Raw genomic sequence first — 143,857 nt, 5'->3', positions numbered from 1 at the left:
AATATGGTGGGACATCCAGGAGGAGAAATAATTCTCTGGGAGAGGAGAGGGTTTTCAGCCAGGAGGAGAGAGGAAGATCAGGAGAGTATGGAAGGAGTATGGAAGGCTCTAAAGGTAAGTATATGTAAGGGGATTTTGGCTGGGAGGTACCAAGATTTTAGGGGATTAGAATAGAATTGTAATGACTGTTGTTTTGCTTTTAAGTTGCAAATAAATCTTAGTCTCTCTGTGTCATTATTGGGGAACAAGCTAAGATAAAGAAATACAGCCACTGTATTAATTCACTGTGTATATTTATAATATTAATTTTTACAGAGAAATCTGTCTCAACCCCCCCGCACCCCCCCCAAAACAACAAACAACAAAAAAACCTTGTTCATGTTTCAGCCAGCCAGGGGTGGTGCACACCTTTAATCCTAGTGCTTGGGAGGCAGAGGCAAGAAGATATCTGAGTTCAAGGCCAGCTTGGTCTACATAATGAGTTTCAGGACATCCTGGGCTATACAAAGAAACCAACCAACTAACCAACCAACCAACCAAACAAACAAACAAACAACCAACCCCTCTCCCCAGAAAAAAAACAACTTGTTCATGTTTTTTTTTTCTTCCTTCATCTGTCTCCTCTTTTGGAGCTGATTTAATTTTATATAAGACTCCAATGTAAAGTTCTGACTCACTGGGGCCTGGTGTCCAAGGTCTTCTTTTATTGTATGATATGCTAGCCCAGAGGTTAGAACCATTGGTAGTTTTATGGCTTAAATGTGTGCAGTGGCAATTTGTATTCAAGATACAGGGACCAAAGAACAGACACAGGACAAACAGGAGGAGTGGTCCTGCTATTGAATAGCTATGGCCCCTGTAGACTCCTGTGTTTGAATGCTTGTCCATAGTGCTTGTCCACACTATTAGGAGGTGTGGCTTTTTGGAGTAGGTGGAGGAAATACGTCACTGTGGGGGTGGGCTTTGAGTCAGTCACAGTTCTATTGATGTGAAGAAATGCCATGACCAAAGCAACTCTTATAAAAGAAAGCATTTAACTGGGGATTTGCTTACAATTTCAGAGGTTTAGTCCATTATCATCATGTCAGGGAACATGGTGGCTGTCTTAGTTAGGGTTTTACTGCTGTGAGCAGACACCATGACCAAGGAAAGCCTTATAAGGATAACATTTAATTGAGGCTGGCTTACAGGTTCAGAGGTACAGTCTATTATCCTTGAATGCCATGTTTCAAGGTGGGAGCATGGCAACATCTAGGCAGGAATGGTGCTGGAGGAGCTGAGAGTTCTACATCTTCATCTGAAAGCTGCTAGTGAAAGACTCACTTCCAGGCAGCTAGGATGAGGGTCTTATAGCCCACACCCACCAGTGACACACCTACTCCAACAGGGCCATACCTTCTAATCGTGCCACTCTTTGGGCTGAGCGTATACAAACCACCACAGAGGCACCCAGTCAAATATGGTGCTGAAGAAGTAGCTGAAAATTCTGCATCCTAATCCATAAGCAGAGAGGGAGAGTGTTTGTAACACTGGACTTGGGTTGGGCTTTGGATCTTCAAAGCCCACCACCCAGTGACACACTTCCTCCACACTTCCTCCAACAAGGCCATACCTCCTGATCCTTCTAATCCTTTCAAATTGCAGTGAGTAAGCCTTCAAATATATGAGCCTATGGGAGCCATTCTTATTCAAACCACTGCTGCCAGGCTCTTCAGTACTGATACCAGCTGTTTTCCATATGGACCAAGACATTTCTAAGCCTCTCTTCTTCTGGCTATGTTCCCTTTTAATGACTTGACCATATCTGTAACTATCCCTGATTTATAACCATTGTATCAGCATTCTTCATTTAGAAAGACATGTAGTCCCTTGTTTTAAGAGACTAATTTTGAGGGGATCTAGTTCATCTTGGGACTTCCCTATTGCTCAGATGTTTTTCCCATATTATATAGAATATAACCTATATGGATAATTCTTTAAGATGAACTTCAGAGGTTGTTACTCCAGCTAGTCCCAGTCATGCCCACTGCCTCCATGATTCCCAATACTATTAATAGAGGGATGAGAACTGGGACTTTCCACATTCTTTTGTGCATCACCACTGACAATTGTAAATGATTCATTTTCTCCATGCTCTGTCAATCTAAGGAGTTAGATGGACTAGAGATCAAAGTCCTCTCCAGTTGGGGAAGAGACAAGGATATGTCCAGTCCTACACAGGATAAGAAGCCCTGTTTGTGGTCTGTACTATGGCTCGTTTCCCATTTGTTTGAATTTTAAATCAATGGTTCAGTTATATACACTCTGTTTTAAATTTCTCTTTCCAGTGTATGTTAGTCAGGGTTCTCATTGCAATGAAGGAACACCATGACCAAAAAAGCATGTTGGGGAGGGAAGGGTTTATTCAGCTTACACCTTCAAATCATAGTCCATCATTGGGGGAAGTCAGGACACCAAGTCAAGCAGGACTGGAACCTGGAAGCAGGAACTGATGCAGAGGCTGTGGGGCAGGCTGCTGTTTACTGACTTGCTTCAGATCAAGATATACAACTCTCAGCCCCTGTTCCCAGCCATGATGATAATGGACTAAATCTCTGAAACTGTAAGCCAGCTCCAATGAAATGTTTTCCTTTATAAGAGTTGCTATGGTCATGTGTCTCTTCATACAATGAATACCCTAACTAAGACACAATTGTCCATTTTGTAGTTTTAAAATATTCAAACATTCATGATAACTCCCTTTAATTTTTGTTCTAGCTTTGGGTTCTATTGACTTATATCTCCTCTGGAGGGAATCAGTAAAATTCCACTCAGGGATGGTTATTCTTGATTGTCAACTTGACTACATCTGGAATTAACTGAAACCCAAAAGGCGGTGTAAACCTCTTTAAAAGAGGGTTTTTTAAAAAAAGATTCCCCTTCCCTTCCCCCTCTTGCTCCATCCCCCCAACCTCACTCGCTCTGGGCCCTGCTTGCTGCAGCCCAAAGTATACTGTATCTGTCTTCACTCATATAAGGGCATCAGATCTCATTACAGATGGTTGTGAGCTACCACGTGGTTGCTGGAATTTGAACTCATGACCTCCAGAAGAGCAGTCGGTGCTTTTGATTGCTGAGCTATCTCACCAGCCCAGGATTTTTTTTTTCTTAATTAAATCATTTGAAGCACTTTTAATCTGGATCTTTTGAGGTGGGAAGATCCGCCTTTAATCTGGACTACATCTTTTGGTTTCAGCCTAAATAAAGGACAGAGAAGCTTTGGCTCTTTGTCTGCTTGTCCTTGATCTCATAGCTATGCCCATTCCTTCTCCAGAATTAGAGCCTACTTCTTCAGGATTCTGGAGTATATTGAAGACCAGCTCAGACATCCAGCCTCATAGACTGAGCAATTACTGGATCCCTGGACTTTCTCTTGGTAGATATGCATTGTTGGACTAAGCTGGACCACAGGCTGTAAGTCACTCTAGCAAATTCCCTTTCTATATCTATATATAGATTTTTTTCTATCAGTTCTGTCCTAGAGAACCCTGACTAATATGCTATCCCTGTGTGCCTATGTCCCCTTCTACCCATCCCTCCTTCTCCCTGTCCTTTTCCTAGGTACCATGCTCTTTCTTAATGCTCACAGTTAACCTGAATAAACGAACCTTGCTTCCTTCTGACTCATCCTGAAGTTCTGTCCTGTGATATCGCCAGGGAACTGTCTTCACCAGTTGGAAATATCTACAAGGGTAGAGTCTTCAGGACACTGGCAGCAGTGCTGGGCTGTATCTCTCCATTGCTCCTGACAGTAAGATATTAATAATTACAAATAATAAAGTGAAACAACGAAAACATTATATCATAATAGAAGTTACATGAAACAGGAAGGATGCCCAGGGGGAAAGTTCTAGGTTCAGTGAGAGACCACATCTCAAAAGAACATGGAGGGCCAACTGGCACTTGCCTTTAATCTCAACACTTGAGAAGCAAGGCAGATGATTCTCTGTGAATTCCAAGCCAGCCTGGTCTACATGTTGAATTTAGGCTAGCCAGGGATACATATCAAGTCCCTATCTCAAAAACAACAAAAGCAGCCGGGCGGTGGTGGCGAACGCCTTTAATCCCAGCACTTGGGAGGCTGAGGCAGGTGGATTTCTGAATTCAAGGCCAGCCTGGGCTACAGAGTGAGTTCCAGGACAGCCAAGGCTATACAGAGAAACCCTGTCTTGAAAAACAAAACAAAACAAAACAAACAAACAAAAAAACCAAAAGCAAAGAAAACCATGATTGTGGAAGACATTCCAACGTCAACCTCTGATTTCCAGGAGTGCTTGAATGAGTGAATACTTCTGAACACATGTCTCAGTGTTCCAGTGGTTCTCAGCCTGTGTGTGGGTCCTTTTGCAAAGGTCACCTAAGATCATTGGAAAACACAGATGTTTATGTTATGATTCATAACAGTAGCAAAATTACAGCTATGAAGTAGTAATGAAAATATTTCATGGCTGTGGGTCAGCACTACCTGAGGAGCTGTATTAAAGGGTCACAGCATCAGGACGGTTGAGAACCACTGCTGTAGAGATCACACACGCACACACACACACACACACACACACACACACACACACACACACACACAGAGTTATGTGAGTGTGACCTTTCCTTTTGCCTCACAACACTGTACTTCTTCTTTTTCTTGTGATCTGGGGCAATGAGTTCATTCCTACAATGACGAGAGGAAGTGACCCGAGTGACAGACCCCAGGGTTGTTGCCTTAGGTTTGAGCCCTGGGATCCTTGGACATAAGTGCTGCCATGACAGTAGTATGGAGTTGGCATGCTGTGGACACAGGGATGGCTCATGTTCAGAATGGATGGCAAGGAGGGGAGAGATCCATCATGCTGCTCAAAACGGTGCCTTATGTAAAATAAGAATTCTTCACTCTTGGAATTTCCCACTTAGTACTTTTGGGCCAAGGCCACTGCAGGCAGGAGGAGCTGCAGGAAGTAAAGCTGTGGCTAAGGGCAGGACGTCCCCTCAGCTTGAAATCCCACAGTTGTTTGCTTTGTTTTATTACACTGCTGGGGATTGAGTCCAGGCCTTGCGCTCACTAGCCAGGTGAGTTACCACTGACCAGCCTCCTCCTGCACTGAGCCGGTCCGGGTTCCATTGCTTCCTGTGTGATGACTCAGACGGTGTGTGCAGACAGAATGCCGCACTGAATATGATGTAATGTTTTTCAGCTCTTTCAGAATTTTTTTTGTTCATGCTGCTGCTTCTCCTGGGAATCTTTCTGCTTTCTCTACCTACCCCTGCCTATGGAAACGGTACCTTTAAAGCCCGTTGCTATGTGAGCTTCACCCAGAACCTGCCATCTCAAGCTGAACAAGAATCCCCAAATCTGAAAGTTTTTCAATGGCCTTTTTGTCCCTACCTCCATTCCTGCCTGCCTGTCTACCTTGTTCAAGGTTCTGCAGATCTCTCTCTCTCTCTCTCTCTCTCTCTCTCTCTCTCTCTCTCTCACACACACACACACACTTACTAAAGTGCACAAATAAATTGGCTTATCTGATTTTAGAGGCTAAGCCAGATATCTTAAGGGTAAGTTAGTATGCACAACGCATGACACAGGAGATGTCATTCCAGGCAGATCCAGAGACCTGAGCCATGAGAACAGACAGTCCCAGTCTGAGAACCAGCAGGCTTGATACCCAGTGCTCACGGGTCATTTCAAGGCTCCATGGTGGAAGAAGTCTTTGTCCCAGCTCGAAGGTCATAGGCAGAAGCAATTCCTTCTTCCTTGGTAGGAACTCAGCTTCCTGTCTTGCTGAGGCCTTCCATGGGTCGGATGAGATACTTCCACTGCAAGGACTCCTGCCCCACTCGGTCTACTGACCCACACAGGCATCCCAAACACCTCTCAGAAGCACTCAGAATCATGCTGAACCTACAATCTGGGCACCTCAGGGCCTGCTCAGGTACACAGGAGGATCAGAGCAGCAAAGCCCTTTCTTGCTGTGGTGCACAGCAAGAATTATTCAGTGTGCAACTTTCCCTTCATTCTTTCGATTGAGTTCTGGTTACGTGCCTTTGGTGGCAGTCATGATGGAAGACTAGATGAACAGTCAGAGGAGAGGACATGCTTTGCTCTTCCCTTGGCTGGAAGGGGCATCAGTGGGGGTGATGGTGCCAGTCAAGTGTGTCCTCAGCACAGGTGCGGCAGTGGCAGTTAGTGTCCAGTGTCACAGTGACTGTGTGGGGGCCAGGCCAGAAGGAGTCAGCACAATAACAGGAGTCTTGGTTCTGTGTTTCTGCAACAAGAGCAGGAATTCAGACTGATATCCTGCAAGGTGACAGCCCACAACTTCAGCGGAACAGTGGAGGACCTAGTGGCTTTGATGGGACAAGCATCATTGGCATTGTACAGTCTTTGTGGTAACACTGGAACTTCTTTATAGCTGACTCTCTTAAGATGGACCTTGAAGATGTCCAAAAGTCAATTCCGTATGAGTTTTTCTCTACATAGGTATGTATAATATAGTTTAACATATAAATTAGGAACAATTGCTGCCACAAGTAGCACAACCAAGTAACCTGGTGAAGAAAGTCTTATAGGTTACCAATCATCTAGGGAAACCAAGGTAGGAACTCAAGGCAGGAACCTGGAGGCAGGAACTGAAGTGGAGAGTGCTGCTTGCTGGCTTGTTTCCCATGTGTCTTAGCTTGGCTTTTAGTGCTGTGAAGACACACCATGACCAAGGCAACTCTAATAAATGACAAGATTTAATTGGAGCTGGCTTACAGTTTCAGTGGTTTAGTTCATGATCATCAAGGCAAGAAGCATGGCAGCATCCAGGCAGACATGGTGCTGGAGAAGGAGCTGAGAGTTCTACATCTTGATCTGAAGGCAGCCAGGAGACTCTTTTGCAGGCAGTTAGTGGGAGGCACTCTTCTGCACTGGGCAGAGCTTGATCATAGGACCTCAAATCCTATCTTCACAGTGACACTTCCTCCAACAAAGTTACACCTCCTAGTAGTGCCACTTCCCATGGGCCAAGCATATTCAAACCACCACAACATGGCTATCTTTTGCCTAGGGAGTGTACTGCCCATAGTGGGCAAGGTCCTTCCACATCAATAATAAATTAAGAAAGCTCCCTACAGTTATGCCCATTGGCCAATTTAATAGAGGCATTTCCTCAATTAAGGGTCACTCTGTCTGAGATTGGATTCCTTTGTGTAACCTGGCTGTTCTAGAACTCACTCTGTAGACCTCACAGAGGAACTCACAGAGATCTTCCTGCTTTTGTCTCCTGACTGCTGGGATTAAAGGGATGTGCTGCCACCACCTCCTGGTCGGGGTCACTTTTCTTATTTTTTATTTTTTTATTATTTATTTATTTATTTATTTATTTATTTATTTTGGTTTTTCGAGACAGGGTTTCTCTGTGCAGCTCTGGCTGTCCTGGAACTCACTCTGTAGACCAGGCTGGCCTTGAACTCAGAAATCCACCTGCCTCTGCCCACCAAGTGCTGGGATTAAAGGCATGAGCCACCATTGCCCCGCGGGATCACTTTTCTTAAGTGACTCTATTTTGTGTCAAGTTGGCAAAAACAAGCAAGCAAGCAAGCAAGCAAACAAACAAACAAAAAATATCCATAAATAAACAAACATAGATGGTTGTAGGTCAACACTGATGAACACTGAGGTAAAGCTGTTGTAACTGAAGAGTGTAATACAAGGAATGAATTACATTCAAGGAATTATACAAGGAATTGTAATACGAGGAATGAGTGGCTTCTCATTTTTAACTTACTTAATTTATGCATGTGTACCTCCACAGAGTCAGCTCTCTCCTTGTTTGTACCTTGTGGGATCCAGGGATAGAACTCAGATCAGCAGGGTTAGCTGAGCCATTTAGTGAGTCCCAGTGTGGCTTTTCCTGTTAAACTGTTGCGAGCCACTGTACTTACACATCCTCTTGTGAGTCCATCCCTACTTGAGGAGATGAAGTGACCGGATGAGCCCCGAGGGTGTTGCCTAAGGTTTGAGCTCTGGCCTCTTTGAAAGTTACAGATTGCTTCAGGGTGGGTAGCACACAGCTGGGATGCTCTGTACACCAGGAGGATTTTTGTCAGGATGGATGACAAGGGCTGGAGAGATTCAGCTTGTTTAAAACTTAAGAATTATTTATTTGCCCGACAGTGGTGGTGCACATGTTTAGTCTCTGCACTCAGGAGGCAGAGGCAGACAGATCGCTGAGTTCCAGGAAAGCCAGCCCTTTGCAGAAAAACCCTGTCTCAAAAAACAAAGAATTATTTATTCTTGGAATTTCCCATTTAGTATTTTTGAGCCAAGGCCGACTTCAAGTCACAGAAACTCTGAGAAGTGAAGCTGTAAATAAGGGTAGAACTTTTTTTTCTTTTCTCTTTCTTTCTTTCTTTCTTTTTTTTTTTTTTTTTTTTTTTTTTTTTAGACAGGGTGTCTCTGTGTAGCCCTGGCTGTCCCGGAACTTTGTAGACCAGGCTGGCCTTGAATTCAGAGATCTGTCTACTTCTTCCTCCATAATTCTGGGATTAAAGGAATGTACCACCACTGCCTAGAGATTATTATTTTCTTGATAATACTTCTTGACTTAAGAAAATTAGGTTTATTGGGCTGGAGGGATAGCATAGATAGTAAAAATGTTTGCTGCCAAGCTAAACGAGTTAACTTTGATCCCAGAATCAATGTGATAGCAGGAGGGAGAGGTCAACTTTCACAAGTTTTTCTCTTACTTCCATACATAAGTCATGTCATGTACACACACACACACACACACACACACAGACATATGCACATACACATATACACAGACACACACACAGACACACACATACAGAGAGAGAGAGAGAGAGAGAGAGAGAGAGAGAGAGAGAGAGAGAGAGAGAGGTACATGAAGGGAGGAGAAGAGGGAAAAATCTGAAAAGAAAATTAGATGTATTGAGGGTGTTGGTATAGTTCTGGGATACAACACTTGCCTAGCATGTGTCAAGCCCTGGGTGCAATTCCCTGAAATACACATGCACACACACATGCATGCACGTGGAGAAAGGGAGGAGAGAGATTTATACATAGCTTATATACAAACACTGCATCACTTTGCTATTACTGGGAATGGAACCTAGGGCCTCACACAGGTGGGACAGATGCTTTACCACAGAGCAGAGCCCCTGGCCAGGACCCAGCATGCATGTGCTGGGGAAATGAGTGCACCAAATATTGCATACAAAAGAAGAAACCAGCAGAGGTCTAGGAACACGAAAAGGGATTGAAAAAAATGTACATTTATGTGTGTGTGTATGCATGTATGTATGTATGTATGTATTGGGTGAGGGTTTGGGGGAATGTGCACTGCAGTATGTATGTGGAGATCAGAGGACAACCTGTGGGAGTCAGTTCTTTTCTTCCACTACTTGGATCAGCCTCACTCAGGTCCTTGGGTTTGAAGGCAGGCACTTTACCCACTGAATAACCTCCCTGCCCCCCAAATAAGTATTTTAATCTAGGAGTGGTAACCCCCACTCATAATCCCAGCACGTAAGAGGTTTAAACAAGAAGATTACAGGGAGTAGGAGGCAGTCTCAACTACATAGTAAAACTGTCTTAGAAAACAAAACAAATAATACTTTAATAACCCATGAGAAAAAAAAAATGTTCAGCCAGGCAGTGTTGGCGCATGCCTTTAATCCCAGCACTTCGGAGGCAGAGGCAGGCAGATTTCTGAGTTCGAGGCCAGCCTGGTCTACAGAGTGAGTTCCAGGACAGCCAGGCTACACAGAGAAACCCTGTCTCAAAAAAACAAAACAACAAAACAAAACAAAACAATGTTCATTGAACGCAGTGGGCTGGTGATGCCTTTTTTAAAAGAGAGTATCCTTCTTTGTTTACTTCTATATCTGGTGTATAAAATTGGTTATAACTCTTGGATTGTAACTATATTTTTTAAAAAATGATTTAAAATTATGTATGTGTAAGTGGAGGTGTATGCATGTGAGTGCAGTTTCTCAAAAAAAGGCCAGCAGAGGGCGCTGTGTCCACTAGCACTGAAGTTGGCAGTGGTGTGAGCAGCACGATGTGGGTGTGTGGAATTGAACTTGGGTCTGCTGAAAGAGCAGTGCATGCTCTTCATGCTGAGCCGTCTCTTCAGCCCCCATATTCTACATTGTAAGCCCCAAGTCAAGATGCTCTGAGCACAGGATAAATTTAAGAGAATGAAAAATTGGGAAATGGCCTGGTGGTGGTGGTGCATGCCTTTAATTCCAGTACTCAGGAGGCAAAGCTAGCCTGATCTCTGTGAATTTGGGGCCGGCCTGATAAACAGAATGAGTTCCAGGTTAGCCAAGGCTGTCTGTCTGTCTGTCTGTCTGTCTATCTCTCTATCTCTGTCTGACTGTCCGTCTATATTTTTTTTTGAGACATATTCTCACTATGCAGCCCTAGATGACTATGTGGATCAGGCTAGTCTTGAACTCACAGAGATCTGCCTGCCTCTGCCACCCAAGTACTGGAGTTAAAGTCGTGTGTTATCACCCCCAAATTTCAAGCTACTTTAAGGTCAAGAGTTAGAGCTGTAAGTCAGCACATGGATTTAATTCCAGGACTGGGGAGCCAGAGGCAGGAAGGTCTCTCAATTTGAGGTCAGCTAGGCCTACATAGTGAGCTTCAGGACAGCCAGGGCTACATAGAGAAAACATGCCTCAAAATGGAAAACAACACCACCACCACCAACAACAGAGTTAGATCTGAGCATGGTGACATATATCTATAACCCCAGCACTTGGAGGTAGAAGCAGGGTGATCAGGAGTTCAAAACCAGGGCTGGTGAGATGGCTCAGTGGTTAAGAGCACTGACTGCTCTTCCAGAGGTCCTGAGTTCAATTCCCAGCAACCACATGGTGGCTCACAACCATCTGTAATGAGATCTGATGCCCTCTTCTGGTGTGTCTGAAGACAGCTACAGTGTACTCACATACATAAAATAAATAAATAATTCCTTTAAAAAAAAAAAAAAAAAAAAAAAAAGGAGTTCAAAACCAGCTTCAGGTACATAGGTGTTCAAGATGCCAATAAAATAAAACAAAATAAAATTAGTTAAGCAGTTAAGTTTAATTTTATTACTGAACAAAGAAATTGCTTATTTCAAATACATCATTTGGGCAAACGACACACTACCACTTTAAAAATAGTAGCAGATCAGCATGTACTGAATCTGGATTATTGAACATTTATCCAATGATTATGGCCTATTTTCTCAAGAATAATTATATGTAAAAGATTAACCCTTCCTGTTGGTCTACTTAGAGATACAGATGATCTTAGGCCATGAGAGTAAATCCATTTACTAATACCTTATACCTGAACAGAGACAATTCATGATGGTCAGCAGTAGCTGGCTGCAGGTAGCAAATTGAGATACATGCACACTCCTGCCCAGAGGAAGCCCCCAAACCACAACCCAGTGAAAAATCTGAGGATTACGGCACATTAGTTAACTTTGTCATTGCTATATCGGTGTCAGCAAGACCTGACAAACACCATTCAGAGGAAAGAAAGATATACCTTTAATCCCAGGAGACAGAGGCAAAAAGATCTCTGAGTTTAAGGCTAGCCTGGTATAAAGCAAGTTTCAGATAAAGAAAAGCTCAGGTCCTGTCATGATGGTACACGTCTTTAATCCCAGCTCTCAGGAGACTGAGGCATGCAGATCTCTGAGTTCAGTCAGTCAGTTGAGTTTAGGACAGTTTAGAGTTAAGGAGTTGAGAGGCAGTGAACAGAGTGGAGTTCATGGCAGTTCAGTTTGTCGAGTTCAGAGAGAGTTTTCATGGGGACAGTTTCACAAAGAAGGTTGCAGAGAGAACAAGCTAGACAGACACAGATGAAGACAGATAGAGACAGAGAATGAGAACGAGCCAAAAGATTAGAACAGATTGCCAGAGTTAGTTTGAGGCCAAGTAGAACAATTCAGTGAGAAGCTGACAGAAGTCAGATTGAATCAGTCAGCCTGGAGTGGAGTTTGGGGTCAGAACAGCTGAGTTGAACCAGTCAGCTAGAGCTTAGAAATAGCTAGAAAGGATGAGCTTATTTAGCAGTGAGCCTCTGAGAAGACAGTTACATGAGGTGAATAAAAGATACTTTCATGGTTTGGGGATGGCAGTACTGAGAACCAAGGTAGAAGTAGCAGGTGACTTCATCCAGTAGACAGGGTAAGTAGAGGCAATACTAATCCAGGCACAAGCCACAAGGCCTAGGCTTTGGCTGTTTGCTTTGTCCCTGTGGGGCCATCTGTGAGGACAAGGACTTTGAGAATTGCCCACTGGGACAGAAAGGTCAGTGATGTGAGGAAATCCACCTTTTTTTTTTTTTTTTTTTTTTTCGAGACAGGGTTTCTCTGTGTGGCCCCGGCTGTCCTGGAACTCATTCTGTAGACCAGGCTGACCTCGAACTCAGAAATCTGCCTGCCTCTGCCTCCCAAGTGCTGGGATTAACGGCGTGCGCCACCACCGCCAGGCTCCACTTTCTAACTAGAATAGGGGCTCCAAGTATTGACAGTTAACTCTTTCCTAGACTCTGGAGAGTCCTTACCTGGCCCTAGCCAGAGAGGGTAGGGTTGACTAGGCTGCAGGGAGTACCAGCAGCACATCCTGGTTCCTGTGATCAAGAGTGTACACAGGGCAAGGGAAGGGAGAGTACAGGCTCATGTGGGTGGGGAAGTGAGGCATGGGAATGGCCCCTAGTGCATGCTACCCCCATCTCCAGTACATGTTTTATGGTTAAAGCCTCATAGGTGACAGATGACAGTTATTGATGAACTCCTGATCTTCATGTCTCTGCCCCCTGAATGCTGGGGATCACAGGCAAGCACGTCTGGCTTCAGTTCTGAACTTTCATGTTAATGGAAGATATGTGGGGCACTTGTTGGTGGCCTCTTTCATTTAAGTTAAGGTTGTCACATGTGGCTGCTTACAACCATCTCCAGTTCCAGGGGACCTGATACCCTTTTCTGGTCTCTACAGGTACTAGGCACACATTTGGTTCACAGGCACACATGTACCCAGACACATAAGCTAATTAATTAACTAATTAATTAATTAAATGAAATTTAAAAATTATTCATGTTATGGCCCAGCATTATCCTGTTGTGTACATAGAGTGCTTGTCTCCATGTTGATGGACATCATGGGTTCCTGTTTTGACTGTTGTAAGCAACACTGCTTTAGGTAATCTTATGCAAGTTAGTGTGGATCTATGTTTTCTTTCCTCTTGGGCATACACCTTGAGATGGAGTTGCTTAGTCATATGGTGATTGTGATGGTTTGTATATGCTTGGCCCAGGGAGTGGCACTATTTGGAGGCATGGCCTTGTTGGAGTAGGTGTGTCACTGTGGGCGTGGGTTTAAGACCCTCATCCTAGCTGCCTGGAAGTCAGTATTCTGCTAGCAGCCTTCAGATGAAGATATAGAACTCTTAGCTCCTCCTGTACCATGCCTGCCTGGATGCTGCCATGCTCCTGCCTTGATGATAATGGACAGAACCTCTGAACCCTTAAGCCAGTCCCAATTAAATGTTGTCCTTTATAAGACACGCCTTGGTCATGGTGTCTGTTCACAGCAGTAAAATCTTAACTAAGATAGTGACTGACTCTATGTTTATTCATAAAAAGAACTTTTGTTGTTTTCCAAAGTGGCACCATTTTGTATTCCTATCAGCCATGTATAAAGACTCCAGTTTCAAACTTTTATTAGTTGATTTTCCCCCACTATGAAACCACGGTCTTGTGCCTGCTACGCACATGTCTACCACTGAGTCCTATCTCTGGTTCCTGACTGCTTGTCTTCCTATTTGACTTTTTGGTTATAGCTAGGTAAAAAGTTTTTAAATCCTACTATATGTTACTTCAAAGTTAATAAACTTATGCTCAGTGAGTCAGAAAAGTATATAGTTTATTTAAGAAAAAGTCTTCTGATAACAGTTAACTTTTAAATAATGGTTAATGTAAATAACAAACTTTTGACTATTTGATTTTGTGTTTTGGGGGTTTGATGGGTGTTTTTGTTTGTGAAGCTGTGCCTCACTGTGTAGTCCTGGGGGCCTGGGGCTGCCATTAACCTGAGTACTGCAATTAAAGGCATGTGCTGTCATATCTGGCTCCTTTGTTCCTTTTGATGTTAGAAGTGGTAATACCACTGTTTGGGAAATGGAAACTGGAGAATCAGGAGTTCAAGGTCATCCTTAACCACATAGTGAATTCAAGGTCAGCATGGGTTGCAGGCACCTCATCTCAAAAATTCATAGTCAGATATTAGAAAAAAAAAGTTTTTTCTTTTCCTAAGAGGAGAATTTCCACTGATAAGAAAAAAACTAGATAGTAAATGTCTCCCACCTTCTGCTACTTTCTGGGATGATGGTTTCATAAATGTAGACTTTTCTCATCCTCAGGCTGGCATTCGTGGAGCATTTGCTGGCTGCCAGGTCTGTGCTAATCATGCTTCAGATCAGGTAGTTATTAGTAACTCCTTACTAATAGGAAAGTGCTCTCCTAGTCCACTTTGGAGACATGAAAGTGAGGCATAGTGAGTTTATGTGGTTTATGAAGTCCCAGCAGAGCAGGGTTTGAACTGAAGCAGGGCTCAGGTGTTAGCACAGGGACGAGGGCTTACACACAAAGACTACACAGGCCTTACACACATGGACTATGCAGGCCTTACACACATGGGCTACGTGGGCCTTACACACATGGGCTACGTGGGCCTTACACACAGGGGCTACATGGGCCTTACACACAGGGACTACATGGGCCTTACACACAGGGGCTACATGGGCCTTACACACAGGGACTACATGGGCCTTACACACAGGGGCTACATGGGCCTTACACACAGGGGCTACATGGGCCTTACACACAGGGGCTACATGGGCCTTACACACAGGGGCTACATGGGCCTTACACACAGGGACTACATGGGCCTTACACACATGGGCTACATGGGCCTTACACACAGGGACTACATGGGCCTTACACACAGGGACTACATGGGCCTTACACACAGGGACTACATGGGCCTTACACACATGGGCTACATGGGCCTTACACACAGGGGCTACATGGGCCTTATACACAGGGACTACATGGGCCTTACACACAGGGGCTACATGGGCCTTACACACAGGGACTACATGGGCCTTACACACAGGGGCTACATGGGCCTTACACACAGGGACTACATGGGCCTTACACACAGGGGCTACATGGGCCTTACACACAGGGGCTACATGGGCCTTACACACAGGGACTACATGGGCCTTACACACATGGGCTACATGGGCCTTACACACAGGGACTACATGGGCCTTACACACAGGGACTACATGGGCCTTACACACAGGGACTACATGGGCCTTACACACATGGGCTACATGGGCCTTACACACAGGGGCTACATGGGCCTTATACACAGGGACTACATGGGCCTTACACACAGGGGCTACATGGGCCTTACACACAGGGACTACATGGGCCTTACACACAGGGGCTACATGGGCCTTACACACAGGGGCTACATGGGCCTTACACACAGGGGCTACATGGGCCTTACACACAAGGACTACATGGGCCTTACACACATGGGCTACATGGGCCTTACACACAAGGACTACATGGGCCTTACACACAGGGACTACATGGGCCTTACACACATGGGCTACATGGGCCTTACACACATGTGTTACACAGCTACAAGGAACGACTACTGAAGAACCACTGGACCAACGGGGATGTGGTGATTAGCAACACGAAAGCTGATTGTTATCAGTCCTTAATCTCACAGTCTAGACTGCAGGATAGCCTTACTGGCAGATGCAAGAACAACTCTCCAGGAAAGGCAAGATGGCAGTGAAGGAGGGAGTTGGGCACTCAACTCTGATACTGGGTACCACTATTAGCTGAGGCAAAGCATCTCATACCCCAGCTCCTTGTCAACATGTTTATTTTGATAGGTGATACAATGCACTTATAAGTTTGGACAGATTCCTCCATCTGAAAGAGTAGGTTTGGAAAAGTTTACTCATTTGCAGTTAACAAACACATGGTGATTAACAGACATGAGCATTATCAACATTTTGTATTGGGTGAGTTTGTTATTTTTATTATTTTAAACGATGTGTATGTATCTATAAGCATATGCATGTGAATGACATGCAGGCTGTTGGTGCATTAAAGATGTTTATCAAGGGCTGGAGAGATGGCTCAGTAGTTAAGAGCATTGGCTGCTCTTCTAGAGGTCCTGAGTTCAATTCCCAACACCCATATACCTACCTGTATAGTTCACACCTACCTGAAACTTCAGTTCCAGGGAATCTGACACCCTCATAGAGACATAATACAGGTAAAACACCAATGTACATTAAAAAAAATAAAGAAATCATTAAAATTGTATCAGGCAATAGCAGTGCACACTTTTAATCCCAGCACTAGAGAGGCAGGGCAGGGTTATGTGGATCTCTGTGAGTTCAAGGCCAGCCTGGTCTACAGAGTGAGTGCCAGAACAGTCAGGGCTACACAGAGAAACCCTGTCTCAAAGGCAAAACAAAAAACAAACTAACAGAACACAAGACAAAACAAGAAGATGTGCACCACCATGCCCTGCTGGATATTTCTCCTTTTTTAAAGATGAGGAACCAAGAAGTGAAGTAATTTTCTAAGACATACTAGTAAGCACAGTGGAAGTTTAAGTTCACTTAGTCTGATTCCTAGGAACTACATGCTGTATTGTTTCTTGTAATAAAGACCATTCCCTCTCCTTCTTCCCCCTTCTTCTTCCTCTTCCTCCTCCTCCTCCTATTATTATTATTATTATTATTATTATTATTATTATTATTATTATTATTATTATTTTGAAACATGGTTTCATCTTACCCTGGACTTGAAATCACTCTGTAGCTTGAACTTGTGTGTAACAGGGCCAGGGCCCCAGACCTTAGCACAACTGACTCCATGATGGAAGTCCCATTCAGGCTATAAAACTCAGCATGTAGATAGTGCCATTTGCCACAGCTAAAACAAATGCCTAATCCACAAAGTCCATAGGTATGGGAAGTCTCTAATGTACTAACCTTGCTTTTTAGCTTCTGTAGTCTTGTTTCCAGCTAACTGTTGTTAACTGAAGTGTATCAATCCAGAGCATGCTTTTTGTCTGTAAAAGCTCACCCTCAGGGTGAGAAAGGCTCAGCGCTCCACTGGGATCCAAACACCCAGTGCAGTCATTGGCTGACTAATAAAGACTTTCTATTGGCTTAAACCTGTGTCTGTTGGCTTAAACAAGTCTTTTCTGGTGAGTACCCCACAGCATTCTGATCCTTCTACCTCTCCCCATGAGTGTTGTGATTACTGACCTATGCCACTACGCTCTCTTTTCTTTTAGTGTTTATTTTTCAGACAGGGTCTCCTGATGTAGTCCTGGCTTGCCTCACATATGTTTTATTTTTATTTTATGCATGTGAGTGTTTGCCTGCACATATGTTTGTGTACCACATGCATGCCTGGTGTCCTCAGAGGCCTGGTGCCATTGGAGGTGGTTGAGTCCCCTGGTGTTGTGTTATAAGCAGTTGTGGGTAAACACCCCATGCAAATGCTAGGAAACATTCTCAGTTAACTTCTGATTTGTCTCTCTAGCCCTTCACCTTATTAATTATTATTATTTCTATTATTTATTTATTTACTTATTTATTTTTGAGATAGTGTTTCTCTGTGTAGCCTTGGCTGTCCTGAAACTCTCTCTGTAGACCAGGCTGGCTTCATATTCAGAGATCTGCCTGTGCCTGCCTCCTGATTACTGGGTGTACATCACCAAGGCCTGGCTCACCTTCTATTTTGAGACAGCATCTCTCATTGAACCTGGAGCTCATTGGCCAATGAGCTGTAGGGACCGACCCTTCTGTTTCTTTCTCTCCAGAGCTAGGGTTACAGGTGTGAGTGTGAGCAACCTTGTCTGGTTTGTGGCTGTTGTTCTTGATGTTGTTTCCTTAGGCAGGGTCTCACTGTATAGCCAGAATGTTGGCACTTTATGAGGTCAGGAGATCTAAACTCAGGTCCTTCTGCTTGAGCAGTAAGCTCTTTGCTACCTGAACCACCTCCCCTGTGTATACACATCTCATTTAATTGTGGTGCTTTTTTGCAGTTATAAAAACCTCATAGTCCAGGTCATTCAGCTACACAGTGAGACCCTGTCTCAAATAAAATAATAAAAACATAACATTCAGTATTATAGGAGGGCCTTTGTAACAACATAATGTTCTAAAGGTGTTATGGGGGGCTTTTCTCTTATTTTTGAGAATGGTTTTAGCAGCCCCATCTCTGTAGATGATGTCAGCTGATGATGGTAGAGTTGGTCACATATTGAAATTCTCCACTGAAACCCCTTTGGCCAGGTCCACACAATTCAAATGACTTTTAGTTACAGAGTCTTCCACATCCTACTAGGATAGCCAATTGAGCCCCACTGAAAGGATTCTACTCCTTTCCAAATCCAAACTCCCCAAATCCACATTCTTCCAAACAAAAGCATGGTCAGGCCTATCATAGCAATACCCTAGTCCTGGTACCAACATCTGTTTTAGAGTTTTATTGCTTTGAACAGACACCATGACCAAGGCAACTCTTATAAGGACAACATTTAATTTGGGCTGGCTAACAGGTCCACAGGTTCAGTCCAGGGTCATCAAGGCAAGAGCATGGCAGCATCCAGGCAGGCATGGTACAGGAGGAGCTGAGAGTTCTATATCTTCATCTGAAGGCTGCTAGCAGAATATTCACTTCCAGGCAGCTAGCACTAGTGTATTAAAGCCCATATTCACAGTGACACACCTACTCCAACAAGGCCACATCTCTTAATAGTGCTACTCCCTGGTCCAAGCATATGCAAACCATCACAGCTGGGATCTCACATCCCTTGTCCATCTTCATCTTTAGCAAACAGTTCACCTCTGGAGTCCTTGGTTTCCTTGTCTAATAAGCAAGAGAAGCAGAGCCCATGACTACAAAATCCCTTTTGGAGAGGACTAAAAACAATCTTATATCTTTTCTTTATTCTTTAAGGCTTCTAATAGTTAGGCCAGAGGGTGAACATCCTGAAGTCTCAGCCCTGGGGAGGGAGCAGCAGTAGGGTTGCAAGCCTGGGCCTGCCTGGGCTCCAAAATGCTGTTTAATTTTTTTTCAGGTCAAAGGTGGGATGAGGTTGCTTGCTGGTAGAGTCAGCCAAGGATTTCTTTCTCTAGGGGACATGAACGGCAACTGCAGGGACACTTAATGCAGAAGAGGGATTGAGTCTGGGGACCCGAAGAAGCAAGTGTTGTCCCTAAACCAAGTTCTACAACCCACTCTTCCCTCCTGTGCAGTTCCTCAGTGCCTGCTGTGGTGGGCTAGACAGGTGTCCCGCAGTCAGTCCTGGACCAGACCTCAGCCTAGACTGGACAGCAGCTATGAAGTCCTGACCAAATTACTTCACCTCTCTGAGCCTAGCTGGCATTCAACAATACTTCCCAGCTCTCAGGGCTGAGAGTTCCAAAACCATCTATGTCCTTGAGAAAAAAAACAGCAGCATGTCCGAGAGAGGTTCCCTGGTTTGGATGTGAAGCCCTGTGTTCCTTTGCTGCAGTCGCCGTGCAGTGGCTTGTCTGAAGTCCCTGCACAGGGTATTTTAGCCTCACCTGCCGTTCATTTATGCTTCCTGGAGGCCAGATGTCTTCATTCCCAAGTTGAGATTTATCTGATGCACCACTATACCAACAGAGGGTCTCTTCCTAGGGTTGGCAGGCACCCAGGAGGAGCTGGTAATTCCTGGGGACAGATAGCAAGAGTCTGACTTGGGTTGCAGGATTGTGGGGGTTGTCAGCAAGGTTCACACGCACAGGTGTGATTTTTTTCTCTCCTTATCAGTGTTTGTCATAACAACCTGGAATGTTGGCTCAAAAACTGAACTTCCACTAAGTGTAGAGTTCAGGCAGCTTGAAGGAGGAAAGAGACTGCTCAGAGCCCTGAGGAATCTCTTTCCTTACCTAAGATACAGATCTTCAGTATGTGTCTGCCCTGCTCGGCAGGAGGATACAGAGACGAACTCTTCAGAGTGACAGGGAAGTCAGGGTGATAAACAAGGTCACGTGGCGTTTGGGAGGAACACAGGAATCTGACACCCAGGTTAACCTGAGGATGACAGGCTACTCGGGTTTGAGGGAAGAGACCATTCAGTTTTCTAGAGAAGATAGCCAATTCTATGCTTGGTTTTTTTTTTTTTTTTTTTTTTTTTTTTTTTTTTTTTAAAACTTGCTATGAGGCAAGACTCAGACTTGGAGTAATCTTATCCCTCCTTCCTGGGTATTGGGAATACATGTGTTCACATCTATGCTTGGCTTTTTTTTTTTTTTTTTTTTTTTTTTTTTTTTTTTTTTTTAATAAGGTCTTGTCCAGCTTGGCCAGGACCTTGCCATGTTTTCCCCTTAGCTTCCTAAGTGCCAGACTTACAATCATTGACCGCCATGCCTGTCAGAGACAAGTGTGAAGGCTGAGTAGGGTGTAAGACTAAAGGAAGGGAGGGCCTGGCCAAAGGACTAGCTTGAATAAGGCATGGAGATGAGAAACCACAAAAATCATTGCAGAAACTTATCTACATGTAAGGCTTTGGTACAGGAAAGAGGGTGGAAAAGTGAAGGTGGTCTTTCTGTGTAGCTCTGGATGACCTGGAACTTACTCTATAGACCAGGCTGGCCTTGAACTCATAAAGATCTGCCTGCTTCTGCCTCTCAACTGCTGGGATTAAAGGGAGGAGCCATCATACCAGCACTTGAAGCACAACACTAAAACTTTGTATATTATAAATTCTTACTGTACAAATCAGTAAAAGCCTCAAAGATAAAGTAGAAACTTATGGGTTCTTTGAAAAGTCAGTTGTGTGGGATGGTGGTTTTTGTTTTTTAAGGATTTATTTATTTATTTTATATATGTGAGTACACTGTCACAGTCTTCAGACACACCAGAATTGGGCATCAGATCCCATTACAGATGGTTTTGAGCCACCATGTGGTTGCTGGGGATTGAACTCAGGACCTTGAATAGCAGTCAGTGCTCTTAACCACTGAGCCATATCTCCAGCCCAGGATTGTGTTTTGCTGGGGCAAACACGTGATGTGAAGGAGTGTTTTCCTTAAGCAGACACAGGTGAAAGGATGTTTTGCGAAAGCAGACACATAAAAGGACTCACCATGAAAAATTCTTCTCTAACTCCATGCATGCATTGGTTCACCTTACATTGCATTGCTGAGCTTCATTTGTTGTGACTGCATAGAGAGAAACGCACCAAAAAATCTTCTGGTGGTGCTCTGATGGCTTCTGGCAGCTTCTGTGGACTCTGCCAATTGACAGAGTGATGACAGACTCACATGGAGTTTTGCTGAGACAGACTCATGTGCTGAGGCAAGACACATGATGAGGCAAGACATAGTTGAGAACACATGATGTTTGGAGGGAGTATAACCAGGACTCAATGGACAGTAAAAAAGGCTTGCTTGCATAGCTAGCTTTGCAATGCTTCTTGGTCTTCTTCGATGATCTTCACTTTGTTGAGAGAGGCAAGGCAAAGAACTTCTCCTGGTCTAATCATTCCTGCTCATCGTGATTCCGATGAGGCCTGGTTGTTTCTGCTAGGTTGTACCACTGCTGATTCGTGTTTGTTATTCCGGCACCACTGAATTGGACTGCTAGTATATTCATGAAGTATTTGCCGGTGGATCGAGCTGCTACTGCTGAATCCTGTGAACTGAGCTGCTAATATCCTGACAATACAGATGAGACTTGCTCCAAAGAACAATTTCTAAAGCAGGTCCACTTCCCCCGTATCCTAATAACCTTTCTTTCTCACTACCTCTGGTGGGTGGTAGGTTAGAAGGGAGGTTGAAGTGTTTGACCAGGCCAGCTCAGTCAGTTAACAAGTTCTCCAGCACAGGAGTGAGGATTAAAAAGAAAAAAGACAATTAGACAATATTGCAGCTTGACCCCAGCCAATTCTGGGACTGAAGGCAGGTTTATTTTTTCCCCAATCTGCTTTTATATCATTTTAATTACATGCAAGTATTAAGGTTAGTTCTAGGTTGAGGAACTAGCAATACAATAAATGCAAATAGTCAAGAAACAAGCAAGGCAATAAGCAAAGTCCTGTAATCACTCCTGTGATTACTGTTTCTAAGGGGTTGTCAGGATAATCAAAATATCCGAGCCTATACTTCCCTGTCCTAGCCACAGTCATAGTCAATGCCTGAGGCTTCCTTCTTTGTTCTAGCCTAAGATTTAGATAACTGACTGAAATTACTTCCATGTTTTAGCCTAAAATTAGATTCCTGCCTGAACTTACTTCCTTGTCATTGGCCAATGTCAGATTCCTGCTAAACGGCCCCCAAAACTCTCCACAAGTGCTTAAGAACCATTATTAAAATCAGGATTGGGCTGGAGAGATGGCTCAGTGCTTAAGAGCACTGATAGCTCTTCTAAAGGTCCTGAGTTCAATTCCCAGCAACCACATGGTGGCTCACAACCATCTGTAATGGGACCACACCAATGCCCTCTTCTGGTGTGTCTGAAAGCTACAGTGTATACATCATATACATAGAATAAGTAAAAGCTTTAAAAAAAAAAATAGGGTTGAGAAAAATCTAAACAACACAGAGAAATTAACTATAACTTGCCCAAATCCTACAGCTAGCAAGCAATAGACCTGGGATGGGAGCTAGACCCATCTGACTACAGAACATCCTCATCCCCACCCCCAGGATCAAAACAGGGGGAAGCCACTTGAGCACAGTTGCCAGGTCATGTCTGAGATGCCTGCTCTTGCATGCAGCATTCCTTTATTGAACTCTATCTGAGCTGGCAGCCTTCTGTAGCCTTCCTGTCTTAGGCCAGCAATTTGTCTCTCCACAATTATTTTCAGGTCTCCATTTACCACAGAAAGGAAGGAGGCACCACAATGGGAGTCTGTTGGAAATTAATTTTATTTCTGAAACAGGGCAAGTTCCACTGTGTCTGCCTCGAATTCTGGATCTTCCTGCCCCCACATCCAGAGCTGTGGGATTACAGCTGTGTATACCACATTCAACCGCAATCCCATTTCAAATAGCAGGAGAAAAAATATCTCTTTTAGACAGGGCCTTAGACTCACTTGCTTCTTCTTCCCAAGTGCCTGCACCACTACAGGGAGAGGGGGACAACCGTGCCTTTCTTTCCTACTGTAGATATGGCTGAGCAAGTGCCAGCAAACCCAGTCCCATTGTCCTGGGTACAAGTTTGGTTCTGCCATTGCTTATGGGTGGTTCGCACAGAGGGCGGTGGATGCATATAGGTCTGAGGCCTGCATGTTGAATGTTGTTGCTTAAACGAGGTCGTGTCTTATTTAGGGGTTCAGCCACAACACACCCATTCCTGTTGCCCCATGGACTCTAATCAGTCTGAAGCCCAAAATGGAAGAGTACATGAAAACATACTGATGTAGGCCCAGGGTCCGTCGTCTAAATTTTGTTTTCAGTGTCTTTCTTTCCCTCTGCATTTGCACGGGAAGCTGCCCTGTACCTTCAAGCTCTGTAGCTTGGAAGGGAACCTTGGTGGGTTCTGGTAAATAGTAAGCACCAGTTTCTTTTTGTCTAGTCAAGTCATGATGGGTAGGTAATCAAGGCCCGACTCCTCGTTGAGTACTTAGGGTCCAGGTATATAGAGAGTGTTTCCAGGAATCTTCATCATGGGCTTAAAAATGAATCTCTAATAGGTGAGAAAACTGAGACTTCCGGATTGGGGATAGCAGTCTTGAGAAGGGTAACTCATGTGTCTCTGTGCCAGACTCAAAAGCGCACACTGGTTTCATTGCCTCTGCAGCAGCTTTCAAAGAGCTGCTCCTCCGCTGGAAGGTGAGAGGAAATCTTTTTCTCAGGTTTTGGATGCCTAAGTTTTCCCTAAGACCAATTAAATCACAATCTCTGGGGTCGAAGCTGACATCAGTGTCTTTTTGGTCTCCCTGTTTGTTTCCTGTAAGCACCCGGGACACTGCCCTGCCCTCTAACAGCCAGAGCCACTGGCTGGTGCCCATGAAAGCAAAATCCAAACAGAGGCGCGGAGGGAGGGGACACGGGGGCTAATTCCCCTTATCTCAGCGTCAAAACCTGGGGAGGGACCCTTGTGGGTTGTCTCTGGGAGCTCAGGTGTGGCGCGGCCGCAGGAAGCAACCCCCTCCGGTGGCCCAGAGCGCTGGGCGATTGCGCCATCCTACTCTGCTTTCGTAACCCGGAGCCGGAGCTGCCAAGAGGAGCTTCAGCACCGGTTCCTCAAATGTTTCGCTGTTGCCAGGACAGCCCGCTGCTGTGCGTCACGTGCAAGTGGGAAGTCGCGCCGCCACCGATCTGAGCCACGCTGGGGCGAGCGCTCGCAGTGCGAGCTGAGTGTGGAGCCCGAGGCGGACGCCGACTGTCCCGGCCCCGGCTGCGGAGCTGCTCCGCCGTCCGCCGCCCCGCGTAGAAGGAAGCATGCTGGCCGTCGGCTGCACGCTGCTAGTCGGCCTGCTGGCCGCGCCCGCGGTCGCGCTGGTCCTCGGGAGCTGCCGCGCGCTGGGTAAGAGGAACCCGGAGCGGGCGTGGGGAATGTGACATTGTCTGGTTCCGTCGGCCGAGTGAGCCCCGCCGGTACTGGGTGCCAGCCTGGGGCTGACCCACCTGTGCTGACGCGGTGGAGGTTCGCGCGCCCCCTGTTGCGTCTAGTGCCTTCGCTGAGTGCTCCTGTCTGTGTCTGGGCAGTTACCTAAAGTTTGAGTACCGGACAGTGTGTTTTCCTGAAACCTGACTCTGGTGTCTGGTTCCCAGTGTTCCCAGTCTTACTCAACTGCATCCCGGGTCGCTCCAAAAAGAGATACCCAGAGGGCGCGCCCTAGCGGAGTAGTTGTCCCTTCTGAAGAGTGCTTTGTGCCCCTGGCTCTCCGCTTTAGTTGTGGCACCTCGCGTGGCTCTCCTTAGTTCTACTACATCTTGTGCCGCGTGTAATGACAGTGTCCTGATGGCTAAGGGTCTGACATCACGGGCTCTGAGTCACGGGTGTTCCCGCCTCACATACTTACTCCTTTAGCCAACTAGCCCTAGCATGCAGAATGCCAACACCCACATCCACCCCGTCCTGGGAGTTTGACAGTAAAGGATGTGGGACCTCTTGGAACTGTGCCCCCCGCCTCCTGTCCCAGCCCTCCCTGATTAGCAGGTGGACCAGGCGGAGGGTAGTGGCACTGTGCTTGCCTTCGCTGCACTCTGCCTTGTGGGTTTAGGCCTCTCTGTGGGCTCTGGCTTCATGCCCAGGAGCCTGCCTGGTATCTTCTGGAGGAACTGGGAAACTGCTTCTCTACGGGTTATTTTAGGGGCTGAGGACTTATTGGACTACATAGAGAGAGCCAAAAGACACTGGGGAGCTTGATCCTGTACTGGTCATGGAGACAATGGCTTCCAGGCTTTCTTTCTGCCTGGAAGGCAGCGTTCCTCAAGTAAGCTTGGTATCCCTTGTGTATATTTTCATTATTTATTTATTTATTTATTTATTTATTTATTTATTTATTTAGACAGAGTCTCACATAACTCAGACTGGCCTCAAACTTGTGCCTTTTCTGCCTCTATCTTTTGAGCGCTGGTACTTCGGGTATTAACCACCACCCTGTATTTTACACATATTTTTAATCCTCTACTGGATTGACATAAAGCTTTGCAAGGAGCCTGAGGTTCAGAGAGGTACAGTGGGAAGCTAGCTGTCAGGCCCAGCTGCTGGCTCCCTAGCCACTCAGTGTTCCACTGTGGTAGATGCCCAGTGGGCAGAGCTGAGGGCATCTGGGGTAAGCTGAGCATCGTTCTCATCTGGTGGGATTCTGGGGCAGAAGACGCTGATGAACGAGAAGACCCCCACTTAGCTTTTTATGGTGCCAGGCAGGACTGAGGCCTTCTTGTCCATCTTGGGAGAGCAGAAGTGGGCCCCTGTGCCTGTCTCAGTCACTACTCGGTACACCGCCGAGAGCCCTACCACTGCTTCCCCTTGTTCCTAAGGAGCTGTAAGGCACTTTGGAGACAGTGAGTTCTGTTTTCCTGTGGTTCAGGAGGGACATCCAAGGGTGAGGGTGTCTTCAGGCCCGAACAGCCTTTAGAACACAGAACTGGGAGTCTGGGGAGGAAGTGAAAGCCCTCCCAGATCAGAAGGAAAAGACAGAGAAGTAGAAGTCCCCAGCCCATCTCCCACACCCACACTTGCACAGCTACAAGCTGGAGAGTGACAATCAAGAAACAAGCACCACACAGGAAGTGTGGAGCAAATGACTGAGATGTTTGGTTTTAGAGAAGTGAGGCCAGCTGGAGATGGCTCCCAGGAGACACACGGGTGGGAGATTTTATATATATATGTGAGATAGCTCAGCTCGGGTGCGCAAACACACACACACACACACACACACACACACACACACACTCACACACCTTCATCCATCATCCTTAGTGGTTTTGCCTTCATGTATTTATCATGTATTGTGTCTGTGTGAGGGTGCCAGATCCCCTGGAACTGGAGTTATAGTTGTGAGCTGCCATGTGGTCCAGGGATTGAACCTGGGTCCTCTGAAAGAACAGCCAGAACTCTTAACTGCTGAGCCATCTCTCCAGCCCCAATAGGTGGGATTTTTATACTTTGCCCCTCCAGGTCCTGCTACGACTCTTCTGTGTCTTCCACCTAGGGTCCTGGACCAGCTGGGATTGAGGCTTCTGCTAGGCCAAACTTTCTAGCCGCTGCTGACTGAGGACAGGCTGGGCATGGCCTTCAGTTCCCCTTGCCTTCTGCAAGGCAAGAGAAAACTCGCAGCAGCACAGATGCCTACGTATCTAAATCTCCTCAACTTCTGAATTCCCTTTGGGACAACCTCTTTCCGTCTACAAACCCTACCTGCTTTCCTACCTCACCCCGAATCAGTATTTTTCTACGTTTTTCTCTAGCATCAGATTTTGGAAGGATTGATCTTTGTAAAAAAAAAATCACAATTTTTAAAACAATAAGTTCTCTCTCTCTCTCTCTCTCTCTCTCTCTCTCTCTCTCTCTCTCTCTCTTGTTATAGAATAGAGTTTATTCAGGGCATAGGGAGGGGAGTTAAGAGGGCAGTATAGGCCGGGCAGTGGTGGCACATGCCTTTAATCCCAGCACTTGGGAGGCAGAGGCAGGCGGATTTCTGAGTTCGAAGCCAGCCTGGTCTACAGAGTGAGTTTCAGGACAGCCAAGGGCTACACAGAGAAACCCTGTCTCAAAAAACAAACAAATAAAACAAAACAAAACAAAAGGGCAGTATAGGCAGAAGAAGGCAGAGAGAGAGGGAAGTAGAGAAGAGTAGAGGAGTAGAGGCCAAGCACATGGGGAGGGGGGAAGGGAATGGGGAGAGAAGGGGGAAGGGGACAGAGCAGGAGCAAGAAGGGAAGAGCAAGAGAGAAACAAGAGACCAAGAGGGGTCTTTTTGTTTGTTTGTTTGTTTGTTTGTTTTTTTATTTTGAGATAGGGTTTCTCTGTGTAGCCCTGGCTGCCCTGGAACTCACTTTGTAGACCAGGTTGGCCTTGAACTCATAAGTCTGTCTGTCTTTGCTTCCCAAGTGCTGGGATCAAAGGCCATGGTGCCCAACCAAAAATGACAATTCTTGACCCCTGGCCATTCATTAAACATGTATCAGAAGAGCAAAGAGTGAGGTCTACACTTTCAAAAAACAAATTGTTCCTTTTGATCCCTGGGCACTGCCAGACTTGAGGGCATTTGCCTAAATGGTCAAAAGAAATGAGTAAAAGACCTTCCCTTGCCAGGCTCCCTGTTACCAGAAGCCTCTCCCTGCCTTGGCTCTGCCCCTTGTTTATTCGTTGCAACACATATTTATGGATTCCCTGTAAAGCCCTTGGGGACCAAGTGGGATCCGTCATGCACACTCCACCCTAAAAGGATCCTGAATGCGGCCAAAAGCAAGTCCGGAGGACAGAGACAGTTCAGTCTCTCTGACTTGACACTGGGTACCAAGTCTCCAGGGACAGATTGTCTCAGGAGGCAGCTAGACAGAGGAACCATTCTGACTGGTACCCCAAGGCAACAGGAGCCTGCCTGTTCTCTACCTCTTCTGACAAGCATGGAACTGTGTAGGAGCAAGTGTGGCCCTAGCTGGGTTATGTAAACAAAGTAACTTCAGAGCTCCTGGCTACAAACAGATGTCTCCTCCCTCAGCAAGCCTTTCATCTGTCTCTGCAGCCTGAGTGCCACAAAGCCTGTCACCAGATTGAATTCAGGGCTAAGGCTATCTCAGATGAGCCAGTGAGGGTTGGTAACTATTAAAACTTAAATTAATAGAAAAAGTAAAACGGGTGCGTGAGATGGCTCAGCAGGTAAAGAAAGGCATTTGCTGCCGCCAGGGCTGATGTTCTAGGGACCCAGATGGTGGGATTACTCCCAAGGGTTGTTGTTTCTCTGGCCTCCACATATGTACTGTGGCTAGTGCGTGCACATAAACAAACAAACAAAAATGTAATTAAAAAAAGAAAAAAAAAAGCTGTGCCGGGCGGTGGTGGCGCACGCCTTTAATCCCAGCACTTGGGAGGCAGAGGCAGGAGGATTTCTGAGTTCGAGGCCAGCCTGGTCTACAGAGTGAGTTTCAGGACAGCCAGAACTACACAGAAAAACCTTGTCTCGAAAAAAAACAAACCAAAATAATACAAAACAAAACAACAACCACAATAACAAAAAACACAAAACAAAACAACAACAAACAACAAAAAACCAAAAACAAAAATAGCTGTGTATGGTGGCATATTCCCTTAGTGCCAGGATCTCTGTGAGTTTGTGGTCAGCCTGGTCTCCACAGCAAGTTCAGGAAAGAGGAAAAAAGGGTGATTTCTAGATGTGCTTGATGGTGTAACTCCCGAATATGGGAAGTTGCTGCAGGAGATTGCAAGCTCTAGGTCAGCCTAAGCTACAGAAATGGGAGGTGGAATTGGAGGAACCCTCAAAATAAAAAGCAGAACAAACCGTGTCCATCATCACACCTGTCACTCGCAGTGGCCAGCCGTGGCTAGTGCAGCCATGCGTGCGGCTGTGCAATCCACTCACGGAGCTCTCCCATAACCAAAGGAAAGTGTGTCGGACAGCGCTGGGCTAGAGAGCCATGCGGCATCTTCCAGAGCTTTCTGCTGCTCTTATCATTTCTCCTTGACCCCTTCTCTTCTCCATCTGAGCTCATTCTGAACTCGTGATGGCTGAGGCGTTGGAGCCAGAGAGATGTCACTCCCCTATGACTATATGTGGCTTTAAGTTTTATTTACTGTTATTTTGGTTGTATGGGTGTTTTGCCTGTATGTTTGTATACACATGAGTGTCTGGTGTCCTGGGAGGCTAGAAGAGGGTGCTGGGTGCCCTAGAACTGGAGTTAGAGACAGTTATGGGTCATTGTGGAGGTGCTGGGAGTCCAAATGAGCCCTCTGGGAAGGCATCCAATCTAAGCCGCTGGGCTGTTTCTCCAGCCTGAGACTGTGTGTTTTCATCTAGGGATAAAAAGAGAGAAAGGAAGGAAAGAAGGAAGGAGGGAGGACATACACACACACACACACACACACACACACACACACACACAAATAGAGTGCGAGTGTGACTTGTTGCTTTTGCAGAGGACCAGGGCTTGGTTCCCAGCACCCACATGTTGCTTCCTGAAACCAGTGTCAGCTGTGGGGAGACTGTGCTGCCTCACAGGTGTCGATGAGGATGAAATGGGCTGAGACGCTAGACGACATTCAGGGTAGTCTCCGGTACAGAGTGCTCAAATGTGTACAGCTAAGAATCCAGTTAGTCTTAAAATGTCTTTTGAATTCCTACTGTGTTGCAGGAACTATTGTAAGAGGTAAGAGATAGCAGGGAATAAAATGGGCAGAGCCCCCTGGTTTACTGAAGCGGTCTCCTAGCAGAGAGACAGTGGGATAAAAATGTGTCGAGGACTAATGTGCTAGAAGGGCAGCAAGTGGGGCTGTGGTGCTGGGTGTGCACAGTAGTAGGCATAGGATGGGATGCAGAACTAATGCATCTGAAAGCCTGACAGAGGAAGGGAAACATTTAGAGACTATATGTCCCCCCCCCCCCCAGAAACTAAAATCCAGGGTCTTGATTGAGTTCAGCCTTGATCTTTATTTTATCATTTATGTGTTTTGCTTGCACGAATGTCTATGCTCCACTTGTAGGCGTGGTGCTCAAAGAGCGCATTGGAGCCTCTGGAACTGGAGTTACAGATGGTTGTGAGCCATCATGTGGGCCCTGGTCCTCTGAAAGAACTCCCTCTTTTTGGAGACAGTCTTGCTATGTAGCCCTGGCTAGCCTGGAACTCTGTGTAGAGTGCACAGAGATCCTCCTCTGTCTCTCAAGTGGTGGGACTAAAGGTGTGGGCTCAGGAGGAACTGTTAGCCAGTGAGCCATCATCTTTCTAGTCCAGCGCTGGTGCTTTAGCTGAACCTCAGCAGCTTTCACCACCCCATTTGTCGCTTGCCAGCTCTGCCTGGCGGTTTCTAGCGCAGGGTGCTCCTGAGGCCCGAATCCAGGGGCTTGTTCTCTGACTCACTTCTCTCCCTACCTCCTTCCAGAAAATCATTCTTTGGGCTTCCCTTTCTGTGGTGGTTACAGTAACTGTGGCTCCAAGTGTCAACTTCATTTGAGAAACTATGTCAGGCCCTTGGCACAACAGTGCAGCTTTAGGTGAGTGGAATGCCAGCCAGCTCTTGGCTAGGCAGGGTAGCTACAGGACGGACAGCAGATGTTGGATGAGTGGATCAGAGGTCATTCTGGGGCATGTGGGAACTGAGACATCTATAGGACAACCAAGAAAGGATGCTGAATCAGGCCTGGTGAATTGCAGGTTTGTAATCACAGTACTCAACAGAGAGAGGCAGAAGAAGTTTAAGGCCAACTTAGGCTACATGAGGCCCCTGGAAGTGGGGTGTGGGGAGGAAACGAGAGTGAGAAATGCCTATCGGTCCTGATGAGGAGTTGGCAGCAACTTGGGAATGAGACCTGAACTTGAGAGTCACCTACAGGCAGATCCCTCTGCACACCCCTCTGTTTTCTTCTTTAAACAGTTTCTCTGTATATCCCCTGGGACTGGCCTTAGACTCATTATGTAAACCATGCTGGCCTCTAACTCACAAAGATCTGCCTCCCTCTGCCTCCTGAGTGCTGAGATTACATCTGGCCAGATGTTACTTTAAACTTTTAGAATTTCCAAGCTCAGTCTGCATGACAATAGAAAGAATATGACTCAGGGGCTGGAGCTGAAGTGCTGAAGCCTTCTGATCAGAGGAGCCGATTAGGGAAGACTGTGACCATGACATGACAGTAATAAGGACAGTTGGTGTCCTGAGAACCCAGGACAGTGTGTCCATGAGTGGAGTGCTCTTTTTGGTTTGTTTGTTTTGGTTGTTTGTTTGTTTTGTTTTGTTTTGTTTTCAGACAGGGTTTCTCTGTGTACCCATGGCTGTCCTGGAACTTACTCTGTAGACTAGGATAGCCTTGAACTCAGAAATCTGTCTGCTTCTGCCTCCTGAGTGATGGGATTAAAGGTTTGAGCCACCAACTTCCTGGTCAGAGTACTCCTCCTCAAGTACTCCTGAAAAGTCAGGCAGTTTGACCTAGGCTAGACCAGTGGATTTAGCAATAGGCAGGCCACTGGTGACGGCTTTGATCTGTAGAGCTTTGGTGGAATGGTGGGAGCCAATGACAGGCAGAGAGACAGCAGGTCTGGTCAGCTCTTTTGGGATTTCAGAGCTTATTTTTTGGCTAAAGTACAGTTGACAAAGAGGAGTTTAAAAAAGACTATTGAAATATGTGTGCTTTTATATGTTGACAGGAAGGATACAGAGACAAAATGATTGAAAGATGTAAAAACTGGTGGGGCAAAGTCCTTAAGAAAGTGGTAAGGAGAAAGAGGTCCAGAGAGCCTAGAAACCAGTCCACGAGCATACGGCAAGGGTGTGGCAGACAAGGCCTGAGCGCTTTGTGTTTTTATTTTAGTGTGTGTGTGTGTGTGTGTGTGTGTGTGTGTGTGTACAGTCAGGTTCACGAGCACATATGTGCACATATATGTGGAGGTCATATACAAGACTCACATGAAAGCCAGACATGGTCACTAGTGTCTTCTATTGTTCTCCAGTTTATTTATTTAGACAGGGTCTCTCTGTCAGGCCAACCAGCTTGGAGAATCCACTTCCCTCTCCCCCTAGTCCTTTTACCTTCACTTGGATTTCAGACACATACCCTTGTGCTCTGTTTTTGCATGAGTGCTAGGGGCTTGTGTGACCAGCTTTACTGACTAACACTCCCCACCCCCCACCACTCCTTTATTGTATGGATATTGTCAACAACCACAACTCTGGCACAGGTACAACAAGGTCATTTCTCTTCACAGTGTCCTCATTAGGGACTTAGGGACAGTGTACTGATTAGTGTGTGACCAAGATGATCCCCTTCCTGCCCCAGGAAGTTCCCATTGCTGCTTCCTAAGAACTGAAGAAAACTAGGCTGTGATATGGGTTCAAGCCAGTGTGGTCTCCTCTCACCCCGCCCTTCAGCATCCATTCATATCACTTCTTCCATCTCTAGGAGAGGCACCTGAGTGTTAGGGCTAGGCCGCCCAGAAGCCTCTGGGGACATTACTTTAGACCTCCAAAGATTTAACAGTGGTTTCTGATACTGAAACAAACCCCAGTAGAGGCTCAGCTGCTGCTGATCCTATGAGCCTGTTTTGATAAGAGGCGAGGCTGTGGTGTGAAGGCTTTGTCACAGGAGTGGAAAGGAGGCCAAAGTTAATAACAATTACAGTTCACACAGCTCTCAGATTGGTGAGGTTAGGTGCACTCTGAAAGCAGTGTCGAGGGTTTCACCTCGGATATGACTGTAGTCTGTAATCCACACAGCAACATTTTCAGGTGAGCACAGTCATTTTCAGTGAGAAAGAACAAGGGCTGGAGAAAGTTCTAGCACTTGCTATGTAAACCAGGATGGCCTTGAACTTGCAATAATCTTCCCTTCTCTGCTTAAATTCTGGGATTACAGATGTGTGCCACCTAAACAGAGCTTATTTATTTATTCGCTTTAGATATTTCATTAAATAAATATGCCACTTTTTTTTTTTTTTTTTTTTTTTTTTTTTTTTTTTTTTTTTTTTTTTTTTTTGCCCAGCCCCTTCCTTAGGTTCTGGGCATGGAAATAAGTGCCTTGGTCATGAAGGGCAAGCATGCTGACAACTGAGCGATTTGCCCGTACCCAATCTCTTTAGATGGACATTTTAGCACATCTCACATTGCGGTTGCAGACAATGCTGTGGGGGAATGATTTCCACACTCCTCATACTTCAAAAACATCCCCACAGGATAAAGTCCTCCAGGGGACCTCGTGGGTCAAATGCCCATGAGCTTTGTAATTGGAAAAGGAGAAGTTGTGCCAATTTATGCTTCAGCAAAATACAAGCATGCCTAAGTCCACACACTCTATCAGTGGGTTATTAAAGTGGCATCTGGTCCAGCATGGTGGCCCACACCTGCACTCAGAAGGCAGACCGGGTGGATCTCTGATTTCGAGACCAGCCTGGTCTACAGAGTGAATTCCAAGCCAGCAGGGCTACATAGAGATCCTGTCTCAAAAACAACACAAACAACAATAACAATAAAACAAAACAAAACAAAAAAACCTAAAACAAAAATACAAAATCAAACAACCAAAAACTGTCCTCTGCAAAGAACAGTTTGTGTTCTTTGCACACAGCTTCTCTGGGTGAGGCTGGATGGGTGTTCCCTGTGCAGCAGGCATTTCATAACCTATTTGCATAACTGCCTGCTTACACTGTTCATTTTTCACTAAGCTGTGAACTTTTTTCATATTGTTTACGGAAGCTCTTACTATATAAAAGAACTTGGTCTTCTCTGATACAAGTTGTAAATAAAATATTTTCAAGTTTGTCTTTTATTGTTTTGACAGCAAAGGTTTTTTGTTTTCCCCCACACAGATTTGCTTTGCTTTTTTTTTTTTTTATATTCTTTTTGAAACAAGGTCTTGCTGTGTAGCACAGACTAGCTTCAAACTTCCAAGCCTCCTATCTCAGCCTCCTGAATACTGTGATTGCAGGAATGGCCCACCGTTCTTAGCAAGATTTTTCTTAAAGCTACAGTTAAATTTATATGACCTTTGAATTTGGGTCATATTTAGTGAGATCTTCTTCATGCCAATATCATTTTTAAAGTGTCTTCTTTTTCCTTTATTTTCAAGAGTTTAATTTAAAAAAAAAAAAAACCTGCATCTATACTTCTAGCAATTGAGAAACAGGATTACTTGGAGTTCAAGGTCAGTCAAGTTACAGCGTAAGCTGAACATAAATATGTATATTTTAAAGAGACTGGAGAGATGGCTCAGTGGTTAAGAGAACATACTGCTGTTGCTGAGGACCCAAGTTGCCAGCCCTTGATGAGTGGCTTACAACTGCTTATAGCTCCAACTCCAGGGCATCTGATGATGTCCTCTTTTGGGATCTGTGAGTACCTGTACTCATGGACATTAACATACCCACATACATATATATAAGCACACACACACACATACATATATACACATACACAACACACACATACAAATACACACAATGCACACACACATACACACACATGCACACACATGCACATACACAACACACATACACACATACAAATACACAGAATGCACACACACATGCACATACATGCACATATACAACACACACATACAAATACACACAATGCACACACACATGCACACACATGCACATACACATATACATGCATACACATAATCACACATGCACATATATACACACATGCACACACATGCACATATATACATACACATACATACATGCACACATATACACATATGCACATATACACTGATGCATACACATACCATTTTTAAAAAATCTAAAACAAAGAATTTAAAGCTGTTGAGATGGCTCAGTGGGTAAATGTACTAGTGACACAAGCCCTGTGACTTGAGTTCGATCCCCAGAACAGATATAAATATGGACAGAGAGAACTGACTTTACAAACTTGTCCTCTGAGCCATTCAGTCATACAGAGTAGCACCCTACCCTGGAGCTTGTATTTGAATCCAGGGATTTGAGCATTTTGAGCACACCAGGCAAGTGGTCCACCATTGAGCTCAATGTTTTAATTATTATGTCTTTATAATATGCTATAAATCGGGCAAGACTAATCTCATTTTCTCTTTTTTTTTTCTTGAATTGTTTACTTTTCCATTTGAACTTTAGAATAAACTTCCCTACTTTAGCTACCTCTTAAAAAATCCCATTGTGTCTTCTCCTCCTACCCTCACAGATCTCACTGTAGCCTGAGCTGAGAGCCGGGTGTTGGGGCACATGACTGTAATCTCAGCACTCAGGAGATGGAGGCAGAAAATCAGGACTTTAAGGTCACCTTCAGCTACATATCAAGACTGACCATGAAATCCTATCTCAGACAAACAGATATAGAAACAAACAAAAAGAACTTACTTCATAGACCAGGCTATCCTTGTACCTTTGCTGGACTTTTTGGTGTATGCACCATATTCCACCGTTTTACTAGTATAAACTTCAGAGATTAGGGAGTGTAGGTTCTCCGTAATGCAGAGTTCTTGTTCTGAGAGCCTTGCTGGGACTAACTCACAGAGGCTGAGCTGGGGCTGCAGAGATGGGACCTGAGGTGCTGTCATTACCACCATTCTGCCAGGCACCGTGCTCCAAAACACTGCTAACTCCCATGTCTGGATGCTGGTTGCCAAGGCACAGCAAGGCCTACAGAGCCTGGATAGAAGAGAGGGCCAAGGAGGGATGATGAGGGAGGTCTGTGATTTCCTGAGCAGGCTCCACCTGGCAACCTATTAGATTCTCCAGGAATCTCCTGGGACCATTCTCATCCTTGATCCTTGATGCCCCCTTCTGCCCCTAGCAGGGTAGGCAGGCAGAGCTCATACTCTCAATGGCAGGGTATGTGGCTGGCCAATGTCTATCTTAGTCATCACAACCTTTTGATGTTGCTTGGCCGCTGTCCTTCCTAACCTTGGGCTCAGGATCTTTGTTGTAAGTCCATCCTGGATGTGACAAGATCTTTCCTTTCCTTTCCTTTCCTTTCCTTTCCTTTCCTTTCCTTTCCTTTCCTTCCCTTCCCTTCCCTTCCCTTCCCTTCCCTTCCCTTCCCTTCCCTTCCCTTCCCTTTCCTTTCTTAATGGACCCTGAGCTACTGTCAGGATACCAGGATTATTCTGTGGGGTCTGAAGGTCTTTGGAGTTGAGGGGAGCCTGTTGACCCAGAAGGAGCTTCTTGATGATGAAGTCGGGAAGCTTCAGGAGAAATGCAGTGTGAGCCGAGGGAGGGATGGCGCCCCTCCAAGGGCACTCATCTCATTATGACTCAGCTCCAGAGCTTTGATTCCCCCTATCTAAGGGGTGGGCATGGGGGAGGGTGAGTTTGGTAGATTTGCCTTGAGATGGCCTAAAGTTCCTGCTTACCACTTCCTACCTATCTTCCAGTGACATGGAAACCCTGACTGTGGGCCAGGTTCTTGGTTAGATCCTAAGACAATGGGAAGAGAAGCCCTTTTATGCTGAACTGCTAGGAAGGCTGATGGCTGTCGGGTGGACACAAACTCAGAGCCCAGAGCCCAGGGCATAGTTTTGGCTACACTGGTCTGGTTCTCGATGGAGCAAGCAGTGGATCCAAACCCTTTGAGAATCCTGAGATTTTTGAGTGGCGCCTGTCTTAGCACCTGGATCCTGCTGTAGCACGTCCCCACAATGGGTTCCAGACCAAAGTCACCAGAGTCCCTGTGAGGAAATCAGGGACAGGGAGGGCCTCCTCTGGCCTCTAATTTCTTCATGCTTAATATGGGGGCAGGGCAGCAGGATTGCTCTCTTCAGATATCTCTCCTCTGACTAGTTCATACTCTTGGAAAGATAACCCACCCAGACCTTCTTGGCCTGGGGCTATATGATTTTCTCTGAAGAAGCCAGGGGACCCAGTGTTTTTCTGTTTTGGAGCTATTCACACTGTGAGTCTGGGTCAACGCCCGCAGCTACTTTTCTGTGGGGCCACACAAGCTTCTCAGGCCTTCTTCACATGGGTGTATGATCCACTGGGTAGATGGGGAGGAAGGCTGAGCCAAGGTAAATACTGACTCTGTCAAATACAAGGTAAATACAAGCAGGTACAAGGAGTACAGGCCCATTAGTGGGCTGCAGGGCTGGTGTCCTGCCAGGAGCCATTAATCTGAGAAATGTTTGGGAGCTGACTCAGAACAGGGCAAGGCCTATGACATAGCCTGAAGTGTTGTCTAGCTGGGGCCTGCAGGCTGGATCTTGGAGAAGTCATGGAGAAGAGGTTCAGGTGTGGGGCTACTAGGGAGAGCAGGAAAGGCAGAGAGGGCATCATACAGTTGCTGTTAGTAAGGGGCAATGGAAGAGGATGCTAGCCCTACCCCCAGGGTCCTCTAGGTGTGGTGGGCTCTAGGGTGGAAGAGGCTGCTCCTCCCCTCCCCTGTCTTCCTCAGAACTCAGGCATCCACAGGCTCCTTGAAGCTGGGAAGGTATGAGGACAGCTCGCAGAGGAGAGGAAATTAGGCTCTTAAACACTCTCTTCACCTCCTCTTCTGCATTGCTCCCTGAGCCCCCGAGGAAAGAGTCTGATCCTATTTAGGACTGAGTGGCCCTACAGTCTCTCTCTCTCTCTCTCTCTCTCTCTCCACGTTGACTGGTTGCACACCATCCAATTGCACAGCCACCTCCTTTTAGATGGAGGGCTTTAGTACCTTGAGAGGACTTTCAGTGGGATGCCCTGCAACCCAAGAGGCCGGATGCCATCCCTTGGGCTGCCTGAAGTGGGGCAGTGGGATGGGATTAGCAGGCACATGTTAAGCCTGTGTCCTCGGTGACAGGCCGGCAGCTGGTTCACTGCTTACATAAACAGGGCCAGGAAGCTCAACTTGTTTTTGCTGGCAAGAGCAGCAGTAGCTTCGGGAGAAGTTGAGAAACATGTCATCGTGTGCATACTTTTCTCTCTGGCTATTGACCTTTGCAAGTTTACATGAGGAGGGAGAGGAGCTGGCTCAACAGCAACAGCCGAGTAACCTAATGGAGAGAGAGCCCCACTTTCCAGAACTATGTTGCAAAGTCCTCAGTAGAGGAGTGTCTACCTTGGGGCCAGTGTCCCAGAGAGAGAATGTAGGCCACACAGGCAGGGAATCAAGGAAAGTAGGGGGAATTTCCCTCCCCTAGAGCTGTCAAAGGAGAGGAAAAGCATCAGTCAGTCGAAGGGCCCTGGAATGGCCTAGCCATCAACTATCCCCCCCCCCGACCCCCACCCAGTGATCAGCCAATAACCATCCACAGATAATGTGTATGTTTCAAGTTGGGCATTGCCTGTGGGAAACAGAGGTGCCTCTGAGAAGTAATAGCTGGGGAGTGACAGGACACTGGACAGCAGGAGCAGGATTCTCAGGGGCCCCCAGACCACCGTCTGAACTCTCATTGCTCAGAGAAGACAAATGGGCCCTGTCAGGGTTCCTACACTGGCTATACCCCATTGGTAAAGCCAGGTGCTACATGCCTTTTGAAGCCTGAGGCAGAAGGGTCACAATCACTTTGAGGCCAGTCTAGAGCCACATAGCAAGAGCCTGTCTCAAAAATGAACAAAACTCGGCAAGATACTATAAAACCCTAACCCTAACCAGCCAGCCAGCATTCTAGCTGTGGCTAGATCACATACCATGTGCCCCGAGGGGCAGGAACACACTTTGGGAGACTGGCAGGGATATTATGCATTCTTTCCTGATTTTAGTCCCACCTGAGGTACTTCTGTCCTCCCTGTAGAGTCTCATTAGGAGCGTAGGACGTAGTGACCTTTCCTTTCTGGATGTGACACGCCTTGGCAAGGACCAGGAAGACTCACAATCCTCAGATCCCCTCTTTTCTCCTGCCTGTGATGCTTTGTGATGCACCAGGAGCTGGGTGTCAGGAGCTGGTTCCTTCTCAAGGTCATTGCTGTGAGAAACAGAAGCAGGGAGAGATGTGGCCACTGTCACAGAGGCTGTCAAGGGCGGTGCCCAATCTGCACATACCTTAGCAGGGGCCTCTGTTAGCAGAGCCAGTGCTGATCCATCCTCTTGGAGGGTCTCACATAATGCTTCTCCTTCCCTGTGGGTCTCCCTTCCCTCAGGGCCCACCCAGCTGTTCCCCAGGTGGCTCCTTTCTAAATTTCTTAAATATACTGTTCCCTTTTAATGAACTGGTTCTGGGCAATCTGCTTATCAAACTCCCAGTGGTTTCTCAAGGCCTTTCTCAAGTTTCTCTTTGCTCTTTAGAACAATCTATCTCTCCTCTCTGTTCTCAGCATCAGGAACATTTTATTTCAGAGTAGCCAGGATTATGGGTAGTTTTAAGGCCCCCAGGAATCTGGAGATTGGACAAGATAGTGGTATGGAAGAGTTGGGGAGAAGACAGCGTGGAGCGGATGTGTAGTAGCTGATAGCACTCTCTCCTAGTGGAGACGTGTGGCCTCGTACGTAACACTGCACAGAAAATGCTGAATTCTTCAGGAGCGGACAGGCTTAAGCTTGCTGCCTGTCACAGGCTGATCGATTGCTCAAGGGCAGATGTTGTGTGCTCTTTGCGGAATTTCATCCTGTGTAGCAGCTGCCACACCCCACGCTGCCTTCGGGGTATGGGAGGGAGCCTATGGTCACTGAGCCAGTCTCACAGGAAGAGTGTTCCTGGTGTGCCTCCTCCAGTGGGGTCTACTGAGGAGGAGTCCTGGCCACCTTCAAAGCACGAGACATCCAGATGGAGAAAATGGAGGCTGATCCCAAGGATGGTTCCTTGTGTCCTTTCCAGAATCAAGCTTGCTGGGAAGGGCAAGCTGAGGGTGAGGGGTCTGGTCAGTGACAAAGAAGAGCTACAAGGGTGGGGTGGACACTCTGGACTGAAAGTGTTTGAGAACTTGTCTGTCTGAAGTCCACCCCATCACCTCACCAGGATTGCATGCATGCTGCACACCCCCACCCCACCCCATGTAATATCTGGGATCAGTATGTAATGTCTTTGTTTAAAGAAAAAAATATGAGCAAGATAAGACTCCTTAAAACCTGGGAAAGCCAAATTTGTGCTGTGCCCATCATCCTGCCCCTACTGAAGGAGAAGGGCATCTTTAGCCAGGGGTTCAAGGCCAGCTTGGGGAATGTAGTTACACCCTTGTCTCAGAAAACAAAGCAAACATAGCAAAGCTCACTGGAGGAGGAAGGGAAGAGAAAGAAGTCACTGGTAGTTCATCCCCTGGCTGGGCAGACAGAGGTCCAGAGGGTGCTTCCAAGACTTTCCCTTCGACCGTTTCAAAGAACTGCTACTGAGGCTGTCTGACCACTATCCAGGACCTAAGGGCTGCCGCAGAGCTGAGTCAGGAGGCAGGGCAGTGGGTGGTGGGCGGTCAGGCTGTCCCTTTGGACTGGCATTGAGCTCTTTTGTCCTAGCCTCCCCACTGAGAACGTCTTTTGATCGTTAGGCACACAGTGCTTCTGAGATCAAAGTTAACACACGGTGTTTTTTTTCACAGTCTCAGAAGAAATATGTTTTGAAGCAGGGCTGACAGGCACCACTTACAGATGGGCTTTATAATTAATTGTTCCTGATTTAAAAAAGAAAGAAGGAAAGAAAGAAACCAGTGACTCAGTTTTAAAGATTCAGAAGGCCATTAGTCGCCAGTGTTGGAGGAAGTGACCATTGTGCTGCTAAGGAAAAGAAAGATTGTTTGGGGGGAGGGGTCGGCGTTTCTCCCGGTTACCTGAATGTATTTCCCATTGTTTGCAAGGGTAGTAACTGAACAGTCCTGGCCAATATGCAAGTTAGTCACCAACCATGCAAAGGTTTCTCTTGGGAGGGAAAGGGATAGGGAAGTGGCCAGAGGAACTTTTTTTTTTTCTTGGAACTGACTAGTGCAGGAGCAGAAGCGAGCTATGCAGAGCCTCCTGGCTAGACCCAGTGCAGGGTCTGCCCACTGGGCCTCATGGAGGACTCCACTTGGACCACTGTGTCATCCACCACTGGTGTTTCTGGGAGTGTGGTGTGGAGACCTTGTCCGTGAGAATCCTATTTCAGACAAGCATGTCATGAGTGTCATTGTGTTCCCTGGTGAGAGGCGAACAGGGTCTTATGGCCGCGCAGTCATGGCTGCGTGGTAACCTGTAGGGCAGTTATGCATCACTTCATAATGGGGATGTGCTGTAAGAAATGTGTCGTCTGATGGTTTTGTTGATATGCAGATATAGTAGAGTTATGCAATCCTTGATATTTTGGTCAGTCACTTGATGTGGTCTCTTGATACTATCACGAGGTGAGGTAAGCAGATGTGTCTCTTGACAGCATAGTGTGGCATACAGTTTTACAGCAAAGTTTTATTATTTCTTTTAAAATTGTTCTGGTGGGCATTTGTGTGCACATGCATGTGAAGGCTAGAGGTTGGCCTAGGGCATGTTCCTTAGTCACTTTCTGAAACCTTATTTATTTATTTTTTTAGTTAAAACAAAATCACAACTAAAGCCTAGCAGTGGTGGGGCATGCCTTTAATAGCATCCAGGAGGCAGGGATAGGGGCAGGGGCATCTTCCAGTTCAAGGCCAACCCGGTCTACACAGTGAATTCCAGGATAGCCAGGACCCTACAGAAAAACTTTGTTTTAGGGGAAAAAAAATTTACATCTATTTATTTAGTGTGGGTACACATACTGCATGGCCTGGACATGGGGTAAGAGGACAACTTTGAGGAGTTGGTTCTTGCCTCCCACCACATGGATTCTAGGGGTCAAACGCAGGTTCTCAGGCTTGTCGGTAAGTGGAGGCATTCCTGGGCTCTTGCCACCTCAGGTTTTTTTTTTTTTTTTTTTTTTTTTTTTTTTTTTTTGACAGTGTCTCACTGGCTCCCTAGCACAGGAATCACAGGCAGTTGCTGCTGTGCCTGGGTGTCATGTGGGGCTTGGGTATCAAACTTGGGTCCTTATACTTGTGAGGTCACCACTCAACTGTGTTGAACCATTTCCCAGCTGTATTTTTTTTTTAAATTGTGTGTGTGTACATGTGTGTGTGTACATGTGTGTGTGTGTGTGTGTGTGTGTATGTGTGTATACTCATGTGTGTGTGAGCAATGCACACAGATGCACACATACATGTAGACGTTAGAGGACAATTCTTGAGGAGTCAGTTCAGTCTTGCCATCTTGGATCCAGGGATCAAACTCAGGTTGTCAGGCCTTTGTGTTTCAAAAGTCCACATCTCTCTCTCCTTCCCCCTCTCCCTCCTTCCCTCCTTCCTCCCTCCTACCTTCCTAGGATATAAAGCTCTCAACTACTGCTCCAGTGCCATACCTGTCTGCTTTCCAATATGATGATAATGGGTTATCCCTATGAAATTATAAACAAGCCCCCAATTAAATGCTTTCTTCTATAAGAGTTGCCTTGGTCACAGTGTCTCTTTACAGCAATTGAATAGTAGTACCTAAGACAAAAGTATAGCACTATGCCTGGCTAAAACTTAAAAAAGCAATAGAAATACATTCTAAAGTAGCATACTTATAACCCTATCACTCAGCCATACCTGGTCCCTATGCTATACCTTTATCTGACTCAGTAGGTTGGTCCACACCAGCGGCACTGCAGATATGTGCATATCATTCTGTGGTGTGACCTCATGGTATGACCTCATGATCACTGGCCATGAGCTGCCCCAGAATTACTGCAGTTCTAATCTTATGGAGCCTTACACTATATGTGAGTCTTACTCTGTATGTGGCCTGTGGTTGACCAAAACATCTTGTACCCATGACTAGTTCAGGACAGTGGCCTGAGCAGATGCCAAAGAAAGTATGAGCTGTCCATGGTTGTTGGACTTTCATCTGCTGTGCACTGGTGCTCCCAGGCTGTCCTGTGAATTCTGATATTCACTCCTCAGCTGCAGAGGGATGCTGCCAGCATTGCGATGGAGGGAGCCACCTGCCAGCAGAGACTCTCTTTGGTCTTTCTTTCTTTCTTTCTTTCTTTCTTTCTTTCTTTCTTTCTTTCTTAAAGATTTATTCATTTAATGTTTATATGAATCCTGTCGCTGACACACCAGAAGAGGGCATCGGATCCCATTACGGATGGCTGCGAGCCACCATGTGGTTGCTCAGAATTGAACTCAGGACCTCTGGAAGAGCAGACAGTGCTTTTAACCACTGAGCCATCTCTCCAGCCCCTTTGGCCAGTATTTCTATCTAAGCTCCTCTATGTTCAAAACATAGACATGAGCTTGATGCCTGTGTTAGGTTTTATCCTTATAGATGCTTTGTCCAAGAGAAATAGGAGGGTGAGAATATTGACACATTAAACTGGAGGGCCATTGGACCTGCCAGACTTTACCTCATTCAGACCAGGCACCCACCTGTACAGGTACACACCTGTAACCCAGCATTCAGGAGGTGCAGACACAGGTATCAAGGTCATTCTCAGTTATATAGTTTGAGGCCAGCCTGGGCTACAGGAGACCCTGGGGTACGGTTACAGTTTCAGAGGGTAAGTCCATAACCATCATAGTGAGAAGCCTGGTGGTAGGCCAGCATGGTGCTGGAGCTGCAGCTGACAGCTTAGCATCCTCATCTGCAGATAGCAAGCAATGAGATGAGTGGAGGAGAGGAAAGACCCTCAGTGTTTCCTCCAACAAAGCCACACCTCCAACAAGGCTACACCTCCAGCAAGACCACACCCCCAGAAGGTCACACCCCCATCAGCAAGACCACACCTCCTGATCCTTTCCAAACAGTCCCACTAACGGGGGACCAAACATTCAAACAGTTGAGCCTATGGGGCCGTTCTCATTCAAACACCACAGCCCTGGAAACAAAGTTGAAACCTCAAATAATGGAATACTAAACTGAGATGAGAGTAAGCAGATGACACCCACACACTGGAAACAGGACTGAAAACAGCACAGCACAGGAGAATACATATGAAGCTCAGACACCAAAAGGAACAAAAGAGGAAGGAGCCCATGGGTAACCAACTTACTCTTTAAAGCAGGGAAGGACGAGGGCTAGCAAGATGGCTCAGGGGTAAAGATGCTTGCTGCTTAGCCTGATTACGTGAGTTCAGCCCCCGGGTCCTACATGACTGAAGGGAAGAATGGGAAGAATGCCTACAGGTTGTCTTCCACATGTGCCATGGGGCAAGTGCAATCCTATAATAGATAGATGGATGGATGATGATGGATGGATGGATGGATGGAATGGATGGACGGATGGATAGACAGACAGACAGACAGATAGATGGAGATAAATGATGTGATAAAAAGGGTTTTTTTGTTTGTTTGTTTGTTTTTTCGAGACAGGATTTCTCTGTGTAGCCCTGGCTGTCCTGGAACTCACTCTGTAGACCAGGCTGGCCTCGAACTCAGAAATCCTCCTGCCTCTGCCTCCTGAGTGCGGAGATTAAAGATGTGCGCCACCACTGCCCGGCTGATAAAAAGTTTTAAATTAAAAGAGGATAAACTGCCAAATGTAAAGTACATATAGGACAGGAAGTTGTAGATCAGGGGACCAGAGCCACCTTCAGAGATAACAAGTGTGCTAGTTTCAGGGGAATCTCCTGGGTGTTTTATGCTGCATAATTTTTATGAGTATTACATGTAATTTGCATATGCTCAGTGGTGTGTAAAATAATTGCAGAACAATGAAATGCTGAAAGGTTGTCATTGAAGAATATGTACAAATGCTGGCTAGAACAAAGGCCTTCTTCCAGGAGTCCCCTTAGCACCATCTGAAGCTCCAACTTCTCAGGCTCTGGAGTCATCCCTCAGGCTATTCCTGTGAGCGCTGTGTGAAGTATGCTCCAGAGACTGCATTTCTCAGAGGGGGCTCTCTGGTGCCCAAACCTGTCCCTCCCCCATGTTGGAGCCTTGGGTGCTGATTGACAGAGGAAGGACCTTCCGTACTCACTGTGGACCAGAGAAATCTAGGAAGCCTCCTCAAACTCACCTAGTTACAAGGTGACTTGCTATTTTTATTTTATTTTATTTTATTTTATTTTATTTTATTTTATTTTATCTTATTGAGTCAAGGTCTGACTTTGGAACCCTGACTGCCCTGGAATTTACAGAGACTCTACTAACATTAAATGTGTTCTTCACCATGCCTGGATATTTCTTTCTTTCTCTTTCTTTCTTTCTTCCTTTCTTTCTTTCCTTCTTTCTTTCTTTTAAAAGATTTATTTTATTTTTATTTATTCGTGTATGTCTTTGTAAGTTGGCGGTTCTCAATCTGTGGGTCAGTGGCCTCTATGGCAAATCTTTATCTCCAAAAACAATTTACATCATGATTCATGACAGTAGCAAAATTACAGTTATCAAGTAGCAATGAAAATAATTTTATGGTTGGGGGACACCACAACTTGAGGACCAAGGGTTGAAGCATTAGGAAGGTTGAGAACCTCCCGTGTAAGTGTATACTACCGTCTATGAGTTCTCTGAGACCAGCAAGAGTTATAGCAGTTGCGAGCTGCCAATGTGGGTGCTGGGAACAGAACTTGGGTCCTTGGAAGAGATGCCGTCACACTTAACTATTCATCCATCTCTCAACCCTCTGCCATTTTTTTTCACCCATAAGTCCAAGACTCTGGAGGTAGAGAGGAAAACAGTGGCCACCATTCTGACATTGTACCTATTGGACATCCTCTGTAGCATGAAGGACATCCATGTAGCCAGGCAGAAGCCCTGCTTTCTGATGCAGCATATGTGGACGTGGTCAGGTTGCCCTGACTGGATGATGTTTGCAATTTACTTACTCCCTCCTCTCTGATAGCCGCTGAGGAGAGTGAATGGGAGAGCTCATATACAGGCCAGACATCAGATAAAACCTCTTTCCAAGCAGGAAGGCTTCAAAGGTCCAAGAAAGTCTTGTGCTTATCCTCAGTGTCAGGAACACGTGGGGACATGAGGTCAGGCACTCTGGCCACAGCTGGCTTCTCTGAGTCCTTGGCCAGATGTGTTACTGACTCTTTTTGTTTGTTTGTTTGTTTGTTTTTGTTTTTCGAGACAGGGTTTCTCTGTGTTGCCCTGGCTGTCCTGGAACTCACTCTGTAGACCAGTCTGGCCTCGAACTCAGAAATCTGCCTGCCTCTGCCTCCCAAGTGCTGGGATTAAAGGCGTGCGCCACCACCGCCCGGCATGTTGCTGACTCTTGCTGATTCGAAGTTAGATGTTGGGTTTGAAGAGACATTTATGCCTAACCTGAAAAGGCCATGTTCCCTGGACTCTGTCTCCTCAGCCAGTGGGACTACTTTATACAAGGCTCCTTTTATCTGTCTATTTTATCTATTTATCATAGATTCTGTGAGTCTATAATCTGTAGTCTGTACTAAGAAAATAAGTGGATTTGCCCCTCTAGTCTGTTTTGAGAGTCCCAGGCTGGCCTTAAACTTTCGGCGATCTCCCTGCCTCAGGCTCCCAAATGGAGCTTATAGACCTGAGTCACTATGCCTTCTCAGTGTTCCCTGAGTCTCTAATCTTTGTTTTCCTTAAGTATAGCCTATGGTTTTTTTTTTTTTCTTCAGGGAGTGAAGAATGTATTTGTTAGTTTTTACTTCCCAACTTAGTCCCTAAAATAAAAACATCTGTGCCTAGGCTGAAACCTTGGTTCTTTTCTCCCTGTTCCTAGTAATTCTCAATGCTAATCACCATGTATAAAATGGGTCAGTGTGCAGCTGGTCATGCTGAGACTTCTTCTGCATTCATGAATGCTGGGTTGCCACTTGAGAACCTGATGCTAGGTGAATTCATAAGGTCCCTTATGCATTTATCAGTTGCAAAAGGAACCATTCTTGACACTGAGATAAAGCAGGGTGCTTGTCCTTATGGTGCCTGAGTCTGTCTCTCTGTCTCTGTCTCCCTCTCTCTAATTTAGAGAAGTGGTTCTATTTTATTTTTTATTTGTTTGTTCATTTATGTATTAATTTTTTTTTTTTTTTTGGAGACAGGCTTTTCTACATTGCCCTGGCTGTCCTGGAACTTGCTCTGTAGACCAGGCTAGCCTCAAACTTGTACAATTTGTCACTGAGTGCTCCCAAGTGCTGTGATTAAAGGTGTGTGCCACCATATCCCAGCTTATTTTTAATGATTTTTAAATAATAAACATAAATGATAATTTCATCGTGTGTGTGTGTGGTATATGTGTGTGTTCTGTGGACTTGCTGCGGCACATGTGGTCAGAGGACAACTTTTGGGAGCTGGTTCTCTTTGTCCAATTCAGATCCTCTGGCTTGCTTGGCAAGGATATTAGCCTACCAAGCCATCTCGCTGGCCCTGCCTCTCAAGTCTTGAGGTAAAGAGAAGTTTGGATTTGGTTGTGTGGCAGTGAGTGGAGGTGACACAATTGGGAAGATGGCACAAGTATGAGCTTTAATTCAGCTGGGAATGGAGACTGCCATTCCGAAAAGGGGGTGAAGGCTGAGCTCTGAAATACACATGATGTTCTGCTGTGGGGATGGCATGGGGGAAGGAGTAGGGGAGTAACAGGCCAGGCAGAGCATAAGGGAGAGAGGGAGGGAGAGGCTCTGGATCTTCCTGGGTGTTGGCAGGAGGCTTCAGAGGGCAGGAGGGCACTCTGGGCCATCAGAACCTCTGGCTCTTCAATCTATGGGCAGGATCAGGTCCTTAAAGGTTTGTTTCTTTTCTTTTCATTTCCTTTTGTTTCCTCCCTTCTCCCTTCCCTTCTCCTCCTCCTTGTTCTTCCTCTCTCTCTCTCTCTCTCTCTCTCTCTCTCTCTCTCTCTCTCTCTCCTCTCTCTCTTTCTCTCTCTGTTTTTCAAGATAGGGTTTCTCTGTGTAGCCCAAGCCGGTGTGGAACTCAGAGATCCCCTGTCTCTGCTTTCCAAATGCAGGGATATTGCTGGGACTAACAGCATGCACTACTATGCCTAGCTCACTTTTCTTTTCTCTTTCTTTCTTCCTTTCTTCCTTCCTTTCTTTCTTTCTTTCTTTCTTTCTTTCTTTCTTTCTTTCTTTCTTTTGGCAAGGTCTCACAATGTAGCTCTGACTTACCCAAAACTTGCTATGTAGACCAAGTTGACCTCTGCCTTGAACTCTCGGAGTTCACCTCTGTCTCCAAAATGGGGGGCACTAAAGGCAAGCACCACCTCACCTGTCTCTTTAATGGGTTTTCTATCAAGGGAGCTTGGTTGCTGGATCATGGCTTGAGAGAGTGCACTGTAGCAGACAGCTCGGTGTTTTGGAAGGTTTCTGGAGGCCAGACAGATGTGGTGCAGGCTGGACCATGGGAAGACTTCACAGGTGTTACTGTGGAGGCCTTTGACTTTTCCAAATCATAAGCAAAGTCCCATTTTCAAGTTGCTAGACTTACTTTGTGTTTTTCTTCCCCAGAGGTGGCAAATGGTACGGTGACGAGCCTGCCAGGGGCCACTGTTACCCTGATCTGCCCTGGGAAGGAAGCAGCAGGCAGCGTTACCATTCACTGGATATACCCTGGCTCACAGAACAGAACATGGACTACCATGGGAAACACACTGGTTCTGAGGGCCGTGCAGCTCAGCGACACAGGGGACTATTTGTGCTTCCTGGATGGTCACTTGGTTGGGACTGTGCCCTTGCTGGTGGATGGTGAGTTGTATCCCCAGTGTGTTTAGAAGTGGCTCCGGTAGCTTCAGTGTCCTCTGTGTTCCAGAGAGATTCCCTGACTGATCCTTCAAGTTTGTCATTTTTGACTCAAGCATTTTAGGAAAAAGTGTGCGTGGCCAGCGGTAGAAGCCATCTGGCAGATTTAATAGCTCTGGACTCCCAGCCAAGCACCTGGGCTTAGCTCCTGCTAACTCCCTCACATTCTTTTGGCAAAATACAGTGAACTTTATCACCTTTCCATGTTGCAAAGTGTTGCAAAGAGAAAGTAAGTGTCTGAGGGCTGAAAACTGTCCCGCACACATGAAACACACATGAGACTATCGGAGGGCACAGCCCGCCAAGGATTAGCACGTTAAGGGCTCCCTCAGCTCCAGCGGAAGCTGGAGGGTCCATGCCCTGTGGCAAGCCTTGCTCTCAGCCATGTTCTTCCTTATGCCCTACAGAGTCCTTCCAGTGTCTGTTTGTCCAGTGTCAACATCAGGTGAGGCCACAGGTGCTAGTTTTGTATTGTCTTGTCAGTCCTTTAGAGCAGTGGCTCTCAGCCTTCCTGACGCTGTGACCCTTTAATACAGTTCCTCATGTAGTGGTGACCCCCCCCACCATAAAATTATTTTTGTAGCAATTCCACTTCATAATTGTTATGAATTGTAATGTGAATGTTTTTGGAGAGAAGGGTTTGCCAAAGGGGTCACGACCCACAGGTTGAGAACCACTGCTGTACCCAGAAGCCCAAAAGGTAATGACACCTTTCTCTCTGTGCCCGGGACTCGTTGGCCAGTATGTCCCTGGAGAGTTGTGTCATTTGTAGCTCTGAACTGAACCAGGTGGTCCCCTCAGCTGCAGGGGTGGGGGATGGGTAATGATGCACATAACAGGTGTGCTTGGAGGCCTTGCACTCCCTTATCCTGCCGAGTTCTCTTTCAGTTCCCCCAGAGGAGCCCAAGCTCTCCTGCTTTCGGAAGAACCCCCTTGTCAATGCTATTTGTGAGTGGCGTCCGAAAAGTACCCCCTCTCCAACCACGAAGGCTGTGCTGTTTGCAAAGAAAATGTAAGTGGCAGGTGGGGATGGGTTCGGGGTTAGTTGATGTTCACTGGTGGCCTGGAGCCAAGGGGAGAAGGCTGGAGGGCTCCAGGCTACTGTTGGACTGAGTGGACAGGGCCTTTGAATTTTTTTAGATTTATTTTATTTTATGTACATGAATGTTTTGCCAGAATGCATGTATGTGCACCATATGCCTATTGAATCTCCTGAAACTGGGGTTAGAGGTGGTTGTGACCCGCCATGTCGGTGCTAGCAGTCAGTTCCACGGCAAGAGCAGCAAAGTGCCTTTAACTACTGAGCCATCTCTTCAGACCCAGGACCAATGTTTTATTAGTAGAAAGTTTTTCCAAGTCTGTCACATAACATGTGTAAGGCCATATTTTGATCCTCAGTTATTTCAAAAATTAAAAAAAAAAAAAAAAAGAAAGTAGAAAGAAAAAACAAATCCTGTGGAATAAAGGAACTGAGCCCCAAGCTCGATTCAGTCGACCTTACCCAACAGTTATGGGAAATGCATGCTGGGGTTCAGTGAGACTGATTAATTTGATTGAGGTCATCTAGCTAGGAAATGGTTCTAAGTGCTTGGGAAGAGAACCCAAGCCCAGGATGGGCTGCCCATTTTCCATCAAGATCCACAGGTTTGAGATGTGGCCCTACAGGAAAGGTACAAATGGCTCTGGGGGCTTGGAATGAGGCTGACAGGCTGCTATCGGTACCGTGACCATGTGAGCATCATAAAGACAGGATACAGAGAGCAGGCATGGGTTGGGGGTGAGGTGCAACCCATCCAGACCTTTGCCTATTAGAATGTGGCATGGAGACCTGGTGCCAGGGAGGTAGAGGAAGTGTAATGTAACACGCTAGAGAAACTGTAGTCTCTACCCACAAGCCACGCCTCTTACGCCCTATATTTCTATAAAGTTTGAGTGGTCAGAGTGTGGTATTCCTTCTTATGGGTCCTTCCTATGGGTGTAGTTACTATCAGTCAAACATGGCCCTGGAATATAAGTGGAAATTCCCAAAAGTAAACAAATGCATGCTTTAAATTGGGTCATTCCAAGTAACTCCACCCAGGTTGTGAATCAGCTCCGGCTACCTGTGCTGCTCAGCAAGCCTGGTCCTAGAACAAGATCAGGCGGTGATCAAGAGCATAAGACAAGAGAACCTGGCAGTACTGCGGGGCGTAGGACACATGGTGTACCAGTGTAGGCCCTGTTACTCTGAAGTCTCAGGTCTCTCACTGAAGGGTCTTGGAAATACCCCTAGCAGACGGGGGAGAATTTCCATATTACAAAACCAGTGTGGTGACCAGCATGGGCTGAGTCTGAGGTTCTTATCTGAATCTGAGGTTGTTCACTTGTTTTCTAGTGGCAGGGAAAGTGGAAGTGGGTGAGAGCTCAGGTTTCCGGGTCTGCTGGATGGTTTCTGACTTCCCTTGGCCATCTTCAGTCTTTCCAGTTCTTTCCTACTCTCCCCCTCCCTCCTGTTCCCCTTTACTTGTGTGCTTTGGTGATTCACCAGCATTTCTGCTGTATCACCTGAGAGGAGCTCTTTTGTGCCCTGGGAAGGGCTATTCTTATTCACTTCTGTATCCTTTATAGTGCAAAGGACAAGACTCAGGAAGAAAATCAGAGATCAAGACACATTGACAAATATGAGACCAGAGGGGCCTTCTCTGTCTGTCCCTCATTGGCTGGGCTCTGCCAAAGATCCTATCAGATGGGCACTAGTGCCATTAGCTTTCCTATTTTCTAGGGAGAAAACAAACCCTTGGGTTGAAAAGTGTGCTGAAAGTCACAGACAGTAGTAGTAGGAGCAGACACTGGCTGAGTTGAAGCCTGAAAGCTAGAATCAGTTCCCGAGCCTCCAGTCCCTGGGCCAGACTTCTTTTCTCTTGAAACAAACAAAAATTGCTAGAACCTTTGTGCCCTTTGTCTGTTGTGTCCCACAGCAACACCACCAAGGGCAAGAGTGACTTCCAGGTGCCCTGCCAGTATTCTCAGCAGCTGAAAAGCTTCTCCTGCCAGGTGGAGATCCTAGAGGGTGACAAAGTGTACCACATAGTGTCACTGTGTGTTGCAAACAGTGTTGGAAGCAAGTCCAGCCACAATGTACCGTTTCAGAGCTTAAAAATGGGTAAGCGAGCTCCACCCACAGCTGCTTCCTTCTCTTGAGGAACTTTTTTTTTTTTTTTTTTTTTTTTTTTTTTTTTTTTTTTTTTTTAGTATGTTCCAGATCTATCCCTGGGAGAGGTAGTGTGCAGAGGGGCTTGGGAGCTGGGTCTCCTGGGGGCATTGCTGATAAATAGGTGGAGGTCTTCTCAGGATGGACATAGGGTGCTAAGGGGTGATCCAGCGAGTTTTTGCTTACCAGGTGCAAGGCTCTGGGTTCTGTTCCCACTAAATAAATAAAATGTAAACATTTCTGGGGAGTGGAGCATGCCTAGCAGTGGGGATGTCTGCAGAGCCTTTGAGGGTCTCTTCTGTACCATGCTTGCCACTGTATCCAAGCCCTATTCCCTCTCCACAGTACAGCCCGATCCACCTGCCAACCTTGTGGTATCAGCCATACCTGGAAGGCCTCGCTGGCTCGAAGTCAGCTGGCAAGACCCTGAGTCCTGGGACCCAAGTTACTACTTCCTGCAGTTCGAGCTTCGATACCGACCTGTATGGTCAAAGACGTTCACGGTGTGGCCGGTAATTCCTTTCCCTTTTTTTGGAGATAAAGTTTCACCCTGTAGTAGCCTCGAACTCATGGCAATTCACCTTCCTTAGCCTCCTAAGTTCCCAAGTGCTGAAACTACAAAAGTGAGCCTCCATTCCCAGCTGAGATCTAGATCTAAATAGAAAAATGACCCTAGGTCTGAAGGGAGGTAGGACACCAGAAAAGCTGGACTAGGTTCTGGTCCATCTTTGACCCTTCCAGCCAGTAAGAGTCATGGCTCTGTCTTTATAAAATGAGACTAATAATGCCGGGCCAGACTCCTTCTGACTGGCCTAAGAAGAATGCTGAGTTCTACATAAAGCAAGGGATGCAGCTTGCCCGGAATGACAGTCACCGAGGCTTGAAAATGACTCCACCTCAGCCCCCCAGGTGCTGTGAGCCTCCGCCAAGCAGAAAACAGGGTGGTCAAGAGTGTCCTCTCCCTGTAGCATTGCCTCACTGGGGCCTCTGGGACTCATCATGTCTCCATCCTCAGCTCCCGGTGGCCCAGTATCACTGCATCATCCATGATGCCTTGAAAGGAGTGAAGCATGTGGTACAGATCCGTGGGAAGGAGGAGTTTGACCTTGGCCAGTGGAGCGAATGGTCCCCGGAGGTCACGGGCACTCCTTGGATAGGTACCTGGGTCTATGTGGAGGGAGGATGGGATGGCTTTCCACTTGTGAGTATATCAGCAGTCTTATACTGCATGGCAAAGCATGCTAAATCAGTCAACACCACCTCCCCTTCATTTCAGTTCATTGAGAAAGTGCTTCATTCAGTCCAGGCGGGCTTAGAACTTACTATGTAATCAAGATGACCTTGAATTTCTGATTCTCCTGCCTCCATCTCCCGAGTACTGGATCATTCTGTGTGCCACAATACCTATCTCTATTTGTCCAAGTCTGGTAGCCTGTGTGTGTGTGTGTGTGTGTGTATGTGTGTGTGTTACCTGAATCACGGATACAGTGCTCTCACATCTGGAGGGTTGAGGTGCTGGCTGCACCCATGTGTTTGATGGTGGAGCTCACTGGGCCGTTTTCTCCTTATATATTCCATGTCTTCCTTCTAGTAGGTGAGGGCAGCAGGAAGGAGGGTAAGGGCAGAAGGGTGGAGAAGCTCCAAAGAATTATCTTTGGTAACCAACAAGGTAACGATGCTTTGAGGGAAGTAATGAAATCTCTCAAAGCCTGTATATGCTCCTAACCACTGTTATGACAAAGTCTGAAGGAACCAATTTAACAGAGAAAGGATTTTTTTGACTCAGGGTTACAGAGTTCTGAGGCTGGCTGGCTGGCTGGTTCTGTTGCTCTGGGTTTGAGGTGAGGCAGAACATCATGGCAGAGAAGGTATGACAGACCCGAAGTGCTTACCTCTGGATGTGGTAGCAGAGAACAGGAGAATAGATTAGGACAAGGGTGTACCCAGTGACCCACTTCCTTCAGCTAGGCCCCACCTCCCAGTTTCCATCTTCCAATAATATCAAACTATTATTCCAAGCCAGGTACATTGGTACACACCTTTGATCCCAACACTTGGGAAGCAGAGGCAGGTGGATCTCTGTGAGTGAGTTTGAGGCCAGCCTGGTCTTCATAGTGAGTTCTAGGAGAGCTGGAGCTACAGAGTGAAAGGCAACGATGACAATAATTTCATCAAGAGATTAAGTCACAGCCAGTGTCTCCCTCTGTATATTGCATTGTGTTATGACAAAGTCTAGGTGGGTGGTGGCGGCATATGGTTTAACCACAGCACTTGGGAGGTGGATCTCTGTGAGTTTGAGGCCAGCCTGATCTACACAGCAAGTTCCAGGGTAGCCAGAGATACAGAGAAAAAAAACCCTGTCTCGAAAAACAAAAAAGATGAAGCCCACATGTGAGTGTTGAGTGTATTTCAGTCCAAACCTAACGACATGCTTCTGACAAAGCAGAAATTCCAGGACGACATGGGGATATAATAACGGTCAGTTTGTTTTGCTTCAGGGTTCAAAAAGTAATTCAAGCTGGTCCCACACTCAGCCCAGTCTCCCGACTTCAGAGATTACAGGCTTGTCCACCACTTCCATCTTCTGAAATCTTTATGAATTGATACACATCTGTGGGAAAAAAGTACAAATGGCTTCCGATTTGGACCACCTGGTGGTGCTGCTTTCCCCACCCAGTCCCGTTTGGGCTGCTGCTTCTGCTGTTAACATCCTTCCTAAGTCTAGACCTCCAACTTAATGTAGGTAACTTCTCTTTTTAGCTTCCCGATAAAACTCACTTGAGATATTATCTGCTGGTACCTTGCTGTGAGGAGAGAGAGAGAGAGGCAGAGGTTGGAGGGAAGAGAGGGAGAGAGATCACCCCCACTTCACTGTGGTTGCTTCCGGCCTCTGCATGAGCTCTTGTACAACGAGAGTTGTAGCGTTCTCCACCCCTGTACCACATCTCACTATCCCCAGCATTTACTCTGGAATGGTGCCCAGGGGTTACATCTCCCCAATCCTGTGGCATATTGGAACCAAACTAGTCATTCTCACACTTTTGGCAACTATAAAGAATAGGGTATTGACTTATCGAGTGCTCGTGTGACAAAAAGGAGATGCAGTGACATCACTGGCTGGGTCCTGTTCCACTTTCACCACTTCTCCTTTCTGACTCCAGGGGGAAAGAGGACTCCTGTATCAGCATACTCCCTCTACCCCCATGGATGTGGTATTGGAGAACACTGCTCCTTCCTAGTCTCTCCTGTGGAGTTCTTGTCCCTTCCTGTCTTGGGAGAGCCTGAGGAACTGGCTTGGGGCCTCCTTCTGGCGCCATCTTCCTGATGCAGTGCTGTCAGGTCCAGCTCTCCGTGGTCTCTGTTGCTTGTTCCTCAAGAGCTGGAGATGGCTCTCTTCTTACGAGTAACTTACAGCATCGTGCATAGGACATCTTCTTGTACAGGCCAATAGTTGTTTTACCTTCTGTCTCTACAACTCTGTTTGTTCGAGGCAGTCTCATGTGACCCAGGTTGATCTTGAACTCACTATGTAGCTCAGGACGATGTTGAACTTCCGATTCTCTTGCTTCTACTTCTGGAGTGTTGGGATCACAAGTATGTATCTCCACACCTGGCTCATATGGCACCGGGTGTTGGATGCAGGGTCTCATGTGTTCTAGGCAAGGACAATCTATGCTCCAGCCCCTGCCCCAGCCATGTACCTTAGGTAGTCATAAGCAGCTTTAAGGATTCCTGTTTAGGATTGGAGAGTGTTCAGTGGTTAAGAGCATTTGCTTTCCTGGAGGAAGAGCTCTCCACTTTGCTCCTTAACATCCATGTCTGGTGACTAATAGCCACTTGTAACACCAGTACCTGTAATACTCTTCGGCACAGTACAGACATACACCTACACCTACAGATACACACACACACACACACACACACACACACACACAGTTTTTGTTAGAGTCCTAGCCTCTACTGTTTCCTTTGCTGAGCTATGAGATTCAAGGTTTTATATATGATAAGAAAGTATTTCACCACTTATCTATATCCTTAGCCTAGTTCAGAAACAGCTTTATCAAAAATTTCTTTTGGCTAAGTGTGGTGGAGGCAGAGGCACTCTGTGGGTTCAAGGTCAGTCTGATCTACATAGTGAGATCCTGTTTCAAAACAGACAACTACAACGAAAGCCCAAGGGTTTTTTTTTGTTGTTGTTGTTGTTGTGGTACATGTGCATGACATAAAATTTTCTTTTAAAACTCTTTTGCAGGAGATTTTTGAGAAGGGCCTCATTATGTATTCTGCCCTTGAACTCTGGTTTTACAGGGCCTCCTGAGTACTGGGATTACAGGTGTGAGCCACCACGCCTTGTTATTATAACTGTTTTTGTTTGTTTTGTGTTTGGAGGCCAGAGGTCAACCTGTTGTGTTCTTCCTTGTGAACTATACCCATCGGTTTTTGCTATAAGCTTTCCCATTGGCCTGCTGCTTGCTGAGTGGGCGGGACTGGCAGAACAGAGAGCTGCTGGGATGCTATTGGTTGGGATGCTTCCCCCAACCATGGTCCCAGTGCTGAGATCACACAGCCACCTTCCCATGCCTGTTCTGTTTTTTTCTAACATGGATTCTGGGCATTGAGTGTACACGGCCAGCCCTGTTTTAATCGTTGTTCGGTGGTGTTAAGTACATTCATAATTCAGCCCATCAGTTCCCACCATCCATCTCCATATCATTTGCATCTTGTAAAATTGGAATCCCTTGACCTTGAACAGTCACTCCCCATCCCCGTCTGTCCCTATCTCCTAGGATGTCCATCCTACTTTCTGTTTCTGAGTTTGACCGCCTTAAACACTTCGGGTAAGTGGGCTGTACGGAAACCTTTTGTGTCAGACTTATCTCACTTAGTACAGTGCCTTCAAGGTCCATTCAAACTGTGGTGTGAGTTAGAATTTCCTTCCTGTTGGAGGCTGGGGAGTGTCCCGTTGTACACAAATGTCATGCTACTTTTCTCCGAATTTGACAGTGGACACTCGGGCTGCCTTTGCCTTCTGGTGTGTGGCTGATATGGCTATGAACCTTCTACTGGCTACAAGAGCTTAGCTCTGTTGTGTACATGTATACATGTGGCAACTCTAATTTTAGTGTTTTTAAGGAATGATTACAGCAGCCGTTTCACTTTATGTTGTTTGAAAGTTCACAAAGGTTTCCTTCGGGTTTTTTTTTTTTTTGTTGTTGTTGTTGTTTTTTGTTTTTGTTTTTGTTTTTGAGACAGGGTGTTACTATTCTGGCTTAGAACGCACAGTGTAGACCAGGCTGGCCTCAAACTCATAGAGATCCACTTGCCTCTGCTTCCCAAGTACTGGAATTAAAAAGGTTCTACTTTTCCTTCAATTTATCAAAACTAGCATTCTGTCTGTCCATCTGCCTCCGCTCCCCACCCCGTGTGTGTGTGTGTGTGTGTGTGTGTGTGTGCCCATGTGTGTTCATTTCCCAGGCTGACCTCAGCCTTCTCATCTCAGCCCCTCCACCTAGGACATCAGGTATCTACTCCTACGCCTAGCATCCATTTTTCCTTAATCCTTGCCTTGTGTCATTTGTTTTGTTGAGACAGGGCCTACAAGCATGCACCACCACATTCCACTATTCATCTCCTTTCGAGAAATGTCTATTCAGGTAGAAAGATCTTTTTCTTATGTGAGCCCAGCACCAGCCTGGATGGCCCATTCTGCCCCGGGGAGTAACCCCAGTGAGCCTCCCAATAGACTCTGCTCTCTGAACTCTCCTGGGTTTCTGCAGGACCTGCATTGCTTGGCCTGCTCCAATTCACAGGCTAGGCTGTGGTGTGGTTGGTGAGTTCCTCACCCATCTGGTCTCCTGCCCTTGAAACTCGAGTAGAAGGTGCTGTCCATGTGAAATGACCACATGAGCTCATACAGAGCCCCTGCCTCCTCACACAAGCCCAAGCCTGAGGTCCTGTCCGGGGGTGGTGGGGGCAGGGCAGGCACTCTACTTCAGCAGTACGTCTAAGAGAGAAAGAAGCCTCTGCATTCCTGCACGGGTGGGGTGAGGTGGGGGGGGGGTACGGGGGGCTCTCAGTTCTCTTGCTGGGCCAGGAGGTCGCTGTGGGGCCTTCTCTGTGGGGCAGGAGTGGCAGAAGGGGCTCAGGAGCTTGGGAGTCTGCAGGTGCTGCACCCTAGAGGCTGTGGGCCCAGCACAGCTTTCTGAATGGGGGATGGGAGTCCAAGTCTCACAGCCTTTTGGGGTTCCTGCTTCAGAAAGCAAGGGCAGGTCACACCATCAGCCCTGAAGCAGTGGCTCTTGCAGAAAATGCCTCTGGTGTTAGGGTAGGAAAACTAGGCTGGGGCTCTTAGCACAGGGAACAGGGATTTCCCCAGGGACAGGGCCCTTCTCAGAGCTCCTAGAGGAGGAGTGCCCAGGATTGCGGGTTCCTGAGAGCCCAGTTTTAACTGAATGTGAGGCAAAGTGCTTAGAAAAGCCAGTTAGGGAGTTGGATATGACCTGGAGGGTTGAAATGGTGTGTGTGTGTGTGTGTGTGTGTGTGTGTGTGTGTGTATAGTTGGAAGCAATGCATATAATACAGTTATTTTATACTTCAAGAAAACCCTTATGACTCCCTCTTATAGTCCCTCAGAGGGGAAACCACACAGGCTACAGGTTTGCACCTCAAGGCACAAGGAGGCACTTAGTCTAGAAGCCCACTGCCTCAGTTTCCCTGCTTTAGGAAACCAATCAACAGAGGAAAATGGGGAAGGGGAGTCCAAGCCCATGCCAGCCCGGTTCCTGTGGCCAGCTCACCTGGCTTAATGTCCTTTCTTTGGAGGTCAGGTTCAGCTCTGACTTTTTTACAAGTGAAAAGTTGGGAGACTGGAGGGAAGGTATCTGGCAGTATTTCCCTTCCTGCGGGTGGCTTCATCAGATGGTCACAGTAACTGTTGGGGGTGGGGGCGGTGGGGGTGGGATGCTCCAGCAAGTGAGTCCCCACCGTCTGGACTCCTGCAGCTACAGATAATTTGGATCCTCTCCATAGAACCCTCATGGGACTTGTGTGGGTTCAAGGGTTCTGGGCTGCAGTCTCTGCTCACTCCAGCTCTCTCCTCAGTGCACCCTTCCCCGCTCTCTCCCCCTTGTGCCTCTTCTGTACTTTTCTTAAACCTTCCATCCCCTGGGGCCTCCACCTGCAGCTGGCACACAGTGCTTATTTGGAGTTGAATGGACGGTCATGGGTCCGATATCTGGCTCTGTCCCTTGTTGGTATAACTTTGGGGAAGTACCTACCTCAGCTCCAGTTTAGTTATTTGTCACTTAGGAGTACTAGCGTCTGCCTAAAAAAAACCCAAACCCAGCACCTGCCTCCCGGAGCTTTGAGGCTTCAGTGACCTGGAAATTGGCATTTTAGAGCAGGTTATACGCTGGCTTCCACTCAGGACTCCATGTTACCTTCCTTCTCCACTCCTCCCGCCTCTGACCTCCCTAGTGCTAGGATGTCAGGAGTGTACCCCAGGCTAGTGCCACCATGCCCAATTTATACAATGCTGGGGGTCAAACTGAGCTACATCCCTAGATCCAAAGGAGATATTTTAAAGCTATTTAAAAATGTTCACTCTTGGAGCCAGCCAGACTTGGTTTAAGCCACTTTGAGAGCTGTGCGGGTATTTTCCTGGGTAGAGCCAGAGAACTGTCAGGGAGTGCTGGCTGCCAGCCTTGGTCCAGGTTCAGGAAGAGGGAAGTAGACAGTGATGGAACAGGCACTTGATGTTTTCTGGCATGGGCCACACTTGCATGGGCACACGTATATAAGCACACACACATAAGTGTGCACATACTTACACACATACATATGGGGGGAATAAACATACAAAATTACAGCTTTTCCACTTTCTACTAACTTTGAGAAAGTTATTTTCCTTTTTCTTGCCTCAGTTTCCCTATCTTTACATTTTTAAAAAGATGTGGAGGTCAGAGGATAACTTCCAGGCATTGATTCTCTCCTTCCCCCTGGAGCTCTGGGGATGGTCTTCTGGTTTATGTGAGGCATCTTGCTGGCACTCCCCATATTTATTTATTTAAGTTTTATTTGATATGTATGGGTGTCTTGCCTGTGTGTATGTATGTGTCACATGGGTGCCTGGTACCCATGAAGGTCAGAAAATGCATTGGGTCCCCTGGAACTGGAGTTACAGCTGTTTTGGGGCTGCTGGGAACTGAACCTAGGTTCCAAGAGCAGCCAGTGCTCTTACCTGCTGAGCCAGCTCTCCAGCCCCACTCCCCATCTTTAAAGTGAAGATTCCAGTCAAGTATGACAGCTCACATCTGTAATCAAGAACTTGAGAGGCTAAAACAGGAGGATTGCTGTGAGTTCCTGAGCGGCCTCAGCTTCAGAATGAGACCCTGTCTCAAAGATCAAAACAGCAGTGACAAAAACACTGGGCATGGTGTCCTGTGCTTGTAATCCCAGCACCTGGGTGACAAAGGCAGGAGGATTAACCTAAATTTGTGGTCAGCCTGAATTATATTGTGAGTTCCAGGATGTGAGACTATTTCAAAACCAAACATCAACCAAAACACAAAACAAACAGCCATTCACCCAACACAGAACCTGTGGGTAGCCTGGCATAGTGTTTTACACTTATAATCTCAGTATTCAAGAAAATTGAATTTGCTGGGTAATGGTGGTACACACCTTAAGTTCCAGCACTCAAGCGACAGAGTGGATCTCTGTGATTTCAAGGCCACCCTGGTCTACAGAGGACATCCAGGGTACACAGAGAAACCCTTTCTCACACACACCTCCAATAAATAACAAAATGAAATTGAATTCAAGGTCAAAGGTCAGCTTGGTCTACATAGTAAGTTCCAAGCTATTATAGGCTATAGAGAGGCCTTGTCTCTCAAAGCCTATCCATCCATTCACACATGTACACAGTCCCTAGTGGGACTCAGTGAGGCTTGTTGCCAGGGTTCTGAGACCTGTAGGGCAATAAAAAGGTTTTCAAGGGCTTGAAAAAGATTCCATGTGATGTTGAACTTGGCTGGGTCTGGGGAACCTCTGGGCTGAATGGCCATCCGTGCTTGGACCTATTTTTCTATTTACTGCTGCCCTTATCGCCTGGTTTTAGCTTTGAGCCTAGCACCAGCTACCTCATGCTCTGTTGGCCTCCATATATCCTTCTGTATATACCCTTCTGTGTACACCCTTCTGTATACACCCTTGTGTGGGTTGAGCTGTTCTTATTAGGCTAAGTTGGGAGGAGCACAAAGGTATGAGATGCTGGGTCCTTGCCACAGTTTGAAGTTCAATTCTGAGTTAATTTGCTTTGTGAACTTAGACAAATTACTTTCCCTCTCTGGGCCCTCTTTCAAAGCCTCCAGAGTTGTTGTGATTGTCTCTCCTGTAGCCCATTGGAAATTCTCTCCCAAGCAGCAACAGGTCACCCTGTTCTCCACCCCTTAGTGATTATGTAATTCTCCAGGGTTGGGGACACTGAATGTCTTATACTTGGTGGTATTTTTAACTTCTTAGTGGAAAAAACGCTGAGATGACGAGAGAGTCTGAGTCATTCCATTCCTTGCCTGGCGAGGTTCAGAGCTGGTCCCTCAGGCCCGTCTGGGCCTGCTCTCAAGTTTGATTTCTGTGGAAGGCAGTTTCCATGGAAGGAGTGGCCTCTGTCACAGCTGTCTCCACTCCTTTTTTATCATGGTGTCTTTGACCGATCCCAGGCACCAGTTACTGACCCTTCGTATATTTTACTGCAGAAAGGGGAGCTCAAGAAATTACTGTTCATAGAGTTCATATCTTATGATGTGTATCACCCTGGCCTTTCCCTTTCTGTGTATATATTGCAATATATAATATACAATAATATAAAGGAGTTTGGATCAAAGCATGTGTTTTTTAAATATATTATGTCTTCAATGTTTTTCTAAAATTTTGAAGTATTTATTATTTTTAAAAATTTATCTCATCTTTTTTCATTTGATTTTTTAAAATTTTTATCTTATGTCTATGGGTGTCTGGCTTATACCTATAGCGGTGTACCACATCCATGCAGTGCCTGCAGAGACTGCTCAGATAGACTGAGGAGTTACTGGACTTACAGAGGGTTGGCAACCAACATGTGGGTGCTGGGAATCAAACCTGGGTCTTCTGGAAAAGCAGCCAGTGTTTGTAACCACTGAAAACTTGAAGTTTTATTTTATTTTGTTTTTGTTTTTGTTTCTGAGACATCATCTCATTGTGTAGCCCTGGCTGGCTTTGGATGCTCTATGAAGACCAGGCTGGCTTCTGTTTCCCAAGGTCTGAGCTTAAAGGCATGCACCCTGAACTTTTATTTTTAGTAGATACAGAATAATCAGACATAGTTGTGGGAACATGTAATGTTTCGATACACATTTACATCATGTAATGTGAAACAGGAAAATTTTCCAGGCCACTGTGTTATATGGCTTTATCATAATTGACATAGCTAGTCCTCTAGTGTTAGAGAGTTCTGGATTCTCAGCACTCTGCTTTAAAAAAATATTATGGATTAAATTGAAAAAAAATTTTTTTGAGACAGGATCTCCTTTGTACCAGCCTAAAACTTGAGACACCTCTCCTTCTGGGCTTCCTGAGTGTTAGGGTTACAAGTGTGGTGCCATTCCCAGCACACTGTGATGCTCTGGGTTGCTCTGACTGAGTTCCAGGGTCCATAAGTCACTATCCCTTCCTTCTACTTGCAGAACCCAGGACCACTCCGGCAGGGATCCTCTGGAACCCCACACAGGTGAGCTTGCCCCCAGAAAGGACCAGGGCATACACTGCCCCAAGTCTGGTTTCAGTGCCAGCTATGCCTTCCGGAGACGTGGCTGGTTCCCTGTCCCCAGAAGCTGTAAAGTGCCATCTGCCTGGCTCTGGTGGCTACTGTTTCATCTCAATGTCTTTGGATACCAGTGACAGCTTAGTCTGAAACCAGATTCAATTTATCTTAGCCCTCCCCTGTGGCAGCCTGGTATCATGAAGTATTGGAAAGTGGATTACAGCTGAAGCTGCTTAACAAATTCTTTTACTAATCCAATTTCCCACTAGTCTCTCTCTTCCTGTGGTCCTTAATTCCCTCAACAAGAAGCTGGAGTCTTTGTTCCTCTGCCCCCAAAGCACAAAGAAGGAAGCAGGGGTCTGGGCCTCACACACAGGCTACCCAGGGCTGTCCTAGAAGGAATGCCCTCAGGGGGCTGTCCTTATGGGGCTTTCTGGTGTCTTGATAGGCAAAAGCAGATGAGTCCTTGCCTCTCAGGCCAGAGAGTTCCAGGTAGGTCCTAGGGGATCTGACACTAGCTGAGACTGGCCACCCATTCCACTGTGTGGGTGAAATCTCTCACATCTAGAAGCAGAACGTAAGTCCACCTGGACTCAGAAATCTGTCCATCACATAGCTGGCTAATGCAAAGTGCAGATGGGGTGCTAGGACCAGCTTTTTCCAGGAGGCTACGGCTGCACCCGGCAACAGACCTCATGGACAGCCGCTGTGTTTACTGAGCACATCCTGTGTGCCTTTGGCAGAGACATGGGTGGAAAGAACTCCACCTGGCACAGGGAAAGTGAGCACACAAATAACACCAGTGACAGATAGGTGGTCAATGAAGGTCAGGAACAGGGAGTTTCAGGACATGGAAAGGGGGTGGTGGCTTTGTGGAAGATATGTAGAAGTCCCTATGAAGGCTGGACAGGCTGGTGATGAGGATCATCTCTCCTAGGTCTCTGTTGAAGACTATGACAACCATGAGGATCAGTACAGAAGTTCTACAGAAGCAACCAGTGTTCTCGGTAAGCCCTAGTGTCTTGGTATTCCTGCAGAAAAGCTCTCATGTGGACACTTAGCAGCCAATCAGAGGCAACGATCTTCTATTGCTCTATATAAGTCTTCACAGTACTGGGGACTGAACCTGGGTCCTCTAGCATGCTAGGCAAACGTGTCACCCGTGAGCTACGACACCAGTGCGCCTTTCATGGCTTCATATGCTCATTTGCCATTGTTTGCCAAGATCCGGTGAGGCCCATGGGGAAAGTGCCACAGAGACTGAGTAGACTGTGAGCATCATTGCTGGAAACCGAAATAGAGCATCTGTGGAGGGAAACCTATTTGCATAGCTGCACTGGCTCAGCCTATGTAGGCCTGTGGCCTCTCTCTAGGAATTAGGCAGGAAAGAGGCTCAGGAAAGGTAGACAGAACACTCTGGCCAGGAAGGGAGATCTGTGGGGAGTCCTGCAGGAGAAGGGGCGTGGCATACCTGTGCCTTGACTGCCAAGTTGGGAATAGGCAAGAGATGACATCCAGGGGAGAAATTGCTTCCAAATACTTGTTGAAAGCCCTGAGTCTCTCTGACTCGGTCCCAGTGACCACCACAGAGTCCTAGGAGCCTCCGTCTCTCATGTGCCTTCTGCCTGGAGCCAGGGTAGGATATATGGAAAGCTACTCTAAGAGTGATTGGCCCTTTGGTTAGCTGCAGTGGGGGCATCCAATCCCTTATGAGCCTTTGAATGGTGCAGCCTCCCTTAGTCACAGTGAGAGGAGTCTGTGCAGTGCCTCTTCAGAGTTCTGCTGCCATCCAGAGCTGCGTCTGCTTCTAGTATCTGGTGCCTGACTTTTTTCTCCCTCTTTCCTTCCTTCTGTTCTGCCCTTTTCCCCTCCTTCCCCTTTCTCTATCATTCCCCTCCCCTGCCACAGCCCCAGTGCAAAAATCCTCATCTGTATCCCTGCCCACATTCCTGGTAGCTGGAGGAAGCCTGGCGTTTGGGTTGCTCCTCTGTGTCTTCATCATCTTGAGGTGAGATGGGTCCTGGGGCTCTGGGCTGCACTCTTGTGTCTTAGCTTTCATCTGCCCAAGGGGGGTGGGTAGAACCTAAGGAGCTTTGCCCATTCACTTTTTCATTCAGCAAATGAATATGTAACACACTGAGTCCTGGGTCAGGTGCTGCAGGAGGCCAGGGGATAGGACAGGTACTGTCTAGTGAGGAAGCCAGTCCCTGACAAGGAAGGGCTGACGTGGGCAGAGCCACAGTAGCACAGCCATGGTTAGGAGGAAGAGCAGGACCTTGGCAGAGACTTCTAGCTCCTGAGGCCCTTACATTCAATGGTCCTGAGCTGGCTTGACAACCAACACACAGAACCACATCAGTCTGTGCTCATCTCAGGGCTGTTCTTGTTCTGATCCTTCCCTCCTCTCCTTATTTTCAGTGCTGGAGTTCAAATCCAGGGTTAGGCAAGAGCTCTGGCATTGAGCTGTGTCCCTGGCCCCAAATGATGATTTTCCTGTGAAGAAATGAAGGGGGAAACTAAAGCTGAAAGAGACAGTGTAGATGAACCTAGTAAGGCGCACAGGACACAAAGTCTGGTTCATGGGATGAGGCCTTAAGGGACATGCAGTCAAAGTCTTTAATCAACCAATAAGGAAATGGCCCCCGATGGCTGTCCAAGGAGCCAGGGCTACATGACATGCCTTATAGACTAGCCCATGGACCAAGTCTACATAGGCTGAGGTAACCTACACGGCCCTACAAGGCACTTAGGTTTGCTAATACAGAGGCAGTAGAGAACAGTTTGCTTGCCCGTTGCTTAGGCTCAGACACTGGCTGCTGCCAGCACCTGCAGCCCCTGAGGCACTGACAGGGGACGTAGGTGCCTGTGCTAAGAACATGCCAGCAACTCATTTCCTACCTGCTGAGTTTCTACTTCATGCTATATAAGGCAGATTGATTAGTAAAAAAGGCCAGTTTGCTTGTTTTAGCTTTGGTTTTTTGAGGTCTTAGCATGAAGCCCAGGCTGGTTTCAAACTCTTCATCCTCCTGTCTCCACTTCCCAAGTGTTGGGATTATAGGCAGGTGACACTAGTAATTTCAAGTGGGGTCTGGTGGCGCACGCCTTTGGTCCCAGTGCTCATGAAGTAGAGGCAGGCAAGTCTCTGAGTTCAAGGCCAGCCTTGTCTACAAAGTGAGTTTCAGAACAGTCAGGGCTACACAGAGAAACTCTGTTGTCTCAGCACCTCTCCCCCCACCCCCAGATAAAATAAAATAACCTACTAATTTCAAATACTGAAAACCGCCTCTATATTTTAAGACTCCCTAACAAGAAAAGACTCTCACATAGAGACACCATGGAGTCAGGGAGTTAGAAGCTGGCTGAGCCACAGTGACTGGGTTGCAAGTCTGGTAGGCGTTTGACATTTTGCCAGTCAGGTTAGCGTAGTTTTAGAACATTTAGTTTATGTCCTGGGCTAAATATTTTTCTAAATATTTCTCTAGTGATGTTAGAGAAAATGAAAACAAGTAAAATATACTATCGACAAGTTTGCCCTTTCTTAGATGGAGGTCACAACCTACAGGATCAGTTCTCCCCAAACTGAGAAAATAAGGGTCTGCTAACAGAATGATTTTTCTGCACATATTCCTAGAATGGACTTAAACCATTAGCTGCACACCTACATCTTAAAACACATTCATAAAAGTCAAGTGTAGTGGCACGTGACAATAGTCCTAGCCCTGGGGAGGCTGAGGCACGACGATCTGCTTAATGAGTTCTACAGGGCCACCTAATGAGATCCTAACCCAAACAAACAGATGAAAATAAACAAACAAAGCAAACACAAACAACGCCATTTTGAACTAGGTACAATGTCTCATTCCAGTATTTCTTAAATTGCTGCTGGGTGTGATAGAATCCTATGGCAGCAGGAGGAACACTGTAAGCTTAAGGCCAGCAGGAGCTACAGAGTGAGACCCAGTTCCCCCAAATAAAAGATCTCACATCGTTTCAGGTTAGTTAATGGTTTTGTGTTGGGCTGTATTTGCAGCTGTCCTGGGGAGCATGCTGCCCACAGACTGCAAATTGGACACATCTATTGGTCACGCCGAGGCCTCCAGGTCGTGCTCAGCTGTGCCCATGCTTGGTGTGAGAATCTTTAACTGGTTTAGTGATTTTCAGGAAGAATGTTTCAAAAGGAAAGCACAGTTCTCTTGTTTATCCTTTGTCTCACTTACTGTTCTATTACTGGGAGAAAACACCATGATCAGGACAACTTATAAAAGAAAGAATTTAACTGGGGGCTTGCTTACAATTCAGAGGTTTAGTCTATGATGTGTGTGTGCTGTCTGCTGTGCATGCATGTGTGTGTGTGTGTGTGTGTGTGTGTGTATGTGTGCTGTCTACTGTTACTTGCCACAGTTGTTCTGTATATATAACCCTAAATTCTGGGCTGGAGAGATGGCTCAGCAGTTAGGAGCACTTACTTTTGTTGCATAGGATCTGAGCTGGTTCTCAGCACCTGCATCGGGTGGCTTATATCACCTGCAACTCTAGCACCACGGGATTCAATACCTTTTTGGAGACTTGTATTTACAAGCACATACCCACACGCAGGCACACATACCTATGATTAAAAATAAAAATAAAAACCCTCTAATCCTACCTTTTAAAAAATATTTCCACTTTGTAAATATATTCATGTTCTTTGTAAGCTTCACATTCATTAGCATAGGTGTCTCTTGTAAGGACAGATACCCAAGTTAACTGTTATCAGGCACTGGAAGATGTTTTGCTTTTACAAAACAGCACTGTGCTGGGTATCTTTGTGCCTAAAGTTGTTCCATGTTTATATCATTGTTTTAGTCACCATTCTATTGCTGTGAAGACGTCAAGACCACCACATTTAATTGGAGGCAGTGAGCATGGTAGCAGGCACGGCAGGCGTGTTGCTGAAGAAGTAGTTGAGAGCTACATTCTGATCCTTAGGCAGAAATAGAAGCACTGGGACTGGCATGGGCTTTTAAAACCTCAAATCCCCCATCACACACTTCCTCCAACAAGGCCTCACCTCTTAATCCTTCTAATCCTTTCAAATAATACCACTCCCTGGTGACTAAGCATTCAAATATATGAGTCTGTGGGGGCCATTTTTATTCAGACTACCACAGTCATTTTTAGGGTCTATTTCCAGGACTGAGTTCCTGGGTTAGAGGGTCAGAGACTTTGCAGTCCATGGTGTAGTAGTGTGTCCTCAATCCTCTCACAGGGAGAATTCCACTCAGCAACTAAGCACACTCCCCTTTGCAACTACTGCACTCTCTTCCTGCAGCCCAGCAACATTCAGAAGATTGTTTACGTTGCTTGGATAACAGGCCAAGAGGCAACAGCAGATTCAGAGCCAGCTATCAACCATTTTACCACAGCAGGAACAGGAGTAGTCTGTGGGTTTCAAGCCCCCAAAATGCCCTAATCATGTTGAAGACATTGACTTCCTCTCCCCTACCCTAGCCCTTTCTTAGGTAGTGGCAGGTGATGAAATGGGGGGGGGGGAGGGTCACCTTATTCCTACTTTGGAGTCAGTACACAGCAAGTCAGTCATAAAGAAGGAAGTCAAACGAGGAGAGGAGGCCCTGGTTCAGCACACCTCACCAAGGGCCCCTTGGGAAGGAGCCCCTGTCATAACTTTGCAGACGTGTATCTGCAGCTCGGCTTTCTTCCAGCTGTCAGGTGACTCTCTCATGGTTATTGAGCCTGGCCCTGGGCCTGACATCGCCCAGAGGAGGCTGTGATGTGGGCGATGCCTATCTGTTCCTGCTTACCACTGACTTTCCTGTCAGATGAGTCAACAGGTGCCCAGTGGTGCCCCCATCAGCGCCTACAGTCTCTCCCTGCTGGGGTGGGGTGGGTGGAGACATCTGGAGATCTGAGGATGACAGTACTGAATATAGATTGCAGGAAAGAGTGCTGCTGGGGACCACACAGCCTGTTCTCTGCTGTCCATTGCAGGCTGTGTGAATGATCGGCTCCTGCCAGCCTTAGTTGGACCGAGTTCCATATTCCTCCCCACTGAAAGAATATTCTCCTCTTTTTTTTTTTTTTTTTTTTACGTGAATGCATAGAGACCTGAAGATGTGAGCCCCGTAGGCAGCTTCTGGCCCAGGGCAGAGGAGGGTGTGTCAGATGACTTTTGAAGTGCATAAAGGAACACTTTCATTTCTCTCCCTTTGTAAATGAGGTCAGTGAGATATGGTCTTGAGGTGATTTTGAAACTCATGAGCTCTTCAGGGTGTGGTGGGACCTCTGGGGATGCTCTGGGAGCCAGATTGTCTGCATTTCTGTAAGCCAAACCTAGGCACACCTAACCAACCGAGGCAGCCTGCTGCTGCTAGGTAGGGGTTTTCACCATGCCTTTGGCCTGGGAGGAGTCTAAGGTCTGTGTGTTTGTTTTTGTGTATTTATATAAAGACTCAAGAAGAAATGGAAGTCACAGGTTATGAAGGAAAGCAAGATGACTTCTCCTCCACCCCCACCGTATTCCTTGGGACCTCTGAAGCCGACCTTCCTTCTGGTTCCTCTCCTCACCCCATCAGGGAACCATAACAGCTCTGGATCGGACAACACTGTAAGCCACAGCTGCCTGGGTGTCAGGGACACACAGAGCCCTTATGACAACAGCAACAGAGACTACTTATTCCCCAGATAATCGTCTGGATGGTACCTGGCAGCTGGCTTGGCACCACTAGATCGGTACACAGGTTTCTCACTGCCTGGGTTGGGGGTGGTGCCGGCAGGGCTGCAGCTTCACTGTCCCACAAGAGCTGGGCAAACAAAAGCTCTGAGTGGGTGAAGACTGGTGTGCTGCCTAGGATCCGAAGGAAGGGGCTGTGAGGAACACAGGCCATCATGAAGAGAGCCTGCGATGACTCTGAATGGAGACACCCGTCAGCTATGCACCTGATGGTGGCTCACAAGCTGGAAGCCTCAGGAAGGGGTGCCAAAGGCTGCCCCAGTTGCCTAGCTCTGGCTCACTGTCCCAAGCCACCTTTTAACTTGAACTCCTAAAGTCCAAGCCCCTTTGCCATTCTCTTTCTGAGGCCACTGAGGCCTGGAGGAAGCTTGATTCTACTTTCCTTCGCAACACCTGGAAAGCAGCCGGAAAAGCAGCTGACCCGGTGCTGGTGACTAATAACTCAGGGTCCGATGGTTTACGTGGAATGACAATGAATTTCTCATAAGCAGTTTTTAAATGTGAATGATAATCCTAGGCACTGCTGGCTGTGGAGGTTTTATTTTCTTCTTCGATCTCAGGAGAAAAGCAGAACGGAAGCAGAGAGAGGATGGGTGTCCACTGTCCATGTGGAACTCGAGGGGGATACAGCTTGGAAATCACATGTCCTGTGCCCCTACTCTCCCAGAAGAGGGATGGTGGTAGGGGGTGCCTCTTCCAGGGCAGAAAGTGCAACTACTTTACCCCAGCTTTGCCCATACTGGTTTCAACTGGACTTGAGACGACATTCATGCAAAAAGAAAACTAGCTAGCAAGAATGCACTTTCATTTTGGTTTTTAGGGAACTCTTGACTGTTTCTCTTGAGACCTTGGGAGAGGCCGCTCACTGCACGCTGGTGTGTGAGCCCTCACCCCCACCCCTGGAGGGCCAAGTGCAGTAACTTTAGCCCAAACGCCAAGTCAAGTGAAAATCAAGAAAAAAAAAAAAAAAAAAACACTGTTTCTTATAACAGAAAAGCCTTTGGTTTCGTTTCGTATTTTGATTTTTTTTTTGTCTTAAAAAGTGTAAAAATAGTCTGTCCGTACTCTGCTTCGGGGAATGAGCCTGTGAATACCCCCAGGCGTAGGCAGGAAGGGTGTCTGCTTCCTGCTACACCTCAGCGTCACCTCGGCCTTCCTTGCTTTACTTTTGACTGAGCCACCTCAGTTGCTTTCCCCTGGGGCTTTGAAGAATCTAGAGATGTTAGTGGTCACTGAGGAGACCACAGAGCCACAGAGCCACAGAGCCACAGAGCCACAGAGCCACAGAGCCACAGAGCCACAGAGCAGTGCGGCCATTAAAGTGAGCTACGCAACCACAACACCCCACGTCTGCCGTCCTACAGAATTATGCTAGTAGCTTGTCTTTTCAGAAAATACCACCACCACAAGACGGGGCAGAGCTCAGAAGCTGTCACCCTGTGCCATCTGCTTGCCATCTCCAAGGGGCCACTGACTTAAGCAGTTAGATATTTTTTTTGCGGGCTTTTGTACATTTCAGGGCTTGTTGCTGTCTTAGAAAAAGCTCTGGAGGTTGACAAAAAAAAATCAAGCAGGTATTCATGTTTATTTTTTTTTCCTTCTTTCCTCCTTTGCTAAGTTTTTGGGACCCAAGGGTAGCAAAAATGTTGTGAAGGGGAAATATCAGAAACAGCAATCTTCAGAGGACAGGTGCCTATGCCCACGCACAGTTCTTCAGTCTCTCACCAGGGCTCTGCCCGAAAGCTGTTACCCAAACAGACCAGGCAGAGCGGAAGATCGAAACCCAGATAGCTCATTATCTCTGAACGCTAAATAGCTTTGATCTCCAAGTTGTTATTGCTCTCACTGTTGTTGTTACAGGATAGCCTCCCCCAGCCCCATATCAAAAGGATGCTTTTTCCTTTTGACGTTTTTCTTTTTAATAAGCTAAGTCAATGAAGTCTGTTTCGTCTGAGCTCCAGTTCACACAGGTGTATGCCCTCAGCTGCTCTTGGACTCAAATCTGTGCTAGCTGAATGGGTGTCCCATCTTGGGTCACTCTTACTGGAGTTTCTGTTGCCCACAGACTGCCTTGTCAACAGTACCACTTACCACCAGCATTCAGTAGCCAGGCTGCCAGATGTGGAGGGTTTAGACAGATGTTCTAAACGTGATCTTTGTTTCTTCTGGCATTAGTGAAATAGCTTTAAACTATTTCAAGGGAGAAGCCTTGGCCACACCCATGACGTTTGGTGACAGTCCTTTCTCTCCATGAGCCTTGCCCTCGAACCTTCTCACCTGGCTGAAAGCTCACACTGAATCTTTTCTATGTCCCTGGTGTCTTGGGAGAAAGGAAACTGGTGTGGGCTTTCCTGCTGGAATTGTCTTGGAGCCAGTGTAGAGCAGAGCCCAGCAGGCTGGGCCCTGGTTCATTATGGCGTGCCGGTTTAAGGAATGCCTGGCTTGCCTAGTTGCTTGGGTTCTGAGCTGCAGAATTTCCTAAGCAGTTCTTTATGGCTGACCTAGTTGGGGAAGATTCCCACACTCAACTGCAGGTGGAGGTGGTTTCTGAAAACAGAAACCTGTTCTCATGTGGAGAGAAGGATCATCCCAAGAGCCTTTTCTTTGGTCCAGCCTACAGTGAGGTCTGGTGGGAGGAAGCAGGCCAGCTGGTTCAGGTTCTGAGGCTGGCGCTGGGGAGGGTCTGCCAAAGGTCTCCCCAGCCTCTAGTGCTAGTGTAGTTGGGTGCCAGTTCCAGGAAGTTTCTATGGCAACCTTAACACTTACTAAGGAACACTGTCAGTTTTGTGAACATATGCTTGGATGGAGATCTTGTTTTCAGGGAAAGGACTGGTACAGTGTGTAGCAAACTGGAATGGACAGAGAGACTTTTTGGCAAGAGATCACGTCCGTTAAACAGGATACCTCAATGCTACATGTTTTTGTCTCTGAGACAATAGTTTTAAGGTTTTTACGCTCTGTTACCTGTAAGCTGATACCTGAGACTTTCTGCAAAGTCAGTGTTTTTCAATGCCTTTTTTTTTTTTTTTTTTTTTTGCCATTGTTTGCTTTAAAGTGAAATTTGTAACAGTTTGAAATAAATAATTTCTAAAACTGCACTTGAGATGAACTTCTGCTTTGGGAACCTTTTCATTTAAAGGAAAACATTCCATGATTAGCGAGCAGGAGTGAAGGATGGGGAAGGCTGACTAATTAAATAGGGCTGGTTTTGAGGGCACAGTGGCTCTCTAACCCTGACACTAGGAAGGCAGAGGCGGGAGGATTTCTCCAAGTCTTAGGCTAGTGAGGCCTAGTATTTCACTTATACCACCCTCATAGCCAGACAGCCAGATATGCACACACACACACACACACACACACACACACACACAAGCACACAACTCTCAAAAACAGAACACACACACTAAACCTGGGAATAGCAATTTCTTAAAAGATTTTAGTTAATAAAAGTTTTCCCCAAACCAAGGCCTGGGATTTCTGGAAGGAGGCTCATGTGTCTGTCATGTTTGTATCATTCAGCATTACATGATTGTGGGCGTGATGGAAAAGAGAAGGAAGGCCCACTACTTAGGTGTCTACTGGACTGTGGAGGTGGTAATGGGATCCTGAGAGCCAACCTAAACTTTCTTGGTCATCAAATGGCTGAGTCTGTACCTCACTGAGAAAGATCTTGGGCAAGAAAACCTGGGACCCAGCTTTCTCTATGTTCCAAACAGAAGGCAACTCATCATGTGGATAGTTTGCAGGTAAGAGTAAGGGTGGTTGCCAAGGACCAGCCTCAGCTTCTCAGCTTGGTCTGGGTTCTGAGAGAGGGGCATCTGGGAGCAGCAAAAACAAATGGCTTGAAGTCAAATCGTGGATCCAAGCTGTGGCCTATGCTCTGCTGAAATGGCTTTCCAGACCTGTGCTCTCTCTCTCTCTCTCTCTCTCTCTCTCTCTCTCTCTCTCTCTCTCTCTCTCTCTCTGTATGTGTGTGTGTTCTGTTCTGCTCTAGACAGTTTTTTCTTACTATTCTAAAAGCTCTCTGGTTGAGACAGCTAGCTTTCTGCTAGAGACAGCTCTCTCCGCTAGTCAATGTTCTGAAAGCTCTCTGGAGAGCTCATGGGTTTTCTGACTGAAGTCAGAAAGCTGATATATAAAAAAAAATCTTGGATCTTCTGATCAAGTCAGAAATTCTGTTTGAAAATTTCTAAAATTAATTCTTGGGTTTTCCAATCAAAATCAGAAAGAAAAAAAAAATCTAAAAGAGGTACACTTGATCTTCAGATAGCCTTCTCTGGACAGCCGCTAGTAACTACTCTAAAAGGGTGATGTCTCTCTAAGTAAGTCTTGGTGGTTAGAAATCCCATTAGAAAACAATTCTAAAAGAGCTGTGTTTACTCTCCATGGATTTCTGGACTAAAATCAGGAATCCTGTTAGAAAAAAAGATTTTTTTTATTGGATATTTTATTTACACTTCAGATGCCATCCCCTTTCCCCATTCCCCCCCTTAGAAAACCCTTATCCCATACCCCCTTTTCCTTTTTGCATTTATACACTTTTTTAAAAATGTTAATTAAAGGCTTTATAAGTTTGGTAATGCTCAATCAGAGGTGTAACCCACTACCCAACCTAGATATATCAACTATCTTTGACTGGTGGAGATACGTGAACATCTGCCTCCCTGTCTCTCCCCTCTTTCTCTCTTTCATCACCTATCTTCTCTTCTCCTTCTTCTCCTCCTCTCCTTACTCCTTCTCTTCCTCTCAGTACTTCTCCCACCTTAGCTCCTCCTACATAGCACCCTTCCTGTTAAAATAAAACTAGAAAAAAATATTCTTGAAGAGTCGTATTCCCTCTCTAGAGATCTTTAGACAGCTCAGCTCTCGGTAGAGAAAAATTCTAAGAACTGCTATCACTTTTTGCCAGCTCATCTCATTCAGACCAAAAGCCCAGTTTTTAAACTTACATGTCAACTCAGTTATTTATTCCAGGTTCCCTCTTGACCACCCGGGAATCAGCATTCTGTGACCTTAGCCCCTTGACTCATAGGAAAAGGACAGCAAGTACTTTTTCCCCTCTCTTTTCTTAACATTGCAAAAAAATTCAGAGATCTGCCTGCCTTTGTAAACTTAGCTGGGAGGAACCTTGTCCTGAGAGTACCATTTTCCACCATTCTTGGACTTAAATTTGCTCTGTCCCAGGCTGACCTTGAACTCAGGAATTTGCCTGTCTTTGTATCTCTCTGGCAGAAGCTGACTCATGGTGTAGCTGCCTCTGACCCTTTACTTCTGTGAAGCTCCTGATACAATTCACATTGCATCCTTATATTTTTGCATAGTTGAGAAATTATACATTTTTTGTTTCTAAATTTTTTTATGAATTAATACAAAACCTTGCAGACCAATGTGTCATAATCCTCCTCCTCTTTATCCTGGTTAATCTGGAAATAACAGCTTGTAATTCTCTTTGCTGTGGGCGGCAACATGCAGCCAGTCTTGGAGATTGTTCTTCTTCAAATATTTTTTGTTGAGACATTTCAAATACCTTTTGGAAAAAGGCACTTTGGAAGTGACCTTGATCTTGATCTTGCTCCGCTCGATGGCCGCAACCCCTCCGCCACGATTGCAGGCTTTCCGTTCACCTTGACTCTCTCCTGGAGGAACTGCTCAAAATTGGCAGTGTCCATGACTTCATCTTCTACAGGGTGAGAGCAGTTGAGGGTGAACTTCAAAACCTGCTTCTTTTTTGTTTTTTTTGCCCTCCTTCTTCACAAGAGTTTTCACAGGTGCCATGGCTGCAGAGAAGGCAGAAAGTGAAATTCTACATTTTGAACTCATGTTTTTAGAGTTCTTTCCCACAGTCTTAAAGGCTGTACTGAAGATCCCAGTGTTTGCCATTTTACTGAGCCATTAGTCACACCTTCCCCTCCTGGACTCAAGGTGTCTCTGATTATCATGGAGTCATTAACGTTAACAGGGAGGAGGACATTCCTTGGAGTAACATGAAAATATGTTCGTTGTTATACAAACAAGCCTTACATCTGCAGCAGCCATCGACTGTCATGGAGGCCCATGCCTGCTGGCCCTGTTCCAGGGGCAGGAATCATGTCAATCTGTTCCTACCAAGGTCATGCCACAGCAGGTGGTGAGAGGAAGCCTGCAAAGGCCTCAACTCAGATGAAGCTGGAATTGGGTAGCACCCACTGCCTGTCACCTGGACCCCTGCTCCCTCAGCACAGCTGTTCTTCCTTTGAGGCTGCTCCTTGCCTTGCAGAAAGTAACACAGGAGTCCCTTGGGGTGGCCAGGCTGTGTGAGTCATAGGGAGAGTGGGTCATGGAGCCAGGAGTAAAGAGAGAGCCACTTCCTCATGTGCACATTGCTGCCATGTTACAAGAGCTGCACTCTTCCGAAGATGAGGGAGCAGATAGTGATCCTTGTCAAGGGTGTAAGGTGCACTCTGTTGCTAGAAGTCTCTGCTAAGTAGCATTCTCTTTATTTTTGAAGGCACGAGGGGAATAATGCTTTCCGCAGATCTACAGGAAATTCAGGTTCCACTGGAGCGCGTGCTCTGTGTGAGGACTGGGTGGGATGGGGGTGCAGAGGCAGAGCCTAGAACCCCAGGGTGAAAGCACAGAGCTGAAGAACACAGTACTGGGGATGTGATCAGCTGGTAGAATGCAGTCCTAGCATGCACGGGACCCTGGGTTTGCCCTTCAGCACTACATACGCTGGTGGTGGCACACAGCTACACAGACACCTAAGGTGGTGGTGGTGGTTGGGGTTGTCAGGAAGGTCATGAAGTACTCACACCTCATACAGGTAAAGAGTGGTCCAGGATAGCCAGGTTAGTTAAGAGCAGAGCTAGACTCCAAGCTTAGGTCTTCTCCACCCCGAGGCAGGTGCTGTTTTTACTATGAACTCAGGTCCCATGGTTGTTGGCGACCTTGATGGCCCTTTCTGCAGCCATGTGCTCTCCAATCCTGGACCACTCTCCCCAGCAAGGATCCATGTTTCCTCATTTGGTTTGCTAAGCTTCTGTGTGGAAGCTGAGGCTGGCAGCCAGCCGATGGAAATCTGATCCCTCAGGCAAAGGCATGGCTCAGGCACTTTCAGGGGTGACTTTGAAGAAGCCAGAGCACAAGGAGGGGTCACCGAGAGGAAGGACAGAAATCTGTTCCTTAAATTTTTTTTTCCTCCTTGGTTTTTTCAAGACCTGGTTTCTCTGTCCTGGAACTTGCTCTGTAGATCATAGCTAGCCTTGAACTCAGAGATCTGTCTGCTTCTTCTAGAGTGCTGGGACTAAAGGCAGACACTGCCACAGCTATGGCCAGTTCCTCAAACTGAGCCAAGAGCTTCCCTTTCACCCCTGAACTTGCCATGAGACTTTGTTGCTTATTTTGTATACACTTTAATAGACCTTTAAAAATTCCTCCAGTTCTGTCCTGGATCACAGGGCTCTGTCACAAGTTGGTAAAGAAATGCAAACACCCTAAGAGCCCCAACCTGAGAGTCTCAGTTGTACCTTACATAAGCAGCAAAAGACAAAGTTTTGATTGTGGAAATTTCTAACTATTTCCCTTAAGTTCCATTCCTAGCTCTGCTGGCCTCTTTGGGGACCTGCACACATGTGGCAAGCACAGACAAATAAAATAAAATAAAATAAAATAAAATAAAATAAAATAAAATAAAATAAAAAAGTGTTAAAATCTTGGACTGGAAAGATGGCTCAGTGGTTAAGAGCACTGTTTGCTTGTACAGAAGGTTAAAGTCGATGGAAAACCCAGAAATCTCGGAAATGCTCACATGGAGCGCTTGGATTAAAATCACAGCCGTTTCTGAGAAGTATCTTCCAGTTACTTGAAACACCTTGCTGAGAAGGTCTTACTTAAGGGGAAGAGTCTTCACCACTGGCTTCCTGTGGGTGTGTCTCACAGGGGATTTATAAACTTGGGTTCTTTTAGATCTCATGAGATGAAAGCAGACCGAGCACCCCTTAAGAGACTTTTGTTGTATTTTTTTTTTTCTTGACAGAGTCTTGCTATGTAGCCCAGGCTGTCCTGCAGCTCTCAGCCTGCCCTGTGCAGGAGTCACACCCAGCCAGTTTTAAGAAAAACAAGTTCTTGGCTTTAGGAGTGTGTCTCCTCAGCTCTAGCCCACTTGTATTCTCAGGACCGCCTCCCCCCCAACTCCCCTTTAAATAAACTATCACCATTTCCATGTCTGGCCAACTGCCCTTGGTGCAATCTTCTGGCCTAGGACACAGGAGCCTGAGCCCAGATGCCCTCTGAATTCTGATTTGCAGCCTGGAACTAAGCAGTTTTCCTTTATTTTCTCATCTCCTTTTTGGATTCTAGCTAAAGCCTAAATATAGCTCCGAGACACTCTGGGCTTTCTTACTAGTTCTAGTTCTTGACCGGTGAGCCAGACTTGAAGGGCAGGGCTTCACCCTCCAGCAGCTGACAGATGGGATCTCCAGCTTTTCTGCTCCCCCCCCCCCCCCAACCCCCGAGTCAGAGCTCTGGCTGTCCTGGAACTCACTCTGTAGACCAGGAGGCTGTTCATGAACTCACAGAGATCCACCTGTCTCTGCTTCCCAACTGCTGGGATTAAAGGTATATTGCCACCACAGCTAGCCTTGCTCCTCCATCTGTCCGTCTGTCTGTCTGTCTGTCCGTCTGTCTCTTTTTTTCTTTCTTCCATCTTTTTTTAAAAAAAAGATTTATTAATGTATGTTTTGTATATGGACGCTTTGACTGCAGATGTGTCTGTACACCAGAGGAGGGTATCAGATCGCATTATCGATGGTTGTTAGGTGCCTCAGGGTACTGGGAGAACCTTTGGAAGAGCAGCTAGTGCTCTTAAGTACTGAGCCATCTCTTCAGTCCCTGCTTTACTGTGTCTCAACCAAACTATAATATGAGGCTTTCTGGATCTTCCAAAAGAACAACAAAACTGAAGCAAGATCCCTAAACTAAATACTTCTCTTTCCTTTCTTCCTTTCCTTCCTTCCTTCCTTCCTTCCTTCCTTCCTTCCTTCCTTCCTCCTTCTCTTTTGTTGAGATAGTCTCAGGTATCCAGTTTTCTCTGAAGCCGAGAGTGGCCTTGAACCCCTGATTTCCTCTATTCCTTCCTCTCTTCCAGGGAGTTGGGCGGGGCACTACCTTGTTGAGGCCCAAGTTCGAGTCCCTGTTCGGGTGCCAAAATAATGTTGGGGTCCACACTAGCCCCACGTTGGGGTGGCCAAAATAAATGTTGCAGCCCAGGCAAAATGTTGAGGCCCGGGCCGACCCACGTTTGGGCGGCCACTGTATCCCGGTCCAAGCTGCTGCTCTGGTCTGTGGGTCGAGGTTCCAGCAAGAGTGAGGGTGACGGCAGATTCTACCTAATGTCTGAGATTCGTCTCTGATGATCCCCTGTATTCTCTGATCTCCGTCTATATTCTCTGATCTCTGGTTCTGTCTTCTATCGTCTCCCTAATGTCTTCTATCATCTCAATTCTAATCTGTTCTGTCTCTGCCTTTTATATGTCTCACTTCTAAGCCACGCCTCTAAGTTACACCTTTAATCATGCCCTTAGGTCTTGTCTCTAACTCTGATCTCTATACTTCTAAGTATACTATTAAGTCACACACCTTTAATCTCACACACCTTTAATCTCAAGGTATCTAAACCAAGATTATCCGAGTGTTCTCAGCTGTTGTAGGCTATTGTAATTTAAATCTCATGTCAGGGTATATGGCTCAAGATGGCTGCAAAGCTGATAGCCGCTTTCTGCTAAAAGTCGGCCCCCAACACTACCTCAGCCAGGCTGCTTCTGGCAGCAGTGCAGGGGTTGGTGGCTGCTCTGCAGCTCTTCTTGGGAACAGCAGCCTCAGACCTGAGCTACATCCAGCAAAATGGCCTAAGAACAACATCTGGGAAGTCCAGGCGGGCCTATGCTTTCTCTTTCCCTTTATGTGTGTTACGTGGTAACATTTTCCATAAACATTGTTTCTGTAAGGAAAGGAAACTTTGCATTAAGAAGCTATAATCTCATCTCTCTTTTTTTCTGTTTCCTTTTTTTTTTTTTTTTTCTTGAGGAGGATCTCCTATTATGTAGCCCTGGCTGTCCTGGAACTCCCTCTGTAGACCAGGCTGGCCTTGAACTCACAGTGATCCACCTGCTTCTGCCTCCCAAGTGCAGGGGTTAGAGGTGAGCGAGCGCACTGTGCCCTGCCTCCCTCTGTGTTTTTCATAGGTTGAACTGTCTCAGAACAGTTGTCTATGAAGGCCAGGCGCGACAGTAGTACCTGTGCTTCCAGCTCCTTGGAAGACTGATGCAAAAAGATTACTTGAACCCAAGGAGTTCAACGCTAATTTGGGCAACGTAGCCAGACTCAGTCTTTACCAGTCAGTTGGGCAGGACATACACTAGAACCGAAACAGCACAGAGAAAACAAATGCAGGCCCTGCCCAAAGGTGGCATGCAAATGTACGGCCATCTTTGTTTTTAAAAGCTGACCAACCAAAGAAACCCAGAAAGGGAACAAAGCGGTTATAGTCAAAGTCTCCCAAAGGCAGTTGTCCTGGAGGGGGCTCGAACTACCCTCTAAATAAAGCTTGATACTCTGTTTTTAAAAGACAAGGGTCATAGAAGTGATGTTTTAGTTGGAAACTCAGTTTTAAAAAATTCAAAATTCTCTCTCTCTCTCTCTCTCTCTCTCTGTCTCTCACTTAATTATTTCTATTTTTTTTGAGAGGGTTTCATTGTGTAACCCAGACTGGCCTGGAACTTGCTATGTAGACCAGGCCATTAATTAGCTCTCAGTGCATGGTTTTTCTTGTCTCTACCACACTGGTTTATTCTTTGATAAGTCAACTGGATTAATCTGCAAGTGCAGAAATGCATCTTTTAATGTAATTGTTTCTAATTAGTAGTCATTCATTTGTGCACATGTATCAGAAGGCAAACTGAATCATCGAACAGTCACAGAGGAAGCATTTTGAGTCTATGGTGACCTCACTGTGACTCACAGTGTGGGCAAAGAAACTGGAAATGATCGGCCAGCCTCAGAGCAGAGCTCCTCTGTGTAACCCTAGACTGTCAGAGCTTCAGCAGTCTGTGGGATTTCACAACTGTCTGGGCCCATGGGGCCTAGGACGGGGAGGGGCTCCTTGGATAGGGGAAAGGCTACCTGGGCCCAGGAGGCCACCTGTCAGCCTCAGCCCAGCTTTGTCCTGGCCGTAGAGTCCTCCCTGTGTCTGCTTCCTTTACCCCATGCCCACTGGGATGCAGTCCAGAGGTGTGGCTGAACACCGACAGAGGGCCAGTGCCTAGTTTCACCTTAATGGAGAAGAGTTAAGTTAAAGGTAGGGGCTGCCTCTCCTCTTTCTAAGCCGTTCATTTTCCCTCTTGTTATGGTTGACTCGGGGGCATGTAGAGAGCCTTTGGCCCAGCTTTCCTGGAGAGCTCAGACATCAAGGGTTCTGGGAGAGAACTCTGCTTAGCACTGCAAACCTTCATATTCAGTTGGCCTGATACATTTCCATTGTCAGAGAATAGAGTGGTATGGGCCGGAGAGATGGCTCAGTTGTTAAAGGCGAGGCTCACAACAAAAAATATAGGAGAATATGGGTGTGTTTTTAAAACTATGTATTTGTTCTTATTTTACATGTCTGAGTGTTTGCTTGAATGTGTGAACGTAGAGCCTGCAGAGATGCAGGCTCCTGTGGAACTGCAGTTCCCGGTAGCTGTGAGCCACACATGTGCTGGGAAGGGAATTCTGCAAGGGCAGCCAGTGCTCCTAAGCCTGAGCAGCCCCCCAGGACCTCACCTCACGGATCCTGTTCTGCAGATGTGAAGGTTCTGTAGGCAGAGTATGTGACCTGGAAGGGAAAGTAGAGGTGTGGCAATTAAAAGTCCTGCATGGCTAGGCATGGTGGCACACATCAGCAATCCCGGGACTAGGAAGGTAGAGGCAGGGGGACCTTAAGTTTGAAGAGACTTGGACTACATTAAAAAAATAAAAAAACAAAAATAAAAATGAAAAAATGAAAATAAAAAAATAACAAACAAACATAACAACACCCTGTTTCAACAACAACACTGACTAACAAACACCTGGATTTGAGGCAGACCTGGGTTGCCTGTTGCTTCCCATGTGACTGATCCAAGACACATATTGATCATCTGAGCTTTGAGATCCTTATTTGAAAAAAAGGAGGCTACTTACTTTACACCTTTGCCCCTTCACAGTTCCGGAATTCAACATTCAGGACCTAAACCTGGGCTCTTACAGATACGTTCAGTCTGAATTCTAAAAAACATTACCCTGATTCTCTCGATGGGGCAGAATGAACATTACTGCATGTAAACATCTTTTTTTCTTACACATGAATACAGAAAAACAATAGGTACTTATACCACCCGGCGGCAAACCCATGCTCAGCAGAAGGTAAAAACCAGATGTGAGAGAACTCGATGGTTAAGAGCAACGGCTTCTCTTGAAGAAGACCAGCTCCAAATTCCAGTGCCACAAAACTCCAGATTCTGGGGATCCAGCACCCTCTCTCTCATCCGCAGACACCGCACACATCCACAAAAATAAAAATAATCAGGGCCGGAGAAACGGCTCACCAGTTAAGAGCGTGTACACGTTCATCAGCTAACAACTGCTTGTAGCCCTTACTCTAAGGGGTCTGACATCTCTGGTCTCTGCAGAAAGGTACACATACCAACCACCCCTCTTCACATAACTAAACATACAATAGCTTTTTTAAAAATGAAAAAAAGCCGGGAGTGGTGGCACACAACTTTAATCCCAGCAGTGGGGAGGCAGAGACAGGGGTAACTCTGAGTTCAAGGCCAGCCTGGTTCTGTCACAACCCCGCTAGATCAGCAAGGAAGACGCGACAAACCGGATCTTTCTCAACAGTCTTTATTGGAAGCGCTCTTTTAGATTTCTGGGAGAGACTGACTCGAATGCCCAGAACGGGCTGCTTATATACCCCCAGCCCTGGGCATGGCAAAGCACATGGAGGTGTCCGATTGGTCAATTTGCAATGCCTCATTAGCATACTCATTAGCATACCCCGCCCGGGAGGGGGTGATTGGCCAGGTTCATGGTACCCTAGTGGTACCTCATTTGCATGCCCCATTTGGGAGGGGCTGGAGTCAAATTCCTGTGCATGCACAGTGCACCGGTAGTTCTACCTGAGCCTAAGCAGCCGCCATCTTGGATTGCGCCTCAGAGTGGCTGACGCGCGAATGCCAGTCAAAGCGGCAGCGCTGTCAGCCGCTTTGAGGCTGGGCGCTGCTTCCCTCAGCTGGCAGCCGCTTTTCAAAGCAGGCAGCCACTTTTAGTCAGCAGCGCCGCGAGTCAAAGCGGGCAGCCACTTTGAGTCGGCAGCGCCTTTAGCCAGCTGTCAGGTCTGCGTCAGGTCGGCTGCTTACATGGTTCGAGGACAGCAGTTATATAGGTATATAGTCATAAAGGTATATAGGTAAAATATACACATATACACACACTCACACACACACAATACATACACACACACAAAACACACATACACAACCATACATACACATACACAATACACACACACTTATACACAAAACACACATACACAATCATACATACACATATACAATCACTTATACACGTACACATATACATATACACACAGACACACACACACACATATATATATATATACAGACGCATACATATACACACAGGCACATTCACATAAACACATACTCAGACACATATGCACACATATAGATACACACTCAGACACATACACACAGACACACATATATACAAATACACTCACACACATATACATATGTATACTCACACATGGACACACACATACACACATCACACATATGCTCACAAACATACACACAAATTACTCATACATAGACACACAATACAGTTACACACATACATACACACACTCACATACTCAGACATAGACACATACACACACGCTCACACACACACACTCATACACACACAAACACACACACTCACACATACATACATTCATTCTCACACAGAGACACATACTCACATATACACACATACACACGCTCAGACACATAGCACATTCACATACTCACATACATACATACACAGAGACATGCACACACACATACACACACACAAACACTGACACACACACATACACACTCTCTCACACGCATTCACACGAATCTAATTCTGACGCTCAGAGGGGAGAACAAAGGACCTGCTGGGGAAGATTAAGCCACAGCGGAGAGCTGCGCCGCTCTGTATTCTCCAGGGATACAGAGTGGCAGGCAGGGCTGTAGAGGGAGGTGAGGGGAGGCTCGGCTGCTGGCTGTTCGCTGCATTGGAACACTCCGGCATCAGCAGTTTCACAGAACGCTCCAGTAGGTGTCTGCACAGGAAGTACTTTTCATGAAGGGAGGTGATTGTCAGAATGAATGGAACTAATTCACTGAGCAGGGTACAGCTTGGTGGCAGAACCCTGGTGCATGCAACCTATCTCCACAACACAGCAAGACCAGCCGACTGACTGACTGACCAACAGACCGACCAACCAACCAAGCAACCAACCAACCAAGCAACCAACCCACCAATCAACCAAAACACCAACCAAAACAGCAACTAACTGAACAAAGCAAATGACTGTTTTCCTGGCAAAGCATTTATTGAAAGGAACATCTCAGAGCAAACCATCTTCCAGACGGCACACAGCTACACTAGCCCGTGCAAGAGCCAACAATTTATGATTCCACTATAATACCAATTGCCAAGGCACTTGCATTACAATCTCTTAAATATTTTAAAAAGTTAAAACAATGTATCAGTTGATATTTTAAATGTCAAATTCCCCTGACAGCATTTGGAACCGTTAATACCTTAACAGAACGATTCCTGGCTCAATGATCTCTTGACAGTGCTGTCTTCAAAAATGGAATTAAGATTGTGACATGACCCAGCTTGGGTCCAGGGGCATACTAGGAGTCAAACAACCCTTTCTATAGGAGAGGGCATATTTCAAGGTGGCAACTGCTGTGTCGTCGTTTATTTTGATTTATAGACTGTATCAGAAATCCTTTAGACAAACTACCCTAAATGCACAGCTTATTTCTCAACTGCAGTTTTCTCTTGCCCCAGTAGATGGCAGTAGAACACCATCTTTCATTGCATAGGTTCAGCCAAGAAGGGAGCTAAATTACGGGGAAGGCTCAAACAAGTCAAATTTCTCCAAAGCCAAGTTAGTGTGATGTAGGTGGCAAAGAGAAGAAAAAATATCGATCCTAAGGGAGTTAGAGGTTAAACAAGTGCTGGCTACAGAAGACAGAAAGAGGGCCAATGGCTGTGAGGTCCCAGGAAGGGAGCAATGAAATCCTAAGTATCAGAAGCATGTACATGGGGGATGAATCTAGAGTGCACTGGCTTCTTGACAGAGGCAAGGAAAATAGGGCATTAGCTTCTAACTAAAATGTTAACAAACTCATTTAACAAGCAAAGAACGTCTCACAGTTGTTCTTGTATTAAACATTAAGATCGATCCAACAGGGGTAACGCTGGTGAATAATCCAAACACAAACAAGGACTATTAAGGTAGGACCTATGTTGAGAACAGTCAGCTTTCCCTACTGGTTCTCTGCCCAGCTTCCCTTCCTGTGGCAGAGACCAGTGACTGAACTCCAGCACAGCAGAAGCAGATGTTAAACAGCCAAGAATAAAGGCTGTTCTTACAGGTGCCTATTAAAGCATTCTCAGTAACCTGAAGGCACTTGTGCCTTTACCATCACTTGCCTTTGTGTATACTCACTAAATTTCCCCCGTTTTTTATTCCCTTACTCAGGTTTTTAAAAAGCTTATGCGCATGAATGTTTTGCACACACACACAGACACAGACACACACACACACACACACACACACACATATATATATGCATAATATGTGTGTATATGTGTATCATATTCCTGCCCCCCAGTACCCTCAGAAGCCAGAAGAGGGCTCCAGATCCCCTAGACCTGGGCAGCATGTGGATACTGGGAACTAACCAGGGTCTTCTACAAGTGTAGCAAATATTTTCCACCTCTGAGCCATTTCTTTGGCCTAAGGTGTAACCCAAGAATAACCTCGAATTCAACTCTCCCTGCCTCTGCCTCCTCAGCACATCCTACCGGCTGGCGCCACCTCAGGCAGTGATTAGAATGCATCTGGACAGAACCCACTATGCTATTACAGGAAACAGAAATGCCATTTGCCTTTCTGTATGCTTTTTGGAGTCCCCCTTGCTCTGTTGCCCAGGCTAGTTTTGGACTCTTGGCCCTACCTCCTGGATAGCTATCTGGATTACAGATGCCCTCCGTTCTCAGGGTCCCTGTCTAAGTCGATGCCCTGGAACAAAGTAGTTTTTACAAATAAGTTTTGCTAAAGGAGAAAAGGTGGACAGCTCTCTAGACACTATAGACATTCATGGCATCCCAAGGGTTCACCAGAAGACAATCTTTCTAGAAAAATTTTTTTCCACCTGGGAGACAGAATTGATTCCAAGAAATAAAGATAACAGGAAAATACTTTTAACAGGAAAAAAAAAAAAAAGATAAAAAGCCCAATCGTTTGGAGCTTGGAGGACAAGCCCCAGAGCTTCAGATCAGCTGGCCCAGGCTCACTAGTGAGCAGTTAGGACACCCACTGGGGCTAATTGTTTTTAGAATGTAGGGTAGAGAGCTTTCTGCTACCCTCCCAGCTGTGAGTCCCCTGGCTTCTGTCAGCTTGTGTCATAACCTAAGAAGAAAATAGCAGCATTAACATCCTCCCTCCCTCACTGGCCTTCCACTGATTTACAGAACTTTTGCTTTTTATAGCCCCCATCCCCCACCATGAAGACTGGACTATATATAAACTCCGTCTCCTCCACTTTCAATCATGTAAGCAAATATGGAAGGAGCATGCCTGGGCGTGTAGCAGAGGCCAGGTGACACTGGCCTGTCACAGGCCAGCGATCATCAGAGTTGCTAGGTGTGTGCCCAAATCCTTCCCCACCCGGTGTGTATTTTATAATGTACTTACCATTAAAGACAACAGCTCCATTGCTTTTGAAGAGTAAGGAGGGATAAGCAAAAAATAAGGCTTCATGGCCAGAATGATGAGCTAAAAGAGGTTTACCATAGAGAACAATGCACTTATACAAGACAATAAACGATGGTTAATGTTTGCTGGGTGGGATTGTGGCTACTGAAAACTTAAACCGAGTGACCTGCACAGGAGCCAAAATGATTGTCAGTACTGGGAGAGCAGCCCCCATGAAGGCCACTCTGCTCCACTGAGGAAAAGTCCCTTTCAACCTTTTAAAACAAAATATCCATCAACCCTTTGGCAAAAGGAGCAAAAGTCTTCCTACATTTCAGTCAGGACAGTGGGTCAGGAAGCTGAGTACGAAGCTGTGCTTTCCTAAGAAATCTGACCAGGCTTTTGTTATTGTTTTGTTTTTTTTGAGACATAATTTCTCTGTGTATCCCAGGCTGTCCTGGAACTCACTCTGTAGACCAGGCCGACCTCGAACTCACAAAGACCCACCTGCCTCTGCCTCCTGAGTGCCACCACACCCGACTTATGGCTAATATTTTTTTGTGCATCTGAGAAGTTACAAACATTGAGTCTCCACGGAAGGCGGTTAGTGCGCTGCCTTGAGAACAGTCTTGAGATCCAGCTTACAAACCTGAGCAAGACACGTTCCTCCAGCTCTGGCCAGCCCATTCCCAATAGCACCCGCACACAGCGTGCCCCCCCCCCCCCATGGGATTTCCCACAGTACACAGATCACAGATAAACATACAATGATTTAGTGACTCAGAGAGCAGCAGAGATTGCCGCAGACTACAATATTTTTCAAAATGTTTCTGTAGGGCACATATTGGTTTGTTTTGTATATACATCAGAGGCAATCTTTTCAGACCAGTGACTCAGTTCATACAATTGGATCCCAATTTTGTTATAAAAATTTTTTGCCAAAAATACAAAGCAAATCTAATTTCAGAAAGAAATCTTAAAGATGATTTCATGCAACAAAAATACACAAAGAGAAGGCTGTCTGAAGAGCTATATAATTATCCAATAACAAAACAGGTTTGAGCTGTGTAGAATTTTCTTTTTAAATCAGAAACCAAATCTTTGGAGTACACTTAATAACAATCAGAATTATAGAAAGGACGCCACCGCTTGATTATATTGGTAACACTTTATTCTGGGGTCCTCCGTCCGATTTCTGCTCATAGTACTGATGTGGCGCAGAAGGGTGAGACTGTCCAGAGAAATCGAGAAAGCAAATACTTAAGACCAACCAAATAATACTCCTGTGAAGTCCTCAGGTTGTGAATGTTGTGTGAAGGCCACAGCTGCATCAGGACGTGGAGAAAGATAGCTTTCCTGTCCGTCGTTCTTGTTTCCCATGGTCCATCCACTTCCTCACAAGGGGCTTACACTGCAGGATCTTCCAGCCCACGCAGTCACTCATGAAGGCCTTGAGGTTCTCTGTTGTCCAGAGGCCAGGCACTCCAGAGAACAGCACCAAGGGACAAGTTCAGTGCTCCTGATAGATCTACCTTTCCTGAGGGTCACACTCTAAACAGAACTCCTAGTCCAAGGGAGGAGGCGGCAGGCGAGCAATGCTCTCTTACAGCAGAGCTACTTGGCAAGGAGAGAAAGAACAGATCGGAAAACCACTCTGTCCTGATTTAGGACCACAGACTGCTTGACTTGTAGGTGCTGACTCCTGGTCTGCAGCAGCAGAAGAGAGTCCTGTCTACATGATGCTGGTGGCAGCTGACACCCTCACAGGTGGCTGGGCACTTTCTGGCTGGACCTTAGTGAAGCTTGTGCACTGGGTGAAGAAGGGTCATGTGTTCTGCCCCTTTGAAAGGCAGCTTTGCATTGGAGTAATGGTGTACCACTTCAGGGATGCTGTCAAACACAGCGCTCGTCTGGTTCAGTGTGTATTTGTTGTCTTTTGTCTGAGCCACTATGATGTGGACACACCCTTGACTAGTCCTGGAGGTAAAAAACAAGAAGACATGAATGAGTGAGCAGAGTGTCCACCCCGGCCAGATTTGCAAGGGGTGGACGGTTCCTCTTCCTGCCCTGCAATTGTTCTACAAAAGCAATCAATACTCTGGTGGAGCATTTGAAAGTTTCTGAGCCCAAGTGCATGGCACTCCAACTTGTTTATCCTTATTACACAACAGTGTCAGGACTGGAGGGGAAAAGCCAAATAAATGCCTTCTGCTGCCCAGACTGTAAGAGCAGTGATGAGCCCACGCCTGCCGCCCCTGTACAGTTCATATACAACCCCTCTCCACTGTAAAAAGATACGTGTGGTTTCTTCTTCACTTTTCCCAAAAGGTAGACTAATAATAATAGCAACAATAACTGTCCACTGGCCCCCATGAGAAAAGACCAGTCCTGGTTGCGTATAGTGACAGCTGGCACTGAAGGCTCAAAGACTGGATCCCAACCACCGCTTTCAGGAGCGCGGTGGCTGTTCCTGGTATTGTCTGTGTGGCCTGGCCCATTTTTTGAGCCATATTACTCTTGTGCCCCTCCCCCTCCTTTCCCTTCCAGTCCGATTGTTTCAGCTGCAGGGGCTCAGCTTCCTCAGGAAGGAAGTGCTGTTAGGCTCCTGACAATGATCCTCCAGCATAGCGCCACCGAAGTCACAGAGCACTGAGAGTTTCCATGAGACACACTCTGCCAAGCCCACCGGGCAGAAGTGAGCTCTCTGTGCACAATTAGACAGAGAGCAACAGGCAGCCTGACATTTCCTTTTTCTCCAGAAGGGACTAGTATCAAACGCAGCTGGCCTTTTGACAATCAAGCATTCAATACTCATTAAGGTCCCTCATCCTTACTAGGGAATAAAGAAAAATGCCCGAAGCTGTGTGTGCAGGCCTGTGATCCTCTCAGTGGGGAGACAGAGACAGGGAGATCACCAAATTCTGCATCAACCAGGGCTATACTGTGGTGAGACACTGCCTCAAAAGAAAAGGAGTGCAGGGCTTGGTGGTGCACACCTTTAATCCCAGCACTCACAGGCAGAGTCTGAGGCCAGCCTGGTCTACACATTGAGTTCCATGACAGCCAGGGCTACAAAGAGAGACACTGTATGTCCCTACTCCCCAAAAAGAAAAATAATCATGGGGGTAGGGATAGTGCTGGAGAGATGGCTCAGTGGTTAAGAACACTTACTGACCTTGCAGAGGACCTGGGTTCAGTTCCCAGCACCCATACAGAGGCTCACAACCATCTGTAACTCTAGTTCCAGGGATCTGATGTCCTCTTCTGGCCTCCATGGGTACCAAGCATGTATGTGGTACACATATGTACATGAAGGCAAACACTCATTAACATAAAAACACAGAAGAGAATAAGTTGCACTGTCTTTTAAATTTTATTGACTTGGGTTTTTTTTTTTTCACTGCTGAGGGACAAACTTAGCGCTCCTGTGTGCTAGATAAAGTAGTCTGCCACTGAGCCATAGTCCCAACCCCAGATACTTTAAAAATATTATTTATTTTATGTTATGGGTGTTTGATCAGCATATGTGTCTGTGCACATGTGTGTGCTTGGTACTTTCAGAGGCCAGAAGAGGGCAGTGGAACTGGGGTTACAGATGGCTGTGAGCCACCATGTGGGTCCTGGGAATTGAACCAAAGTCCTCTGGAAGAGCAGCCAGTGCTCTTAACCACTAAGCCATCTCTCCAGCCCCGACACTTTTCTATTTTATCAGGAAGTGTTTCTCCTCTAAGAGGCCTTAGATTTGGTAATGCATACCAATGTATGATGATAAGAAGACAGGACCACACCTGTGACCAACACTGGGGTCACTATCCAGTATCAATTCTGCATTCGGGTCACAGGATCTCACCCTCTGTTGTCCAAGAAATACCTTTGGTTTTTTGTCAATCACACCCCTATGACCCGCCTTCAAATTATACTTGTTTCCACTACCCCCTCCCCCACCCCCGCCCCCCGGGAGGAAAGCCTCTCATAGCAGGGCCTTGCCTTCAGACAAGGAAGCCACAGGACAGACACACTTACTTCAGTGCAATGGAATACTTGCTGTTCCCTGACTCGCTGTTCCGGACCAGGTAACCAGCTTCTTTGCAAGGCTGTAGTCGGCTCTCAGCCTCAGCTCGGCTAATGGAGCCATGATACCAACTGAATAGGGGAGAAGAAAACATGGCCATGAGTGTCACCATGCAAACTCAGATGGAGCATCGCCCCACTAAAGCATGGTTTGTAAGGAGTTTCTGGAAGGCGCTCAACAGCCGGAATAGATCCCGATTCATATTCAGAACAGACACAATGCTCCTTCCAGTGGCTTACAAAGCCTTTCAATCAGACGCGGCCAAATCAAGAGAGGAAGTGTGTTTGAAATGTTTCCTTCTGGGGCCTGGAGAGATGGCTCAGTGGTTAAGAGCACTTGCTGCTCTTGCAGAAGACCTGGGTCCAGTTCTAGCATTCACCTGGGTGGCTCATGACCACCCAGAACTCCAGCTCCAGGTGACTCAATGTTGAATTCTGGCCTCTTTGAGTATCACACATGTATACAGACAGGCAAACACTCATAAAAGAAAAATAAATCAATCATTTAAAAAGAAAGCAAGGGCTGGAGAGATGGCTCAGTGGTTAAGAGCACTGACTCCTCTTCCAGAGGTCCTGAGTTCAATTCCCAGCAACCACATGGTGGCTCACAACCATCTGTAATAGGATCTGATGCCCTCTTCTGGTGTGTCTGAAGACATCTACAGTGTACTCATATAAAATAAATAAATCTTTAAAAAAGAAAGAAAGGAAGGAAGAAATGAAGGAAGGAAGAAAGAAAGAGAGGGGGAGGGAAGGGAGGAGGAAGAAGAGAGAGAGAGAAAGAAAGATAGAAAGAAAGGAAGGAAGGAAGGAAGAAAGAAAGAGAGAGAGAAAGAGAGAAAGCAAGCAAGCTTCCCTTCAGTATGGAAGGAGGCTTAAACATGCTTCTTAAGATACAGAGCGTTCCATCCTGAACAACCGCACTGTTTAGAAGCTCCACCAAGACAGGAATTCAATAACGAAAGGGATCATACAAAATGGGCTGGGGGATCCTCCATAGGCTGTGGCAGAGTCAGTGAGGGAGACTCACGGTTGCTTTTCCAGGGCCAGGCCTGGGTCCACCTTCTCCCCATCGCCGTGGTCTGACAGGGTCGGCTTCAATGTCTTCTGCCAGTGGTGCGGTCTCCCTGCCTCCTCTCTGCCTGGAGGTCGATCAGATCCCTCAAACTGGACTGGAAGGAAGCCGTCACTTAACACTGGAGAACACGGAGGCCAGCCATGTAACCCTCAAAGGAGAAAGCTCACTCCTGTCTTAGCTTAGGGAACAACATGTCTTCCAATGAGGAGCCGTCTCCCTGGACTGCTGTGCTGCTGCCGTGGACGCCTGACTACATGGCTAGTGTCCTCATACAACCACTCTTCTGGAAATTATTCATTAGTATAAACAGTTTGTGAACAGAAGAGAGACTCATGTTTCAGCATGAACTTTCTAAAAAACACTTAGAATAAGGGTTTTTTTTTTTTTTTTTTTAAAGACAAAAAAAAAAAAAAAAAAAAAAAGACTAAACATAAACATGACTCTGGAGCTCTCGGCCCCAATGGGATGTCTGTGTCACACCCTCTCCTCCAGGCTCAGGGAGGTGCAGAGAGGGGACAGAAAGCCTAAAAGATGATTTTAGTGGAAAAAAGCATTTGCAGACACTGCAGGCCAGACAGACATGAACTCACAGAGACTGTGACAGCACACACAAGCTCAAGCCACACAAACTCCCAGCACAGGCAGAAACAGAACAAAAACGTGGAATGCCATGTTAGTGCTGCCCCAGGCTGGCCCTGGATGCAGCCGAGGGTGGCCTGGAACTCCTCCTCCTGCTGCTACGTAGGAAGTGCTGGGATGACAGGCATGTACCACCAACCAGCACACTGATTCTACTGTTAATTGGATTGGCTGTGAAGGGGGGAAAGATACATTGAAAATTCTAAATCAAAGGCAAAACAAATTCTGTAAAAGCCAAATGGAAAAGCTATGTCTTGGGAGTAGCAGTTACAGAGGGTTGTGAGCTTTATGTTGGTGCTGGGATCTGAACCCAGGTCCTCTGCAAGATCAGTCCATGCCATCCCACACATCTACTCTTTCTTCTTTTCTTTTTCTTTTTTTTAAAAGTCTGTTTATCAACCCTCCCTTAAATTACTTAGAAACTCTCACACAAGCAGGGCATGGTGGCTGTGCCTGTATTCAACTGCTGGTGAGGCTGAGCTCAGGAGCTTGAGGCTAACCTGGGCTGAGACAACTTCCCTGGCCCCTCAACAAAAGGCCCACATTTGAAGACATGACTCTACCTTCAATTCACGTTTTACTTTCTAAAGGAACCAATTTGCAGCTGGGAATTGTAACATATGCTTCTAACACCCTCACTAAGAAAACTGAAGCAAAACTGCAAGGTTAGGGCCAGCCTGGGCTACATAGTGAGATCCTGTCTCAACAACAACAAAACTGATCTAGCCTCATTCTCACTCCTCGCCACAGTGGCTCATCAACCCACCTCACCCAGGCCTGCATTTCCACGGTGAGCACCTCACAGGCTTGAAGAGCAAGCGAGGCCAGGAAGGAGTGGGAAACTGTTTCCAGTTCCACAGCTTCAGTGGAAGCCATGTGAAGCGATCAAGGAGGCTTCCCCAACAGCCGAAGGCATCCCCAACAGCTACACACCGGCTAGAGCCGGGAACAAGGGCAACCGCTTCAGCCGCTTGTTCTTTTGAGCACAGAGGACTGCGTAGCTGAGAGCAGCCCTGAACTCCTCATCTTCCTCCCTTCCACATTCTGGCATTACAGGCACAATCCACGCCTGCCTAGATCTTTAGTTCTCTACCTCAAATGCCTTGTTAAAACAGAGACTTATGGGCTCAGCGGGTAAAGAAGGGTGCCTGCCACCAAGCCTGACAACCTGGGTTCAATTCCTGGGAGCCACGTGGTGGAGAGAACCGACCCTCACGTGGTAGTGTCTTCTAGTCTACCACGTCACGTGCATTTCCACAAACACTCAACAGACAGACAGACAGACAGACAAACAAACAAACAAACAAACAAATGTAATACAAATAAAAGACTTGCCATGAGGAGAATAAAGGAAATGGACTTGACGCTGCACTTGGCATCTTCTGGCGACTGCGAAACGTGCCCCGCCCTCAGTGCCCCGCCCTCAGTGCTCTTTGGGCGATCAGGGTCGATGCCCCTTGGAGCTGGACATGGTGACCAGTCTCTCTCTTCCTCCTCCCCTCTCTGAGGCTCTGGTAACTAGTACTCTGCTCTGGATTTCTGAGGACTTTTTCTGAGTGAACTCAGGTGATGGGTATGTTCATCCCGCCCCCTTGACCTCCATTCAACCATTCCCGAAAGCCACACTGTGCCCAGGGAGCCAGTAGCACTGCTGCATTAGGGTGAGTGGCAGGTGCTGCACCTCACCTGACAGGGCTCGTGCGATCTGCTCCCTCTTCCACTCCCAGGGCTGCTCGTACTCTGCAGCGGGCCGATCGTCCTCCTCTGGCAGCCTGCCGTCTGCTGGCCGCGCCTTCACCTCTGCCACACGTTGGCCACCCTCCGAAGGCTCGTAGGGGGTGTCATAGAGTTGTGGCGGCTTCCCCAGCAGGTCCTTGGAGCTGCGTCTCTTGGCTGTGGCCTCCACCTTCATGGTCTCCCCTGGCTCACATGGGCCATCTAGCAGCTGGAGGGCCTTCACCAGGGGATCTTTGGAACCACGGCGTCTGATTTCTGAAAATCAGTCATACAGGTCACATGGAGCACCTCAAACGGACATGGACAAGTGTCATGAGGTCCACGGGTAACCCAGTTACTGCATATTAACTCTAAAAAGACACATTTAGAACAGTGGGAGCCAGACACATTCACAAAGTCTACTTGGACTAATATCTGAAGGATAAATCCAAATAAAATGTGCTATGGTAGAAAATAAAATGATCTCTCTACGATATTTCCCCTGGAGGCAAGCGCTGTTCTTGGTGCTGTAATGTTCAAAGCCACTCTGAGATAAATACTCCTGTGTCCCCCATGTTAAAAAGAACTGAAGCACACGGGGCTTAAGGAAGTGACCCAGACCAGTGTGCAGCAGGGCCTGGAGTGCACAGCAGGAAGCTGGGCACTAGAAGCCTTACTCTTTGACACCAGGCTTGGATGGGCTCCAAGTGGAAGAAAAATGGAAGATGAGCTGACTCTGGTGGACAAGGTCACTTCCCATGGAGAAAGCTGCATGAGTGAAGATAGAGAAGTGGAGACATGTGTGGTGCACTGCCATCCAGGGGGCGAGAAGCGGGAGACATATAGGGTGCACTGCCATCCGGGGACGAGAAGCGGGAGACATGTGGGGTGCACTGCCATCTGGGGGCGAGAAGCGGGAGACATGTGGGGTGCATTGCCATCCGATGGGCGAGAAGCGGGAGACATGTGTGGTGCACTGCCATCTGGGGGATGAGAAGCGGGAGACATGTGTGGTGCACTGCCATCTGGGGGATGAGAAGCGGGAGACATGTGTGGTGCACTGCCATCCGGGGGGCGAGAAGCGGGAGACATGTGGGGTGCACTGCCATCCGGGGGGTGAGAAGCAGGAGACATGTGGGTTGCACTGCCATCCGGGGGGTGAGAAGCAGGAGACATGTGTGGTGCACTGCCATCCGGGGGGTGAGAGGAAAGCTTCAAAGGCAGAAGTCAGAGAAGAGGAAAGCATTGGGAGAAGACCTTAGCTGGAGAAGGGTAAAGCCCAGAGAAGCAAGCTCTGGGATTCTATTAGTGTTCTCTCTCTCTCTCTCTCTCTCTCTCTCTCTCTCTCTCTCTCTCTCTCTCTCTCTCTCTTTCATATTCTCTCTCAAAAGATTTATTTATTATGTATACAAGTGATTTGTCTGCCTGTATGCCTGCATACCAGAAGAGGGCACTGGATTGTGAGCTGCCATGTGGTTGCTAGAAATTGAACTTGGACCTCTGGAAGAGCACCCAGTGTTCTTAACCACTGAGCCGTCTCTCTAGCCATATATATATATGTATATGTATAGCCATATATATATATTATACATATATGTGTGTATATGTGTATACATGTGTGTCTATATATATTTTGGATTTATGTATTTTTATTAAATGTGTGTTTCTGCAGAAACCAGAAGAGGGCACCAGATCCCCCGAGCACCAATTACAGACAGTTACAAGTCAATAGACTGGGGTTCTGGGAACCAAACTCTGGTTCTCTGCCAAAGCAGTAAGTGTTCTTAGCCACTGAGCCATTTCTCCAGCACCAGCTTTGTTGCTTTTTAAGACTTCAGGGTGTCATGTAGTCCAGACTGGCCTGGAGATTGCTCTGTAGAGAAAGATGGCTTTGAACTCTAGGATGCTCCTGCTGCAGCCTCCTAAGTGCTAGGATTACAGGTGTATGTAATTCATCTGGAAGTGAAGTTTTTTTTTTTTTTTAAAGCAAGGACAAAAAGTTTGGATTGTGCCGTGTACAGTGCAAAATCATTTAAAAAAATTGGTTTCTCTGCATAGCCCTGGCTGTCCTGGAGCTCACTTTGTAGACCAGGCTGGCCTCAAACGCACAGAGATCCACCTGTTTCTGCCTCCTGAGGGCTCGAATTAAAGGCATGTACCACCACTCCTGACAAAAAAAAATCTTAAAAATGGGGAATAACAATTATATCTGTGAGTCACTTGATGTTAACTCTAACATCACTGTATAGGATAGAAGAAGTGAGAAAGATCTGGCCTGCATAGTAGTGTACAGATAAACCTTGCACTATAAACCAGACAATTAACAGTTAAACAACTAGTCACCACAGGACAGAATCAGCAGTATCTGGTGACTGACCAGCCTAGGCCTAGGGGCCTTACCAGGTCACTCTAACCTAAGGGGACCTCTGAAGAGCCTGCATATTACTCTCCTGTCTATTAGCACCTGTGGAATGTCTACTACATTGAAATTGAACTCAGACACCTTCTCTGTAGGAAGCCTCTCCTCCCTCCTGGTCCTCTGATGACCTCCAGAGCTCACCCTGCTGCCTGGGAGTCCCCATCCATTCTTGCCTTGCACTTTTACCACTGGGGATTCAGTTTTTGACACACGTTTCCAGCTTGGCTGAAACGGCTGGGGCAGGGACCACTATACCTTGCTTATATTGGCAGGGCACACAGGTGTGTAATGATGGGATGGCAGGGACAATGTCCAGGCAGAGCACAACGTGTGCATCAAGGAGATTCTTGCCACACATGACTGTTAAAACTGTGAGAATAAAAGCAACTAGAGAAGAGGGCAGCAGATCAAAAGGACAGAGAGTCCAGGACAGGATTCTAGGGAAGGACAGCCGGCAGAAGCAAGGGGTGATGGGAAGAAACGGTGGGGCAAGCAAGAAGAGGAGCAGAAGACTGTCATGCTGTGGGAGGGCGCCAGGAAGGACTTTCTACAAATTAAAACAAATCGACAAAGTCATGTTCCCTGAGCGCTACTGACTCAGTAAGAGTTCTATAACAAAGAAAGGACAATGGAGAAAGTTATTCAAAGAAAGCCACTAAATTCAAGAATGCAAACTTTAACCAGGCATGGTGATATGTGCCTTTAGTCTTGGCACTCAGGAGACAGAGGCAGGCTGATTTCTATGTGTCCTGGGTCAGCATGGTTGACGTAGTAAGTTCTAGGCCAGTAAAGGCTATATACTGAGACCTTGTCTCAAAGTGTGTATGTGTGTGTAGGGGGGAAAGGGGTGATCGCTTATTTCTAGGGTGAGGTTTTGGATCTGTGGCATTCAGGACTCTGTCAGCAACTACCTCTGCCTCCAATTCCATGCAAGTCCATGCTAATAGACAGGAGAGTAATATACAATATCTTCAGAGGTCCCCTTTGGTTAGAGTGACCTGGTAAGGCCCCTAGGCCCAGGCTGGTCAGTCACCAGACACTGCTGACTCTGTTCTATAATGGCTAGTTGTTTAACTGTTAATTGTCTGGTTTATATCAAGATTTACTGGTACACTACTACGTTTCCTGGGCACTCCTCACCCCCACAGGACCTGACTTCAATGGTGGGATACAGTCTGGCAGCCAGATGGGTACAAACTACTAAGATAGTCTAAAAGGCGGCTAAACTTGAGGCTATCTTTACCCACTTCACTCAGTCTCTGGGGCTAATCTCTCTTGGCCTCATCCCTGAACAGAAGGACACATCACAGCACATGTTGTGAAATGTAGCTGGCAGGACTTTCCTCTGTTCACCTGACACGAGGTCAGGGGCCCAGGCTGTCTGAGGCCAGAGCCATGTCTTTTGTCCTAGCCTCTTGACTTCCAACCCTGTGGCTTTTGCTTCATTGCCTATTCTAGACATGGCTATGAAAAACAAGAAACAAAAACATGCTCTAGTCTTGGTTCAGCTGAGATAAGGCTGGTATTTAAAAAAAAAAAAAAAAAAGATCCTTTCTCAAGAACTAAGAAAAAGGAAACTGAATGCACAAAGGAACCCAGGGGATGGATTTAGAATTTTTAGGTTTCTAATCAGAACTTATTTATGCCCAGTTTAGAAAGTTCTTCTCAAGATCCTGGCTTCAGGACTGGAGAAACAAATCAGTGGCTACAAGCACTTGCTTCCCTTGCAGAAGACCCAGGCTTGGTTCCCAGCTCCCATATGGAGCCCCAGGAACATCTGTAACTCCAGTTCCTATCATGCTCTTCTGGACTCCTCAGGTACACACATGTTGTACATATACACATGAAGGCAACACCCATACACATAAAATAAAAGTAAAGAGAAAAAATCCTGGCTTCAACTCAGCCCTGAGTGAAGTGTATGAACCAAATGAGGAAGACTGAGTGCATCCTTAGGGTAGGTGACCTGAGTGCATCCTTAGGGTAGGTGACCTGAGTCCATCCTTAAGATAGGTGACCTGAGTGCATCCTTAGGGTAGGTGACCTGAGTGCATCCTTAGGGTAGGTGACCTGAGTGCATCCTTAGGGTAGGTGACCTGAGTGCATCCTTAGGGTAGGTGACCTGAGTGCATCCTTAGGGTAGGTGACCTGAGTGCATCCTTAGGGTAGGTGACCTGAGTGCATCCTTAGGGTAGGTGACCTGAGTCCATCCTTAGGGTAGGTGACCTGAGTGCATCCTTAGGGTAGGTGACCTGAGTCCATCCTTAGGGTAGGTGACCTGAGTGCATCCTTAGGGTAGGTGACCTGAGTCCATCCTTAGGGTAGGTGACCTGAGTGCATCCTTAGGGTAGGTGACCTGAGTCCATCCTTAGGGTAGGTGACCTGAGTCCATCCTTAAGGTAGGTGACCTGAGTGCATCCTTAAGATAGGTGACCTGAGTGCATCCTTAAGATAGGTGACCTGAGTCCATCCTTAGGGTAGGTGACCTGAGTCCATCCTTAGGGTAGGTGACCTGAGTGCATCCTTAGGGTAGGTGACCTGAGTGCATCCTTAGGGTAGGTGACCTGAGTGCATCCTTAGGGTAGGTGACCTGAGTGCATCCTTAGGGTAGGTGACCTGAGTGCATCCTTAGGGTAGGTGACCTGAGTGCATCCTTAGGGTAGGTGACCTGAGTGCATCCTTAGTGTAAGTGACCTGAGTGCATCCTTAGGGTAGGTGACCTGAGTCCATCCTTAAGATAGGTGACCTGAGTGCATCCTTAGGGTAAGTGACCTGAGTGCATCCTTAGGGTAGGTGACCTGAGTCCATCCTTAAGATAGGTGACCTGAGTGCATCCTTAAGGTAAGTGACCTGAGTCCATCCTTAGGGTAGGTGACCTGAGTGCATCCTTAGGGTAGATGACCTGAGTGCATCCTTAGGGTAGGTGACCTGAATCCATCCTTAAGATAGGTGACCTGAGTGCATCCTTAGGGTAGGTGACCTGAGTCCATCCTTAGGGTAGGTGACCTGAGTGCATCTTTAGGGTAGATGACCTGCTCATGAGGAAATTTCAATAGACTTGTATTCAAATGAGGCACAGTGATTGGCACCTTGAGTTGTGTGTGTAGTATGTCTGTACAGTGGAGTCTTCCTGACCCCTCCATTTGAAATGGATGAGGAGCCAACTGAAAAGCACAAAACTGAAAACACTCTTTCCTTGCATGGTTCACAACTGGAGATATTGGTAAAACATCTTTCACAATGTTTAATTAGGAGGAAGAGAGGCTAGACACCTCCCCCTTCCAGGGCATTAACCTTTCAGTCTATTCCAACACCTGGCTGTCCCCAACCTGAGGCGCCATAGAAACAGAAACAATCACAGAGCTGCAAGCCGACCCTTCCTGCAGGAGAATAGCCCCTGACGTGCAGGGCTGACTCCAACAGGAAATGAGCCTGAGCAGGGGGAAATGGCAAGAGGAAGCTACACCCTGGCTGCCGACCGATAGAGGCCATTTACTGTGGCAGACAACGCGGTACTGTGGTCGAACAGCAGATAAACACTCCTGTGCAGCCTCTCTGAGACCCAGGGCTGCCCTAAAACAGTGAAAATGGCAGCTGATTGGTACAAAGACTAACAGGGGTTGGAAATTTTCCCTTTCCTCCCCTCTGTTCTCATCACACAAAACGCAGCCATTTACATGGCAGAAGGCCAAGTTTCTTAATTGAAAAATCTGTTTTTGTAGGGTCTTGTTCTGTCATCCAGGTTGACTTCTAAGTTGCAGTGATCCTCCTGCCTCAGTTTCCCAGAGACCAGGACTACTGGAGTATATAACCACACCTGGCAACAAATTTAACTGCTATTATCACCCTGTGTTATCCAGAATTCTCTTTAAAAAATTGGGTTCTCTCTCAACAGTTGAACTGACTATGTGTTCTGGGCAAGCATATCACAAGTGTGTCGTGCCCAGAGCCTCCTAGAAGCCCTGGTGTCCACTGATTCTGGTTGTTAGGCCTCTGCTGTGTAAAGCCCTGAGTGGGGAGCCCAGGATCAGTTACCATATGTATCTTTATGAAAAAGGTTTCTTGCAATTTTTTAATTTAAAAAAATAATTTATTTTTATTTTATGTGTCTGAATGTTTTGCCTGCACATGTCTGTGCACTATGAGTATGCAGTGCCTATGGAGGCCAGAAGAGGGCATCAGATACTCTGGATGAATAAGTTACAGACAGCAAGTGCTCTAAATCACTGAGCCATCTTCCCAGCCACACAAGTAGTATTGTAATTATGATTCTAAATAACATATCTCTCCCACAGTCTCTTTTTGTTTCCAAAATCACTAAACACACAGCCTCACAGAGCTCTATTTTCCTCTTGGAGTCAGAAATGGGGCTACTACACACCCGTCTTACTTGGGTTTCCTACCAGTACTCAAGCTCCTAATCTGGTTAGGGTTTTTCTATCAGCTATCTCAAGATACACAACAAAGGCAGATACAATTCGGACACCCTGAAATTTACCAAGGAGAGACAGATTAAAGACTTGGCTGGGGTGCAGGTCAATGGCAGAGTGCTTCTGGGGAGGTGTGAGGCCCTGGCTTCAATCTCTAACACCAAGAAAAATCCAAGAATTCATGTGGATATTTTTCTACAATAGTTTTTAACATGCAGACCCACACACTGAGGTTGTCCTTCAGACCTGACTACTTAAAAAAACCAATGACATCACTTGGAGGGAAGAGTTGAATAGTCAAAGCCAGAAGCTGCTGTACGCCCTGGGACCTCTCCTTTCCACCAAGTGATTTGGACAACTTACTTCATTCTTCTGGACCTAGATTTCCTTGACTGTTTAGCAATGGCTGCCTTTACAACAGTGTTGGAGTATTTGGTAAAACCTTCAGCAAGTTTGGTAGCTCAAAGCCCTTGAAGAGTAGAAGTGTAATGTCCTCTGTGGGAAGAATCCTTATGATAACTGACGGCTGTCTGAGACCTCCCCTAAAGCCCTGCCTGGTAAGGAAGACTCAATCATGTGGCTAAAAGCCACACTGCTAAATTACACAGAATAAATATATCAGTTGCTCAGGGAAAACACTCTTGTAACTTAGCAGAAAAATAGTAGCTTTATGCTAATCATATTTACTCTGCCCTGTCATGGATTCTTATTAACAGTCCTTCAGATAAATCCCAAGAAGAATTTATTTGTAAATTCTTAAGTTCTGCAGGTTAAAGGCTTTCAGAGGAACTTACCACATTTCTCTCTCCCTGTTTTTTCATTGTCTTAAAAGAATATTTATTTTTATCTATGTGTATACATGTGTGTGCCAGCAGAGGCCAGAAGGTGCTGGACTCCCCGAGGCTGGACTTACAGGTGTGAGATGCTTCATGTGAGTGTGGCGAACAAAGGCCGTGAATACCCTTAACCACTGAGCTATCTCTCCACATACATTCTCCCCTGGACGCCCCCACCCCTACCCCGGGTTTGGCAGGGTTTTGCTATGTATTTAGGCCAGGCTGACATGGAACTTATTATGTAGCCCAGTGATCCTCCTGCTTCAGTCTCCCAAGTATTGAGATTATAAATGCAAGCTACAACACCAGTTAGTTATTACATTTTTCATCAATGTATTTTCTTCTTTACTGGTGCTAAGTATGTTTTCTCATGTTTCGATGGGGCAGGGAACATGGGAATCCTGTTTCCTATACCTGCACAGTCAGCACGGAGCCTAGTTTATAGTAAATAGATGTTAAGAGCTATTTGTGGGACACTATGGAGTAATAACACGAACAACATGCTTTATGCCCAAGATACTTCTTTCTTTTTTCAGTGTTGGGAATTGAACCCATAACCTTACACATGCTAGAGAAGTGTGCTACCACTGAGCTAAATATGAAGCTCCAAGACACTGTTAAAGCTGCATGTTATTTCCATTTCATAGGTTGGAAAAATGAAACACAGAGGCCGGTGTACAGGTTGCAACACTCCACAATTAAGTCACCTCAGCCCCTTTCCATATCATTCCAGAAACTCAAATAAACTAAAGCTTCCAATGTTTCTTAGGATATGTGGCCTATTTCTGGGTTTAGGGGTACAGCACAGAGGGTGGACCATTTATCACGTGTGGTCTGAAGCTCTGGCTAGATTCTCATCACCGCATACATACACAAAACAGAAGGAGGCGAAACTTCTGACCTTGGACTTGTCAAGCTAGCACACAAAGAACAAACCACATCTTAAAAAGTGAAAAGTTAAACTGGGCCTTTGATCTCAGCACCCAGGAGGCAGAGACAAGAGGAGGCCAGACTGGTCTACATAAAGAGACCCTGTCTTTGTGATGCATGCATATACATGTTTGCCTAGAGTAAATGTGGTATGCATTTTAAAAGAAGAAAGGTGTAGGGTGTGATGGCACTCGCCTTTCATCCCAACACCTGGGAGGCAGAGGCAGGGGGATTTCTGTGAGTTTGAGGTTTACAAAGCAAGTCCAGGACAGCCAGAAACTCTGTCAAAAAAAAAAAAAAAAAACCTCAAAAACCTAACCCAAAAAAAGAACAGGAAGAAGGAAGAGGACGAGGAGAAGGAAGAGGAGGAAGAAGAGGAGGAGGAGGAAGAGATAATAACCTAAAGAGAAAAGCATTGTATTTTTCGATTACTAATTTTAAAAATTAGTAATTTTAAACTTTGTTTATCTTTCTTTTGAGACAGGGTTCCACTATATGGACTAGAACTCTAAATATAATATAGGATGGTCACTAACTTAACATGGATCATCTTACTTTGCCTTCTGAGTGCTGGAATATAGGTTTGCAGCACCGTCCCTTGTTGAAAGTAATTTATATTATTAATACATTTGAACTAACTATTGAACATATAAACATAAAAACATAAGTTAATTTTATTTAGTCATACTACTTAAAAACAAAGCAAATATTTTAATAAATACTCAAATATTAAACACTAATTTTTTTTTTGAAACAGGCTTTCTCTGTGTAGACCTGGCTGTCCTAGAACTTGCTCTGTAGAGCAGGCTGGCCTCAAACTCAAGAGATCCACCTGTTTCTGCCTCTTGAGCTAGTGGTGGTGGCACATGTGCCACCATGCCTAGCTCACTAAATATTCTTACATTTATCTTGTTTTTTTTTCAGACAGGGTCTCATGTGGCCCTGGCTGGCCTAGAACTTGCTTTGTAAACCAGGTTGGCCTTGAACTCACAGAGATCCACTTGGCTTTGTCTCTCAAGTGCTAGGATTAAAGATGTATGCCATCATGTACAGCTTATTATATTTATCTCATATTGGATTTATTTATTTATTTATTTATTTATTTATTTATTTATATTTTTCAAGACAGGGAGGGTTTCTTTGTGTAGTCCTGGCTGTCCTGGAACTTGATCTGTAGACCAGGCTAGCCTCAAACTTAGAGATCCACCTGCCTCTGCCTTCTAAGTCCTGGGATTAAAGGTATGCACCACCACTGACCCAGGGCCATACTGGACATTTTCAAGTTGGGGAATAGGGACTCAGTGTGTAGCCAAGGCTGGCCCTGAGTTCAATATTCTCCTGTCTCATACTCTCAAGTCTTGAGGTTACAGGTACACGCTACTACCCCAGGCTCAGTTTTTAACTGGCATATCACATTAATCTGAGCAGACAGTTGGCCTGGCTTTGGGTCAAGTTTGCAATGCCTTTGTAGGTATTATTTTAAGTACATCTTTCAGAGCCCTGTGGCACTGGGGACAGAACACTCAATTTGGAGTGGCAGGTATCAATTCAAATTCTTCATCTGTCTCTGAAAAAATCTTGTGAAGTCCGATGAGAGACTGCAATCTCACATGCTTGTAAGCTTAGCACTTGAGAGACTGAAGAAGGCAGACAGCAGTGAGTTCAAGAACAGCATGGCTACACAACGAGACCCTCTCTCAAGACAAATGAACAAAGCCAACCAAACAACCCAAATAGCAGGCCTAGAGGCTCATGCCTGTAACTCCGGGGCTTTGGGAGGCTGGTGCACAAGAATTGCTTTAAGTTTGAGACCAGTCTGGGTTACACAGTGAGCAGACCTTGCTAAGTATGATGGCACACGCCTTTCATTCCAGCACTCGGGAGGCAGAGGCAGTTGGATCTTTGGGTTTGAAGCCAGCCTTACCTACAGGGTGTTCCAGGTGAGTTTCAGGACAGCCAGGGCTACACAGAGAAACCCTGTCTTGAAAAACAAACAAACAAAAAGCCTGTTTAAAAATCACAGTGAGCAGATCTTGTCTCTTTGGGGGAAAAGTGTGTGTGTGTGTGTGTGTGTGTGAGAGAGAGAGAGAGAGAGAGAGAGAGAGAGAGACAGACAGACAGACAGACAGACAGACAGAGACAGACAGACAGACAGAGACAGACAGACAGAGACAGAGATAGAGGAAAGATGGCTTGGCAGGTAAAAAGTCATGCTTCTAATTGACCTGGGTTCAATTCCTGGACCCCACATGGTGGACGGAGAGAACTAACTCCTACAGGATGCCCTCTGATTTCCACACATGAACTATGGCAGGCACCTGACCCATCCATCAAATATAGTCTTGCAAATGGGACAAGTCTGAAATTCTCTTAGCTTGTTTTTCACCTAGTAACAACAGGGAGATGGTTACAGTCCCTTTAGAGAGCGTTTGTGGTAAATAAATACAGTGAACTGGGGCAGCTGTTCAATTGCAAAATGCTGGTTTACTGTGCTCAAAGTTGTGGGTTCAATCCCAAGCACGGGGGAAGGAGGAAGCATTAGAGAGGCAGCTGCACTCCTGGGCACTTTCCACCCCTTCAAAGAAGCTATTTTTCTTTTCTTTTCTTTTTCTCTTCTTTTCTTTTTCCACTGGGAGTGCTGGGTTTCAAGACAGAGTTTCTCTGTGTAGTCTTGGCTGTCCTAGAATGACTCTGTACACTAAGCTGTTCTCACACAAACTCAGAGATCTGCCTGACTCTGCCTCCCGGGTCTGGGATTAAATGCATGCACCACCACTGCCCCATAGAGATACTTCTTGTATTGAACAGAGGTTATCACACACCTGGTTCAAACAGAGAACAAATGGCTGTGGGGTGCTCACACCCCAAAGGGGCATCCCTAACACACTGTTCACCCAAGGCTCAGGGAACACAGGGAAGAAGGGGAGGAAAGCCTGTAAGAGGCAGGGGCCAGGAAGACTTCTGTGAGACTGGGAGGACTGCTGTGAGAGACTGGAGGACTGCTGTGAGACTTGGCCTGGCAGGGATGCTGCATTTCTGAACTCTCAGCAGCTATGGCTGCCTGCTCAACACCACACCAGAAAACACATAAGCATGGGGAAGGACTTACAAGTCATCCTCAACCTCACATGTTGAGAAGCTACAGGAAATCCATAGCTGCTAAAAGAGGAAGAGTCATTTCCAATCAGGGACCAGTCCCAGGTAAGATGCCCATGCCCAGCGGTGCTTATACACGCGTGCAATGAGCAGCACTAACAGAATGCAGTAGGTTTTATGTACATTATATTTATTTATAGTTATACATATATGTCACCTATTCCATATTGTAATAGAAAAAGAGGCCATGCGTTTGAAAGGGGTGGTGTGTAGACACAGGAGGAGTTGGAGGGAGGGGCGGGTGTGCCCATAATTATACTTATATTTGATATTCTAAAAATAAATAAAAAGCAAAAGAATAAAAAGGAAAGAAAACATTTTCCCTTGGTTATATGTAAAAGCCAATCTTTTCCCTTAGTCCTTCTAAGTCACTGATATTTTGTAAAAGTGACTAATTTCGTTTTCACTTCCTTTCATTCACAGATTTCATTCGGGGCCACAGTCCAGTGACCTGCAGGTCACAGCCTGGCCAGGGCACACCCTCCCCCGAGTGCTGCCTTATCTCTGTGAGCAGGGAAGCAGGAAACACAGTAGAGCTTTCCTGTGGCTCGCTCACTCGGATCATTCCAGCCTGTCTTGGCTTTCCAGGGTGTGACAGTTACCCCTCTGCAGGAACTGGCTTGCCCAGCTAGAGCTGGGTGGCTCTTCAGTGTGCTTCACCCTGAGAAAGTCTTCCATGTGTGAAGAGGATGTTCCAACAGTCAGCCGCCACAGTTTTCCCTATGGTGTTTAAGGAACAAAAGTTCCTTAAACAATCATTTTACTTTAAAACTCTCAAGTAAATCTGAACTAGTTTGATGTTTTGCCTGAGAACCAACTGATTATGACAGAGCATTGGCTTAGCCCACAGGTTGGGATGGCTTGGGCTTGAAAAGCAACAAGATCAGCTTGGTTTCATGTGATTTGCTCGGAATGGCTGACAGTGATTGTTAATTAATTATTCCCCAGTAATTAATTGTTTTGCTCAAATATTGAAGAACTTGAGATAAATCTTCTACCACAATATAAAAAATGATATTACATCTGCTTGATTGAATCCCCTAAGTATGTACTCGTACTGACTTTTGACTCCCATTAAGGATGCTAATGCTTTTTGGATGTGGCTAAGAATTGTATCTTAACTGTCTTAAAACTAAAGACCATGAGCCAGCGGGACAGGCCCGTGGGTAAAGGCAGCTGCCACAAAGCCTGACGTGACAACCCGTTTGCTTCCTGGGACCCACGAGATAGGAGAGACCTGCCTCCCACAAGTTGTCTTCTGACCTCCATCCTCACTGTCTTCTGACCTCCATCCTCACTGGCAGCGCAGCACGCACACCCAAATAAAATGTAACAAACTACTGTAGAAGACAAAGGCTGCATCCTCACAGACTCTCAGATGCTGTCTTGCACAACATTGGCAAAACAAAATGTCAAATTCTTAAAACTCTGAAAGACACTAAAGAACATTTATAAAGTTTCTCTTTAAGATTTGTATCTGATTTCTGTTTCTTCCAGTCAGCAGGACCTAGTTAAATTGCTTTCTTCCCCAGATAGATCAATCCATCTGTCTGTCTATCTATCTCTATTTCCAACTCTCTAGGGTTTGGGTTTTTTGTTTGTTTGTTTGGTTGGTTGGTTAGTTTTGTTTTGTTTTTAAAGACAGGGTCTCTCTACATAGCCCTGGCTGTTCTGGAACTCACTATGTAGACCAGGCTGGCTTTGAACTCACAGAGAGCCTCCTGCCTCTGCCCCCCAAGTGCTGGTGTGTGTCACCGTGCCCAACCCTAGTTATGATTCTCTAACACGCAGAATAAGGCTGTTGCTCCCGTCCTCACAAACCTGTTATCATCTGCTGTGCATCGTATGGTTCCATGTAGCCGTCGTTCTCACCGACCCTCTCCGCATCCCTTTGACCTTTCGTCCGTTTGGCATCGTAAGGGTCAGCATAGTCCTCTAAAATGATGACCTGACCAATAAGAAAGGACAGTTGCTAAGGACTTTCAGACTTGAAAATGGCAACCGTACCAAAATGGCTGCTAAAATCCCCTACAGGTGCAAGTACTCAAAAATCTCTCGTCAGTTCTCACAATTTTCGCACTTGATCATAAGTCTCTGTCAGACAAACTTTTTTTTTAATGGTACTTGACTTGTGACAATTAACTAAAGTCTTGCTTGTGAGTTAGAGGATGGCAGGTGGGCAGTGGGAAGTGGAGAATATCTGTGGCTTCAGTGCCTACAGAGGATTCTTCTACCATGCACTGGCAGCTCCTGCAGCTAAGCAATTCAGTCCCAGTGAACCAGTCACCTCACAGTACTGAGGTGAGTCAAAATGAACCCGAGACCTACTTCCTGGCCTCAGGGAGTTTTACAAGCTCCAAAGAGACAGGCAGCACAGCGTAGTGCTGAACAGTACTGCAGAAGTTCTGGGTTCTGTGATTCACAGGGACAGTGAGTCGGTGGCTACAGAATAGACAGAATTTTGATGATATTTGTGTCCAAGAGTATCTACCATTCCAAAGCCACAGCGTGCCCTGGGGATAGCACTGTGCGCATAGCCCTTCTGTTCTGTGGAAGCTGGGTGGGAACCCTTCTCAGGGAGAAGGCTGGAGGCCTGCTCCACACACAGTCCAGCAGAATGTTCTCTAGAAAGCTCATGAAGCACTACCAGACCAAGAGGAAAGAATTCCAACAGTTCAGAGAGGAGTGAAGACAGGGACAGACTGGATGAACCTTGGAGAAATCAACAGAAGATGGTGATTACCAGGCACTCCATCCAGGTCTCCTTGACAGCCACCGCATGTGCTACAGCTCAGATACAGCCAGGGAGCCAGGCTGTGACACACACACACACACACACACACACACACACACACACACGCACACACACACAGAGAGAGAGAGAGAGAGAGAGAGAGAGAGAGAGAGAGAGAGAGAGAGAGAGAGAGAGAGTCAGTCCTTGGCTTTAGCCTTAAAGTGAGTTATACCACCCAGTTGTATGTGAACTGCTTCCACATCTATCTCCCCATGGCTCTTCTTAGTGTCTGCCACAGGATAGACACACTAAACATCTCTGTAAATGCCTGAATGAAGAGATGAACAGAGGTGCCCAGTATATGCTACCTCACAGGGGTCACAAGTTCCTGACTGTCTAGGGAGGCCGCTTATTTAAGGAGAAAAGTAAAGACCCTCACCGGGAAGGAATTGCTCTGGCTGAAGCCTAAAATCTGTGTGGGAGCTTTTTTCTCTCCCATTTCTCACAGGAGGGAAACCCAGCTCTGCTCTACAAGAATGGAGAGAGTGGGTTTACCTTTCCCACACTGGACAGTACCCAGAAGCCCTCTGGTGACGAACATACAGGAAACACCTTCTTTTCTCCTGATCTGTAATTTCCTTAAAGACATTTCCTTGCTATGGACTGTGTCCCCCACACTCCTTAGTGTCCATAATTTCCTTAAGGACATTTCCTTGCTATGGACTGTGTCCCCCACACTCCTTAGTGTCCATGGCACTTACTTACATGGCTACAGCACAGCAAATAGCCACAGAATGAATGGAAGGCTTTGTCACTTGGCAGTGCTGAAACTGAGTGGCTGGAAGATGAGAAATTCGTGCTTTACGGTTTCCACGCTACGTATGTTTTGCAGGCTCAAGCGGTGTAAGCCTTACAAAAGTCTAGCTTGATAAACTCCTTGATGTCAAACACAAAAACAAGAACCAGAGTATACCACACCCACAAAAAGGCCAATTTCTTTCCCTTCGCTTCAACTGCTCTTTGAAACAACTAACAAAAACCAACCACAACAAACCTTGCTGTCAAGGTCTCAAGTGATTTTTGAAGGGTCACTTGAGAGTCAGAATGGATACAGGGGAGGGCATTAGAAAACATCTTCAACTTCACTTATGCATAGTGAATATTGAGGCTCATCAGGTTCCCGTGTGTCCCCAACCCCACCTCCTCCAATTCCCTGAGAGGTGGGTAGAGATGCTATATTCTTACCGTGTCTTGCTGTCTCATTATCTTGGCCTTGTCCAGCTCGGGGCCCAGGGAGGACGGGGAAGAGGACGCAGAGGAAGAGGAGCTGCTGGAACTGCTGGTGCTGCCACCGCCCGGGTAGGCGCTCTTCCCGTTCTTCTCCTGCGTGTCCACCTTGATGAGCCTGCTGATGTAGGTGCTGCAGCCGGCGCTCTTGGCCACCGCGCCCCGGTGGGGCTCCTCCTCGGTGGTGGCGGTGGTGGCGGCGGTGACCCGGGAGTTCTTACGGCCTTTGCCAGCAGCGGCCTGGATCAGACCCTGCAGGCTGTCCCTGGACAGCCGACTGTCCTTGGGGGGTCCGCTGCCCGCCCTGCTGCCCCCCAGCTCGGCCGCTGAGTTCTTGCGGCCCTTGCCCGGGGTGGGCGCCGCGCCGGCAGTCTCCGAGTTCTTGCGCTGCTTGCCGCCGGCGCCCCCGGGCCGGGCGCGCTCCGACGCGGTCTTCAAAGTAAGCGGGAACTCCTTGAACCACTTCGCCGCCATCAGGGGGCCCGGGAGCGTCGAGGCCGCGGAGCAGACGAGCAAGGAGGCCCAGCCGAGACACCGAGGGGCGCCAGGGGCCGGGGGCCGCCGCATTCCCCGGGGCTGGGCGCTGGAGGCCGCTGCGAGGCTCTCGGCCGCTAGAAGCGCGCGCCCGGCAGGGTGGGACCCGCTCGGCCCGAAGCTGGACGGGAGCGGTGGCCGGACCGCCGTGTCCTCTGCGCTCCACCGCTTGGGGCCGCCGAGCGCCGGGGCTTCCCCTGCTTTTCCTCCCGAGGTGGGCGAGGCCGAGCCCACGGAAGCCCCCGGCAGCCCTGCCCACCCTAGAGGGACGACGCGGCCGCAGTGCCTCGGCGCCCGCCCCACGGTGGACGCACAGGACGGCCGCGCCCCTCCCTCGTCGGCGCCGGGGGCCCCCGCGTGCGCACCGAGCCCAGCTCGGCCCCCTCGCTGCAGACGGGACGTGCGGGGAAAGTGGCCTGGAGTCACGCTCCGGGACAATGGTCGGGAGCGCCCGCGCGGCTTCCCTCGCTCTCGGGTTCCGCACTCTCGTCGGGGGGCACGGCCTTCCCTGGGCGCGTGGAACCCGGCGCCGGCGCGGGGCGGGGGCGAAGGCTCGAAGCTCGGCCGGGCGGCTGTGAGGCCCGCGCAGGTATAGCCCTGGCTGCGACACCAGAGAGGGGGTCCCCAACCCCAGGTGTTGGGAAAACAGCTTGGTGGCCCCCGCCCCACCTGGTCCTCCTGCAGAGACGCCTCAGCGCGCTCGCATTACTAGGTTCACTGCTTTCCGCTCTTTCCTCAAAGCAATTTCAAAGGTTTTTGTTTTTGCGTTGTTGTGGTTAAAAAGATTAAATATGAAAAAAATATTAAATATGAACGTGAAACGAATTTTTTTTGTTTCAGATACGAAACGCGGCAGTTGCTTACAAGTCTTCACTTGGTTGACCTGAGTACTTTTGAGACAGAAAATGTATTTTTTTTTTCTTTTTCTGGATACAGCCCCGAAAGCCCTAAGCCCGCTTGACCTGGTTCTCTTATGATGTTGATATTCTCCTTCCCCTCTCTCCCTTCCCCTCTCCTCCTTTTCTACCCACTTCTCTCCTCCCTTCTAATTCCTCCAATAGCATCCTCTGTAATCCAAATTTGCCTCCAGTTCTGTGTATTAGAGGACGACCTTGAATTTCTGCGGGATGGCGAAGGGTGTCACCGTTGTGGATTTCGTGTGGTGTTGAGGATGGCACCCAGGGCGTGGTGCATGTTAGACAAGCACTCTACCAAACCGAACGGGTCCTCAGCTCCGTGTAACTTTGCTTTTTGTTTTTCGAGACAAGGTTTCTCTGTGTAGCCCTGGCTGTCCTGGAACTCACTCTGTAGACCAGGTTGGCCTCGAAATCAGAAATCTGCCTGCCTCTGCCTCCCAAGTGCTAGGATTAAAGACGTGCGACACCACTGCCCGGCTCCCGTGTAGCTTTTGATAGATTTCATAGACTTCAGTTACTGATCTCAGGTGTAATTTTCTCCATGCCTCCTATTCGTCCTTCTTTTAACTACCAAGAGTTTATGGTTTGCCTGCTCTGCCACTTTTCTCTCAAACTCTAATAAAATTGTTTTCTAACTTCAAAGTAAAAGATAAAACAATACCATTATATAACAACAACCCTAAGTGTGGTACAGACCCTTCGTGCAGCAGGTTTGAAAACCCAAGCTACAAGCTGTGGGAATTGGATAGCACCAGCCACTATCAGCTTGTGGATTGTGGTTGGTCAGGAAGAAGAAATGTAGGCTCACCTTGACCATTCAGATGCTGAAAATGCTTCTTAGCTTAAATCAAGGTATAATGTAGATGCCACGAAATTCATCTGTTTAATGTGGAAATTTTAATACATTGAAGTCTCATTTGTAGTCTGATTTTAAGGCATCCACCAATAGGTGGGGAGATAGCTCAGTTGATAACATGCTTAGCATGTAAGCATGAGAACCTGACTGTGAACCCCTGAACCCACAAAGAAAAGCCCTGGGAATCATACCCTTTCTTTCCATTCCAGTGCTGGGGAAGCAGAACAAAACAGAGCCCCAGGACTCTGTTGTAGCCCAGACTACTGGGCAAGCCCAGTTAAGAAACCTCAAAAACAGAGTGGACATTGATGAGGAAGGACATTTGAGGCTGACTTCTGGGCTACATACATGTGCAAACATGTCTTCCACCACACTTGAATTCCATACACATACCCTAAAAAAAAATCACCTTTCCAGAAAGAAGCAGCTTATATTTATTCCCCTCTATGGGGAGTGTGTTATACCTGTTTTTCTCTAGTCTAGAGGGACAGAATACACACACACACACACACACACACACACACACACACACACACACGCAGTGGCTGTCTCACATTAAAGAGGCCAGGAACCTCGTAGCTGCTCACTCTACACTGCTGAATGTCTCATCCCAGCCTGGCTCCAAAGGCCTGGTGGATTCCTGGAGAGCTTATGGTCTTGAGTCTGTGTTGGAAGCCAGGAGAAGCTTGTTCTGACACTAGCAAAGGCCAGATGAACTTGCACAAGCAGACAGAAGGCCAGCTTCCTCTTCCATGTCATCTGTACCTGGGCAAACATCAGCAGGTGTACGCTCATTTAGCACCATCAAGAGAGTCCCTCATAGGAGTGCCGCGCAGCTTGCCTTTTGGTTGGTTCCAGATCCAATCAAGTTGACAACTGAGTCTAGTCTCATCATCTGTTACATGTTTGACTGTTCTGAAAGTCTCTGGTCATTGGGATCACACATATGACCTGCTTGCCTGAATGCCCTCTTTGAAATCCATGTACATTGAACGCATGTGTGTGCTTTACTCATTTTATATTGTCCACTAATATTCCATTGTACCGTGCCCACATGTGTTGCAGCAAATCTTCAACCCAAATAGGACTGATCAAAGAAAGCATAGCTCAATAATTATGAATACAAACTGCATGCCTAGATTGGGCAGATTCATCACTACCCTATTTTATTCCCCATCCATGAGATCCCTTATAACTTGCGGTTTTTCCAGGCTACATTCTTCTCCTCCATTGTCCTTCTACCTCTCTCTCTCTCTTCTGGTCATCTCACCCCTCCTCTCCAGTCGTCTCCTCCCCTTCCTCTTTTTCTCCCCTCCCCTTCCTCTCGTCTTCTCCCAGCTCCACCTCCTCTTCTACTGCCTAATCACTGAGCTCCACTGTGAATACAATGTAGCAGAATAAGTATCCTGCTACACACCTGTCAGCCAATAACATTTGGCTCATTCCTACTTTTTGGCTGTTAGAAAAATGCTATAAAGCTAAATGGTGGGGGCATACACTTTTAATCCCAGCACTGGGAAGGAAAAGGCAGGTGGATCTCTGAGTCCCAGGCCAGTCTGGACTACAGAGAAAATTCTAAAACAGCCAGATCTACACAGAGAAAGCCTGTCTTGGAAAAAACAAAACAAAAAACAAAAAACTATGAATATTTATAAATGAGTCCTTATGTGGATATATGTAATTTCTCAAGACTTGAATGGCCAAGTCATATGGTAACTCACTATTTTAACTTTTTGAGAAACTGTCAACCTTTTCAGACCCTCTGCATTTTATTACATGAGTAGCATGCCAGGGCTCTCCACACCCTGGACACTTACTGGAGTCTGGTTCTTTGGTTTATGGCTGTCCTGATGAAGTGGTTCTATTTTGTACAGCTCTTATAGCTAGATCTGTGGAGCATTAGCTAGGTATAGAACGCATGTCTGAAACCTAGAATTTGAGAAATGGAGGCAGGAGGACCAGGAGTACAAAGCCAGCCACCTAAAAAGTCTGTCTTAGTTATGGTCCTATTGCTGTGAAGAGACACAATAACCAAGACAATTTATAAAATAAAACATTTAATTGGGAGTTTGCTTACAGTTTCTTTTTTTTTTTTTTTTTGGTTTTTTGAGACAGGGTTTCTCTGTGTAGCCCTGGCTGTCCTGGAACTCACTCTGTAGACCAGGCTGGTCTCGAATTCAGAAATCCGCCTGCCTCTGCCTCCCAAGTGCTGGGATTAAAGGCGTGCGCCACCACTGCCCGGCTTGCTTACAGTTTCATAGTATTAGCCCATATTGTCATGGTGGGGAGTGTGGCAGGCAGGCAGGCAGGCATAATGCTGGAGCAGTAGCAGGGAGCCTGGGCTGGGCATGGGCTTTAGAAGCCCTCAAAGTTTATACCCCAGTGACACACCTCCCCCAACAAGGACACACCTCCTAATCTTTCCCAAACAGTTCCACAAACTGATGGCCAAGCATTCAAATATATGAACCTGTTGGGGTCATTCTTTCAGAAACAAGAAAGCAAGAAATAATCAAGAAATCAAGAAATCAAGAAATCAAGAAATCAAGAAAGCAAGAAAGCAAGAAAGCAAGAAAGCAAGAAAGCAAGAAAGCAAGAAAGCAAGAAAGAAAGAAAGAAAGAAAGAAAGAAAGAAAGAAAGAGATTCTTTGCTACTTATAATATTTTGGGGGAAAGATTTATCAGGTTGCTTACTGCCTTTGGTTTGCCTTGTTACTGACTTGGAAAGTTCTTCACACATTCTTACACATTCTTCACACATTGTTTGTTAGAAAACAAACAAGTAACAGAGAGATGGCTCAGTAGGTAAAGGTACTTGCCACCACATCTGATAACCTCAGTCCTATCCCTGAGACACACCCACACAGGAGAAGGAGAGAACTGATTCCTGCAAGTTCTTTGACTTCACACACACACACACACACACACACACACACACACACACACACACACAAATAAATAAATGTAATTTAAGAAAATAATAGACAACAAAAAAGAGAAACGAAACATATAAGAAATGTCTTCTGATTCAGTATTAGAAGTGGAGGGAGTCTAGGTGTTGAAGTCAGCAGGTGAGATCATAGACTGCTAGAAACAAAAGAAACAAAGACAGTAAAGCTATACGTTTCTGAGAAGAGACCCCAGGGAAGTGGTTCTCAACCTGTGGGTCGCGACCCTTTGAATGTCCTCTTACAGGAGTCAAATATCAGATAGTCTATGCATAAGATATTTACATTATAATTCATATCAGGTCAACCTTCCTAATGCTGAGACCCTTTAATACACTTTCTCATGTTGTGGTCCCCAATCATAATTATTTTCATTGCTACTTCATAGCTGAAAGAGCAATTTACTACTGTTAATGAATTATAATGTAAATATCTGTGTTTTCTAGTGGTCTTAGGTGACCCAAAGGGGTCTGCACCCACAGTTTGAGAGCCAAGGCCCTAGAGGATCATGGAGAAATGACCAGATTCTGGTTTCCAAACTTTGGTGCCTCCTTTTCTGGGTTTTGTTGGGGATTATATAGGTTGTGAAGGAGCCGCACATCATAATACCAGGCACACCAGTGAGGTGTCTTTGGCTTTGGCTGACCTGTGCTTACAAGGTCTTGGTGCCTGTTCTAGTCGATTAGATCATATATATATTTCTGTGGATCAACAGGAAGTTTGGATGAACAATCTATTTCCAGTTTTTTCCCATAAACTTCTTCACTCATTCCTAAGTGCTTTATTAGCTACTTTTAGCTTTATTCAGAGTATTTGTAGCTAAAGCAGTTGTTTCCTTCCACAGCTGGGAACATTTTAGAGCAAAGTGTTTCTCTTTTGATATGTAACATTGTAGCTGGGCCTGGTAGTGCGAGCAAGTAATACCAGAACATGGAAGGTAAAGGCTGGACTATCAAGCGTTTAAGGCCATCTTTGACCACCTAGAATGAAGTTTTATATTTGTCAGTCTTTGTTGTGCAAACCTTGCTCCTTGATTTAAAATGGTTGAGGTTGGTAGGTTGTTAATGTATTGTAATGGCAACTGGCCCTGGTTGCCTTAGAGACAAGGAGTTCCTCACTTAGACCAAGTGATGCTATGTAACCTCCCCCTCCACCCCTGCCCCAAGTCATCCCTGAGTGCTCAATAAAGATGGCTACAGTCTATGGCTGGGCAGAAGAAAGATAGGTGGGGGTTCGGATCCCAGGCTGGGGATCTGAGGCAGGAGACCAGGAGGAGAGAGAGAGGAGAAATGGGAGAAAGGAGAAGACACCACGGGGTAAGTGAATCATGAAAACACCGCCATGAGGGCTAGCCAATTGGAGTAAGAGTGGCCAAGACAGAGCATGGCAAGTTATAACCCAGGGTTATTGATAGAGAAGAAGATACTAATAGCTTATAGGGTAGATGTCTGCCCAGCTCTAGTGCTTTAAGGGCTTGTCATAAATATAAAGGTTTTTGTCTTTTATCTGGGAACTAAATGATCCAAAGCCTCCGGTTGAAACCTCCAATTGAGGTTAATTACTACTACGACAAACCGTAGGAATACTAATTATTACTACCAGCGAGGTATTAATTCCAGCACTGGTAGATTTCTATGAATTTGAGGCCAGCCTGGTCTACATGTGGGTTCCAGGTTAACCAGAGGTACATAGTAAAACTTTGTCTTTAAAATAAATAAATAAAGCCGGGCAGTGGTGGTGCACATCTTTAATCCCAGCACTTGGGAGGCAGAGGCAGGCGGATTTCTGAGTTCGAGGCCAGCCTGGTGTACAGAGTGAGTTCCAGGACAGCCAGGGCTATACAGAGAAACCCTGTCTCAAAATAAATAAATAAATAAATAAATAAATAAATAAATAAATAAATGTAAGTACATTAATAATAGTGCTGTATTAGGCATTTCCCCTAAAGTATCGGGAAAATGCCACTTTAGGATCTGCTTAACGACCTTTTCCTTTTTAGAACAGAATGAGGGCTGTGTAGTCACAGCCTTAGTTGTTCAGCTGGGGACCGTAAGCTTTGGTTTGCCCACCCATGTGACCTAGCTGGGATGCAGAAAGAAGACAGAGAAAAAGCCTCACGGACTACAAATACCTGAGTAGCAGCCATTTATGTATAGTAAGTGCCCAATCTCATGTCACTCTCCTTATCTTCGACACAGATTTTTTTTAATGGCATTTATGGTGCTGGAGAGATAATTCAGTGGTTAAAACCACTTGCTGCTCTTGCAGAGGGCCTGAGCTAGGTTCCCAGGACCCATGTAACAGCTTACAACTGTCCAGAACTCCAGTCCCCGGGAATCCAGCACCCTCTTCTGGACTTCAAAAGCATCAGATATGAACACAGTGTACATACACATATACGGGTTTTTTTTTAAAAAACATACACGTAAAAATAAATACATCTTTTAAAATGTGGGGTGTGTGTGTGTATTGTGTGTGTGTGCACCCACACACATGCAAATGTTCACAAATGGTGCATATGTTGGGGTCAGGGGACAACTTAGGGAATACTGTCATTCTACCAAGTGAGTTCTGACTATTGATCTCAGGTCTGCAGGCTTGGTGGCAGTTGTCTTTATCCACTGAGCCATCCGACAAGCCCTGTGGCAAAGCTTTTTAACCAGGGTTATGATGCTCCAGAAGGTGGCTCGTTGCATAAAAGCACTGGCCACACAAGACTGTTACCCTAAGTTTGATCCCTGGAACCATCATAAAAAGCTGGTGTGTCGGTCCGAGGCACACAGTACAGAGGCAGAAAGAAAATGTCCACCCAGCAAGGTACACACCAGAATTCAGTCACCCGAGATGTCCTCTGACTTTCATAGACACTCGGTGGCATAGCTCACATGTAGGTTATAAAAGAAAATTGGAAACAACCTAAAGTTTCTAAACTGGCAAATCACAAAGAAAACCAAACTCCGAGGCTGCGTTGCTTCGCACACATAACTTCACTGAGCCTTGGTTCTGGACACAGCACGCACACTTGGCACTGTGAATGCCATCTTGCCAGGCAATGTGATGCCAGAGAGCACAGCCTGAAGCACCGCAACTCAGACTCAACATGACCATATGCCCTGAATTGTGAAATTTTACTGCGCAGAGTTTTCTACTCAGAGAAACACAATGGTTTAGTTATGGAAAACAAAATGTACTGTTTCCCCACTGCCATTCCTCAGCATGCCAGGCATCAGACTACTGCATCCTTGGATCGTATCATGTTAGAAAGCTTCATTTTTATACCAGTGTGGATGGAGCCTAGGGGTGGAGCACTTGACCAGTATGTAGAGGTTCTAGGTTTAAACTTTTGTAGCAGAGAAACAAAATCATGTTGGGTTGCTGATTTGAGTTTCATTCTTTAAGTATGACATGTTTCCAGTACTTCCTAACATCTCTCTAAATTACTCCTAACATGTGGGTACGTGTTTATGTAAAGTGTTATTCTCAGCATTGATGACTATAAAGTCAAAATATCGATCAACTCTGAAAAGCATTGAAGATGCTGTATTCATTTGGTACCAAATATTCATCCCAGATTTAATTCTTTATGCAAAACCAAGCACATCTATCTCATTACTATGCAAATTTGCTTTAATCAGTTTGAGGGTTTTTTTTTTTTAATTCGTTCATTTATTTTATGTATGGGTGTGGGTGCATGTTGCTTTCAAAACAAAATCCCAATTGCTCAATTATACCAAATAAAATATCAGGAGCCAGACCCTGGGGTGAATGAAGGCCTGCCAGCTCAGGAGGCACAGAAAGCACCCAGCTGACCTTCCTCCTCCCTGACCTCCTAGAAGGAAAGAGCCTGCTCTCCTCCACGGTCTTACAAACCCTTCCAACTGAATGTCCCTCCCTTAGACTTCCTGTGCATCTCTCCACCCATCTTCCTGACTTCCTCTCACTCTCTGTTTTTTTTTTTTTTTTTTTTTCCTATGTTCACTCCCTGTCAACTGGTTGTTTGCCTGGCCTCTTGGCCTACGTTTGACTTTATTTCACCTTGGTTACAATAAACAGAAAGTTGTGGATTAAAGGTGTCTGCTAGGGCTGAGCCACACCACAACTTGAGACAGGTTTTTCCAGTATATAATCCCGGGGTTCACAGTGATCAAATATCCTGCGACAGGTGCACGTGGGCATGGCATGTGCATAAAGGACAGAGGACAATTGTGGGACTGAGATTTCTTCCACAATGTGAGATCTAGCCATGAAACTCAGGTTGCAAAATTTGTCAATAAGTGCTCTTGCCTGCTGAGCCACTCTGCTGGCCTGGCTTTCATCTTCAATAAGTAACCGGTAGAGCTGAGCTGTGTCTGTGGCTCAGAGGAAGAGAGTGCCTGCCATGCAGATCCAACCCACGGCAGAAGGAGAGAACTGGCTCCCAAACCTGTCTTCAGACTTCCACATGTGTGTGGTAGTAAGAGTGCATCTGCGCTCATTATATACCATAGACACACAATAATAAAATAAAAATGTCTTAGAAAATATAAATAGTAAACCTTGTGTGTACTGAAGAATTGCTTTTAAATAAATTTCTTTATGATTCGCTAACAGTAAGCTCTTTCTTTCTTTCTTTCTTTCTTTCTTTCCTTCCTTCAGAGAAGGGTCTCTCTTTGTAGTTTGTCCTGGAACTCACTCTATAGACCAGGCTGGCCTCAAACTCACAAGATCCTCCTGCATCTGCCTCCCAGGTGCTGGGATTAAAGGTGTGTACCACCACCTCCCAGATAAGTCTTTGATGTATATACTCATTTAACATATGTATTTGTGCTGCTTAGGTTTATGTTAACTTGACACAACTTAGAAATTACTTGGAAAGAGGAAACATCAATTTTTAAAAAATGCCCTCATCAAATTGGTCTGTGTATAAGCCTTGCAGCGGTCTCTTGATTGATAACTGATATGGGAGGCTCCAGCCCGTTGTGGGTGATACCATCCTTGAACCAGTGGTCCTGGGTGCTATAAGAGAGCAGGTTGAGCAAGCTATGAGAAGCAGGTAAGTAGCACCCATCCACGGCCCCTGTATCAGCTCCTGTTCCAGGCTCCTGAGCTGCTTGAGTCCCTGTCTTGTCTTCCCTCAGTGATGGAACATTCCCTGAAAGTACAAGTGAAACAAACCCTTTCCTGTCCAAATTGTTTATGGCTAGGATGTGTCTTCACAGCACTAGAAACCTAACGAAGGCACCTGTATATCTGGGACCATGGAAAGTTTTCTTAGACAAAAGGATTTTCAAATGCAAAGTCTCAGAAGCCCTATCTATGGTGAAGATGCTTCAGTTCCCACCCTATAGCACAAAGTACGCTGACTGTCTCTGCTCAGAGCTGCAGGTCCAGCTTCCCAGGCCTTCTCCTCACAAATCAAGCTTTGTGCAGAAGCATGTGAGGTTCATGGTTTGGGGGGTGGGGAGGCTGGAGAGATGACCCAGCCGTTAAGAGCACTGACTGCTGTTGCAGGGTCAATTCTCAGCACCCACACGGCAGCTCACAACTCTCTGCAACTGCACTTCCACGAGATTTAATCCTCTCTTCTGACCTCTGCAGGCATTGTGTACATGTGGTACCCAGAAGCACCTGGGAGGCAACACACCCCTACACAGGAGATAAAAATAAATAAATCTTCTGTTCCCATTAAAGCTGTTCACAGAATCTGTGTTACTCTGTTGCTCCTATCATCCCAGCAAACTTAGTATCTTAATATACAGTGTCTTATAGTTCTGCAGGTTACACTTCTGATATGCACCCCACAGAGTTAAAGCCAGGCTGTCAACAGGGCTGACATAAAGCACCAGAACGGGAGACTTCCATTCCTTGTCTTTTCAAGTTTCTTCAGGCTCCCCTGCTCCTTGGGTTCCTTGGCCAGTGGACCCTCCTCCCTCACCAGCAGCTATGGTTGTTTCTCATTTCAAATTACTTTAATTTTACTACTAGCCTTCCTTTTTTATTTTTCTGTTTCAGAAAGTTTTATTTTTACTTGGTCCAAGACTTGTGAGGGGCTCCAGAGCAGTTACAAAGCTGTCTATTGGCTTCAGAGGTTCACTCAGGTGGAGGTCCTGAGGCTGGCTGGTGCAGAGCAGAGGAGGGAGCCCTTGGAAGGTGAGGAGGTCTCCTAGTCAAGCTTGAGAGTGAGCTTCTCAAAGTGATACTCATCCAGAGGTGGCTGGGGCGTGCCAGTCTGTGTTGGCTGTAGCCCAACCGGACTACAGAGGTTGGTCACGTGGTTGCCTATCTTTTTTGATGAGCTTCACCTCTTTATCTAGGGAGTGTTTTTTCCAGAAAGTCACAGATGAGGGTCTGTGCAGGCAGAACCCAGGGCATTCAGATCCAAGAGGTCCTGGTCCAGGATCTTCTCCAGGGTTAAGGTAGCTTCCATGGGCTGCACATCCTGGAAGAGCACCCCCGAACCTCCCTCCCGAGTTCCTTCTTCAACTTGAGGAGACACTTGGTGTTCATGTTTCTCCTTGGCCAATTGGCATTCGCAGAAGTGGCCTACACTCCCCAGAACCATGTCAACCCAATCAAAATAGTAGCCCAGAGAGCCGTAGGTGTAGGAGGCCCGCATGTATCTGGCGGTTCACTGAAGCTTCTACTCCGGTGGAATAATTTTGATGAATCTGAGAGGTCATGGCTGATCCGGAGTATGGAGCTAACAGGGAAAAAGTGCTAACTGGTTCTTGGAGCCCAAGGCTTCGAGGAGATGGTCATGGAGGCTGCGGCTGGAGAGTCTATAAGGTGGCTGGAAGCTAACAAAGAGGGAGTCCCTGGGTCTGTTCCGTCCAAACACTGTCAAAGCAAGATACAGATCCACGGGACCTCCAGGGTGCTGCTCCAATCTTTGTTTTTAAACCTCTTTTCTGCCTCCCTCTTCCGTTTTCAAAGACCACGTGATTAGACGAGGTCCATGTAGAGAATTTGTTACACAGGGTCCACCTAGAGAGTTTATTTTAATGTAAATTACTTAGTGCTCCCTCCCGAGGTTTACTATACTTCTGGGTCCTGTGGATCGAGATGTGGAAGGTCAGATGTTCTCTTACCTACCACATTGCCTACTAAGTGGGAATTCCCCTGGCCTCTCTCCAACCTGGCTACCTTGCTTTGCAGAAGCTTGTTGGAAAGCAGCTATAGCATGTAAGTCCCTTGTCTTTGCCAGCCCCATCTCCACACCCTTCTCACAAAGCCTGGTACTTAGCATCACCTTAAGAGGTGGGAGAGATGGATCCCCAGTTAAGAGTATTTGGGAGCTCATAGGGAGGGACCCATGACTCCACCTGTACATGAAGGGGAGGATGGCCTTGTCTGGCATAGGTGGGAGAGGAGATTCTTGGTCCCATGAAGGATGAACACCAAGTGGGGGGATTCGAGGGTGGGGAGGTGGGAGTGGGGAGTAGGTGGGGGCATATCCTCATAGAAGCATGAGGAGGGGAGATGGGATAGGAGGTTCCTGGGTGGTGGAGGGAAGGGGGGTTAGGGGATAAAATCTGAAATGTAAATAGAATACCCAATAAAAAGAGAAAAAAAGAGTATTTGCTGCTCTTGCAGAGAACCAGAGTTTGGTTTCTAGCACCCACAATGTATGGCTCACAACTGCTTGTAACTTCAGCTCCAATGGATCCAATGCCCTTTTCTGGCCTCTCTGGGCACCTGCCCACACCTGCCTGGCACATACTCACAAACACACAATACATGTAAATACATTTTTTAAAAGAATTTATTTATTTATTTTGTGTAAGTACACTGTAGCTGTCTTCAGACACCCATATGAGGGCATCAGATCTCATTATGGATGGTTGTGAGCCACCATGTGGTTGCTGGGATTTGAACTCATGACCTCTGGAAGAGCAGTCAGTGCTCTTAACCACTGAGCCATCTCACCAGCCCGTAAATACATTTTTAAAAAGAATTACCTTGGAAGTGGGTGGCGTGTCATACAGTGTAATGGCAACACTCTAGAGTAGGAAGAAGCAAGAAGATTATCTCGAGTTGGAAGCCAGCCTGGTGTACACAGCATGACTCTGACTCAAAAAGTGTTCCCTCTCTCCAAAATCATCCTCAGCACCTCTTACCTGTTGATTCCATTCCCAGAAGGCTTTGGGTGGTTAAATGACCTGGAGAGGCTTGCTTCCCTGCCTCGCCTCTGTGTGGACTCTGGAGAGGAGGTACTCAGGAGGGGAGGGAGGTCTGTGTAGAGACCCTTGCCCTTCCTTTGTGTTGGGAGTCTGGGCTTGGCTGGGCAGTGCTGATGCTGTGTTTGACAGGTGCTGGAACAGCATTGACAGTGTGGCTTCTGATAAACTGCCAGGGAGAATGAAGTGTTGGAGAAGCAGCCACTCCCAGTGTGCCCCGGGACTGGGTAAGTGCAGGAGCCCTGACTGCAGTCTCATTGAAGAATGCCACTGTGTGAGTCTGTACGGATTCTGCCCACCCTGCTGCACTCAGTGGCTGTCGCCTCCTTTCTTATGGCTTCCTCATCACCTCCACTGTGCCCTGGCCATCCTGATGCTGCATGGTGGTTTCATTTTTGCCTGTCACACTCTATGACATTTCCACAATGGTCCATCTGTAATGGTGACAAGAATGCCGTCAATTTGGTAAAGCCTTTTGGGTGCATCTTGCAGCCGGTGGGATGGAGTGTGGCCACAGAGACACAGCTTTCCTTAGCGACTCACTGACCTCTCCAACACCTACCTCACCTGACTCACTAGCGGTAAGTGTACAGGGCAACTGTCTCTGATTGCCTACAGGTTCCACAGGGAGCCTTCCTTGGTGGCTCCTCTCCTTGACTGTGGATTCCCTCTTACCTGTCTTGGGTATACTCGCCCTGCCCCCGACTCCAGGTCGGCGGCTCCCTGAAGCACAGCTCCATTTGTTCTAAAGCACTTTCTAGAACCTTACTGAAAGCTTGGATCTCTCCTTCACTCTGTCCCCAAGAGCAGTAAGAGCCGAGTTCCTGCCTAGAGGGCAGGGATGTGTGTGGCCCGCACCCAGTACCCAGCACCCAACACTCAGCACCCAGCACCCAGCACCCAGCACATGAGAGGAGCACTTCCAGAGTTAACTTTGACTGACTTCTTGCTTGTGAATCATGAATGAGTCTGCCGACATCTGTCTTTGTTTTTAATTAAGATGTGCATTATATGTCTGCTTACAGCATGCATTCTCGAGAGACTGTCCTAGCCTGAAGGAAACGGCCTTAGTCAAACATAGAAACTGTGTACCATAAACTTGCCATGTAAGGATTAGTGGTCATTGTTTATAGTCCTGGAATCGGTCATGCTTTGTGTTGCTTGCCTTTAGAAGACACTGAGAGAATGAATGCACTTGTTGCTGGCATGGTGTTGGCTAGCAGCCCTCCCAGCTCTGTCTCTTGCATCTTCTTTCTGCATTTCCTATAATCATCCTCACTCTCCAAGTCGTTGTTCCCATGTTGACTGATTGGCTGGCTCTGGCAAGCACCCGACACCCAGCACCCAATACCTAGCACCCAGCACCCAACACCCAGCACTCAGCAGTGTCACAAGTATTTCCCAGAAGAAGGATAGGAAGTGTTAGATGTGCAAGTGTTGTTTTCCTTTACATCTTTAGCACTTTTATTTGTGTGGTAGTGGCAAACCACACAGAATGGCCTTGCTCTTTAACACCCCTAACTCACTGCTTTAATGGCCTGATTACCACCCCCCGACTGGGGGCTAATCTTAAAGGCTCTACTCCCTCTCAACACCATAAACTTTTAGGAGATAAACCATTATCAAGCCATAGCAAGCCTAAGCTGCATGCTAGACGTTAAAAACTTCCTGGTCTACATGCCCTCACTGGCCAGTCTCACTCAGCCTTCGTTCCCACCTGCTCCTCATTCTTCCACAGGTTGGTGTGGTTTTGTTATCCGTGCTGGTGCAGGAAATAGGCCAAATGCTTCACTGGCTCGGTTTTATTGTTAGTTGTAACTCAGGTGGGAAGCGGGTATGTCCCAGACTCCTGGATGAGGTAGCCAAAGTCCCAAGAACAGAAATCTCTCCACCAAGGACAAAGACCGTGCAAGTAGTCAACTGAAAGCTGACCCTAGGTCCAGCTGTCCCTAATTCTATGTTCTTTGCCTAGTACCAAACCACATAATTGATTAGACATGGAGATGACATACCATAATATGTCATATATCATAGCAGAGGACTCTCCAGTGTTTTATTTGACAAAGAAGAAAACAGGGCGGCTTGAGGGTTGGCCCAGTGGTTAAGAGCATTGGCTGTGCTCCCACAGGACTCAGGCTTAATTCTCAGAGGCTCACTACCATCTGCAACTCCAGTTCCAGGGGATCCAACACCCTCTTTTGGCCTTTGCTGGCAACAGGCATGCACATGGTGCACAGACACACATGCAGACCAAACAGACCCATAGAATAGTGTTTTTTAAAAGAGAGAAGAAAATGGCTTTGGAGCCATGAGAATTAAATAATTCACTTTGAACCATTAAGTCATAATGAAAGAGGCAAGTTAGTGTCCCTAGCATCTGACAGAAGCTGCTCACCCTGTCAATCTTAGGAAGGCTGGCACACTCACTGTTTGCCAGGGAAATGGGCAGAGGAGCCCCTGGGCTCTGTTTCTGCAGTATCTGCTTACAGTACTGCCCAGCTCTCTAGGAGACTTTCTCCAGATAGAAGACACAAGAACTTTGAGGGTTTTTTTTTTCAGGCATGTTTACATGTGTGTGTTTGTGTGTATGCTATACATGTGAGTACTGTAGCTTGTGTCTGGAAGACAACTTTCAGGAGTTGGGGCTCTCCTTCCACTGTGGGCCTGGGATTGAGCTCATGTCACTAGGCTTTTATGGCAGACACTTAACCCACTGAGCCCACCGCAATCCGGGACTTTCAGATCAGAGCTGAAGGATGCTTTGTGACTTACAGCAGCCATGTAGCTAATGCTCCTGGGTCTCTTTCTTTCTATTTTTAGAACAGTTTTCATATACTAACATTTTTGTTTGGTTGTTTGGTTGGTTGGTTTGCTTTCCAGACAGAGTCTCTCTACATGAGCCCTGGCTCTCCTGGAACTCACTCTGTAGACTGAGGCTGGCCTTGAATTCACAGAGATCCTCTGCCTCTTAAATGCTGGGATTAAAGGCATGCTCAATCATGTCTGACTCCATCTACTAACCTTTTTTTTTTTTTTTTTTAAGTCATGGCATAATTTGTATTCCATAAAATTCACCTTTAAGAATGTACAATTTGGAGGCTGGGGAGATGGCTCAGTGATTAAGCACATGTGCAGCTTTCATAGAGGACTCTAAATCAATTCTCAGCTCCTAGGTCAGGCAACCTGTAACTCCAGCTCCAGGGGAGCCTATGCCCTCTTCTGGCGTCTGGGGGGTACTGCACCCACATGCACTGTTCTAGTTACTTTTCTATTGCTGGATAAAACACCATGACAACAACAACTTATAGAAGGAAGGGCTTATTTGGGACTTACAGTTCCACAAAGATAGGTGCTCATTGCCACCATGGTGGGGAGCATGGCATGCAGCAGGCAGGCATGGTGATGAAATGAAGCAGCAGCTGACAGCTCACATCAGGACCCACAAACAGCAGGCAGAGAGAGCACTGCAGCTACCTGGAGGCTTTTGAAAACTCAAAGCCTGTCCCCAGAGATACGCCTCTTCCAGCAAGTCCACACCTCCTAACAGCCCCAACTGGGGACCCAGTGCTTAAATGTCTGAGACTTATGGGGACATCTCATTCAAACCACCACATGCATGTATGCACACACATACATTCACACACACACACACACACACACACACAGAGACACACACACATACTTAGAAAGATAGCAAAATATTTTTAAATGTGCAATTCAGTGTTTTTAGATGTAAAAGAAGTAATATATTAATAAACTTTATTGAAACACTTTATTCATCAAAAAATAAGCCACGAACCATCAACAACCTCCCTCTTCCTCTTCTTCCTCCTCTTCCTCCTCCTCCTTCATCTTTGTCTCCTCCTCCTCTTCTTCCTCCTCTTCCTCTTCCTCCTCCTCCTCCTCCTCCTCCTCCTCCTCCTCCTCCTCCTCCTCCTCCTTCTTCTTCTTCTGCTTCTGCTTCTGCTTCTGCTTCCTCCCAGCCCCTAGCAAAGCCACTAGCCTATTATCTGTGCACACACAGGAAAAGACTTTTATGTGTGTTTATGAGTTTTGCTTATTCTGTAGTCTTCACAGAAATAGGCTCAGAACTGTTTTTCCCTTTTTGTGGTGAGTTAAGGGTTGTCCTTCTTATGGCTGAACAGTACACTGTACGGGTGTGTTAGCCTGTATGCCTTTATTTGCCGATCAGGCAGATGTGCAAGCCATTTTCACATCTTGTTTACTATGAACAATGTGCACATGAACATTAGTGTAAACCTTAAGCACTTGAAAAGATTTGATGTGTGTCAGTATCTTGCCTGCATGTGCTTACTTGCATCACATGTGTGCCTGGTGCCCTCAGAGGCCTGAAGAGGGAACAAGATTTCCTGAAACTGGAGCTATACGTTGTTGTGAGGCACCACGTGGCTGCTGGGAGTTGAGTACGGGTCCTCTGCAAGAGCAGGCAGTGCTCTTGACCTCTGAACCATTTCTCCAGCTCCACCATATAGTTTTTTGTGTGTTCTCTTAGGTGTATAACTGAGGACAGACTTTCTGGATCACATGGAGAGTCCATGCTTAACTTTGAAAACTCACCTTTCCTAAACAGCTGTGCCATTTACATGGACAGCCACACTAAGCTTACTGTTCCTTTGCTATACAGAGAAAACCTGTCTCGAAAAAAAAAAAAAAAAACCAAAAAACAAACAAAAAACCCAAACATACATGGACAGCCACAACCGTGAGACTTCTTCTCCGCCCAAACCTGTCCTGCCAACATTATTACTATTATTATAAGTCATGTTTCCTTTTTGCCTCAGGTAAAAAAGTTACTTCTCAGGGAATCTGGGTAGGAATTCTCCCAAGGGACAACGGTTTCAGGATATTTGATCACACTATGAACCCCAAGATTGTGTTTACTTGAAAAACCTATTTCTACTTGTGGTGTGGCTCAGCCTTAGCCACACCTTTAATACCTCTGGCTGGAATACAGACACACTCTTAGCACATGCCTTTACTCTCAAACAATGAAGGTAAAGTTAGTTTGTAGAAGGAAGCACCCATGTTGGCCGAAAAAGTGACAAATCAGAGAAAGATTTGACAGAAAAGGATACGCCCAACTCTCATGAGAAGAGAGAGGGAAGGAAAGCTATCTAAGGGGTGATACAGAGAGAAGAAAGCAGTTTTACTGGGAGAGTTTTACAGAAATAGGTTACAGAACAAGCTAGACACAGGCTGAGCTTGTCTTCAGAGCTGACCATGACCTCTGTCTTCCTTCCTTCCAGCCTGTCCTGTAATGCACAGCTGCATGTTTCCCAGAGTGAGATGTTGTGTGAGGATAAACATGCGACCTGTAAGTAATTATGTTTTATACTCTCCCATCCATGTCTTTAAGTTCCCTGTGTGGTATCTAACTTCTAATGTAGAAAAAGTAACTTGTCGCATCCAAACTTTTACTCCCAGGATACAGATTAATTCTAAATGAACAGATTTACTTTACTTTTGAAATGATGACCTGAATTTCCCTTGATTGATCTCATTTGGCATATTCCTTTCAATTCCGCTGACTAAATTCTGTCTTGAATTAGAATGAAAAGAGTGAATAGTTCAGGTTTTAAGATGACTCCATTTTTAAAAATTGGTATATGTGTGGTGTGTGTTGATGTTCATGCGTGTTCACATGTGTGGGGGATATGTGTATGTACAAGTATATGCCGAGACTTGCAGGGGTTTTTCCTGCTTGTGTTCCACCTTTCCTTTGAGACAGCATCTCTCAGTTGGACATAAGAGCTCTCTGAAATGATAGCTAGTCTAGCTGTCCATCTTGCTCCCAGGATCCTGTCTCCACCTTCTGAGGGAGCTCTGGACTTACAGGTGGGCTACCCACCAGGCACTCTGACCAGCGCTGTCTCCCCAGCCTGTGACTGCAATTAAACTGCCAAAGAGTCAGGACAGTTCTGAGCAAAGCAAAAACTTCCACCACTTACAGAAGATTACATTTGCCACTCAAGGAAGAGCCAGGTAAAGATGACCACAGGGACTCTGGGGGACATTTTAACTGTTCCCATTGAGATAAGTGTTATTACTGATTTCTCAGGTGTTCTAGAATACCCTATAACCCTTTAGAAAGTTAACATTAATTTTAAAAATTTAAATCTCTCCCTCCCTCCCCTTCCCCTGCCCCCTGTGTATATGTATACGTAAGTCAGTTTTCTCCTACCACCTTGTGGGTCCTGGGGATTGAGCCCCAAACTCAAGTTGCCAGGCTTGGCAGCAAGCACCTTTACCCACAGAGTCACCGCACAGCCTCCTTTGGAAATGAGAGAATCTGGACTATCATCTTTCATGCAAGACTATTTAAAGAATTTTGGGTTTCGTTAGTTCCACCAATGAATTGCCATTAATTTAATGGGTCTTTTTACAGACGCTGGTAAATTTGTGCTTTAGATTTGCAGAATTTGTAAAGAAAAAAAATTACAGCTTTCACAGCAAGGTCAAGGACAGTCTTTTGATGGAGCCAGCTACCAGGGGCAGCTCTTTCCATAGTGATTCCTAGTGGCAGGTAGAGTGGGAGGTGGGTAGTGGGTTGAGCATCAGTGGGAGGCACAGGAAGAAAAGTCAGTGCTGTTTGCTAGGCTGCGACTGTTAGCTGTTAAAGTATGTGAACAGATGCTCCTGTCTCCTTCACATTCTGTCTCAGAGCAGGTGACATCACTGGTAGCATTAACATGGGGACAGGCTGCTGTTGCATTTACAGGTTTCTCGTGGTATATGTCACTGTCCTAGTCGCAGTCTTGGCCATGTATTAGGTCACATTTGGGGTCCCTGTTTTGATTCTGGTTTGGACAAAACAAGCCTAAGATATTTTGGGACAATTATTGAAATTTGCCTATTGGTAAGAAATTATTGTTCACTTTCTTAGTTTGACAACATAGGAAATGGGCTTTCTAAGGGGTAGGGCATGTGGGACCGTGTTACCAGACAGACATAAGAACTGGCAAGTTGAGTGAGCTCAGACCCTAGGAATCTCAGAGATCTGAGACTGGAGTGGAGCCTCTCCCTACCCACCTATGTAACATGTAACCAAGACACCCCACTGAGGACCGTGGGCTCTGAGTCACCAAGCATAATACCTGGAGTTCTTCTCCATGCTAATGAGGTATCTAGATAGCCCTGAGCCTTCAGCCTATGAGCTTCCCTTCCTGGGCATTCCTTCCCGCAAAAGGTGTTTAATCCCTGGTTCACCCGAATAAAGTGTATGCATTTACATCACTCTGAATAAAGTGTATGCATTTACATCCACCACCAAATATAAACCAGTATGAACAAGCAAAGATCGTTATCAGAGAGCTGCTTCATTAAGGATGACTGCAGGGAAGGCCTTCGACTAAAGAGCGGCGCCTAAGACTCCCGAGTAAGGCTTTCTCCCCTTCATCAGTCAGATTGGGTTCTGCCTGTCGCTGGCTCTGCTTCTCTTCCCTACTCAAATTTTGCCCTGCCTTCTCCTAGTGGTGAAGGCACCCCGCTGGGGTACCTGAGTACCTCATACTGCAGAGAGGCAGGACACAGTATGAAACCAAGGTCCACGCTAAAGTGTGTGAGGATTGACACAGTATTTGAAGTTCACTTTAAGATCTGCAGCGAGTGTAGGTGGAAAGAGACATGAAGCGGTTAAGGCAAAATGGTGGCGGTTGTGGAGCTTGGGTATGTGCCGTGTGCACAATGTCCTCCTGTGTGTGTAGAATGCTTTACAACAAGCCATTAGCCACATCTGTCCACTTTCCATCGCATGCTCTGCTAGTGGGCTCGGCCATGGTGTGCCTCACCTGAGTGAACAGTGGCTGCTTAGCTTCTCTTCCCCCCACACCCAATCGCGTTTTAAGGGGACAGCGGACACAATCCTGAGCAACGTAGAACCTGGCACCTTTCTGCTTAGAGCCTCCAGCAGTTTCCATTCTTAGGGAATCAGGAGCTGCTCCCCTCAGCCCATGTCTGACACCACCCTGCCACCTGGGTTTTGTGAGCTCCGTTACCACACCCTGCTCCTGTGCTTGCATTCCCAGAGGGCACAGCCTCTGCTCTTCCAGACCTCTCCTGCTTTGGATCTGTGTTCAGCACATCATCACACACTGACCACGTGCTTTATTTATCTCTTCCCCCCATCCCCAGTTTATTAATTTTGACTGTGCATGCGTGTACATGCATGCGTGTATATGTGAGTGTGCGTGCTTTGTTGGGGTCCAAAAGACGCCATTCAATAAACTATCCCTGACTGAGATGAGTGGTTTGTGGGTGTCTCTTGGACCCCAATATTTGGTGCATTGATCGGGAAGCTCCCTACCCTCAGGCACCCCGCAGTTACTGACAGTGAATGCCACTAAGCCAGCTGGGCCCTCCGTAAGAAGCTAAGTTTTTAAATTAATTAATTAGTTAGTTAATTAACTAATTAATTTTTACCTGTGAAGTTCTTTTTCTTGGTTTGGTCTTGTTTTTTCTTGGTTTGGTCATGTTTCTGGTACCTTTTGGTGACTCAAGTGAAGGCAGCTGAAATCAGTAATGTTCTTGGGGGGCAGTATAGAGGACACTCAGAGTCTCCTCCTGGCTAGGAGGCTGGAGTACAATCCACCCTTTAGGACTTGGACTTGGTTGGGACTCTCTTCCAAGAGCCCCAATGTGTGATGTTATCTTGGTTTTGTTTTTTTGTCTTTCATTTTTATTTTTTTTATTTTTATTTTTTGGTGCCTCCCTCCTGTCTTTAACTCCTTCACTATAGGACATCTGAGTCCCTTTGCTGGGACATCTGGGGCCCTTCCCTCTCCTCTCCAACTCTACTGGTTGTCTTTGGTGCACTGGTCTGTCTACATCTGTCAGTTTATGTCTGTCGTTTTGTTTGGTGGCTTGCTTGTTGCTCTGTGTTTCCTATTCAGAGAAAAAAAAATGGTTAAAACTTCATCTGCTGGATGTTTACCCCTTGACTTAGCTTTAACTCATTTCAAGGATTTTTAGGGGGTGGGAAGCAGCTGAATTGGGACAACAGAAACTGATAAACTGGTGCTGCCTTGGAGCCCTGCACCTGCAGCTAGGGGTCTAGCACTGCTGGAGAAGCCCTGCCAAGGGGGCTGCACAAGCTGCTCTCAAAGGAGCACCAGCAGCTTCTCAGCTTCTCTGGTAAGAAAGCTGGTGGCTAGTTCTGCTACAGAATCTCTGTGCTACTGAGAATTGCATTCAGCAGGTGGCAACAAGGCGCTTCTCTCTTGAAATTACAGCTAGAAAAAGTAAGAAAAATCTTATCTCTCTATTCTAAATGTGTAAGCACATGTGACCTCAACATCTTTATTTCTTCTAACTGGTCTTAAATGTATAAGTTTACTATGTCCTGCATGTCTTGGTTATAGATGATTGGCTTTTAAGTTAATGGCTACAGTTTACAATCTGTAACATCTAACAAAAAGTTAACTTAAAACTTGTGACTCAGGTTTGGAGCCACTCCGGACAACAGCACAGGGCATGAGCCAACCAAAGAAACAGGTCTCTAAAGATACTTTTAAATTGGGATACTATTTTAATGTGATTCCTGTCCTAGAAATCAGACTTATAAAAGACAGGAATTAAACCAACGTTTCTTTAATGAGATATTAAAGATGCACCTTCATGTGTTCCTATACAAGTATTTTTTTGCTGGCAGCCAAACTTTGTAACAACAAAATAATGCACTTGATATTGATTTTAGAAACACTGTATTGTTTAGACTGTTAAAAAAACTGGTTTTGTATTCCAAAAATTATGGTTATGCTCTATAACTTCACTCTTTAAAAAGATACTTTGTTTTTATGCTGCAAAAGCAACTTTTAAAAGTTATTTAAATATATAAAGCTATGAAATACCTTACAATTTATTAACTTTTATTATATTTATTAACATATGATTTACAATAAAAAGGAAAGTTCAATAACAATAACTATAATGCTGATGGAAACTATAATGACTTTAGAAATTATAATAGACAACAGCAATTAAATTATGGACCCTTGAAAGGGGACAATTATGATTTAAAAATTCAATCTGATGATGTAAATAATGAATATGATAGCAGAAGCTTTTCATTTAAAAAAAAATACAGCTACTGATTAAAGCAAGATGATGTCAATGAGTTATACATTCCTGAGGTATTTTAATCTGTTGTAGCTTTGTCTTTTTGTTTTTATTATGTCAAGTATGTAAATTATATAATGGTACCAGGAATAAAAATTAAGACATTTTTAATTTAAAAACAGTTTTTGGAGGTTTACAATATTAAAAAGGTTAAAAAAAAAATCACTGGCTGGGCCTGAAGAGATGGCTCAGAGGTTAAGAGTACTTTCTGTTCTTCCAGAGGTCCTGAATTCAATTCCCAGTAACCACATGGTGGCTCACAACCATCTGTAATGGGATCTGGTGCCCTCTTTTGGCCTGCAGGTGTACATGCCGGCAGAACTCTGTAACTGTATACATAATAAATAAATAAATAAATAAATAAATAAATAAATAAAATCTTTTTTTTTTTTTTTAAAATCACTGGCTCTTGAAATCCACCCCCCTTCCTTCAGGTTTGCCTGAGCTCTGACAGGGCTTCAGCAGCTCCTTCCTTTCATCCCAATAAGCGAAGCAGATCAGAGCTCTATTAGCCAATGTCCTGGTCATTTTCTCCAATGTCTTAACCTTTTTCTGTTCTGACACTGGCTTCAGCTTAAACCTAATCGTACAGGAAACTGTTATGTTCTATAATGATATACCATATAAAGGTCAGGAAAGTTCCTGCTCTCTTTATGGAATATTTTTATGGATTAAAAATGCTTTATTTTGATAGTAGAAGATCTTCAATTCAAACCTATAATTTTTAAGACTCAAACCTGATGGGAACTGATAGTCACTTATCTTAAAAATAATCAAATCCTTTAATATGTTTAGAAATATATTTTAAGTCATGATAAGAAGTGATGCAGTTAATTACAAGGTTAAAGCTTTATTAAGTCTCCTGTTTTATGTTTGTAAGGTACAATTTAGAGGGAAAAAACACCCTAAGAACAGACAAAGATTAACTCAGATATGCTAGGTAGCGACTAGCCTTCAAACCAATCAGAGATCTGCTGACTATGGCATTTAATGTGTTTTAACTTACCGTGACAGACAAAGATTCCCAAATCCTAACAGTGAATTCCCCAAGGTCCCCAAGAAGAGAGGGGCACAAGGACAAAGGACACAACCTGGACTGTGGTATGATAACCACTGGGCATAACTGTTCAATGCTTCACCTGCTGCCGGGGTCCCACCTGAACTGGGGACAAACAAAAGACAATTGATTGCCACACATTGCTTACGACAAGGTAAGGTCCATCTCTCCAATCTCTCTAATGTTCCTCCTCCACAGGAAAAAAAGCCTCTTCATCATCTGGGCCTGGTAACCAAAGACTGTCTCTGCCCTCAGTGCCATAGAGACACAGGAGCCTGGGATAGCTGTATAGGTAATAAAATATGTACTAGTCTCTGTCTTTTTAATTGATATATAGGCCATTTAAATTACAACTTATCCTTCTCAGGCCTCTGACAACATTGACGGCTAAGCTAATTATAGCTTAACAGCTAAAAACCAACAGGCAGCTAGTTCCTTACCCCAGGCACCCACCACTGTGTGGGTTCATTAGTCGATTCATTAGTTAGTTAAACCTACTAGATCTCTTATTGAGAAAGGCAAACAGGTTTGCCTGGTCACAGGCTTCATATTAAATGACTGCTCCCGATAATCAACTAGTTGCCTCTGTTTCATAATGAATAGTTGGACAAAATATAAAATGTAAAATGTATTTAAGATCTGAGAAGAAATGTTTGTGGGTCTAGGAAAATGTTTCAGCTTGAGAGATGCAAGTGGTAAAGGTTAGAGAATGTAAAAAGCTTGGATGATGGCAGACAAATGGTTTAGAAATAAAAAATACACATCTGAAATGTAAATAAATATTCAATAAAAAAGAAAACCTAAAAAAAAATAAAAATACTTCAGATGAAAGACGTTTAAAGCTGGTAAATGCAAGTTATAAATGTTGGAGAACCTAAGAAGATGTTAAAGATTGTAGGGTCTAAGAAGGTGTTTTAAGGTACATAGTGCATGTTATAGAGGTATAAAAATAATTAAGATATACATAAAACAGCAAATGTTTCATATTACTCCCCCTCTATGCTGTTGTTATACTAAGATTTCAAAGTTCAGAATTTTAACATTGATCAAACATAAAACAGGAGACTAAATAAAGCTTTAACTTTGTAATTAACTGCATCACTTCTTATCATGACTTAAAATATATTTTGAAAAACATCTCTGTTCAATCTGTATATCTAGCCATCTGAACTGAGAAAAGAATATTCCATGCTTTTTGATCTAAACTTATAGCTTTTAAATAAATATTTGTTGTATGAGACCAAGCAGAGACAGTGTGTGAGCAGGCCTCATCTAAGCACTGTGGTGTTATTGGAGAGTAAGGAGGGGAGCAGCAGGGAGGGCAGGCCCAGGCTGCGCTGAGTGAGAGAGTGAAGAACTTCTTTATTGAACCTGTCAGAGAGGAGAGTTGGCACAGGGCAGAGAAGACCTCTTAGAAACAGAGGGCTAGAGACGACCTGAGGGTTATCAGTTGGGCAGAAAGAGGGTGTGGCCAGGATGTGGGCTTGTCTGGGGAAAATGGGAGCCTGACAGTGAGTGGTGGGTCGTAGGAATGCTGAGAAGTTGTCTCAAGAGAAAGGGGTGGAGTGATAGCTGGGCAGAGGACAGCAAGGGCATCGTGTGGGGCTGGCAGAACAGAGTAGGGAGCAGAACTGAGGCTGCAGGGGGGTAGCAGTGTGGTGGGGTCTGCAGAATCCTAGCCCCAGGAACAGGCCTGGAGAGCTAGTGTGAGCTGGTAGATGAGAGAGGACCAAAGAAGCAGGGCTCCAAGTTAGCACTGGGGGTAGAACAACAGGCACCAGTGTCTTAGAAAGTCGGCTACTGAGAAGACGGGCAGGCAGCTTCCATTCTCCGACTTCCAGTCTGGCTCATTGTAAAAAAATCATTTCACAAAACTGGCACGTGCAGCCCCAGTCAGTATTTTTGCTGCTGTGTGAATCTTTCACAGTGTGTTCACCCACCAAACACATTCCTGGGCTTAACAAATACTGGACCAGTTTTTTTTTTTTTTTTTCTGCAAAAGTATCAATTTCACTTGGTTAGATCTAATACCTCCACAGGTTTTCTTGCCTCCAACAGTTTTGGTGACCTTACTTACATGCAAGCATGGGCACATGGGTATACTTAGGGCTTGTACCTGGGTGTGGGACCTCAGAGCCACACGGTGCTCACTGCACACAGCTTAAGCAGGCAAGGGCATGGCTTGAGCAGATCTGTCATCAACACACTCACTGCTGTCCAGCTGTGACTGCTGACCCAATGAGTGTGAGAGTATAGTACATGCAGTGACCGAAGTGACCTCCTACCTGTGTGGCACCAGTGTTGATGCTCCAGTGAGGAGCCAGCTATAGATCACTTGACAAGTGCAGCTGGTGAGAGTGACTGAAGGAGCACATTGCTAAGTAAGGCACAGAACGAGCTCACCCGTCAGTAGATGTGCTGAGTTCAGATTTTGTTGAGACAATGGTGGATAATACTTTTGTTTTGTTTATCTGCATCTTTTAATATTTCTCCAATAAACATTTAATGTCTGTAATTTTTAAAAACCCTAATAGGTTATTTTCATTATTTAAAATGAGATAAAAATAAATCCCTATGGGGTGTAAGGCAATTTTAACTTAATATACCCAGCCTTCTGTCAAATCTATAACCAATGAAAAAATTAACTACACAAATTAGAAGACAATTGTGGAGTATGAGAAGAAAATGTCAGTTAGGGTGCATTCTGGGGGAGTTTTTGTCAGTTTAACACAAACAAGAATAGCCTGGATAAAGGAAATTCAATTGAGAAGATACCTCCATCAGATTGGCCTGTGGGACATTGTCTTATGATTGATAAGGGAGGGCCCAGCTTGCTGAGCAAGCTGAAAATCTCCCTTCTGTGGACTCTGCTTCAGTTTCTGCTTCCAGGTTCCTGCCCCGACTTCCCTCACTGATGTGCAAGCCACGTGCTGACCAAGTACAGGTAGAGAAGTTTTAAAAGAATTAATGAACTAGTCATCTCCAGTTCTGATTCTGTTTAGCCTACATGGGCTAGGCATTGCATTGACTGTTTAAAAGGAGAAAAATAGTGATTTTTCCATCTGAATCTTGTCAGTTGTCAGAATTAAGGGCCATCATTAGGCACTGGAGAGATGACTCAGCAGTTAAAAGCACTGGCTGCTCTTGCAGAGGACCACAGTTCGATTCTGAGCACCCACATAGCAGCTTGCATGGTATCTCCAGTCACAGAGGATCTGCTGCCCTCTTCTGGTCTTCTTGGGAAATACATATGTATGGTGCATAGATAACATGTAGCCCAAACACCCATATACATTAAAAAAAAAAAAAAAAAGGAAAAAAGATTGTCTGAAAAGATAAGAAATCATACTATTGTCTGCTTACATAAAATCACACATAATAATGTTTGTGTATGTGTGTGTATACATATACGGTTTAAATAAAATATTCCCATTTGGGCTGACAATACTTCCCTCAAGAACTATAGACTAACAAAAAACAAAAACAAAACAAAACAAAAAACCCTAATACCAGGCATAAAAAGCCCCCTTTTAGTTGTTAGTCTGAATTGTTTGAGAGATTCCCAAATTAATATAGGCTACTGATGTTGCCCTTGGTCCCTTCCCAGAGGTTGAAAGTAAATTCTTATTGCTGAAGACACCATGATCCCAGCTGGATCTGACCTGAAAGCCTTCTCCTTTCATGGTACTAGAAAGTACCATGCAAGCAATAGTCCTATCCAGTTATGGCACCTATGAACTACAACAACACGGCATAGTATCCCTGCATGTGAAATAGTGGCACACATATCTTAGCAATAACCAACAGCTCTCTAATCAGACTTGGAGCTCATTCAACAAGAGGTAAATCATGTTTGGCCCTGGAAACCTCGCCAGCGAGCAGGGGCTAGTGAAGTCATAGATCTTGGAGGAAAACCTACAACAGCCACTTTAGTAAGTCAGCAAAATTCTTAACTACAGTCTAAATATTTATTCTTACACCCACAGAGAAGTATAGTTTTCATCCCTCATCACAGAAATCTCTCTTTGCAACAGTCAGATGTCATTTAAAAAAAACGAAAACTACAACTGATAACTGCAGAGAAAAGGTGACCATGTGGTGCCCAGCTCCAGCGGATACACCTACAGCACACAGCTCCTGCACCCAAGGTTCAGGGAGCCAACAGAAAAGGGGATAGATTGAAAGAGCAGAGGAATAGAAAGTTTTCTGTGAGTCATATCAACATAGCTGCTCAAACAAGGATGTCACCAACAGGCAAGAGAAAGTGGGGAGGGGACTCTCATAGATCCTCAACCCCGGTTCCATAAGGAATGCTGGGAGTAGAGGAAATAGTCTTCTCCCCACAAAAGCACACCAAGTTGCTCCCCAATACCACTGACCATCCCTGAACACACACACACACACACACACACACACACATCTCTATATATATCTATACACATATAGATATAGATATCTATCTGTATGTCTCTCTATATATATTTACATATAGATATGGATATAGATACCATGAATTTGAGAGAACTAAAGAGGGGTGTGGGAAGGGGATGAAGCCCTGAGTGAATGTGTGCTGTTGACAAAGGCACAACCATGTCAAGGACCCTAATGCCTCAGACCCATGGGAATGGCAAAGACTTCCCCAGGGGTCAGGCTCATGGAAATGCCAAAGCCTTCCTCTGGTCTGTGTGAGAACATGACAGTGTACAGTGTGTGAGGACATTAGCAACTGGAGCTCCCCCTCCAGGGCTGCTATAACCTGAGACTGTTCCCTACAGAGACCAGCTATGTCTCTGTCATAGCTGTATGTGAGAGCTGTACACAACAATCCCTCTGAGTTTCCAGGTTACATAGTAGGTACCCTCCATCAGAGCAAGCACAGCCCACCCTTTCCCAAGCCCCAGTTGGGTTTCCAGGACCAAGATGTACAAAACACAGCAGGGAGATATATAAAAAGGGGTTGAGGGAGGAAAAGGAGGGGTAAATGATGTAATTATTTTATTTTTTAAAAATAAATAATTTGAAACAAAGAGAACCATTACTATAGAATACGTGTTGACAGTCTCTCTGTAAAGGCCAGATAGTGACTATTTAAATTTTATGCTTTTGATGCCACCTGCTTCTGTTGTATAAAATACAGGTTGGAGAGAAAGGTTTCTGAAAAACAAATAATTGTGGGTGGCTATGTTCCAATAAACTTTATTTGCAAAACAAAAAGGTAGTGTATGCTGGGCAGTGGTGGTACACCCCTTTAATCCCAGCACTTGGGAGGCAGGCAGAGGCAGAGGCAGAGGCAGAGGCAGAGGCAGAGGCAGAGGCAGAGGCAGAGGCAGAGGCAGAGGCAGAGGCAGAGGCAGAGGCAGAGGCAGAGGCAGAGGCAGAGGCAGAGGCAGAGGCAGAGGCAGAGGCAGAGGCAGAGGCAGAGGCAGAGGCAGAGGCAGAGGCAGAGGCAGAGGCAGAGGCAGAGGCAGGCGGATTTCTGAGTTTGAGGCCAGCCTGGTCTACAGAGTGAGTTCCAGGACAGCCAAGGCTACACAGAGAAACCCTGTCTCAAAAAAACAAAGAAACAAAACAAAACAAAAAGTAGCATGCTGTATTTGGCTCAAGACTAGGTTTCCTGAGACCCAGTATAGAAGATACAAAAATATTAAATCCTCTTCCATTTTATTTCACTACTGCTGAAATACAAGACAAAGCTAACATTTTTATTTTTATTTTATTTTTTTTAAGATTTATTTTTAGGGGCTGGAAAGATGACCCAGTGGTTAAGAGCACTGACTGCTTTTCCAAAGGTCCTGAGTTCAATTCCCAGCAACCACATGGTGGCTCACAACCATCTGTAATGGGATCTGATACTCTCTTGGTACAATGTACTCATATACATAAAATAAATAATTAATTCTTAATAAATTGAATAAATTAAATAAATTGCATTGTTTGTTATTTGAGACAATGTCTCATTGTGTAGCCCAGGTTGGCCTCAGATTTGCAATCCTGCCACAGGCTTGTGGGATGTGTTCATCATGCTGGTCACACTATGGTTTGATGGTAAAATAGAAAGAATAGACTTAGAAGCAAGCCCTAAAGTACAAATCCTAGCTGTAGCTGGGCTGTGTATCTGAGGGAGGTCGCCCAACCTCTAATCCTTATTTTTATGTGAGTGCGATGAAGATCATAGCAAATGTGCCCATCACAGGGCCACCATGGTGGCTGCAGAGTGAAGAATATGCAAGCTCTTCTTAAGTGGAAATGCAGTTGTTCTGCATATTGCTTGTTGCTCTGCATCTCATGGATTCAAGTGTAATAAACATTAAATATTTAAGACTAAAGCAAATTAAAATTTTGAATTTAAATGTACTATAAACACAAATCCTTGGAAGCATGAATTATACATAATGTGTTTTTGTTCTCCTCACCGAAATGCTGACTTTAGATTGGTGCGATGTGCTTCTTAAAATGGTGGCATAAATAAGTTTTCTAGAATAGGACTTTCCAAGGAAGAATGAGTCTTCATCATGGTTGATTGTTTTACAGCATAACGAGCCGATGGGGTAAGGAAGCAGGAAGCATGGTGGGTGTGTAGGTAAGCCAAGGCTTGGGCAAAGCCATCCATCACAGCCCACAGAAAGTCATCACAGCCCAAGGGAAGCCATCACAGTGGCACCAGAACCTGTGACCTGTGGGTTGGACAGCAACCAATCTGTAGGCAGGTGTGTGTGTGTGTGTGTGTGTGTGTGTGTGTGTGCCCTCGAGCATGTGCTGGGTGAGGGCTTTCCATGATAACAATTGAGTGTAGTTCAAAGGGACACCAGGGTGGCAGGGATGGTGTCTCAGAGCAGAGGAAGGATTGGAGGTAGGCTGGGACTGGGGGCGGAGCTCCCTAGTTTGAAGGGTGATGTGAGGGAAGAGAAGAGGAGGTGTATGGGTCAAGTGCCCACAATGGAGGCCAGGCTATTGTCAAGAGCAGTGGAAGGGTCAGCAGAGATATGCAAGTCACTTCCTCCTGGGGACCGTCTGCCTCTTTGCCTCCAAACCTAGAAGCAGCACTGGTCCTGTGTGCTCACTATGGAAATTATTACTATGTGATATTGCTCCTTGTCGTCCCATCCTTCCCATCCGGCTGCTCTGGCTCAGTGAAGGCAGTCTGCATCCCTCCTGCCTGCGTGCTCAGCAGTGGGCAGGAAGCCTGGTACCCATTGCAGGGTCTCACTAGATGTGTTCAGCTCAGTTCAGGTTAGCCGCTGGGCTCCGAGGCCTCAGGTGCTCACTCTTGCTCTTTCTCCCGCTGCTGTAGTGGGGGATTCTCCCTCTTCTAAAGGACTACACTGCCCTCTCCGTGTCCGCAGAGTCCAAAGTAGCTGATGCGGCACTGACTACTTCCTTATCTGGTTTGGAAAGTTGCTCCTCCCCTGTCCACTCTGCGGATATGTGGATGTTGTAAGTGAAACACTTGGCAAAGTGACATCTCAGAACGCCCAGCCCACCTTTAAGCACGTGCATGGATATCTGCATTTTGAGATAGTGTGCTTTCCAAATTCAATTTACCTGTCCCCTCTCCATTTCTTACTAAAATCTTCCATTCTTTATCTTCTAATAAAGTATTATTTTATTATTTTTAGGTCTGTAGTATGGTTGTGTGTGTGGTGGGATGTGTGCATTCATGTACAGATGCACCTGGAAGCCAAAAGATGGTGTATGTTTTTTTTTTTGGAGCTGGAGATAGGGGTGGTTGTGAGCTGCCCAACATGGGTGCCAGAACCAGAATTAAGGAACTCTTAACTGCTAGCCACATATCCATGCACCCCTCCCCACTTTTTTTCTTTTAAAAACTTATTTATTTTATGTATGAGTACTCTGTGTTCGTGTACACCTGCATGCCAAAAGAGGGCATCAGATCACATTATAGATGGTTGTGAGCCTCCATGTGGTGCTGGGATTGAACTCAGGACCTCTGGAAGAGCAGCCAGTGCTCTTAACCCCTAAGCCATCTCTCCAGTGCCTCTACACCCCTTTTTAAATGCTAACACATGACTTGCACTCAGGATCATGCATGCTAAGCTCACGTTCATCCCTGGATCATTGTTCACTATTGTCTCTTTGCTTCCTTTTAGCATAGTAATGGTAGTTATTATGAAGCAATTTCTTGTTAATACCAATAGCTGGTCATCTGTGAATCTGATTTTATTGATATTTACCCTGATATTATAGGTAAAAATTTCAAAATGTACACAAACACAACAATTTTTACATGTTAATACCATAGATGAGATATTGAGACTTTATATAATTATGTATATATAATATATACACATTATATATGTATGTATAACTATACATACACATATACATATATCGGACTCCAAGAAGTTGTTCTCTGCCTCCCACATGCAAGTGGTGGGCCATGCACGGACACACACACACCAAACAAACAAGGTTTTCTTTAAAAGAATGCCTGGATTACAGAATGAGTTCAAGAGCAGCTTGGGCATCTCGCTGAAGCCCACTTTCAGCACAATAAGTAAGAGAAAAGTTGGGGATGTGGATGAGCAGTAGAACAGTTGCTTGGCTGTGTATGCCCTGGGTTTAATCCCCAGAACTGAAAAGCAAACTCGGGAATGGAGGCACACACCTTGGATCTCAGTACTTCAGGGTCAGGGTCAGGGTCAGGGTCAGGGTCAGGGTCAGGGTCAGGGTCAGGGTCAGGGTCAGGGTCAGGGTCAGGGCCAGGGCCAGGGCCAGGGACTTTCTATGAGGTTTGAGGCCAGTCTGGTCCACCATGGTGAGTTCCAGACCAGCCAGAGCTACAGAGTGAGACCCTGTCTCCCACTTCCCATGTGCACTCCACCAAAAGAGACAAGAAAGTAAAAGAAAAAGAAAAAAACTGAGTAATGGACTTTCCCATCCATTTGGGTGGAACACTTGCTGTTAGGATGCCTATGGTCAGTTTGAGCTCCTAGTTTGGTCTCTCTGGGGTTTCAGATGGAGCTCAGGGTGCGTTGTTTCCTCTAGCCAGCCCAGAACACACAGTCTTCTTAGCGCTGCGTCCTGGCTCAGGCTGTTCGAACCTATCCTTGGGTGTGCCCTGTCCTTGGGTTGCTTAGCATCTGGCCCAGCAGAGATTATTTCTAGATGTTTGAGACCTCTCTGTGGCTCCTCCTCTCTGGAGCACTATCCCACAAATTCCTGTTACTGAACTTGTCTTTGCTGTCCTGCGAGGGTCCCTGTTGTCAATATAGGCTCTGCAAGCCTATGCTATGAATGGAAAAGTTCCCAGGCTAAAGGTCAGTGTGCGGGTGGAGCTCAAGAACCATCTTTCCTGTGGAAACTGCCCTCTGC

General features: G+C 46.0%; 2 protein-coding genes and 1 pseudogene across 4 annotated transcripts; 1 reads left to right on the top strand and 2 right to left on the bottom strand.

The window, feature by feature from the left end:
* The first annotated feature begins 24,262 nt into the window (after window positions 1–24,262).
* On the top strand, window positions 24,263–71,847 carry Il6r (interleukin 6 receptor). Of its 2 annotated transcripts, none has more exons than XM_076932774.1 (10): window positions 24,263–24,659; window positions 48,571–48,807; window positions 49,750–49,873; window positions 51,819–52,003; window positions 52,397–52,563; window positions 53,067–53,208; window positions 62,773–62,816; window positions 63,787–63,856; window positions 64,758–64,857; window positions 66,880–67,507. In XM_076932774.1, exons 1-10 carry the CDS (start codon window positions 24,575–24,577, stop codon window positions 66,989–66,991), a joined length of 1,266 nt encoding a protein of 421 aa, XP_076788889.1. In that variant the 5' UTR covers window positions 24,263–24,574; the 3' UTR covers window positions 66,992–67,507. The 2 variants fall into 2 exon arrangements, with proteins under 2 accessions (XP_076788889.1, XP_034356914.1); XM_034501023.2 differs by lacking the exon at window positions 66,880–67,507 and adding an exon at window positions 69,297–71,847 and having other exon boundaries at window positions 24,294–24,659.
* Window positions 71,848–74,865: 3,018 nt separating this feature from the next.
* On the bottom strand, window positions 74,866–75,354 carry LOC117707357 (large ribosomal subunit protein eL22 pseudogene; annotated as a pseudogene).
* Window positions 75,355–86,700: 11,346 nt separating this feature from the next.
* On the bottom strand, window positions 86,701–110,661 carry She (Src homology 2 domain containing E). Of its 2 annotated transcripts, none has more exons than XM_034500678.2 (6): window positions 109,881–110,661; window positions 107,723–107,849; window positions 94,101–94,406; window positions 91,728–91,869; window positions 90,650–90,769; window positions 86,701–88,603 (listed from the first exon to the last, which is right to left on the bottom strand). In XM_034500678.2, exons 1-6 carry the CDS (start codon window positions 110,487–110,489, stop codon window positions 88,420–88,422), a joined length of 1,488 nt encoding a protein of 495 aa, XP_034356569.1. In that variant the 5' UTR covers window positions 110,490–110,661; the 3' UTR covers window positions 86,701–88,419. The 2 variants fall into 2 exon arrangements, with proteins under 2 accessions (XP_034356569.1, XP_076788888.1); XM_076932773.1 differs by having other exon boundaries at window positions 91,728–91,893; window positions 109,881–110,489.
* Between the last annotated feature and the right edge of the window lie 33,196 nt (window positions 110,662–143,857).

The sequence above is a fragment of the Arvicanthis niloticus genome, chromosome 4 (assembly GCF_011762505.2).
Source record: "Arvicanthis niloticus isolate mArvNil1 chromosome 4, mArvNil1.pat.X, whole genome shotgun sequence".
NCBI lineage: Eukaryota > Metazoa > Chordata > Mammalia > Rodentia > Muridae > Arvicanthis > Arvicanthis niloticus.
The sequence above is the reverse complement of the archived record's forward strand: the minus strand, read 5'-3'. Positions and strand labels throughout refer to the sequence as shown.

What these genes read in the sequence shown, in the direction of transcription:
- Il6r (XM_034501023.2), top strand. Translation starts at nt 24,575, where the DNA reads ATGCTGGCCGTCGGCTGCACGCTGCTAGTCGGCCTGCTGGCCGCGCCC. An exon ending in CGGGAGCTGCCGCGCGCTGG is followed by an intron (nt 24,660 to 48,570) that starts GTAAGAGGAACC and finishes TTTCTTCCCCAG; the next exon opens with AGGTGGCAAATGGTACGGTG. An exon ending in GTTTCAGAGCTTAAAAATGG is followed by an intron (nt 52,004 to 52,396) that starts GTAAGCGAGCTC and finishes CCCTCTCCACAG; the next exon opens with TACAGCCCGATCCACCTGCC.
- She (XM_076932773.1), bottom strand. Translation starts at nt 110,489, where the DNA reads ATGCGGCGGCCCCCGGCCCCTGGCGCCCCTCGGTGTCTCGGCTGGGCC. An exon ending in TGCACAGCAGATGATAACAG is followed by an intron (nt 94,407 to 107,722) that starts GTTTGTGAGGAC and finishes ACTGATTTTCAG; the next exon opens with AAATCAGACGCCGTGGTTCC. An exon ending in CTGGCCCTGGAAAAGCAACC is followed by an intron (nt 90,770 to 91,727) that starts GTGAGTCTCCCT and finishes TCCCCTATTCAG; the next exon opens with TTGGTATCATGGCTCCATTA.